We start from the raw sequence: 120,306 nt of genomic DNA on the forward strand, positions 1-120,306 counted from the left end.
TTCAGTTACCTTTCAGTCACCTTTCAGTCGACCGATTGGCAGAGATTCATCCTGTGTATTCACAAAGTCAGAAAGCAAAGAAACTTTGTCACGGTTGGATAGAAGCTTTTTTAATCGTTGTGATTTTTCATAAAAAATATTCACAGTGGTATAATAAAATCTAAGATATATTGTGCCGTATTTCTAAACACAAAGGATGCTTTACCTATTTTCAATTTTAAACATCAAAAGGAGGTTTAATGTCAAATCATAATCCGAAATACTCGTACCTTGGTAAATTCATGAGCAGAATTGATATTATTCCTCAAAACCAGTAAATAACATAAAATCGTTACATAAATATAACATAAATAATATAAAATATTGACCATTTAACAAACATACATTCTTTTGCGTTCTGGCAACCGACATCCTCAAAAAGACATAATGTATGCTTTTGTTTTTTTATTTTTGTGGTGTAAGATACAGTAAATGTTCTCCATAGTTTTGTCCTTGCAAGCTAGTAAACCATTTGTGGTTGAAAACCTTTCGCTAAGAAAAAAACCACCACAATATGTGCAGATCCTGAAAAAAAATCTAACGGGGATAGGGTCCGAGAGATATTTAAGTTTGCCGGTTGGAGGGGGAGGGGATCCGAAGCATATCTTCGATAAGTCTACAATGTAAATTTATACAATTTGAATTTTCAAGGAGGAGCGAGAGGCAACTCAATCGGCGCATGCACGAAACTCCATGCAAAAAAGTATCGGCTAAGGTACACATACATTAAGAAATACGCTAACTTGCTGAGAAGTTAACTTTGCCGGATATCCTATCTACAAATTATAATATGATGACAGGTTTGATAAATCGCATATAAAGAATGTCATCAATATATGCAACTCGTTAACTTGTGAGAAAGTAACATTGAGTGAGAAACATTACACGGTCAGCATTTATCAATGAATTGGATTTTAAAAAGGCATTAGAAAATTTTTATAAAAAAGTAACATAAAGTGTAAAGAGATCTTACCCTTAACTTTGGACAAGATCATACCAGGCAATCATCCAAAAAAAGGTATTCAACAGAAAACTAACCTGACTTATATAGTTTACGACAGAGTTCCTAAGACGTGTTAACCCTGAGGTCTTACGGGCATACGTATTCGGCACTGATCGGGATTATTTGCCATTAAGAGACATCTGGTTATATTAACTGTATTGTAACGAAATATAACATCCTCTACTTATTCACACATGAAGTACATGTATATATCTACCGATATTTTGAAAGTCATGACCAAAGGAACTGGAAATATGGTGGGAGGGTGGGACTCTTGAGAAAACTGTAAAACCTTTTTTTCTTCACAAAATTTGTATTTCCTTTTTGACTATGTGTTGCAATTTATAGTTCTACATATTGCAGATGCAATTGTAAACAAAATCATAAATTTACTATTTAAGGAGGTTGTTTTTGGGTGTCTTTTTGCGTAGAAACAACAATAGCAAACTTCTTTATTTTTTGTTATTTTATGCTATTTTAACTATTGCTAGTTTAATTGAAAATGTTTTTAAAAATCTTTACTTTTGTTCATTTTAGGGTCCATCTGAAAATCATACACAATTACTATAAGAATATATAAGGAATTGTCATTTTCCGCAAGTAGTTTAAACACTTCGAAGCAAATTGAAATATACTGCAAAAGCGAGTTTCTTTTAACATAATTAAAAACTGTGATTAGTAATTATCTGGGTTTTTTTTAACTTTTGATGTAAAAATACTAAATGTTCCCGTCTTGTTTTTGTGGGAGTCATCTCAAAATATCAACATGCACCCACTGTTGCTATATTCTAGGAGTATTACAAATGAAGAGTGGTTCTGTTGATTCGTTCCAATTTAAGAAAAATAACCCTGTGTATAGGATTATTCTGAATGTAAAGGCGTATATATCTATTTTTTTCTTAAATAGTACTTCTCATAAACAAATTCTACATAGATTCATTTCATCATAAAGTACTTAATGCACAATGGCAAAGCTCAACTACTGATCAACAGAAAATTCGTTTAAACAATATTTTTATTATCAAAAATCTTAATATTTTTATCTGTATTTTGTTTATTGGGATTTATTATTTGGTACAATTTTTTTTATAAAAAGTTTAATACACCGATTAACTATAAAGCGCGTAAACATATTAAAAAAAATTGGTTTTTTTTGGTTTGTTTGTTTGTTTTTTTTTTTTGTTTTTTTGTTTGTTTTTTTTTTTGGGGGGGGGGTTGTTGGTATTTGCTCTTTTCTATTTTTGGTTATTTTTGTAGCAAGTAGCACTACTTCATTTCACTAACATTTTCTAAAGATTCGTTGTGTATGTAAAATTGCAACGTAAACGCATCTTGCAATGATATTTTTATTAACTTGCGTAAGAACAAGTGTTAATCGGATCAAAATATGCCTCGGGGCATGGATGCTACCGACTGACGGCTCCTTCAAATAATTATAAACACTATTCAAAACTACTGACCTACTAGTTCTCAGTGATTAAAAACTATCGTTTAAGGTAATATTTCTTGAACCAATCTTGACAATTTGTATTTATTAGACTATTTTTTAGTGAATTTGCTGCAAATAATGTTTTTCTACTGATAAACATCAGATGCATTTAGTAGACTGAAAATTAAAATATGTTTAACACTTCTATTTATCTTTTAAAAGATAACTAAAATTGGGTCTTCAATATGAAATGTGCACGTTAGCTCCGCAAAAAGGCTATCAAAACCTTTCAAATTACAAAACCTTTACCCTTAATTGGCCTTAAATCACTCACCTGTACTTGTTCTCATAAAAAAGTCCAGACTCATTCAAGTACTGGTAAATGTACCATGTAAATGTACCATGTAAATGTACCATGTAAACAAATCTAATTTACATAAAGAATGAGCCAGCGCTGAATCCGCCTTTGTATGCCGCTTTGCGTTGAAATACATTACAGAAAAAAAGTCTTGATACCCCTTTTTTCTTTTTTTCCTACCCAGAAAACACGTCCATATCTGTTATTCAAAGTAAATTCAACCATAAATTAAATTCAGTAACATACGAGAAGCGCCGCGAACGCTTTTGCCTCTGCTGCCGAGTCGATCAGCAACAGACTTCCTCCATCACTGGCGCACGATTGTATCGCGTCGGCCATAGTAACCGGAGGATTAACCTTTACAGAGCGATAACACCCAAGCAATGGATCGCTTGAGTATCCGGGGGTTGTACATGATTGTGAATTAAAATATACAGAGAAAGAAGTCATTTTGTTGTTTGTATATTGGGATGGTATTTCTTTTATTTTTTATATATAAACTATTGAAAATGTCATTACGATAGCATGGATGCCAAGAATTTTAAATATAAGTAAAACATATAAAGAAAGTATAGTGTTCTTGACGACAGATAATATATCTCACTGGAGTAGAAAACATGGAATACGAGAAAATGTTACTCTTATCTTGGACGGGCTGATTCCTGGGGAAGTTGATAACAAGGACAGGGGTCGTCAGCAGGACAAGGTCCGTGTAATTGAAGTCGTAACTTCAAGCTGATTACAACATACATACATGTACTGTGTTAGGACAGCTGAATAGCATTGTAGAAATTAGGTAAGAGCTACGTATCTATACATGATACTAAGAACAAGTACCCAAAATAGTTACAAATATATATATAGAGAGAGAGAGAGAGAGAGAGAGAGAGAGAGAGAGAGAGAGAGAGAGAGTTGGTCTGTGGTACACATACACACTGAGGCGGCCAGAGCAGTCCCCACCAACACACTGCTCAGCAGTATACGGTTGTTTGTCGTCACTGTGGCAGTTGTTATCACCATGTTGATTACAACGATGTATAACAGGACAAATTTCATCATCATTTTACAGCGCTGTCTATACATCCGTAGGTACAATATGTAAATTACATGTTGTTAATTATGCCAAATGAAGAAAAAATTCAGCATTTTGAAGCAATCGTAAACGCAGTGAAACGTATGAAAATTTGCAGGCATTAAAACATCAATGACTCATGTTAATGCATTACACATGTCACAGACGTAATATTCATTGACAAAGCAATGCCAGACGTACATATTACACAGGTATATTGATAAACTAGGTCTTTTGCTGGGAAATAATGAAAATCGATTTAAAGCTTTACAAGTGTTTAGCATATATATACACAATCATTTTCGCCTCAACGATAATCACCGAGACTTCAGAATTAAACGAAGTGTATTCAAAATGTGCCCCTTAAATTATCTTAAATTATCAATGAAGCGGGACGCTTTATATTGCATTTTTGTGTTAGAGTTATATATATTGCCCTTTGATTAATTGATTTTTGATGATGTAATGAATGTTCCCAAAATTGTCCAATCTATGAAATGATCTTTGATTACAATGAAAATAATCAATGTAAATAAAGTGTTTTACATAAGTAGTATGGGATTAGGTCGGATTTATTATCAGTTATTAGAAACTATAAATTATTCTAGGCCGAGAGTAAGTCGCAACAGGGAGGTATCTTATACCACCTTACATCATTCTGACAGGAAATCATTTTCCGGTTGAATGCACACAATACACATCATTCGCGGCGGTCAAGACGGCCGGTTTGGTCAAGGGGCCATAGCAAGTTCGTGTTCCAACATGAGCGATAGTGATGAAACTTTCATTGTTGCTTTTATTCACGGCATTGCATATTGTAAAGTATGGACCGTAATCATTGCTTACACATGCAAGGGGATATATAAACTAAACAAACTGAATAATTGGCATACACTTCATAGGCGTTGAAACCAGGTGTTATGATGGGGGGGGGGGGGTGAACCATGGCATAATTACGATAGTTCTACAATGGAAATTAATAAATTTTGAGTTTTCCAGGAGGAGGGGAGGGACACTTCGTTCATGCAAACATGTATAAGTAACACGCTGGCTTGCTGCATGGTTTGTTTGCCAAATATCTCATATGCTGATTATTATATGTTGAATTAAGATGAATAAATCACATATACAAAATATAATGTATCTATATATAGCCATAAAAATACAGTGTCAAAAAACAAATTTTTAAAAACACAGAAACTCTATATAATCAAAGTACTGAAAGTACTGTTAGACGGCGGGACCGTTTAAACGTGGCATATTAGATTATTGTATGATAATTATTGTTGTCGAAAATCCATAATCTCATACATGAACTAATACTTAACGCTTACTCGCACAACTGTTCATGAGTTTCCTACATGGATAATTCTGTGGAAATAGTAGTTATGATCACAATCTACATTTTAAATGGTGTGTCTCTTTATCGTCATCTTTTGGGGAAAACCCATAAATTTATCTCAGTAGCCTTTGTAATATAGAAGTCTGTATCTATATGTTTGTATTTGTATTTATATGTTTGTATCTCTATCAGTTGACATTAAAACTCCGTTTTCGGTAAAACATGTACTACATGTATGTATTTTGATTGCCCCAGAATGACTCATTAAATATGTGGGCTGCCACCACATATTGAATGAACAAATCAAATCCAAAGCGATTTCATCATGGTACGCCCAAAATATTTGATTGTATAAAGAAGGGGGATTTTGGTTTTTTCCCTTTTGACCTTTGGGTTGACCCCGCAAAGGGAAACAGCTTTCGAAAAGAGTGGATTGGAATATTGTGCTTTAAAGATATTGTAGATTTCTCAAAGTAACGAGAAAAAATAATGCTTTGGTATGATAAAATACTTAACAGGTTTTTACTCACTATTTTGGCCTACATATAGTAAGTTACTGTCCCTCTCGACAGTATTTTCCCTCAATTTCTTCACGGGGAAACGTTGCAGTATCTTTGACCATTACTCTTGCTTTTCTCCTCATAGTCAGTTAAGGATATGTGAACCTGACAAAAACAAGTTCATTGCGCAACGCGAAGTGTCGTCTGGCGATGAGCTGTCGTATTCCCACGTCGACGGTTCATTTGCTTAATTTAAGGTTTAAAACAGTGATGTAAAATGTGTAAGTTTATGAATTTGCATAAAATATCATTTATATCAACATTTACATCAAAAAGTTACTTTTTTAATCATTTACAAACTTAAAGTTAACGACATACTTGCGCCGATTTCCGGTAATTTCCCATTTCTTGATGTAAACAACAAGTCGGAATGACAAAAACTGATGGATATTATTAGTGTATGACGAATATTTGCGAACACAAACTGATGTCGGGTGTCATGAAAAGGGAATGGAAAAAAAGGACGAAACCATACACCAGTTCCCTGTGATCTAAACCTGCCATTTGCAAGCAGTAAGCATGGTAGGTGTCTTATCATGACATGTGCTATTGTATTATATTAACGTTACAGATTATTATGCTCGTAAATTATCCACGTGAAAACAATATCGCCTAGCCTATATGCAGAGTAGTTACACAATAATCCTAATTTGTTCAAACATAAAAATTATTCATTGTTAATTCAGTCAGTGTTTGTAATTAAAATAATCTCAAGAGTTAACTCAAGCATATGACAAGCTTATTTGCCAACATTTACTCACAAAATGATTTTAAGTGTAACACTTTCATGCACATTAGCTTGAACAGTATATTTGTAAGGAAATAGGTTATATGTTTGTATTGATGATTTTTTTTTAAGGACATATAGTTCATAACATGAAGAATTAATCTTTTATTCACTATTAATAACTTATAATGTTATTTCTCTGTACTGTGAAAACATTTGAACAGCTGACTGATATTCACCTTTATTGAACTGTGAAAATCAAAGTACAGTTGAAAGAAAAATTACTATATCATGGTTTATCGGTTGATAGAATTGCTCACATCATGTTTAGATTTCAAGTGATGTGTTCATTATTGTTACAAATTCTTAATTTTTCCCATTATTAATTTAAATTAATCCCCGTGTGGAACAGACGACATCTAATGGGTAATCGGATGAGCATTGCAACACATACATTGTGCATTTATATCAAGTTATAATAATAAAATGCTTTAAAATTGAAATAAGGTCAGTACAATGCGAAAATTCTTTAGCTTCTTTTTTTACAGTGAATTTAACATATTTGTCATGATGCCTTTGTAAAAGACCAGGTTGTAAGCTTGTAGTGGTGCCAATTGATGCGAGGCATAGACTATTCATATCACACGAAAAATAATACATGCTGGATCAAGATGCTGTCCAAATCACTTACATAGAAACATTGAGGATGTGAACGTCACTTCAATAGATAGCACGCAGCTGATCATGTTTTACGCTAAGAGGTATTGCGAAATGAGACAGAAAGACTTAATTTTGAAAGCCAGAGTCACCTCCAAGACAAAGATTATATCAGCTTTGATGACATGCTGAAGCATGTAGAGGGAAGGGTGAAGCCAACTCCATCAAGGACAGTGAAGACAAGTTTGGCTATATTTCTGATGGAGCTGAGAAAAGAGGAGTCACACAGAAAATTGTCTAATTTGTTCAACATCTCCAAATCTGGCATCCGCAGAAGTTTCAAGGCAATTAGATCAGCCCTCATTAATGGGACTTTTGTATCAGAAAACCGCGGGTTCCAACATGTCACAAAAAATCATTCATTAACATATCCACTACTAACACAGACCCTATTCGGAGACACGACTATCGACTCGCCCGCAAGTGACACTTGTCCTGGATGGGACATATCTGTGTCATCTTCAAATTCTAAAAGCAAGGAAATTTGGTCAGTCAGTTACGTCATTCTTATTCATGTACATGTGTGAAGACACTGTTGTCGACGGCCAAAGAAATTTTCACAATCGTTCTTAAAAACGCTTAAAAGCTACACCAATAAAGAATATACATGTATATAATACATAGATCTTAATTAATTTGTTTGCCAGTTTATAACTAATGATGATTTCTTCATCGGCATCACCTATAATTTACTCAATTCACTTACTCTCTTGCTAATGTTGGAATATAAATAAAATCCAGTTTAGGTAAGTATATGGAACTCACGATTTTGAATCTACCGCGCAACTTTGTATGACGCAAACGAATTCGCGGTCGTTAAATCTGTTAGGTCAATTCTAAAGTATTAATCAAAGTACTGAAGAACTGACGGGAATTGATTTTGTCGATGTTTATTTATTTTAAAATCAATGATATGTTATTTTGCATGACAAGTACATGTATACGTAGTTTCTAATTTGAATACGAATTTTTGAACTTTTTCGACTAAAATGTCGAGAAACCTCCATATGAATCATGTTAAATAATATTTAAAGATAAAATTAGTTTAATCAAACTATGTATCAGTGGTAGAAATATTTCTCGAAAATTGTATGGATCCAAGCAATTATTTTTAATTATATTGAACTCTAGTCTCGTTCAACCAAACGCTCGGCAGACACCGTAAATCTCCGACAAGGGTTTACGGAGACAGCCGAGCGTCGAGTTGAACGAGACTATATTGAACTCTGGAGTAAGAATACACACGACTACAAAAAATATTTAAATTGTTCGTACCATTTAAAATCTGACTATTTTTAAGGTATTTGTAAATAAGTTTCCTTGAAAAACAATGCTTTAGCATACATTACATCGAATTCATCAATTATTTTCAAGAACTAAGTCTTGTCAGGAGCAATGATTTGTGCTGAGGTCCAAACACTGTTTCACTTTCGGTTTGTCCGCGTGACTGCATAGGAGAGTTGATTAAAAATCAACTCCCAAAAAACAAACTTTATAATAATGTTAACCAGGAAGTCCTCTACTAAAATTGTAAATTTCATGTCCCCTGGAAAGACTCTAGGGTAGGGTCAAAATGGATGTATAGTGTTAATGCATATATTGTTTAAAAATTATCTTCTCTAATTCCCACATACCTGTAAGGAAAACTGAATTCATAATTTTGTAGTTCTCTAACAAAATTACATATTTCATGTCCAACGAGGTAGGGGGTCTGACTGTTGGGCGGGGTCAAAATAATCATAAAGTGTTAATGCATTTAATGTTTAAAAATCGTCTTGCTGTATAAAAACTGACTCCATGTAAAGAAAGAAAATTTAGCCATCTATCAAAATTTTAAATTTCATGTCTCCCAATATAGGTATTTGAATCTAGGGCGGGACCAAACACCCATAGAGTGTATAGGGTAGGGTTCTTAAAGCAGATGTGGCCAAAATGGTCATTTAGTGTTAATGTATGTAATGTTTAAACAACGTCTACTGACACAGAATAAAAACTGACTACATATTTAGAATTTAAAAAAATCATTAAGCTATCTGACACTCTTAATATTATTTCATGTCACATACAGCTGAGACAGAGGTGATGGTTGATTGGGGGTATATTTGTCTTCTTATAGTAATAATTGGCTAAACAAAAATACGTAAAAGCAGTACATGTACAATGGTTTTTGTATGAATGCCAGATGGTGGTGTAACTTTGTACAGTTTGAACAGGAGAAGAGAGTAACACTAAATAACTTTTTATAGCTTTTTAGCTCACCTGAGCTGAAAGCTTAAGTGAGCTTTTCTGATCACATTTCGTCTGTCGTCCGTCCGTCTGTCCATAAACTTTTCACATTTTCAAAATCTTCTCAAGAACTACTGGGCCAATTTCAACCAAACTTAACATAAATCATTCTTAGGTAAAGTGGATTCAAAGTTGTGAAAATTAAGGGCCACACCTTTTTACAAGGGGAGATAATAAGAAATTAAATTAAAAAATTGAGAAATTTTCAAAAATCTTCTCAAGAACTATAAAGCCGGAAAGCTGAAAATTGCGTGGAAGCATCCTCAGGTAGTGTAGATTCAAAGTTGTGAAAATCATGACCCCCGGGGGTCGAAGTTTTACATTGGAATATATTGAGTAAATCTTTAAAAATCTTCTTCTCAAAAACTAATCAGCCAGGAAAGCTGAGACTTTTGTGGAAGCATCCTCAGGTAGTGTAGATTCAAAGTTGTGAAAATCATAACCCCCGGGGGTCGAAGTTTTACATTGGAATATATTGAGTAAATCTTTAAAAATCTTCTTCTCAAAAACTAATCAGCCAGGAAAGCTGAAACTTTTGTGGAAGCATTCTCAGGTAGTGTAAATTCAAAGTTGTGAAAATCATGACTCCCCGGGGGTAGGGTGGGGCCACAATGTAGGTCGAAGTTTTACATAGGAATATATAGATTAAATCTTTAAAACTCTTCTTCTCAGAAACGAATTAGCCGGATGATTCTTTATAATTGTTAAGACTTTGGCCCCAATTCTTCGGCCTCACAAGAAGGTTCAGAGTTTAATGTAGCTTTTTATCCCATATATAAACAATTGTTAAGTTAAGGATCTTTTTGGAAACTGCAATACTCAACATGTGATATGACTATAAATCATCCTGTTAGGAAATGGACTAATGATTATAAACATAAGAATATCTAGGGGAGAAATAGATTTTATTTATACAGGATCTACATGTACTATTATACATTGTCCATATAGTTTGTATTATGACTCCATTAAGGTAATTTTATCATACCTTGTGTTCTTCAGGTGAGCGATGTTGCCCATGGTCCTTTTGTTTTTGTTTAAATGCCAACAGGGAGAGTTTCTCTCTGTCCCTGGGAATGGGGAATGGGGGGTTGTTTTTTAACGAAACATGTCTACTAGTCACTTTGTTTTAGTTTATCTATGAAAACATGTACACAATAAACCTATCTTTTAAAATTGACAAATATGGGAAAATTATTTTTGTATTAGGTCATGCACTATATTATGATCTGAAAGTTTTACGCTAAAATGTTATAAGTTTCATAGTCTATTTTTAAACATTTCAGGCAGAGAGGTGGTCATCATTACAATATTATATCTGTTCTACTCCTAAATGAAACTTAATTTGTATGGGCTATGGTACACAGGTGACCGTTAAGGCCTATTGGCCTATTCCTTTAGTACTATTATTATTCACACAGTTCAGATCAAACATTCAAAGATGATACTGACATGAATAACGGTCAAGTTAGAGTAGAATAGTGTCGCCTTCTTTATCTTGCGTGTTGTTCCGTTGATATAGTAAATTTGCAGCTATTATAGAGACGCAACAGGAAACTTTTGACATTTTTATTTATTATAAGTCCAGCGTAGTGTTACCAGTATACTGAACCATTGATCATTACATGTGAATTATTAAACACTGTAAGAGAATTGTAAGGCGCGGAAGCTAAATGAATGCTAATTTTTGTGCCGGGGTCCATGCGCCAATACTTGGTGACCTCTAGACACCATACACCATTATTATCTGCATTGAATCCGCTTAGTCCTAATTTATATCAATTTTTAGTAAGTTTTTAACGATAGTTTTGCATAGTATGTGTATAATAATTGACATTTACATTGAAGTAGTTTTCCTAGTCAATTAAGCCGTTTTTTCAATGAGGAAATGATATACATGTACAGAATTTGTTTTACAAAACAAACTGGACATAAAGGATACTGCGTTATTTCGTTTGACGTCGAGGCGGGTATGATTGTATAACGACTTTGACATCCCTTATATTAAAGGTCAGAATCAAAGAAAAAATAAAACTGTGTACATTTTGTTGAATCATTTAAGGGATGAAATCAAACAGTTCCATTTTTAAACATGCCCATGATGCATTTAGTTCTTCTTTTGTGTTCCTATAATAAACTATATTTGTATCTAATTTGAAGATAATATGCTTGATTTGAAATTTATAATTTGATACTCTAATAGCCAAAACTCGGTCCATGCAGCTTTACGTAAGGATCATTTTAGTATTTTTGAGGGATTGATCAGACAGGAGATAACTTGTTCTGATAGATATTACAGCATTTACATTTGTCTGTGGAAAAGGACACAGACGTTTCGTGAAACACGGGAAAGGGGGGTGGGGGTGATGGCAATAGTTAGAACAACCCTGATTGCTGCATGCTTGGATGGATATGCTGAATAGAACGCTTTTCATATCTGCGTGTTTGATAGCACATCTGAGAGTTGTGGAACAATTAACTGAAAACAATGCTGATGTGAACCTAAATGATAGAAGTGTATCGCCACTGACTGATGCATGAAAAAATTAACATTCGGACGAAGTAAAGGAATTACTTGCTGTCAATCCTAGCAATGGAAATAACATACCACTACCCAGATAGCATGACTTTGTTGGACCAACAATGGCCCAGCGCAATCTGTTATATTGGCCAATTGCATAGGCTATCAATGTTGGCCCAATGAAATTTTGCTTATCGGCCCAACGCAGGTCCTACATGTTGGGAATGTTGGAATTATTGACCCGACGGTGGGCCAAGGTACGTAACATATGACCCACATTGCCCAATTTTATGTCAGTGTTGGTGCAGTATAGGTGAAACAATACAACTGCAAAAAGATATCAGAAAAATAATGATGTATATATTTTAAATCCACAATGCACGACCAATGATAAAACATTCTTGAAATAAAATAACGGCCGGTTTTTTTTTTTATTTAGCTAGCATATATTCTCGTGGTAAATCTATATCCACAATTTTTAAACTTAGTCCCCCCCCCCCCCCCCCCCCATAAAAAAATAAGTAATGATTTACTCTCTTCAGTTTGTTTTGCTTCATTTAAATTTTCTTTTGTATCTTTTGTCATCTTGGTTTATACATTAATATATAGTCGCCCAAATGAAACACTGATTTTCACAAACAACGCATCTCAAAGTGAATGAAAAGTGAAAATTTCAAACCTCAAACCTGGAATAGGCAGCTAGAACATACAAAAGTACAAATATTCAATAAATGAGAGATTTTTTATTTATAAGTTAAAAAAAAAAGCTTAATATTATAAGTAAAAAAAAAGCTTAATATATCCAGTTATTTGACATAAATAATGCCTATATTTCTGATTTATTCGCTAGACTGTCGCTATGCATTAATTTTCGCAGACTGGTGAACTCTAGATCGGTCTTACAAAATGCTAAATGGGAGCAGATTTGGCCATCCCAACAGATCAGATATCACAATAACCATGGAAACTTGTCAGTCTGACGCTGTAAAAACAGTTTTTATTAATTGCTTGGTCAGTGGATGTGCTCTTATCTCAGGATCGGCTACTTAAATTCTACACTCTACTAAAATAGATTTTGCAGAATCTCTTCATTATACTTTTAGGCTTTTATCATTTTTTTAAAATAAAAATTAAACTTGCACACTTGACAGATAAAGAGTGTACATGTATTTATTGACAATGAATTTATCTTTTAGTAATGTATCTTATTCCTAAACACAGTAAAAATCACATAAACATTTCAAAACTCTTAAAAATTCATGCGTGTTTCAATAAATATCATCGACTAACAAACTTTTTAGTGAATAAAAATGTAATTAACAGATGTTGGATCATTGTTTGGTCGATATCTTGGTCTCCACTTACACTGATGGTAAATTTACAACATTGACCCAATGTTGGCCAATCGTTGTTTTCCAAACTTACATTGACAAATATGTGAAACCATTCGTCATTACACATTTTACGGGGTAAGTGGGTTGGATATGTTAAAGTATTGTTTATTTCCACCTCGTTACATTACTACTTGTTAGAATATGAACTAGATTTGACAACAGATTTTGCGGTGTATTTAAGTGGGCTAAAAAAATATCTAAATATTTAACACATGTTTATCTGTACGTATATGTTTTTTCTTTGAGGTTAATTACAGACTTAAAATGGCAGCCATCCCTGATATCCCTAAATTCAGTATGCAGAGGAAAACTGTGATATTTGGAATCATTTCAAATTGCTGCATTTATTGGACAATATAATCATAACAACATTATTGTTTTACATAATTAATACTGGTCGTTTCATGTTTTCACTATTGGTGTACTGTAGCTAAATTCAATGATTTAGCAGAAATTTGTTTGCATTAAAACCTTTAAATTGTCCTTATTATTTCACAACGCATACATGCTTTTGGCTTTAATGAATTTGAAAGTACATATATTATACTTACATATTATTCATTATCAGTCACTCGCTTGTAACTGATTTTGTTTTGCATATTAATGATGCTGATATCGAGATGCATTTATTTTTTAGCTTGTTCCATACCTTCACTATTTGTTCACTGTTAAAAAATAAAATAAATTTTATAAACATTTTCATCTAAAACTTCTAATAATTTCTTTAAATTTGATTTTTTTTTCTTGCTTGGGATTCTTTTGGTACTTTGTAGACAATGGCTTTTAAAACCGATTTCAAAGGGAAAACATGATAAATTAATACACTGTATTACATGACAGACGAAATGCATCAATGTGTAAGAGTAAAATGTGTTTGATAATCTTTACAATGTACGCAATACTGTACATTTGACAATGCTTTTTCTGTACAATATTCTTAGTGTATAAGTTTTTCGTCATTGATTAGAGAACGCATAAACTTAGAAAAACCTGCACACATTTTTTCAAAAGGAACGTTTAACCTTCATTTTAGTGTTGTGCTGTATGTTCTTGTTCATACTTCAAATTCCAACGTCACTTTTGGTATTCTGTTTTATTGTTATCTTTGCTTAAGGGTGTTGTTTACTCAGGGTTTGAGTTTTCAAATTTGGATTGTTATAAAGTTCAATGTAATAAGTAAAATTTGTTCTAAACAGAAAAAAACACTTATAGAATGAATTAATATTGACATTAAATTCGATATTTTCCCTTTATTATGGAGTAAGACTCAAACAAAAATAGACTTTTATCCAAACAGAGGAAATTCGGACTAAATTATGCAGATTTCGTTTACCGCTTAAACATTTTTGGCAGTACTCTAATATTAAAAGTTAAGATTTAATATTTTAGTGTATATAATTGTGCATATTTTCTGTTGATTTTACCTTATTTATTCATTCAGATAATCGTATGGCAAGAATTGCAAAGATATCGAAAAATGCTTAAAAACGATAAAAGACACCATATCTGAACATTTTGATCATTGACATCATATAAATTGTATGCCAACAGAATAAGGTCAATATATGTAGTTCAATACTGTAAATGTTTATGTATTATAATCATTCAATTTTTTGAAAAAATAGATCGAAAATGGGTAGGGATTTGAAAAGTGATAGAGGAAATTCGGACTGGAATATTTTTTAAAATTAGTGCTTAAATCTTAATGCTTTGTACCTGTTTAGTGCCACTACCATTCATAAACTGTATTTAATTTTGAAAAGTGTTTTATTTTTTGTAATATTTTTACAATGAAGAACATTTCAATCGTAGTGCAAAATTTTATGGGGTTTTTCGTGATTTTTCAAAAAAAATATTCAATGACCATTAACTCGAAAAGTAGGTCATTGACCTATTTTTTTAAAGTGAAAAATAACACTTCAATCAAAGATTTATAACATACAATTGATGGTTTTTCATTATCATCCGTGAATTTATTTTTTAATTCTGAGTAAACGTCATCCTTAATTGACATAAAGGGCATAAGTATTATTTTTCATAATCCTGCTAATTTCATCATCATCAATTTAAAAAAAAAAGTATTGTTTAACAATCGAATCGAATAGAAACTGTTCCATTTAAACTGCTCCTAGAGAAAGACGCATTATTTAATTAAAAACTTAAATCGAGTAATGATAGGTTTTTTTCCTACCATCGGAGCAATAGCGTGTTTATGCCCTATAAAAACGAACGGATGTTTTCTTTGAAAAACGTATTTACCTAACAAATAAAATTGTATCATTCATAACATATAGCTTGAATAAAAATGTGGCAAACAAATTTTTTAAACAATGGTTTTTTGGTTCAAAGATCTTTAGGTGTATATCGTTTTAATTACTTCAAATCATGCCAATAAAAGATATGTACTTTTTTAAAATGATTGACAAAAGAATTATGTGAAAAACACCGTACAAGATTTCTTTTTTTACATTTCTTAATTGATCTAGAGTCATATATATATATATATATATATATATATATATATATATATATATATATATATATATATATATATATATATATATATATATATATATATCATCTTAAGCATAAGCGACCAAAATTTGTAATTACCTCTAACTCTTACTCCTCTTAAACTTGATATCAACAAAATCAGCAAACATATAGAAATTTATATCAAATGTTTCTTATACAATATATGAAAACATCATTCATCTTGTCATAATAGTACTTGAATGCATACATTTCCGATCAGACCCAACCTAACAGAAAGTAAACCCCAACTAAACCCTTGGTTTACTTTCTGGGTTTACACTGGGTTTACTAGAGTGGGCCCAGAGTTAACCCAAAGTGGACACAGAGAGTAAACCCGATCAGAAGTATACCCCTGAAAGCAGACTCTAACTGTGTATTTGAAATATACAAGGGCCACGAATTACAAGCATTAGGATAGTAAGATAAAAGACGATTCTGCTTAACACTAGTGCGTACACTTGACCTCAAAAGCAATTTCTAAGTAAACCCAAAGCAAACCCGGAGTAAACCGAAAGTAACCCCGAGTGGACCCACATTTTCAAAAAAGTAAACCCGGGGTTTAGTTGGGGTTTACTCTTGTGTTAGGTAGGTTGGGTCCGATTGCTACTGTACATTTCTACAATACGAGAATCAAAAGCATGAAATGTTTAAATCTTACATCCTGCTAATTTGTAAGGAAATCATTGGCTAACAGTAGTCACGTTGGGGACCATGTTTATCCCATACATAGTCAGTACGAAATATATCTCCCTTGAGCATTATGACGACATTCTAATAGAAATATGACGTCAAATTTGATATAAAACGCTTGATTTTTATTGTTTAATTACATTTTTGTCATTTACACTAATGCAGTCGGTAAGATATAATCGTCACATAGTCATGTAGTGACCGGGTACCGGATGATACCTGGTTAGTAAAATTCATACCTAACTCGGCTTCGCCTCACAAGGTATGAAATTTACTAACCTGGTATCATACCGTACCCGGCCACTACATAACTATGTATCTTATAAAACCAATACTGTTAAATTTATAATCATGTGTTAAAACATATACATGAATACAATTATATGTGTGCATAAACATGTTGACTTGAAAAAACAGCATAGCTTTACATCAAATTCTATATTCTCTCGTAACTTATTGGTTTTGCATTAATCTGCGAACTTCAGGTAGAAGTCTCTGAACAGCTCTTTCCTCTAAAGACAAGGGTGACATTAACGAAATTGAAATACGGTACTCTTGTCCACATCGGTATAGTGCACGCCAATAAAATGGCATAGAGTAGTGAATCTGTGAATAAGCATGCAAACAAACTGGAGAACTAAGATGAATCCAAATACCACCAGGAATATCAAACCTTGAACAAAAAAATCAATATCAATATTAATTGACAAATTTTTAGCAAGAATCAATTGAAGCGTGTAGTGTTTAACTATAGGCAAAAAGTGTAATTTTGAATGTATCAGCTTGCGTATTTTTAAATGTTCTTTTATGGTAAAGATTGTTGTATATTCGGTTTGCTTTGTCCATAAAACAAAACATGACTTTTGCACAAACCTGTAAATGTTGTACATTTAATATATTATCCCAAACATTGGGCACGTAGCACCGTATTTGAAAATTGGGGCGGGGGGAGCAACCTCACAAAAAATATTGACATTAAAAAAGAACTCTTCTTAAATCACAAAATCACAAAATACTAATCGGTGAGGTGGTGCGTACTCCTTTTATTTCAATTTCATTCCTATTTCCCTTATTTGTCTTTTTGATATGCTCCTCTCATGAAAATGGGGAGGGCAACTCCATTATAACTCAGTTTCATATATATAAATGTAATACAAATGTCTGCTGCAAGAAAAAGTTGGAGCCTCCCCCCCCCCTCCCCGATGCTACTTGACCAAAAATTGACTGACATTGTCGGACATTTACTGTACGTTAACTGCACCTATATGTATTTTCAATGACTTTACCCCACTGAACGTCCTTGTACATGGCACTGGCTAGCGCCGTACCCAACTATATGGCACTGCACTGGGCACTGACCAACACAGTGTACCACGGTTTCATTGATATAAAAAATAAAATCTTTCTCAAAATCTTCAGTATGATTTTTTTCTTTTATGATATTCTTTCGAACATTTTCCCTAGCTAGAAAATGAAAAATCTTAATTTTACATTCTGAATCTGATTTTTAAAAAAGAGCATGAATTTCAAGTAATTAACATGTTAAATTTGTAAACTGGCGGTCATAAGCATCTAAAAATACATCTTCCTAACCAGACAGGATACATAATCAAGACCGCAGAACATTAACTGACAAGATTGGAAATACACAGCTTACGTAAATTGAAAACAGAAGACCTTAAGAAAACAGAATTGGGTTTAAAAATAAACAATTTTGACATTCTGCTTAACTAATGTCAACATGATAAGATTCGGAAAATAAACTTGTGCTATTTAGTATATTGATTGTTAACTAAAAGGTCTGGAAAGGTAAATGAATGGAACATCTATCCCATTTATTCACATTAAATATACCCTCCAGTTAATCTCAGTCAACTTTTCGTTTCCTGTAGTACAAAGCTAAATTCTTTTGTTTGTTGACTTACTGAGCGGGTCAGTTCCGGCTATTCTGAGATCAATGCTTCTGCTTAGCGTCATCACGATTACGATCCACAGACAGTTGACAATTCCGGAGATCATTAGGCACTCGTTTCTTAGGTTCTGTAGATTACCTGAAAGATATTTTTTAAATGTGTATATAAAAATATCGAAGTATATTTGTACAACAATATCACCTGCTAAAAGAAAAATTCAAGAATGAAAATAAGCTTAATTTTACAAATTGAGAGGTTTCATATCGTTTTATTAAATATTTCTACACGTATGATTTTTTTATACCAAAACTAAATATATAATAGATTTAGAAATATTGAAAAATTTTATAACAATGCATCCCAAACGATCCCTATTGTACGTCAATTTTTTGTTGTTGCATGGTCTTTTATAAATATGAGTAACAAAAAAAAACTATTTTCCCTCGAGCAACCGAAATTAAGATTTGACATTTTACGCTTTACGTAATTTGAATTAGTGAATGCAATAAATATCTGACAGAGTCCTAGATATGGCTTACGTTTAAACATATCAAAACAGCCAAAACCTTTTTAAGTAACACCGACTCAACATGTTAGATAAACCCTCTCTCTCTCTCTCTCTCTCTCTCTCTCTCTCTCTCTCTCTCTCTCTCTCTCTCTCTCTCTCTCTATATATATATATATATAATCAAAAAAGAAAAAGAAAATGAACAGTTCCAAAGTTTCTATTCACTAGCGCTTTCTGGATTTATATCCTTCTTCAGGTGAATGTACATAAGTTAACTTATAACTTATGTACGTTCACCTGAAGAAGGTGATTTTTTATTATTATTTTATATATATATATATACCTTCTGAAGATTTTAAAATGAAAGCGCTTAAGCTATATTGAACGTTTTTCGTGTTTTCTTATTTATTTTTTATCTATCTATCTATCTATATATATATATATATATATATATATATATATATATATATATATATATATATATATATATATATATATATATATATATATATATATATATATATATATATAGATCATGCTGTTGCTACCTTTTAGAATTGTTTCCAAACTAAAGGCACCGGAACCTGGTTGTAGACATGCCTTAATAAGGTCTGTCCAAAATTTATTTTCTTCTTTATTAACATTTTCCAATTTGTGGTCACATGCCTTTCTTATTTGTTCTTCCATCTTTGTTATAATTTTTTCTTCTGTAATCCAAAGTTTTATACTTTTTCACAAGCAAATAGCATTATACCTTAAGTTGCCAATTAATAAAAGAAAAAAACCCCGGAGGTATATATATTTATATAGTATAAGTAGTATATGAAAAAAATCACAACACCAGCTATACTCAACTAGTTTCATTATCAATGAAATCATCAGGAGTTTGATTTATATTTACTAATATATACATGTATTTACTTCTGTTTTTGTTTCATATTGATTTTATTCGTTTGATTTAGACACTATCTTATTAAATAGAGTTACAAAGAGAACATTTACAGCAACATCATTAAGTAAAAACGATGATATAAGAAGCAGGTTCTACCGTGTGTTGGAATTCTTAGGCATTGTATAGCGTCAAGAATCATTCGTAGGTGACCTGTAAATCAAAACATAAATATTAACCTGGTTATAATGCATTAGACAGACGAATCGACTCTATTCTTCTATAACGATAGTAAATACTTTGTACATTTTGACAACTTCATATCATATATATATATATATATATATATATATATATATATATATATATATATATATATATATATATATATATATATATATATATATATATATATATATTTGTTCATTTTTTTTCATGCTTATTATACGTTGTAAGCATATGCTCCCAATCCATTTAGGTGTGTGTTATCATATAAATAGTGCCTGTTTGGGGGGAGGGGGGGGGGGTAACAGTTGAAATTGACACTCCAAGAAAATCACTGTCAACCGACACGAAGCAGAGGTTGACAAGGGTTTTGGAGGGGTGTCAATTACAATTGTTATCCTCCCAAACAACTAGGCACTATTTATTTTATTATACTGAATTTCTTAATTTTAGAGAAAATATTTCTGCTTTTGTATAAAATGGCGTGAACTCTACGGCGAACCGTACGCGCATAATTTAGGCGCATGTAACAATTCGTTGTGTTACCCGTTGCCAAGTGCGTTGCTAACGCTCAGTGTAAAAGAACGGATTATCAACTGCGTCTAAACCAATCAGATTTCAGTATTTACATGAAAGTATAATAAACTGTAATAGTACATGAATAACTATTCACGCTGGTGGTTCAATACACATTTTCTTTATTAAAATAATACAAGTGGATGTTAAAAATCAATACCCGGTTGTGTGACACTCAAGTTATGATTATTTTACCACACGTCGTGGGCAATTTATTCGGTTTTAGGCTTAATGGGTAGCTAGTGTAAATTTACTTGCGCATAAATAACCATTTTACATTGACTGCATGGGACATCAACATTTAGAATCATTTTGAATGATTTATTTTTGTATCGATTAAACAAAAAAATGTATCTATAATTCTACTAAAGAATAGGTGTCCATTTGATTTCCTCAGCTATACTATACCTACCGTATGCGATATTCTTTTCATTGATACGACAGTGCATTATGCAAAAAACTTGCATGTGTATTAACCCAGCTCATATCTAAGCCATACAGTACTAAATTGCCGAGTGGTCGCGGTTTACATTAAAAAACCCAGCACTTATTACATCCATAATGCAGTAGAAGTATAAAACTTACACTTAAAATTACTTTTAAGAAATTATCATAAAATACCGGTAAATGTCCACCTTAATGATAAATACATCTTACCCGCTTTTCTTATACCAAGTTCTTCTTTTATATCGTTCTTAGTGAAGCTTTTTAACGCCTCCATGTCTTGCGCCGACTTGATGTTGTTTCTCTGGAAATTTGGTTTGTACATTTTCAGACCTAACGAATGCAGCCAGGAATTCGTGTCTTTCTGCAAGATTCATGTAATTTGAAAAGAATTACAGAATACAATCAATGTTTTGAAAGAACTGACGAAAGTTGGTTTTTATTTAGACCGAGCAAAAGATTCAGCCTCAAGCAATGGTTATTCACCTGCTGTACAGGCGATGTGACTTTTGACTTAGGATTGACCAATCAAAAGTAATGTGGAACAACTTTCATTCAAGACAATTTCATGTACATGTACATGCAATTTTGAAAGAAAAACAAAAATACAAAAATGGTTTCATTGTAGGGATTGTCATTGTTTGCAGAATTTCTGATCGGCAAATTATAATTCCTACGGACTGATAAGCGGGTAGCTTGTATAACAAGAGACCCAGGGGCCACATCGCTCACCTGAGCAACAATTGCATTAATTCTGATCAAATTAGCATTACCGTATCTAAATATCTTGACAACTAAGTACAGTAGATCTTGCAAAAAAAATTTGAAAATCTGCCAATTTATTACTCCTTTTTTTTTTTTTGGTAAATACAAAGCTCCTTTTGTTGTTGTACCTGTAAGATTTTTCTCTATTCCTATATACCCCCCCCCTCCATTTCAAGGCCCCACTTTTCTCTAGGGAATCATGGTTTCATCAAACTTAAATCTGCATAACCTGTGCTTTCACACTAAGTACTGAGTTTTGGACCAAAAACTTTCCCAGAATATTTTTAAAGATTTTCGCTATATATTTCTATGTAAAAATTCGAATCGCCATCACAGCCCCGCCCAACCACTAGGGACTGTGATTTTGCAAACTTGAATTTACACTACCCGAGGATGCCTCTACACAAGTTTAAGCTTTTCTGGCCAAATAGTCTTTAAAAAGAAAATCTTTAAAGATTTTTCTCTATATATTCTTATGTAAAAATTCATCCCCCATTGTGGCCTCACCCTACCCCTGGACCATTATTTAAACAAACTGGAATCTATAAGATCTGGGGATGCTTCCACTCAAATTTGGGCTTTCCTGGCCTAATAGTTTTGAGAAGAAGACTTTTAAAGATTTTCTCTCTATATAAAAATTGATCCCTCATTGTGGACCCCCCTACCCCCAGGGACCATGATTTGAACAAACTTGAATCTACATTATCTGAGGATAGTTACACGCCAATTTGAGCTTTCTTCGCCAAATAATTTTTAAAAGAATTTGTTTTTATAGATTTTCTCTATATATTCCTGTATAAAAATTTATCCCCCAATTGTGGCCCAACCCTACCCCCGGGGACCATGATTTGAATAAACTTGAATCTACATTATCTGAGGATAGTTACACACCAATTTGAGCTTTCTTCGCCAAATAGTTTTTAAAAGAATTTTTTTTAAAGATTTTATCTAAATATTCCATTATAAAAATTTATCCTCCTATTGTGGCCCCACCCTTCCCATCTACATTATCTGAGGATAGTTACACGCCAATTTGAGCTTTTCTGGCCTAATAGTTTTTTAGAAGAAGATTTTTAAAGATGTTCTCTATATATTCCTATGTAAAACTTGATCCCCCTATTGTGGCCCCACCCTACCCCCGGGGACCATGATTTGAACAAACTTTAATCTACACTATCTGAGGATGCTTCCATTTTAATTTGAGCTTTTCTGGCCTAATATTTTTTGACAAGAAGATTTTTGAAAGATTTTCTCTATATATTCCTTTGTAAAACTTGATCCCCCTATTGTGACCCCTTCCTACCCCTGGGGACCATGATTTGAACAAACTTGAATCTATACTACCTGAGGATGCTTCCATTTTAATTTGAGCTTTTCTGGCCTAATAGTTTTTTAGAAGATTTTTAAAGATTTTCTCTATATATTCCTATGTAAAACTTGATCCCCCTATTGTGGCCCCACCCTACCCCCGGGGACCATGATTTGAACAAACTTGAATCTACACTATCTGAGGATGCTTCCATTTTAATTTGAGCTTTTCTGGCCTAATATTTTTTGACAAGAAGATTTTTGAAAGATTTTCTCTATATATTCCTTTGTAAAACTTGACCCCCCTATTGTGACCCCTTCCTACCCCTGGGGACCATGATTTGAACAAACTTGAATCTATACTACCTGAGGATGCTTCCATTTTAATTTGAGCTTTTCTGGCCTAATAGTTTTTTAGAAGAAGATTTTTAAAGATTTTCTCTATATATTCCTATGTAAAACTTGATCCCCCTATTGTGGCCCCTCCCTACCCCTGGGGACCATGATTTGAACAAACTTGAATTTACACTACCTGAGGATGCCTCCACACAAGTTTAAGCTTTACAGGCCGAATAGTTTTTGAGAAGAAGATTTTTGAAAAATACCAACAAATTTTCAATAATTCTCAATTATCTCCCCTTTAAAGAGGGCGAGGCCCTTCATTTCAACAAACTTGAATTCCCTTCACATAGTGGTGCTTTGTGCCAAATTTGGTTGAAATCTGCCCAGTGGTTCTTGAGAAGAAGATGAAAATATGAAAAGTTAACAACGACGACGACGACGACAACGACGACGACAACGACAACGACAGACAACGGACAAATTGTGATCAGAAAAGCTCACTTGAGCCTTTGGCTCAGGTGAGCTAAAAATACCAAGTTTATGCACATATATAATGCCTCTTTAATTTACTATCATTAATGTCACAGAAAGTACGATCTAAATATGGTGTAGATAGTAAGCCACGTTTTTATATGAAAATTATTTAAGAAATTTTTTAAGAAAGCCAAAACATTACTTTAATAAAAACAAGTAAACAGTATGGGGATTTATTTTTCCCTGTCCGTAATTTTCTAATCAGCTAAACTTCTCAGGAAAAAATAATTAATGTTGATCAAAGTTTACCTTTCACAAGTTTAAGATCTTCAATCTTTTAAAATTGTAGTTACATGTTTTTGACCAATTGAGATATCAGCCTTTGCTATTCAAGATCTTTGTCTTCTTTAACATGTTGAAAGTATATACAATGAAAAAATAAGTGTAACAGTCTCAACAGTGATTTTTTTTTAATTGATTAATGATTAATTAAAAGAGAGGGCTATGACATGTTGTTTTATTGGAAATTAAATTGAATAGCCATTGACCAATTTCCCAACACAATTTCAGCTCTGGGGCTTTAAAACTGTCTCCAATTTACATGCAACTCGATCAGATAACATATGTCGATAAATAAAAAAAATTAAATTTGTAGTGAAATTGCATTAAAATATAATACTTTTTTATTCAACTAATTGATTACTAATTTTGTAACCAGTTACCATCGTTCCAAATGAGTAATCATTTTACCAATTATCAACTGTCATCTCTATTCTATTGTAAATGAAGACGAAAATTGAAGCAAAATTTGATCTATAAAAATTAAAATGGTATTGACTTAGATATCACTTAACGTCAATACGGCATTATTAATTATTAGTTTTGTCACTGGCTTATTGGAGATAAATCGAGTTGCTCGATTTGAGAGACCTTATGTGAGATTGAGCAACCCGATATATTTTCCTAGTCAGTCAGTAAGAAACTAATTTAGTGTTTTGTTTTTCCAAAGGACTATTAAATCAGAAATGTTATTTTAAAAAACTCTGATCTACGTATATCCATGTGAAGGTATACTTACATCTCCAATTATACACAGTCTAACCTTTGAATATCAACGCTGCAACTTTGCACACTTTCAATAATTTGTTTGTTTTTTTTTCGCTTTCCTCTGCAGAGGACCAAATGAGGAGCAAATCTTGGTGCTGCCTTTTTATTCTACTCCAAACACAAAATGACGTCGTCATTTCAAAGGCCAACTACTCTAATTTAAAAGAATTTTAAAGGCCATATTCTCTTTTTAATTTATTGCAAAAACTTTTATTTCAAGGTAAAGTCAAAGTCCATCTACAGTTCATCTTCTTCAAATAAAAAAAGTATATGAAGCTAGGTTTATGTATTAAAGAATAAGAATGTGGAGCGAAGGCTAATACAAATCCCAACAGTCGGACAAAAAACTATATCCGACCGTCACGTGCAATGCTTATACCGATAAAATTAGTAATAAGTCAACTAAACGAATGTAAGCTTTAGTCAGAGGAAAAAAATAGTAACTAGTAATTTTAAGAAGCTTGTCTATATAGGTCACACCATTGTTATCAGACATCTAGTGAAAGTATTAGTCTAGTTATCTATTGAGTTTTTTTGTGCACACAAAAGCTGAAAGGGACATGGTTAAGATTTGGGCCCAATTTTATTTTTATATAGTTATGCTGTACAATGTTCTGCAAAGGAACAACTTCCTATCTTGAAAATTGAAGGAGGAGTTATCCGTACAATGAGGGTAACCTATATGCAATATTTTGCCCAAAAAATGACTAAGTTCAAAAGCTGGTATTTTCTTCATAAATTATCAGCAATCGAACTCCTAGCAACAAGCACACCTCTGATATATGTACAATTGATCTGCTAAAGAACAACTTCCTATCTTGAAAACTGTAGGAGGAGTTATCCGTACAATGAGGGTACCCTTTTGGCAGCCGCCCGCCCGCCATTTTCACCATTTTAATAACCGGATTTTTCCGTTGAAATTGCTAGTGTTTTGCATATTCATACATGTATAATGTCTAAACATGTTATATTCAAAATTTCAACAAAAACATGACCTGAGCGTTGTTTACATAACAAAGAAATGTGAGATCTGTATATTGCTTACAACTCGACGACAGTCACTCAAATATTGCTCGCCTATTAAAAATGCCTTACTTAAGCATTTTAAACATTAAAAACAAATAAAAAAGATAATTTTTCACCAAATTCGTGACCATGCCCTTTTAATATTAATTTTCATAAAATTGGTTAATAGAATTTAATTCTCATGAATTGGATTTAATATATATTATTCAATGTTTTCCTTAACCACGCATTTTGCTAAACCATTATTGTGTTCTTTTGTCTTTCTGTCTTCATATTTTGTCCTCGAAAGAATTGAGTGCAGGTCTGGCGAAAACAACTTTTTTCACGTGTTTTTTTTTTTTTTTTTTTTTTTATAAATTATACACATTATAGTTAGTAATGACACTGAATTAAGCATACGCTTGCTGTTTCAGAATAATTTTAAAAAAGTGGAAAACACCCATTACATAAACAACAACCTATAAAAACATTTCTAATGATCGACCAAAATTTCAGTGTCAATCGTAGAATTATAAGCAAGATACAGAGCTCTAAATTCTGCTAGGTTTGAGTCATATTTTGTTCACATGAGTTTATTATATTCAGCTAAAGATTTTTAACTTGGTATTTCCTATTCAGCATTTTAAATTGAGAAATGGCCTCAGATCTGTGAACAAACATAGAATTGTGAGCAAAGCTATGTATCTTGCTTATAATTCGAAGCTTAACACTCAAATATGGTTAGTAAATAGAAATTGTAAACAATTTAACATAAGAAACATGCACTATAACAAATAAAGAGCACAGTCAATTAATTTTTCAAACTGAATCATATATATACCTTCTAGGGATGTTAATTTTACTTGGTTGGCTAAGTCGATTAATCGGAGCTTTAAGTCAAGCAATAGTCGAGTACTTGTTTATTTATTTCAAACTGTGTGTCCTTTCTAAATCAAATAAATAATACAATACAAGAACTTATGATAATACTATATGTATTTGATTTCAAATAAATTAAAAAGTATTTTATCTAAACATCCGTTAGCAATTGTCTTAGCTTTTTTTCTTTTTCTTGTGACACTTGCACATAATTGAGCTCCATATCATCTTAGGCAAATCAAATTTGACCTGTTTCACTGTCCCGCGCCGTGGCAAATCAACAATTAAAGTTAATGATTATAAAATCAAAAGCCTTGATGATTTTTGATTTATGCAAACATCTAATCCAATAAATGATTAAAAGAATCTTTTCAAGTGCATGTTTGCATTAGTACTTCTATTTTGTGTTGTCTTTAAATAATGACTGAATACAAGTTGTAGAAAAACAATAATTTGATCTACAAATTCAAAACAAATCAATTTTTAGCTGCTTAAAAATATACCAGGGACACCCGTTCGATGGAACAGAGTGTAACATGATAAAAAATGCCGAGAAAAGAAAACTCTTATATCTATTCAAGGCAAAAAAAATTGCCGCGTTAAGAAAAAAAAATGTTTTCAATTTTTTTTTCGTCAATCTATGACGAGTAATCGACTTAGAAAATTTTAGTCGATGATTGGCGTGACCAAGCGGTATTCGAGTACTTGTTGATATCCCTAGTACCTACATATTTCAGTCAGCGATATTAAACTTTATTTAAACTGAATAAACTCGAGAAAATGCCGAGCATCTCAACAAAACACATTGCATTAATCAACCATTACACACAAGATCACATCTAATACCGAGAGAATGAATTTTATTTAGTACTTTGTTAATACATCAGATTTTGCTTAATTTGCGCAGGTAAACAGAAAACTGTCTGATTTACCGAAGTCGTTGTTTGATTTGATACGTAAAAATTACAAAATACAGGCCATAATTCCCAGGTTACAAAGCATAAATAATGAAAACGGAACGAAATTCAAAACAAGCTAACACCACTGTCCTATGTTAAAACTGTCAACGCATTGAAATATCGGCACCAATGTATTTTGCATGTTTAGAAGATTCCCTTTGCACGCAAACTGTTTCACAACAAACAAATTCATCTTTGTCAGATCGACCCGTTCATCATACGTCATAGCTGCTTTAAACAAAGAACCTCGTTTCAGAAGTACGCAGGACAGTTAAGGCAACATTTTGCTTTTAAACAGCAGTAAAAGGAGGTCGTTTGGCTTTGGTCTATTCATTTCTGCATAATGAATAGTTCTACACTATTTTGGATGTTTTTGTAAAGATATGGGTCACCTTAACTTGACCATGTCTAAATTTGACGGTCACGTGACTTTTTAGGGTCACGCTGGCTTCTTTTAGCCAAAAAACGTCAATGCTAAATTGAGACAAAAAGTTCAAGGGCAAGGCAAAGAAAGTTTAGAGTAAATAATATGGCAACATATTCAAAATTATCCAAACATCACAGAAATCAATGCTCATTCAGTTGTAAAGTTTACCTGTTATGTAAATATCTTTGAAAACTGGCTAATTGTTCCTAAAATAGTGCATTTTTGTAAATTTGGATTCAAATTACAAAGTAAACCTTCATCTCTCAACAAATGAGCATCAGTTTTCATAAAGAACTTGCAAAGGGGAAGAAACTTATATCAAGTTTAATAATATCCATAGCCGTCTTGCACTTGAACTTTTGTATTTAATTTCTCAATCTGGAAGGTCTCTCAGATCAATACACATTTCAAACGCACAAGTGATCCCAAAAGGGGAGGTAACTCTTTGAGCGATAACTCTTCTGATATAGGCGCGATGTCGTTTTATCACCTAATTCGAATTAATTTTAAGATATATTTCAACATTACATTATGTAAATGGTTATTTAAACATAGTATTTATGTTTTATTTATTCTAAAAGAGACAAGAAGGTTACGATGAATCGCCCGCATTTCCTCTGTCGCATCATGGATGTAAACAAAAAACTGCTGTGTATCAGTTTTCTTGGTTAACCGCATTCGCGGAGTTAATGAGTTCTTAATATGTTTTAGGGATTTTAGAAAAATATATAAGAGCTAATTGTACACAATTATTTGAGGGGTTGGGTGTCAAATTGGCTCTGATATCAGTAAAACTAAATTGGTCTCATGATATCAGAGTATATTTTCGTCCCGGATAATATATATTAGAAAATAAGATATGGAGTTTTTTTTTCCCAATGATTAAATGCTAGATGAATGCATGTACTGCCTTTGCCCAATGACTGCAAATTCTATAGCACTGCTTGGGTCTGTAAATATTATTTTGGGGAGGGGGGTTCAAAGGTGTAACTTTATTCAGTTTGCCAGTGGCCAGGTAAAGCAAATCAACAGTATTCACCTTTGTGTTACACATGTTACACTTTTAATTTTAACACCCATTAAAATTATTCAACACATGCAGAATGATTGGGGGGGGGGGGGGGGTAGCATATCTGCTCATTCACAAAATAAATTCCAATTGCTCATTTCTCATTACTGAGAAAGAAAAGAGGGTGTGTAAATCCTGCGACAAGGGCGATCAAAATACATTTTGGTTCACATCAATATATAGAATTTAAATAAGTCTGAATTTTCGTATATCAGAGACTCTCTCTCTCTCTCTCTCTCTCTCTCTCTCTCTCCCACCCATTTACATCCTTAATACATGCAGCATATAGCAATTTAATATATTAACTTAAGTAAATTTCCCCTTTCACTTCTCAAACAAAATTATGAATATAAAAACAATTATATTTGGTTCATTAGTTTTATTGATTCAAGAAGATAAAAGAAATTTCTGGAAAACAAATTCTGTGACATCATTTAAACCTGACAAATATGCATGCAAACTCAAAATCGCAATTTATTTATATGATGTCAATGTGTTTATGGTATGACTTCTTCAAAAACACAGTCTTCCTGTTCTTAAAATTCAGGTTTTTCTTTTCATCATTTCATCTTTTATATGACCCCAGTATAAGTGTGCAGGTAAATTGTCACCAATAAGAACATCATTTATGTAAATCCCAAAACAAAGCAGGTACCAGCTAAAATGAAAATTATACATATTTCAGTAAGTTTAACTTGTAATCAAAATGGCTGAAAGACTGACATGGAGTATTTTCTACAATTTGATAGACAATAAATGGAATTGTTTCTCTTAATAAACATTTCATTATGTTTTGATGTGCATTTAAATTTTGCACAAATTCAAATACAGCTTTGAAATATTTTTTCAGTTTGATCAATTTGAATTTATTAGCATCCTCACCCCTGATATGTGCATGATAGTTTATTGCACCTCTTTATTTTACCTGGCATGACCTTAAAAGTGCACTTCTCTCTCTCTCTCTCGCTCTCGCTCTCTCTCTCTCTCTCTCTCTCTCTCTCTCTCTCTTTTAACTGATTTTATACAAGATTGATATTATAATGCTGGTGCGGTCAGTGTGAAAACATTCCAATGTATTGTTAATATGTGTATGAGTAATTTGTAAACATGAACTATTCAAAATTGAAGATTTATAAATAAAATAGGTTTCTATCAATCATATTAAAACATGAAACCATTCAAACATGGAAATGCTTTGTCTAATTGAATTTTCTCATAGAATTATCAGATTTTTCATTATTTCAATGATAAATTATTGTGTTTGTATACATGTATGTTATTTACTTACATTTTCTTCAAGCCTTTTTTTTCTCAAATAAGTGCGACACTTTTCAAATTACTCTGTAAAAAAACAAAAAATAATTATGGGAAGTCATACAATTTAATTTACATGCACATAAGAACATGTCAACAATAATTTGAACATTTTTGTGAAAGGTCTACATATATTTTGCATGGATGGGTAAAATGACCAACACTTCAAATATTATTTGAAAGTTACACATGCACATTCTACACAAACAATACCATATATGACCATGAATGTAGATTCCTCATTTTGAGAAAATCAGATGGAGACATGCAGTCATTTGTTTATTATTATTTGGGTGTTTTTTTTAATACCAATAGTACAGCATCATAAGTATGAACCCAGATGACAAGATTTCAAACAGTGTTATGATAGTAATATACTGAGTTCTAAAAACTAACTAATACTAATTAAAAATTAATGTGCATAAACATCTTATATCAACTGGATGAATGTGCAAAAAATATAAATGAACTGTCATGGAAGAATATTGAACACAGTAGAAAGATGTTATTGAAAAGCTGCTCATCAATTTCCAGAAAATAAAATCAGCATCTTTTAGCCTGTACTGTTCTGATTTTCAGAAAATCAAATCAGCTGTTTTCATGCACAGTCTTTGTACAGTACGTATTGTTTACTTACAAATTGAAAAAAAAACTAACAGTTGTGTAAAGCTAAATATTGTCAGTACAAGTACTATGAACTGATTCGTGTCGATTGGTGAAAATGATCAACAATTTAACGGACTGGCAATAAATTTAAAGCTACATGTAGCCTACTTTGTATAGGCCTAAATGTAAGCAATGCAGTCTCTCCTCATGTTTTGAACGAAACAACACAATAAGTCGATCAGAAATGCATCAACAGTATTGAATCACAATAAAATAGTTATTAAGCTATCTGGTACATTACAAATACACTGTATATCTATTCTACATACCTGATAAATCATCAAAAAATCGCCATCATCGGGATACCAGCTACACGTGTTTACATCGTCTGACGAGCGCTTTTGAGACGCAGATTCACACCCATACGACAAATGCGTTATGGAAATTCTTCGTATATTCTGATTGTTGTAAACTTACATGAGTGATTCGTAGTTATATTTTTCTTATGCAGTATTAAATCAGCCGTATTTTTTGCTTAAACTGCTGTTTTCGGTATATTTTCTATATATGGAAATGCAGAGGCGGGGCGTATATTATGACGTCATAACTCATTATCCCTTTATTAGTATATCGAAAGGATTTCAATGACATTGGTTCATTATCATCGACGTAAATTGAAAAATCCCGATCTGCCTCGGCATTTATTTTGTCCCGGCCCGGGTTTGCCTCCCCATTTTATCGATACTCGTATGGAATACCGAACCCGAAGCTATAAACTGATTGAAACATGCCTCCTTTATTATTATTTTCGTAATAACTCAGATTTTAAACAGAAATAGCCCTTAATTTTTGCAATTCATATTTTCCTTTCCATAAAAAATATTTATGCTAAATTACTTTGAAATTGTCTCAGTATTTCTTCAGAAGAATAATTTTTAAAATGCATCCCCTTTTTCTACAGTTTCGAGGTTTTCTCCGCTTTGAATAAAGATCGGTATTTCATTTCTGCAATTCATATTCGTCTTCCTATACGGATGCTCTGTGCAAAATTTGGTTGAAATTGGCCAAGCAATTTTAGAGACGAGGTTCAAAATATAAAAAAAAGGTTACAGACGAACAGGCGGACAGACGGACAGACGGACGACAGACAAAATGTGATCAGAATAGCTCATTTGAGCTTTCAGCTCAGGTGAGCTAAAAACGTTCAAACAGCATACACTGTACTTAATTAGAACATAATAACAATGCTAATGTTTACAACTCAATAGAAACTGCAATTGATTCGTCAGAAATCTGTTTATTAATCAAAATACACAAATAGGAATTGTAAACTATAATAACTTACTGGTACGGCTACTGGTATTGTGAATTTAGGAATATCTCGTATTTTCTGGTACAAATTTATGCGATGGGCCAGTTTCTTGATCCCTAATCGTTTCAAGTCTGTTTCGGTCAGCATTCCAAGAAAATATGTGTTTTCAAAGCCATTTTTGATAAAGACCCGAGCATATTTCTGTCGAATGAAATATTATATCAGTTTGCATAAACTGGTATTTTACTTTATAGTTCAGAAAATACAGGCTTATATTTCTTTTTATGCTCTAATCCTGATTTATTTTATCTCATGTTCAATTGTTCTTGTCTGTAGTTATATTTTGCATATAAAATACTTCACTTTTATACCTACCCTTTCTCTTTCCAAGTATCTCTATCTTACCTTCATGCCTTTAGGAAGCCATTTTTCAACATTAGGGGGTTTTTGTTTATTTTCACTTTCTTCATCACTATTTTTTTGTTCTTCATTATCTAAAATAAATTCATCGTAGTTGAAGCGTGTTTTCAACCTTTTAAAATCATATGCATTGTAAATCTGATATACGATCCAATGTACTTCAAGCATATTATTATCAGAGTTTAGTATTGTCGCGCTATTCATAAAAGATTATAAGATATCTTTTATAATTTCGTTATGCAGCATCATGTATCCACTATTATTCAGAAATAATACTATGATATCAATGATTTTAAATTGAGTTTTTGAAAAGCTTTCCAAAAAACCCTCATATGTTTCACTTAGATATATTTCTCTGCAAAATAAATACTTCAGCACAATTTTAAAAATTCATTAAAAAGTGTTTATTATGTTTCTGAAGTTTATTAAGTTGTTTATGAAAGATGATTTGTCTAAACGGTTCTTCAAAATAAAAAGAATCCAAGTCATGATTAGTAGATGAAAAAAAAGGAAAGGGGGTGATTAATAGGAATTATTTTGCTTTTTATATTGCATTCTGCAATATGTACCATGCTTTATGCATCTATATTATTCTACAACACCCAACGTGAACCTTTGGATGGTGGGAACATATAAAAGTTCAATTTGTTTTTTTTTAATTCTGAAATTTGACAACAATTAACACATATGATAATGATTTACGTTAGGATTCGTATCATATTCCTTTCACTTATGATAGTTCTATATGTCACAGTTTTCTCAGTTTTATTTATATTAAATTACCCCACTGTGATAATATTAAAGAGAAAATATCTTACAAGACAATTCAACTCTATTTTAAAACAAACCTTTCAATGGTATATGTATACCATTTACTATATATTGAACCATGATTTTGTTTAAAATCAGATTTTTATCTGAATTAGATATACCTTAGCATGTTCTTTGATTAGCTTTATTGTTTTGCATGATAAAAAAAAACATATGAAAACACAACAAAATTAATGTTCTGGCAGGAATTGAATGAATTTATCATAATATTCAATTATCAAAATAGTGTCAACTAAATAGAAGAAATGATCTAAAAAATATTTCTGTTTCTTTTTAATATACTGCTTTAATTTCTATACCTGTATCTTCTTTGTCGCTGTCAAAGTCTTCAGGGACAATATCTTAAGAAAAAAATCATTATAGAAAAAAATTATCTAACAGCTAAACATAATTTGTCATTTTTCACTATATGATGGGGGAATTTGTTTAGTTCTATTTAAAGTAAACTATTTATAAAAGTAAATGAGAAATTCAAGATAAAGAACACATATTTGGGAGTATTGTTATTACATGTGATATTCGTTATCAATTCGACACTATTTGTAAGTTACCTGAATCACTCTCCTCGCCAGAATCGTCCGGTGTGACCAAACCTTGACGATTAAATTAGCAAGTTAAGAACATTGGCAAATCAACAAAGATTTTATTTAACAATGCTCTGTGTTTGTCTATATTAAACACATTATTATCAAAAACAAAATCAAAGAAACAAACAAGTTTCTCCCTTAAAATTTCAAAAGCCGGACTAATAGATAATAAAATGGGACATCGATTACTTACATTGCAGACTTCAGCAATTATGTGTATAAAAAATCGAAACAAATATCTAATTTTTTGAATTCAATAAAACTAACTTTTATTATTGACGTATACATTTTCTGTTGTTTTTTAATTATTCAACTTATCTACAATTTACTAGGTCCCATGACTCATTTTAGTCAAATTCCAAATGTTCTTCTTTATAAAGTTGCTCCTCTATTTTTTTTTCTGTGTTATTTTTAGGAAACAGAATGTCATCCTCAACCCATCCATAAAGTAACGATGTGAACATACTAATGTAATAGAATACTTTAGGTATGCAATGCATAAATATTATTTTTTTTTTTTTGGTAGTTTTGTGAAAAATATACTCTACCCCCCGATGCTTGCATAGGACACGCTTGGTATCTTTTGATTTAATTTTTTTTAATGCAGCAGAGGGATTTTGTGCCTACAGTTGGCTAGATTTATTCATAAGGAAGGTTATTTTAAATGCACAAGGGTACAAAAATATGTTCTTATAGTTCTTTCTTTGGAAACTTCTTACCAGAGTCTTCTGATGTTTTGTTCCTATCGAAACAGCTGGATAAAAACATAAAAGAAAGAATAAAAAAAATAAAACATGTTCATGAGCGGGTATGATAAGGCAACTCTCAGCGATCGATTGATTAAAAATTCCTCTGATCGAAATGACGTCACAATAAGCAGTATGATGTCATATTTTCATCAGAAACATGTCAATTTTTACTTTTTTTCTGGTCTAAATTATAAAAACCACAAGCGTAAAATGTCACTAGAATTTCTTCTAACTGAATATATCTTCGATTTTTTCTGTATTGCGTATATTTATCATTTATAACGTCATATTCATGTTTAGTAGAGAAAATCATGTCGGGAGACAAATCATTGGAATCCAGTGTAAACAATGCAGAAATAAGACTTATTTCATACAGATACACAAGATTTAGATTAATGTCAGTTTGGATATAATCAGGATAATACGAGCATGGATATTTTGTTTTATTTGCGAGTAGTATAAGGTAAGTAGACAAACATTTATGTGGCCTGACCGGCCTTTCCTCTGTCAGTGTGTACAAAAAAAACCCGCAAAAGTGTAACACTACCTCGAATATTATGAAGGTTGAATTTGGCATAGATCAAAAGCATATGACCTAAAGTACTTGAAAAGTGCTGCTAGAATCCTGTGCTTCGTTGGTGTAAATAAAAAATATGTATTTTTTTTTCAATGAAATTGAAAATGTCGAGGGGGTTTCCGATTAATAATGACAATATTAAGTTTATGCTGTTAACAATTGGATTTTAGCAGTAATACTAATAAACATCAACTAATTGCCGATCGAATTATTGTTTCATACATACAAGTGAACTTCAGGGTAGTGTTAAACTTTTTGATGTTTTGTTTAAACAAACAAGCGAGTTGTATATACACAAGCGAGTGAATTTCCCTCGTGGCTTCACACCTTTATCGATATAGGCTCCACCCCAACCTGAACTACCTGAGGTAAACCACCAGGTTAAAAACTTCGGCCTTTAAGGTAAAAACCCATATTATCCCATCATATATTTTCTGAATTAAATTAAGGTATACATTTACTCAGAATGAAAAAAAAATCCCATTGATGATAATGGAAAACCATCTATCGTGTGAAAAAGACCTATCATGTTTTACTTAGTGTTTTTAACACTTTCAAAAAAGTAGGTCAATGACCTACTTTTTGAGATAATGACCATTGAATATTTATTAAAAATTTAAGAAAAATCCCTAAAAATTTTACACTATGATTAAGATTTTCTTTATTGTGAAAATAATACAAATTGCTAAACTCTTTTAACAAATGAAAAACACTTTATGAATAGCAGTTTTCATTCACAATTTTTATAAATAATCAAGTCAGAATTCCCTCTATCAGTTGTCAAATTTCTACCCTTTTTTGATTCAATTTTACAAAAAATAAAACAACAGAAAGAATGCAAAATTATGTAGACTTAAAAATAAAATCTTTACTTTGAATAATACAGTACTGCCAAATTTATTTCAGTGAAAAACAGAATCTGAAAATTTTAGTCCGAATTTCCTCTGTTTTGCTGAAAGTCCAACTTCGTTTGAGCCTAATTCCATAATATAGTAAAATATCGAATGGTTTGTCAATAATAATTCATTTCATAAATACTTTTAGTGTTTAGAACAAATTTTACTCATGATATTGAACTTTATAAACCTCCGAATTTAAGAATTCAAATCCCTGAGTATAAAACGTCCTTAAGGGGTTTTTTTTACCTCCCGGAGGAATCGTTGGCTTTACTGTAGTGGTTGTGACTATTTCCCCGATATCAGAGGTAATACCGATTATCTCCTTCGCTATCCGTTCTAACAGGCCGACAAACACAGCGGCCATGACGACAGCATACAGGAAAGTAATTAATTTCCCAGACTAGATAAGGTAAAGAAAACGATCATGGTAATTATTTTATGTTTGCAATCAACAGAACATAGCATGGATTTTTTTGTTGTTGAGAATTATACCTGCATCTGCCATTTTTCATTTCGGAACAAACATATCCCGGCATAAATAACACAGACGAAAACTTGTAGTACCACTGATATTACAATGTTGATATCCCAGGCGTAAGCCAATCCCCCTAAATACGGCATGAAAAAAAATAGTACGTTTAAGCAAATTCTAACATAATAAAAAATAAAGAAGACAACGAAAGTTATGCGGTTATTTTGGTAGTTTCATCATACTTGCCAGCAACAATGACTATAACTGTGCTTGGTCCAATAGACGTTGAAACAAGAAGAATGATCTGATATAAACAAAACAGATAAGAGATTCGATGGTTTGAATTTCGTATAAGGTTCCAGTTTGTGATCAAAGAAAGTGAGTTAGCCAAAGTTGAAGCTATCCAGCGGCGTCTTTGATTGTAGAATTCTTCAAATTCCTCCGGACAGTAGGTTCCATTCTCTGATGCGGCACAGTACTCTATTCTCCACCATGTACCTGGTGGTTGTAGAGTAATAACCCAAGAGAAGGTTATATAAAATGCAAGATTGTCGTAAGCATTATTTATTCTGCTCTATTATGAATACGTACGGATATTAAATGTATGAAATAACGATTTTTACTGAAGAATAAGAGAATAAATATAACCATAAGTGTGCAAAGCCATCTGTCTTCACCCATGTCTTTTATAAGGAAATCAAACGCTCTTTCAACACTGGAGGTATACTTGGGTAAAATTTTCCTTAGAGCTGAACATCTGTACACGCTAAAGCATCCAGGAGCGCACAGGACAGATCCTAGTACGTGTTCTGCAGCCTAAGAATTGTTTATTACATATACCGCTTTTATAACTTCTAATGCTCTAATAACTCTCATTATTAGTTATATCATTGTCATTATCCGTAATGAAACACAACATCACTATAATCAGTCATTATTTTAACAAGTTCGAGCATGTTTATTATCATATATTTTAATGTATCATGTAGAACAAACAGTATCATGTTAACACATAATAATCTTTAATGTAACAGTTTGGATGGTTAAATGGTTTTGTAAATATAACATTTACATTATGCAAATCATACTCAAACAAACCTTTTGGAACCAATGTCCAACAGCGTATTCAAATTTCTGATACCACACAACCGGTCCACTACCCAGTGGATAGATGCGCGCGCACACAGCTCCAACGGAAGTGTCTCTTAGCATCAGATCAAGCAGAGCCTCTACGGACTCAGGAGTGAATTGAACATCGGCATCCGTCGTCAAGATGAAATTGTTGGTATCTGTCATTGAATACAACACTCTTCAGATCTAATATAGTGACTATGTGCATGTATTCAGGGCTATATGTAACAAAATATCTTTGCATATTACTTAAGTAACATGCTGTTGCCGAAAAAAGCTATATTGTATACACACATACTCAAAAGACTTATTGAAAAGTATAATTGTTTTATATACTTCTTTAAAAAATCATAATTATATTATTCCAGGGCTCCCGTGTTTTTTTTTCTCCAGTTTCATTTGATAGCCATTATAAACTTAAAAGAAAGGAATTTTCTTTCACTATAAACGTTTGAATGTTTTTCCTTCGTTACAAATTTAATATGTTTATATAATTTTTATATCATATGCATGGTGCTCAATGAAAATGCACATCAGAAGTTTCTAAAAAAAAAATTGCGTATTTTAAGTTTTCATGAACCTTAATGCTAGTCCTTATATATATTTTTTTTCAATTTTACCAAATTCAATCATTTATATTTATTTAATAGCATATTACCTACCTAGAATTATACTAGAATCCGAGATAGAATCAAAATGATAAGTTTAAAACTGATATAAATATCAGCGTATTATTTCTTTTAAATATCTATTTCTATTTAGCCATAGGCTTGATTAAATAGCTATCGACATGAAGCTCAGATATCTCAGATATCTAACCGTTTTAAGCTCACGATGTTTTATTTTCAAATTGGGATATTCACATTTGCATTTGACCTACCAATTTGATTTCCATATCGGTCAACATGCTGTTTGCTTAAAAAATCGAGAATGTAGGACATGTACATTATCTGGCTCCACCTTTTCTTTTTCTTTACCTAAAGTTAAAATTGAATAAATTTAAAAGTTTAAACAATTACTTGCTCATAGCTATCTCATTTCCCGCTTTAAATTGTACCTTTGTTGAATCCTTCAGGTGTATACAAAATATCATTTTATTTGGACCTGGAAGCCTCCAACTAAGCTTCAGCCCGTAGGGTGTCCATGTCTTCGTACCTTCAAGGACGTCATTAATATCTAGTATAAAATATAAAAAGCAACATGCATGTAGAATCAGCTATAGCATCCTTGCACCCACTATGTGATCGTTGTTATGACTGGAAAAAAAATTGTATAAATTTTTGTCTTCCTGTAGGTGTATGTACATGTATATGAAATGGGCCATTTTTTTTCGACATTTTATTACAACTTTATATACTAGTAACCCCCCCCCTTCCATCCCTTTAACAAATTTAACAAGATAACAGCAACAATATATTGTTTTTCTATTAGAAAATCCTGCTGTTATTTACACAGCAGTAGACATCATGGATCTGAGATGTCGCCAAACACTGTTACATGTATGAGTTATATATATAGGCTTTCAGTTTTGCGATTGATCTTTCTGCAATTTCTACAATTGATCGCTGTGATGATATAATTCTGTTGCATTTTCGTATAACCTATGGTTTTTCTCTATCTATTTGCTGTGCAGTGAACGGAGTTCCGATTTGATAACGGTTTGGATAAATTTCATTGGCAAGTAAAACGCACTCCTTTGGAAAGGGGATGATTTTGATCATTTTGATGACCTGAAAACCCATATTCAATATACCGTATTTTACCCAAACTTTCAACTATAATCTGTGCGTGAATAGCATGAAAATGTATATATCCCGAATAATTAAGTTCTTGGGATCTGTGTTTGGTCTCTATATTTCAAAGGATATTCGATCTATTGCACCTTCTGAAGATGATATTTTTTTTTTCAACATTTAACATTTGCCTCCATTCGCTTATGGTTGGTCAAGACATAAATTGATAACAATACACATTTAATTACTCGATAAGAAATTACAGTAATTTCTTTCTTTTTCACCGTTATTATTCTAATGTTAAATAAAGATGATATCATATGATTTATAAGGAAACATCTCAACCAAATCAAAAAGAGCAGTTTACTGCTGTTTGGCGTAAGCAGTTAACATGCTGGGATTGTATCTCTTTGAAATGCAAACACATTACGAACAATATCAATGAACGAATCTGGACTTTCGTCAGTCATTTATTAAAATAAATACATGTGTGTACAGTACAATTGACAACTCCACTGAGAACAAATAAGAAAGCGATAAATTTTGCTACATTTTACATGCAGCTTTCAAAAGAATAAAATGGTAAAAAAAAGTTGTTGTAATTTTTATCTAAATTCAATTGGCTTTTAGTATACAATTGTGAACTTTGACATAAAATACTTATTTTTTTGCCATATTGAAAAATTGCAACATTTCAGAAAACATTTATACGAAATACAGAATTTTAGTGTTTTGGGGGTTCCATACATTTCATCGATATTAGCAAGTCGAAATAAATGTTAACCCAACCGAAAATGTCCAATAAGGGTGAAATAGACACCGCATTATTTAACTTATCTCAATTTGATCGTTCATAATAAGGCAAAAAAACTATATTTATTTTCCTTTTTCTTTATCTTTCTCTATCCTTTTTTAACTAATGTATTCTTCCTTTTTTTTGGTCCGTTATACCAACCAGTGAATTTTAAACCAAATATCGTTCTTTTTGCATGTAATAAATTAACTTTAAATTAACATTAAATAACCAGTCTGTGTCTTTCTTATAAGATAAAACATTTTTTATAGACTTATGAGGCTCTCTATTTTAATTATCTCCATGCACTTTCGTTCTTTTCCTTTCGTTCTCTTTATTATTATTTTCTTTCTTTCTATTTCTTTACTTACGTAAAGCATCATTCAGTAGACCAATTAGCTGAAGAGCAAATTCGGTCATTTCGTTTTCTCTGACGGCACCGTCCAAGAAAATATGAGACTCAAAACAGATCTTTGCTGATGTGACCTGACTGATCTTTTGAATAGAGTCTAACAGCTGCTGCATCTCTTTTCTACTCTGCAAAATTGATTTAAGTAAATAACAGTGCTTTGAGCAAAATATCTGAATTATACTTCGTTATCAGGCGATGATCATAGAATTAAAATCAGAACATTATATAATATACAATGCAATCGCTAACCGGCTAATCGGTCAGAGCGATTGTAACCAAATACAAATTCTGTAATAGGTTTCCTACAAAGCACTTTAAAAAAATATTTATTTTGTAAAAAAAAAAATATCGTCGATTTTGATGCACTTTGAAAACAAATGTTCAGATGTAAGTCGAAATAATATATGATTTTAGATGGAATAAATAATTGTTTTAACCTTGTGTAACTTATATTATTGGAAACCCTGTGCATTCTCAGCTGACTTGAAAAACAGTTTCTCGATTAGATTTGTTTTCTTTTCTCATAAGCTTACGTAGTTTGACAATTTACACAAAGAAAAATTCAAGAATTTGAATTATCCAAATATGACATCTTTTAGAGGATCAGTGCGAGGGAAAAAAACACCCTAATGTCTATTTTTAAGTTTATAATAATATAATGTTTGTCAATGTACATGCAATTTTTTTAAAGAAGTGTTTTATTTGATTGCAATTTGAATATTTGAATTTCAATATCATTGTACTTGATTTACAACAAAGCGTATTTCTTTTTCCGATATTATACGTTATTCTAAGTTGCTGAATATCATATATGTTCTGGAAGGAAAAAAAAGGTAGAGGACCTTTTTTATGTAATCAATCAAATGATGTATTGGTAAATGATCTGTATCTTTAGTTAACCACACCCCACTCCTATCCCCGTTTTTCTGGACGGTAAATTAGATTCATTAGTGTTAACAAATCATCATACCATCAACAAATTAGGAATTCAATTCTAGACTTTGTGTTTATACACAAAAATAATATCTGTTGTAGAGGTAATCTAAATGTTGAAACTTGAAAAAATCAAACAAATTCATTGAAAAATAATTTTACACTACAACGTCCTTATCCCTTTTAAAGAAACCGATTGTGCGCAGTCCTCGCCTAGATTCCAGGTTTATAGTAATTCTTTTTTTAAATCTTGATAAATTGATATAAAGCACGATCCTTTGTTAAACGAGTACATGTCTAAAAAATGTAGATCCACTCAAATTACAAATCCATTGTAAAGTAAAAGTTCATGTCTTGGCAATTACAAAGATCAAATTTATTCCGCTTAAAATTTTAAAATCTTAATACCTATGTTTGCTGATAACCAATTAATCAATGCTAAGAAGAAAAAAATATTAAGTACCCATTGACAAAGTTAAATAAGGTAAAACGTTTATAACATCTAAAACAATTGACAGTTTTCACTCGATTTACTTGTATTAAAGCACAAATAAATCGAGTCCACATTTAAATTAAAAAAAATCCTTCCCCGTGTCATTCGGCTCATATGGCCGATGACTATCGCCGGTTTCCCTGGTGTTAAGCGGATAAGAGTCATTAACTCCCCCTGGATGGGACGCCAGACCATCGTAGGTTATCTCCCAGCGTAAGCCGGTACCCAATATCAGCTGGGTGGACTGAGACAATGTAGATAAAGTGCCTTGTTTTAGTGCACAACATGAAGTGACAACAGCGGGGTTTGAACCAACTACCTTTCGGGAAACTTGCCTAACGCCTATGACACTGAGCCATGAGCTCCATATTAAAATAGCATTTATGATAATTATCACCATGTAAAATGTATATTTTACATGTTGATAATATGCTGCATAGTATTTCATCTATTATTATTATAAACAAACGTTACCTCTCTATACATAGTTGTACATATGTAAACTCGGGTTTTCTCGTCATTTCTCCTAGATGCGTCGTTGTTGTATTTTTCTTGTTCTATGTTTGATTTCTTATTAAGAAACATCCATTGTTCAAGCATAACACTATTGTAGGTCGGATACCAGAAAAGCTGAAAGATGTAAAAATTTAAAACAAACAGCAACAAAAAACAACAAAAAAACCTTGCAAAGCTAGTCAAAAAGATGGAGAAAAAAACACAACAAAATAAATTTGGCTAAGGTTAATATCATAAATTATAGATTTAACGCAAAAATTCCAGAACTTAAATGATAAAAAACAATTAGAACAGTTCTATGGAAAAAATGATTGGTTATGCATTTGGCTATAAAATAACAGTAATTTTTACCTGAGTTTCTTTGAGTAAAACCTGTCTTTTGAGACACCAGAAAAGTCTTCCATAAACCAACCAGATCGACATTGTGGCACACACAATGGCCCAAACACTGTACTCAACGTTTACGCTGTTTGCACAAAACATTGATGGTTGGTCGAGAAAAGTCTCAAGCCATTTACAAGAGCGGGATAACACCAGCAGAATATAGACCACAGGAGATGAGAGTAGAAGGGGCATCAAAAACGCTCCTCGGTCTATACATGTACGACACGCAAAGACAGCGGTGACCAATGCAACTAAACTCGTTGCAATGTGGGCAATGACTAAAGGGCATGTTTTGTCACTGGTACTCCAATTCCATCCTAAGTCCCATGCATCTTGAAAATTCATCCTTTTCATCGCAAACAGTATAAAAATCGCGCTTATAATCATAACGATTTTGAAAAAAGCAGAAATCAGTACAACTTTCCAAGCACTTGCATTATCAGGGGGTGTATAGTTTTCGTCTGGTGTAACGTTCTTTATTCCAGTCATGTTACTACTAGAGCTTGAGTGAAAGGTATGATAGCTTATAGTCGACGACGAACCTTGCATCAAGGGTTCCGACGAATCAGAGCCGTCGTGATTGATTGATCCTGGCTGTGTATCTTGGCGATAATTTGGAGCAGTTGGTTTTTCCATTTTGAATATTTTGTTGTTTAGATACGGAAACATGGACAAAAATACAACAACAACGCCAACCAAAGCCCATACTTCACTTCTCGATTCCTTAATGTAAATAAATATTATCAATCCTGAACCTGCGAGCATGATGATTATCGACAAAAATGATAAGGGTCGAAAAACTCTATTTCCTTTAATGGTGTAGAATATTATTGGAATGATGAACCCGAATTGCATTGCGCTTACACCTGCAATTGTTGATCCCGATGTCAAAGTTTTAAATAGGACGATGAAGAGACCCACTGATTCCAGCGCTGCAGACAAGGCAATCTAAATAAAAAAACAGTGTTTTTGTATTTTAAGGCACAATGTTCCAATATTCACTTTTTTGACATATTTATAGACTTTTTTTAATGACTCTTAAGTTTGTCATATTGAATCAACTCTGGGGAAATTTAAAGAAAAGCTATACTTTAAGTTATTGTTGAAAAATAAAGCCAACGCCTTTTCTTTATTATGAAAAAAGAATAATAACAAGTGCAAATGATTCTTAAAAGGTGTGCTTCTTTTAAAGATGGAATTTTATCATTGCACATAAACTGGTGTTGATGTTTATTATTAGTATTGCAGAAATTGTTCGATATATATATATATATATATATATATATATATATATATATATATATATATATATATATATATATATATATATATATACTATTGATTATCACTGTTGTTTTGGAACCAAATATGCTTTCTCGAAAAAAAAATATAAATATAAAATATAAACTATTTAAATAACTTATTATAATTAAACATCAATATCATTACACAGCTCACACATTTCTATTCAAATTATATTTAGATTCAAATCTTATATAACGATGCAATTCTGAACATGTAGACAAGTTACAGTGAAATTAAATACCGCTTGGTCAAATTCAAACAAAGTTGTTGAAACAGTTAAACGTAAAAATGTTTTGTTTCTTTTGACTCACCAATCCTACTTTTTTCTTGTTAGGCCAAAGCAAATGGCCCCATCCAGTTATGTTCTAGAGCGATCTCAAAAGAGAGAGTATGTTTGGTGTCAATAATAGGACAAAACACATACAATACGCCTGGTAATTGTGAACTGTTGCATCCTTTTCAGCCTTCAAGCCGTTAACAAGACCAAACAGAGTAAGTTTGTTCACAACAAGGCTTGCTAAGAAGATCCCAGCAAATATTAAGGTAATGACCCATTTAAGAAAAACAGCTATCTTCGAAGGTCTCTGATTTGATGTATTCCGATCTTTAAATTCTTGCTTCACAGTCAAATAAGAGAGATCCTGCTGTTGATCCTCAGTTTCAGATTCCACCTCTGGCGTTGCCATTCTGTTCTTTTTTCATGCAACACAACCTGTTTACATACTGAAAAAATGAATTATCAAATTAAGGATAAAACAAATCATGGAAAGGAATAAAAATATGAAACAATTGCGTTGTATTAATTAGGCTTCTTCTGATATTGCTCATTTGTTAATATGCACTAAAAACCTCTTATGCTGTTTAAAAAAAATGATTTTGCCAATGGGAAATAGATTTAGCTCAAATGATATCAATTAAGATTTCCTCATTATCCCGTCACCACGTTAACTACCATCTTTGTATACAAATGTAGCTTTACTTAGAGGAAAATATATCTTTTTAAAAAAAAATGACGTTGCTCTATTATAAAAAAAAAGTTTATAAAAGTTCTTATTGCGTGCGTTTATATTATTAATTATGATGAATGTTTGAATAAAGGTTCAGCAGGTACAAATTGTTACATAACAGTTGTGTGTATCACACATCTTATCGGTATGTCTGGTTTTGTGAAGTTCTGTTATCTTAAACTAAATTTTAGCTTCGTCCAATGTAACTTAATGATTTATTAACAAACAACTAACTAGATTCTGACCAAGACCAATGTCCCACCAACACCGATGATTTTATATACAGAATTTAAATCAAATCTGTGATTGTTAATATTTGAATCATTTATAATCGATAAAATCCAATTTGGAAGTCAGATTGCGTTATTGATATGTTTTCCATTATTTTTATCATTTGACCACCACAATGGCTGCTGACGTAACCAATTGTTTTATGCAAACATGTATGTTTGCTTAAATACATGTGCCGATAATCTAAGATAAATTTGAATGGTAACTATAAAATATTGTATACAGTTTTCCTGGGATATCAGTTAATAAAAGATAGCTAGCTTTCTTTAGGTAAATTTTTCAAAGGGACTTTTATCTTCGGACAAACCGTCAGAAATTTGTCTTATGATGTTGGTGTATTTCATTCTGAAGCGTATTTTGATTATACGAAAGAAGGATACAGGATATAGTGACAGATGTAAAAAAAAAAAAAAACCCAGCGGGAACAAGTAAAGACAGCTAAGAATTTGCTAAACATGTTTTTTTTTTTTCAAATTCAATCAAGGACAAAAGCAAATATTGTTACCGGTAAACGAATCATTGGTTCAGTATTTGAAACCAGGAAAAAATCAAAGTGCTAAAGTACTGACGTGAGTTACTTTAATTGATTATTATGTATTTAAAAAATAAACGATATGTACTTTCGCATGGAAAGTAGTTTTCTCAGCAGCTGAATATTTACGCACATTTCTTTTCTTATTTGAATTTTCGGACTTTTCCGAGAATAATTTTGAGCTACAGACGAAGTAATATTAGTGATGAAATTGACGCCATCAAACTACGATGCATTATGCATCATTAATCGAAATATTCTTGAAAATTTAATTCAAGCCATTTTTTTACAAACACATATTAAGTTTATTTTGCCCTTGATTCCAAACGCTATGGCTGTTGAAATGGCACTTAAGTAATACATCTTATTGAATTATTGTGTAGGAATACATGCGAACACAAGAATACCTTAATTAATCATACCATTTAAAATCTGACTATTTTCAAGGTATTTATGAATACATGCGCGGATCCAGAAAATTTTTCCAGGGGGGGGGGGGGGTCCGAAGGATAATTGTGTTTGCCGGGGGGGGGGGGGGGGGTCCGAGGCATATTTTCGCGATAATTTTACTATGTAAATTTAATAAATTTTCATTTTCCAGGGGGGGGGGGGTCGGGACCCCCCCGACCCCCCTCTAGATCCGCGCATGGAATAAGTTTCCTTGCAAAGCTATGCTTCTGAATACATTACATTGAATTTATCGATTATTTCTAAGTACCGAGTCTTGTCAGCGGTGATGATTTTTGCTTAGTTCGAAACACTATTTCACTTTCGTTTTGCCAGAGTAACTGCAAGGTGAGATAATTATAATCAACTCCCAAAACCTGGAAACAAAATTTGGTTATCCGAACACGGATGCCAAATAAACAAACACAAGGACAAAGAAAGTTTTATCTAAGGCGTCACCGATCGGTTTTACCAGAAAAGCTCAAGAAGTGAGTATAAGTAATATAAACGACACCCTGTGTCAGTATTTAGGCATGTTCTTTCACTTCATAGTAATCCGCCAACACATGAACCCAAGTTTGTGAAGTACTTTTTGAAGTCGGAGAAGGTTACCGTTTTGCCACAACCTCCATACTCTCCAGATCTAGCCACCTGCGACTTTTTTTTCTTTTTTGTTGTTGTATCTGGTCGTGATTACAAGTCTCGACAATCCCTTGGCTCGGCCATCGTTCAGTGCATCAGCGGTCAACCTAAATCAGCGTCCCGTGAAGCATTTCAGAAATGGATTCAAAGATTGAAATCATGAATATCAAACCGCGGAGAAAACTTTGAGGGATGTAATGTCTATTTGATTTGAATGCTTTTCGAGATATCTTACAATACACATTACAAATCAAACAACCCTCGTATCCATAAATTCATCCTAAATGATACATTGCTGATATATATAACGGTTGCTTGAATATATAGTACATGGCCCAAAAAAAATTAAGCATTAATAAATCCTACATTTACCTTATGTGCGTCAGTATGGATATACGCCTACAAATATATGCATTTATTTCTTAGACGTGTAGTTTTATACTTTAACATATGTTATCCACTACTAACGATAAGATGTATCTATGACCAATGAAATTGATTATATTTTTTAAAGATACCCAACAACTGATAACAACGAGGAAGTGACTTGAGCTTTTCAATACCCCCAAAGTACATTTTTTGGCGGCAAATTGCTGCTATAATAATTAAATGAAAATAGCATTCACATACACATCACGCTCTTTTGTTTAACAACACCAACAGAATGATATAAATATACTTTATTCAGCTTGTTAGTATTTTTAGTGAAAATCATTATAACTTTCATCTGGTTCGCGTAGATTTCATTCCCCACGGTTCTCTTATTTGCAATAATATGTTCACTATAAGAGGACATTTAACAACGAACTCGATAAAGTGCTTATCGCAAAATCTTACTGGCTATAATACATAAAAAAATGTTATACATTTTAAAACTGTCCCAGGCAACCAATTCGTGTTTCATGCCCTATACGTGTTATGGTAATACACGTATATATAGGATCTCTCATTATATATGATTTTTATCCAACAAGTTGTGTGATTTTTATCCTCGAGCCTTGGCGAGGGGATATAAAACACATAACTCGTTGGATAAAAATCATATACCATCGCAAATCATTAGAAATTCTTGTTACATGTGTTTCACCACATATTTTGTTAATGTCAATATTTGTTTTGGTAAAATTTGTAATTGTGAGCTGCACAACACATTAACTGCAAGACATCAACGCATTTACGCAAGGAAAAGAAGTGTCTTGAAGTTTAACACACAAACATTTCATATCGAACAATTTTTTATGAATTCATGAAAAATAAACAAAACAAATCAACATTTTTAAAGCCATATACGCTGTCATTTATTTGATTTTTTAAGAAATACTGAATAAGCGCTAGAATGGTTTAATTCCACAAAATATAAAACTTGTTAAACTGTTTTAAAAGTTTTTTTAAGGCCTATGTGCAAAGACAACATTTTCTAATTAGCGTGAAGATATGCAGGTGACCTGGGTTCAACAAATCGGAGATTGAATAGCGCATGCTCAGTGGAGACAAATATGTCGGAAAAGCGAGGCAGAAATTGGGTATGTTAACGGACTCTGCACGAAAGCGGCACAAAAAAGAGGCCAACGCTAAATTGAATAAAAAAAAATTCTACATTGGTGACCAATTTGACAGATGAACGGACTTCCGGAAAAAATCGAACTGGCCAAGATTCTGTTGGATAGGTAAGTCACAGTGCTGTGCATATCTAAATATCGTGATTTTGGAAGATCTTTAGACTAATACTTAATTATTTACTTTTTCATTCTACGTCAATCAACCTCCTTAACCTACTTAATGTTTAATTATGACGTCACGTGGCGTAAGAACACACAGTGTAATATTAAAAATTTATCCTATGAGTGATATCCACCGTTTATTCAGATAAACATGTGAAACCGAGTGGAATAAGACAGGAAATCCATTCGATAGGTAATTGTAGGTTTATTTGTGTATGGCAAATTACAGAATAAAATTCCCCGACCCTGGAATGTAATAAAATATAATAAATACAAGAACGATAACTCTTGATGCAAATTAATTGAACTACATGAACAAAACATATAACCAAGTTATGCATATAAACTCGATTCTTTTCTCAACATTGTTTCAAATGTAGCAATAGTTCAGCTCAATATACTTATATTTTTCAACAATGAGATGAAATATATATTCATATAAACAAACGTATCATATATACATATAATATCATACCTCCCATGAGGTGCGAAGGTCATGGAAACTTCTACCAGTTACATGTAGGTCGTGTGTAAATGTATGTCAAAACTAAATGTGATAGAAATATGATTTTGAAATGTATAGATATTTATATTTAAGCATTTTAAAACTGTAAAATTTATAATTATAACGCACTCACACTCTTTCTCCTAGCTTTTAAACTTATTAAGAAAAAACATAATTATTTACACCTGTTAAACTTAATTTGAAGATTATTACTTTAATTACTGACTGCATTTATACAAATATAAACTCACATTAGCCATTCACTCTCCTCTTATTCTATCTTAAACATTCCAACATTCATTCAAAGTGGGAAAAGAAGTGGAAATAGATAAATAAATAATTTAAAAAATTGTAAACCCAATTACACTGTAATACACTAAAAGAACTAACCTTCTAAGTGCAGGAAAATACTTCAAAGATGAATAAAATATAGAACAACTTCAAAATTCTAATATGGCAATTAAAACCGCATGGCTAGCCTCTTAGCATGAAATTCAGGAGTCAGAATGAACAAATATAAGTACCCCTATAAACAAATCACATGACCAGATCTAAGTGACCACTCAAATAAATGCTATAAATAGAATCTACAGGTGCACTCCAAAGAGGAGTAACCAATGTAAATAAAAACAAACACAAAATATCAATTTAAGTTAATTCAACTAAATAATTTATTTATTCACCACTGATAAATCATTTTCTGTTATGTAATTAAATAAATCGAATTCTGCAATAGTAAAATTCCTGTAACAAATTGATTAGAACATGTCAATAATAATGAAGAAATCAATACTAGTATTCTGAAATTAAAATATTAAAAACCTATAAAATTTCACTCTACTACACATGTGATAAATTATATATATTAATACAAATATCAATTTCGTCAAGAAATTGTCGGATATATATATATATATATATATATATATATATATATATATATATATATATATATATATATATATATATATATATATATATATATATGCATTGCTACTGTAATATAAGACAACATTTAATCAAATGCTTCTTTTTTACTTGACTACGATGTTCCAACCAAAAATTGAAAAATAACCAGCACCAAAGATTTAAAATAAAATTAAATAAGCGTAAAATTGTCTCTGTGTACTGTTTCTGTACTCTATAACATCGCTCTGTTTTTTGGTTTTTTTTTATAAATTTGGAAAAAAAAATACATATACAACTTTGTCTAATATTTTTACCAACATCATTCTAGGAAACTTCATTCCATTTTTAAGAGACGTCGACCATCGTTGTATTTCTTTTTGATTAAACACAAAACAGTTTAAAATATCCCAACAATTAATATCTGGAAAAAAAATTATTTCAAAATGCCCCTTATTGATCATTTTTTATCAAAATCTTTATTGCACAAAAAAGTTTGTTCATAAAAGTATATTATATTAATTTCGCCAAAAACGTAAACAAGTCAGCAATCAAAAGTTACACTATTTTGATTAGTAGTAACCATGACATCCCATATTAAGCCTTTAAACTAAGAATAATCGCTCTAGTAAATGACCCATTCTTGATTTCCTGACAATGTTTTCTTATTTAATTAGCATATTTTCATTTCAATAAATTTACTTTATAGTGTCTGATGATTCTTTATCCTGACTTCAGATATATTGCTAACAATGCTACATGCTCTTCTACAACAAAGTCATATCAATATCAATATTTGTATACTGCGCTAATGATAATTGAGATAGAGTTCCGAGTTTGTATAAAAGCATTCAATAAAACAGAATTACGTAACTAATTAATATTTAAACACATAAATTTGTTCTTAAATGGTGACTGTCACCAAAACGAAAGTTCATTAAAATTGGCACAAATTAAACTTTTCTGACATATTATCCTCTTTCAGCTAACATATTTTCTTCATAAGCCTCCTTGACTGGAGGTCCCGTATAAATGTCGTTACCATAGTGATTTGCAATCAGCGGTGCTGTTTCTGTGGATTTACTATTGCTTTTCTTTCGTTTGCCTTGTTTTTGTTGGTTCCTGATTCTTTTGAGAAATTGAGGCTCTAAATTTCTAACCTCCCTTGTTAAGAGTTCTTCCTCTGAGTCAACATCACGTGACAAGAAAGAAACAGAACTACGGTAATTTTGTCCAAATTTGTACGGCGCACGCGCGATAAAATGCGATAAAGTTGTGAATCTGTGGACAAGCATGCAAGAGAACTGTAGAACGAAAAGGAATCCAAAGACGATCAGAAATAGTAAACCTTCAACGAAAAAAGGTCAAATGTTAGATCAATGTTATTTTGTATCAATATTTCGTAAGTTAAACATATTTTGAAAATGATGTATCCTTGTAATTTTGCAATGAAAGCATTATTGTATAAATAAAACGTAGATAATGTGACGTACTAAGTGGGTTGGTCCCTGCAATTTGCAGATCTATACTGCTGCTAAGAGTCATGATAATGACGATCCAGAGACAGTTGACAATTCCAGAGACCATCAGCCACTCGTTCCTAAGGTTCTGGAGTTTACCTGGAAAGAGGTTTTTAGTAAGTGTTTATTGGGTGCGTTTTTAAAGAACAGCAAATAACGCCCCAAATTCCAACCAAAATGTTAGCAAATAAAACATTAGCTTTGCGAAAGTGTATAAGTATATTGGTACCTTTTAAGATCTCCTCCAATCCGAATGCGTCAGAAGCTGGTTCCAGACATGCCCGGATGAGGTCCTTCCAGAATTTGTTCTCCTCCTGGTTAACACTCCTAAGATCATGTAAGAAAGCCTGACTGATTTCTTCCTTAAATTTGGTGATCACTCTCTCGTCTGAAAAGTAAAATATTCAAAACATGTAATAAAATTCAAATCAAGAAAGAAACATGTACTATAATATGTGTCATTCTTTTTTTTATTTACACCATTTTTGTTTTACCGTGTGTAGGATTTCGGAGTCGTTTGATGGCGTCCTGAAGTCTTCGAACATGACCTAAAAAGTCATTAACAATATGCTTAACTTTGTAAAAAAAATGTCATTTTATGCAATATTTTTGAACATATATTGGCTCTCCTCAGTCAAATGTGTTTGTACAGATACGGTTGCAATTTGAATGTAATGAAGACAACTTATTTTCAAACTTTAGCATCAAAATAGAGGGCTAATTCCCATACCAAAACACGTTAAAATTTCTTTCATTGTAAATGTTTGACCATTGTACATTTTACTTTCTTTTGCAGTATTGATACTTGTTGCAATGATGTCGGGCTGAATATTCGAATTAAAGTAAATACTACTTACGTTTCTTTTTTCAATTATTCAACAAACTAATCAAGCCAATTTCAATCGTTTTCTATATATGTTCACATTATTTCAGCCAAATGTCTTAAAGTTTATCAACATTAAAAGAAAACAATACAGTTTTATAAGTAGACATATGCAGTTTACTCAATATTTTAAGATAGTTCGACCATCTTTCATTTGAAATACATATTACCGACGTAGCCTGTAAATGATATTTACCCGGTTTTGTTATGTTGAGGTCCTCATTGATTTCCTTTATAGTAAACGACTTCAGGGCCTCCATGTCCCTCACTGTCTTGATTTGATTTCTCCGGAAGTTTGGCTTGTACTCCTCCAGTCCGATCTGATGTAACCAAGAACTAAGGTCTTTCTGCAAATTGCATGTACTTTTATATATAACAAAGTTGATGAAAAAATATTTTGTAGGATTCACGCTTAATAGGAATCATATATCAATATACACGTAATTGCACTTTAGAGGAACATACATTTTTAATTTTTCAGACTTAATTATTTTTAAGGTGGTATTGGACACTTCCATATTGTGACGTATTTCCGATCGAAATCAATAATTAAATCAAGTATAATTTTATAAATGTTTTTATCCCCGAAATTTTTAACTAACAATGTGGTGCAATTGGTTAGAGAGTTAACCACGAATCTGTAACTCCTGAGTTCGAATCCCGCTGGGCTTTTACAAATTTCACTTATCCAAGTATTTATAAAACAAATATTTTGTTCAAATTTTGTAAAATTTGAAAATTTAATACCGTTGGGTGCATTTTGATTATAATGTACTTTTATTCACGTGTTCCATGCCACCTTAAGTGTAAAAGGTAACTTTTTTAAAAATCTAGTCTTTGTTATAAATGTGATATTTTCAGATATTTTAAATTATATACATTGCAAACTTTAGAAAATAACAACAAAATGCTACAAACCGGAACATCTACGGGTATCGTGAATTCCGGTATGTTTTGTATTTTACGATACAAGTTTCGCCTCTGTGCTACCTTCTTTATTCCAAGTCTCTTCAAATCGATGTCAGTCAGCATGCTTAGAAAATTTGTGTTTTCATAGCCATTGTCTTTAAAAAGTTTAGCATACTCCTGGAAAAGAGTTAAAAAGAGTAAAAAAAAATATTATAGGCTTTGTATTAACTTAAAGGAAGAAATGTTTACATAAATATCATTTTTTAAACTCACTAAGATGAGTTAATGCTCGAACAGGCATTTTTTTCTATTTATTGAAAAATCATTTCTATATTTCATCAACAGATTATTTTCCATTTTTTATGTAATGAGTATTTTTCATTGTGTATTATCTCTCTATCCTTCACTCTTTCTCTCTCTCTCTCTCTCTCAGTCTGTGTGTCTGTCTGTCTCTCTTTTTCTCTCTGCACGCTCAAACGTACAGACATACTAACTTACACTGTCTCACTCACTTACATCTATCCTTTACATACCTTCATGTCTTTGGGAAGCCAATCCTCTACAGCAGTTGGATCTAGCTCATCGTATAACTCCTCTTCCTCATCACTATAGGACTCCTCCTCAACATCTACAAATGGTCTTATGCACCTATCAGCATTGTTAATTCTAATTTAAAGTCTGATAAATCAAGATATGTTTTCTCAGCTTTATGACTGATATTTAACAATATGTATATACGAAACCTAACAGGATATGTAAGCATACATCTTACAGTGTAACAGGTGGGTGGGGGTCCAGATAGTGTATGCATTTAATGTATGAGACTAAGGCTATGCAGAACATACGAATGTAATATTGACAATTATACATAAAATTATAAGTGTTCCATTTGTAAAAAATAACACGAAAGATAAATGAAACTCGTCAAAAACCATTTCTAACAGCTAAATATGGTTGTTAGCCATGCAAAATCTGTTGACGCCCTTATAATATTTTGTACCTTCAAGGCATGTTCATGGCTTTAAGGCCCCATTGATTTTTTTTTCACTGCAAAATTATTACTTTGCTTTGTCTTAGATGGTCATGTGTTGAATTTACTATTCGATGTTATTAATATCATCCCAAGTTATATCGCCTAGTATGCTTACAAAATATAATACATTTTCTGGAGAATTATATACAATACATTTGGTGACTAACAGATTATTACGTATATTTAGATCAGGCTTGGGGCGAATTACATTGTAAAGTAATGCATTACATTACCATTACTTCATGAATTTAGGCATTAAATTACCATTATCATTACTTGATTTTCTTGAAGTAATGCATTACATTACCATTTCATGAGTAATGTAATGCATTACCATTACCATTACTTTGTTTTAAAAAAGTAAAGCTAATAAAGAGTTTTTGCAAATGTTTCAAATATAAAACACTCTTTTAACATATCTACAGGTTCATGTTCAGTATCAGTTCAAATTCATTGACTTTATATACAAGAGTCATTCTTTATTTGCTCAATATATAATAATCTTGTGGCATTATGAACAACATATTACATAAGTAAAAAAATATTTATAGACATTTGGGATGATACAATGTCAGATATGATAGATATAGAGACACAGAATTCGTGCATAATAGAAAACTATTTATGGAATAATGTTGCTGTTATTAAAAAGCTAAATAGAGATACAAGTATTTCCCCAGATAACACAAATCTTTATAATTTAGGACACTTTTTTTTGTATTAATTTATAGACGGAGGGTTTTTTCCTGAGGACACTTTAAGACAAAAGATTGCTGTTGCACTTTATGATCAAAGTTTCATCTTTTAACTGCATCCTATTAGTTTGAAAATCTTCCCAGCTATACTAAATAAATGTTCTACAGGTGCAGTGGAAGCTTAGACTGAAAGATTGTTTGAAATCTTTAACCTAGGATATCTTAAGGGTGTTGTTTACTCAGGGTTTGGGTTCTCAAATTCGGATTGTTATAAAGTTCAATGTCATGAGTAAAATTTGTTCTAAACACAAAAAGTACCTGTGAAATGAATAATTATTGTCATTAAATTCGATATTTCTACTATATTATGGAATTATGCCAAAACAAAAATAGACTTTTAGCCAAACAGAGGAAATTCGGACTAAATTTTGCAGATTTTGTTTTCCGCTAAAATATTTTTGGAAGTACTCTAATATTAAAAGTTAAGATTTAATATTTTAGTCTATATAATTTTGGAAATTTTCTGTTAGTTTTACCTCATTTATTCATTATAATAACCGTATGGCACGAATATAAAAAATATTGAAATATGCTTAAAAACGAGAAAAGACACCATATCCAAATTTTTTATCATTTACCTCATATAAATTATATGCCAACAGAATAAGATCAATATAAGTAGTTTAATACTTTTATTGTTTTTGTATTATCATCATTCAATTTTTTGTAAAATTGGATCAAAAATGGGTAGGAATTTGAAAAGTGGTAGAGGAAATTCGGACTGTAATATTTATAAAAATTGTGAACGAAAACTTAATGCTTTGTATGTATTTAATGTCATTGCCATTCATATATTGTATTTCATTTTCAAAAGCGTTGAGCAATTTGTATTATTTTCATAATTAAGAAAATCTCAATCATAGTGTAAAATTTTAAGGGATTTTCCTTTAATTTTCCAAAAATACAAAATGGCCATTGATTCAAAAAGTAGGTCATTGACCTACTTTTTTTAAAATGAAAATTATCACTACAATAAAAGTTCTATAACACACAATAGTTAGTTTTTCATTATCATCAGTGGAATTTTTTTTCGTGCTGAGTAAACGTCATCCTTAAGTGAAACAATAGAAAAAATACATGAATCTTGTCTTTTCTTTCAGTCCAAACTAATGTACTTATTAATAATATACATGTACAACAGACAGAGAGAGTGAGAGAGAGAGAGAAATTATTTTCAAATGGGTTATAATATTGGAAGTGATTTTGATTTTCATCATGGATGGACAGTGCATTCATTTTGCCCTTAAAGGTCCACGTATGTCCCCTATTCTATTTGGGACATGGCATAGGGAAGGGGGTTAGGGTGTTTTGTTTTGATACTTATGTTATCCTGGGGGCATAGTGTGTTGTTGACACATCTTTATTGAAGTGCAAACTAATTAGAGTAAATTGTTTAAATGATTTAAAACTCTTAAAAACAACACTCATAAAAATGTTATGAAACTGTGTTGTTATATCTAGTTCAAGTTCAGATCATTTATTTCACTCATAACATATAATGTTAAATGAGGTGCAGAAGAATTATATACAAAAGTATAAGAAAAGCAGGATTTACAAAAAGAAACAGAATAAAGTAAACAGTGAATTTGTTATAGTTGTTATGTAGGATGACCGACCAAATCAAATATTTTTCTAATTAAAGTACACATTTTCATAAGTATTACATGATTTGAAGATGATATAAGTGTTCTAAATTTTAAGATGTTTGGGTTTTTAAGATAATAATTACTAAACAATTTTTTTCTTACATGTGACAGTGCACTACATTCTAAAACATAATGAAATTCATCGCCAATTTGATTGGCTTCACATAAGCCGCATTTGCGGTCTTCACGTGGAGTATTGTTCCACCGACCAATTTCAATAGGGAGGTGATGGTTTGTAGTTCTATATTTAACAAACAAGTTTCTTAATTTTCGTGAAAGTATTAATAAATAGTCTTCACAACAAAAATTACATTTAAAAATCCGATATATAGCACCTTTTGACGAACTATCTAACTCACTATTCCATTTTTGGACAAATTGATCTTTAAGATTTTGTTTGACAATATTTTCTAACCATTTTACGTTAACAGGATTTTGCTAGTTCCATACAAAGAATAAGCCACAGCTATCAAGAATGTTTTTTATACAAACTAGCCACTTATTATTGATTTCATCTCTAATGTAACAATTGTAAAGATACATATACATAGTTTTACATAACTTATTCTCCTGGCATAACATCATCTTTGCCCAAAATCCAATCATTCTCTAGTAATATGAATAATTTAAAAATAACTTTATAATAAAGTTAATCAAATTCAATTTCAGCTATTCATTTATTAATCACATTTTTTAAAGTGAACATGCATAAATAAGCATAGTAATGCAAAGTAATGCCATGTAATACCAGCATTACACTAAATTTTGGAAAGTAATGAATTACATTAGCATTACTTGCAATGCTAATTTTGTGGCATTACACATTACTAGCATTACTTTAAAAACATGTAATGCATTGCAATGCATTACCATTACATTTAGCATTACCCCAAGCCTGATTTAGATTAAGTGATTTACCCTCGTCCTCCTCTTCGTTTACTTGTTCCATCCGCTGCTCAACGCTTTGAGATCTAGACAAACTTTTGCCTGTCAGAATAATTGAACAAGCAAGATAATCTAACTAAATTAAACATTACATATTATCAGTATAAAAAACTGAAATAAAGTTTGTTGTATTGAAACGAAAATATCTAGACTAGAAACCAACTTATTTCAATAAAATGTGCCAATAATTTTTTTGTATATTTTTTAAATATAACATGAAGCGATAGATCATGAGCAACTATTTACCGCAAAATTTAAACCCAGGGCCCAGGCTTTTGGAGAGGTTTTGTGATTGACCTGAATCGGATTCTGCGCTTCTCCGCTTTGACTTTTCATCTTGCATGTCCACATTTGACGGGTTTCCTTGTGATTCCTTCTTATCAAAGCAGCTACAAATATTGGCCATAAAATAATAATAAATAAGGCGTAATAAAACACGTCATCATAAAAAACAAAATTAGGTGTCCGTAAGGGCATAATGTGTTTTACTTGTGTGAAGAAGTGAAATCTTAAAAATCCTTAAACAAAACTCCACGATATTTCTCAAAACAAATGTTGATCGTATTATTCTAATTTTTTTCTCCATATGAGGTCATTCAAACAGATAATTTAAAATGTATGATTTTTAATTATATATATGATTTATATAAGATTTATCAAATTCAAAGGCGTTACTTACAATAATATATGTAACAGAGAAGAACAAAATTGTGCGTCGGTAATGGCAGTATGGGAGTTACTTGGGTAAAGAAATGCAATCAATAAATCAAGATAAAGAACAAATGTTGAAATATATCATTATATTTTATTTATCTCTTTGATGTCATTCAGGAACAGGTAAAGCGTACAACATACACTCTGTACATGCATCTCAGGGTATTTTTTTAAAATTATCAAATTAGAAGGCGTCACTTACAAGAATATTTTCCTCATCACTGTTTCCAGTCCATCGTACCAGGGCTTCGTCTTTTTCACACTGTTGTGTTCCTTCTCTTCTCGTGTCCCTATATTAAGAAGATTATCAATATTCTGGTTAAATGCCAATGAAGAAGACAGAAACTGAAATTAACATTAAGCCATGTGCAAGAGAATATGAAATTCATTGTCCAACTTAAACACACAGCCAAAGGCGCTTAAGTTTGTAGCGCGCCATAATTTCTCGTTTTACAGTATTCTGTTTAAATACCAATGAATAAGACAAACATTTAAATATTACCATAAAGCCATGAACATGAGAATGAGAAATTCATTGTCGAAATTAATTTTAAAACTAACAATCTAATTAAAGACGTTGAGGTAGACTTACCCCACGATCTATCGGTTATATTGACCACGCTGTATATATTGAGCACTAGGTACCCGGATGGCAGGCAGAGGGGATAGGTGATGCCGTTCAGCAGACAACTAAACTCTGACGGGTGAAGCATCCCTGTGAGGAGGAAAACGGCGACCAGGAGACCGAGGTACAGCGTGACGAACGACAGGGGAAAATCGTCGCTGATCGCTGGAAAACATTACAAAGAGTAGAAATAAATCTAGACTAATTAATGTTTAAAGTTACATTTAGATCAAAGATTAAAGTAGTCTAGAAGAAATGGCAAACACATTAAGTTTTGAACGGCAAATTTTAGCAACTTTTTTTTTTTAGAAATCTTACAAAGCAAATGTGACATTGCACAACAAATGTATACATATGTAGAATTTGATATTATCATAATATTGCAAGTAGAAAGTAGAGAAAAGAAGTGATACTTTGTGACAGAAGAGATAAAGTTCATCGGTCAGAATCGAATTACCTCCCGCTGGTAATTTGGTTTTTATAGTAACAGTGATGTTGTTCTTGGTTTCTGTCTTAATGTCGGGACTAATAGCGATTAGATCCTCTGCTACCTGTTCAGCTACTCCCACTACGACCGCTGTCATTACAATGACGTACAGAAACGTGATAATTTTGCTGGACTAGTAAAACCAAGAGGCCCATGGGGCACATCGCTCATCTGAGGAACAGTAAGTATGATAATATCAGCTTAATGGAGTCATAATATATAACTATCTGGACCAATGTACAATAAAACATGTAGATCCTGTATAAATAAAATCCCTTTTTCCCCTGGATATTCTTATGTTTATAATCATTAGTCCCTTTTCTAACAGGATTATTTTATAGTCATATCACATGTTGAGTATTGCAGTTCTCAAAAGGATCCTTAACAATTGTTTATATATGGGATATAAAGCTACGTCGAACTCTGAACCTTCTTGTGAGGCCGAAGAATTGTCCTGAAGCCAAAGTCTTAACAATTATAAAGAATCATCTGGCTGATTATTTTCTGAGGGGAAGAGTTTTTAAAATTTACTCTATATATTCCTATGTAAAACTTTAACACCCCCCCCCCCCATGTGGCCTCACCCTACCCCAAGGGATCATGATTTTCACAACTTTGAATCAACACTTCTTGAGGATGCTTCCACACAAGTTTCAGCTTTCCTGGCTGATTAGTTTCTGAGAAGAATATTTTTAAAGATTTACTCTATATATTTCTATGTAAAACTTTAACCCCCCATTGTGGCCCCACTTAACCGCTGGGGATTATGATTTTCACATCTTTGAATCTACACTACCTGAGGATGCTTCCACACAAGTTTCAGCTTTCCTGGCTAATTAGTTTCTGAGAAGAAGATTTTTAAAGATTTACTTGATATATTCCTATGTAAATCTTCGACCCCCATTGTGGCCCGACCCTACCCCCGGGGGTCATATTTTTCAAAACTTTTAATCTACACTACATGAGGATACTATGCGATAACAATGCAATCTGGGATGTTATTACAGTTTCAAACTATCGCCGATACTCTTTAATTTCTTGTACAATATATCTTCCAACGCAAATATTACCCGCGCTCATTACTTTTTGTTGATTTGTTTAAAGTTTTTACCCCCCTTTTTGTTCACAAGATTTCTCAGAAATGGTTGGAAAGATTCACTCAAGTTTTCAGGACTGATAGAGAATGATCATATCTCTAGTTTTTTTTTTGTTTTTTTTTTTTTTGAAAATTCATTTTCGGCCGTCCGTTTCCTGTCCCGCGTCAAAAAAACCTTGTTCTCTCGAGATCTCAGAGTCGGCAAACACTTGAACATCTAAACTTTGTGGGATGATAGACCTATAGTTGTAAATGTGTTCAAACTATTTTGTTTTGTTCGTCGTAATTTTCGGTTGTCACCGGAAGCACTTCAAAAATAATATTTTTTACGCATTAAATTCCTTTTCCATAAAATAAATATAAAAGTATAAATCTATACATAGATGATCTATCCGATCTTATATCAACAACAAAAATTCTACTTCCGGTGGGATATCTCAAATATCTCAGGTATGTTGTTTAAAACAGATTTTGTACCCGCAAGATCTCAAAAATTGTAAACGATCAAGGTACAAAACTTTAATTGATGATAGACATTTGATTGAAGATATGTTTACGGGTTCATTTTAGTCTTCCATCACTTCCCGTCCACACAGAAAGAGTTAACCAAATCGATATGTTTATTAGTTTAACTTTTCCCTTTGATATTTGTAGTAAGCTCGATAAACAATAATGTAAAAAAGACAAGGATGTAAGAAATATTTAATACAATTTACATTAACCACTTTAGTCTGTCCGTTTCCTATTCCGAGACAAACAAAAGGCCCATGGGCCACATCGCTCACCTGAGGAACAAAAGGTATGATAAAGTCAGCTTAATGGAGTCATAATGCAAACAATCTGGACAATGTACAATAATACATGTAGATCCTGTATAAATAAAATCCATTTTTCCCCCTTGGAACTCGGATAGCCCTGATTGCTGCCAATATTTACAAGAGCAGACTTTAATCACCGCTCCTGTACATATATAGGGACTCAAAGTTACGCAGGCAGGGATGACCGCACACTTACGCAACTCACAGGTACCAACGTTAACGCAAGCAGAGATAACGCAAGCAGGGATGACCGCACACTTGCGCTAGAAAGGCCAGAACACCAGAAGGGATGACCATACACTAGTGCTCCGCCGCAACCATGGGAAATGGGAAATCAGGAGAGTACGGCGGATCCAGAGATAGATATCGACGTTCTGAAACGTGAGAAAACGAAAGCTAAGTCACAATTTTCGAGAGCAAAGCATCACTTGTTGAACCTACTAGATTCTGATTTACCTAGTCGTGGGGATTTATGTAAGGCTCGAGAACGCCTGATTGATTTACAAGAACCGCTCATTAATTGCTTGTTGTCACTTTTTGCGGAGTACAAGAAGGCAACCGACATTACAAAACTATCAAAGACAGAACAAGAAATTGAAATGATTGCAGATAATTTTGAAAATTGTCAAGACAGAGTTCAGGATTATCTAGATGCACGAAGGAGTGATCCGCCGAGTGTTGCGACAGATTCATAACATGGAAGTGAATACTTTGTAAATGAAGAGGAAATTCGGGCAAAGAAAAAGGCAGACTCTATTCGTGAGGAGGTGCGCAAATTTGAAGAAACGAAAAGAGAATTGGAGGAAGAATTTAAGACGAAACATGAACAATTGAATGAATCTATCAACGCTGGATACAGAGAACTTGAACACGTTGAAAATGAAGCACAAAGGTTGTTTAGTGGAATGAATGATGGTTTTGAAGATAAAGACAATCGTGAAAGAGAGGACTGTGAAAATACTGATGTTAATCAAGACTCACACATTCCCTCATCATCTGAGAAACAGGTTAAAGTGACCAATGATTCTGTGAATGGCCCTACCGTTGGAAGTGATTTGTGGAAACAGATGAAGCGTGTGTCGATTCCTGTCTTTTATGGTGACAAAAGGACATACGAGAGTTGGAAATCTGCCTTCTCAGCATGTATTGATAAAGCTCCAGCGACTCCAGAATACAAACTTTTACAGTTAAGACAGTATCTTTCCGTTGAAGCCTTGAAAGCTGTAGAAAACCTTGGACATTCCGCTATCGCCTATGAAGCAGCCAAAGATCGTCTTGAGCGGAAGTTCGGAGGTCAACGACGGCAAGTCATGCGACATCTTGAACAGTTGGATTCCTTTAGACCTATACGTGTAGGAAATTCAAAGGATTTGGAAAAATTCGCAGACATTCTAGACATTCATAGCAGTCATTAACCTAAAGGATGCAGGGAGAACAGATGAACTCAAGAACGGATCACTGTACGTCAAACTTCAAAAGAAAATCCCAGAGTCCCTGCTGTCTACATACCACCGATGGGTGTATGAGAAGAAAAAGACTGAGTCAGTGGAATCTTTGAGGGAATGGATCTTGCAGGAATCCGAATTCCGAACAGTGGCAAATGAGACTGTGTATGGTCTACAGGTTGATTCAAACAATAACTTTGATAGTAAAAAGTGCAGCCGTGACCGAAATCATGTTAATGTTCATCAAAGATCATTTTTCACAAACACTAACACCTTCATCACACTGTGTCAGATGAAAACTGCTGAAAACAGTAATGTTGATACCCAGATATCAGTGAATCAAGACAGAACTTTGACATCTCATGGAGGGGAGCCACAATTTATCGCCTTACGAACCATTCCAGTAATAGTAAGAAATGGATCAAGGACAATGAGAGTAAACGCACTGCTGGATGATGCCAGTACACGGACCTACATTAATGCAGATGTTGCAGCAGAATTGGGTTTACATGGCAAACTACAGAGAATTACAGTAGGAATTCTTAATGACAAAACTGAGTCATTTGAAACTATGCCAGTAGAATTCCAAATAGAGAGTGTTGATGGGAGGACAAAGACTAAAGTGGAAGCCCTAACAGCTGACAAGGTTACTGGTGATATGTGTGTAATCAACTGGAGAAAATATCAACACAAATGGGACCATTTGAAAGGACATGAATTCCCAGGAGTGGGTAAACATTCTATGGTGGATATTCTGATTGGAATGGACCACAGTGAACTTCATTATGCTTATCAAGAGATCCGAGGTCGACCAGATGAACCAGTGGCTAGACTTACTCCATTAGGATGGACTTGTGTTGGGAAAATTCCTGGTAGCAATGAGATATGTGTTCAAACTCATTTCAACAGAACTTACTTTATCCAGAATCGGAAAAGTGATAATGAATTGGACAAGATTTTGTGTAAATTCTGGGAGAAAATTTCAGAGAGCCACAGAAGAAACAGTCATTTAGTCCAGAGGAGAGAAGTGCGTATGAAAAAGTGAAAGATTCATTGAAGTTTGTTGATGATCATTATGAAGTAGCTATTCCTTGGAAGGAAGAAAAACCTGATTTACCATGTAATTACGACATGGCACTACAGCGTTTAGAGAACACTGAAAAGCGATTGATGAAGAACCCGGAAGTGAGAGATTCTTACTCAAAGACTATTGAACAGTATCTGGAAAAAGGATACATACGCAAGATTAACCAGGATGATGAAAAGTACGGAAAATGGTTTCTTCCACATTTTCCTGTCATCCGGCCAGATAAGAGCACAACAAAGACACGTATTGTGTTCAACGCATCAGCAAAGCATTGTGGTGTCTCATTAAATGACATGATTCAATGCGGACCAAAACTTCAAAATGAACTTTTTGATGTGTTACTAAGATTTAGAAGAAATAGTGTGGCAATAGTATGTGACATTGCAGAAATGTACTTAAGGATTAAGGTTCCACAGGATGATAGACCTTATCAACAATTTCTCTGGCGTGACGTTAATATGACTGAAGGGAAACCAGATGTGTACGAATTTAGCAGTGTTGTATTTGGAATAAATTCGTCGCCATTTCAAGCACAGTTTGTAGCACAGACCCATGCTGAGACTAACAGAGAAACTTACCCTATGGCAGCAGAGACTGTTTTGAAATCCACCTACATGGACGATAGTATGGATTCAGTATCTACCGAGGAAGATGGAGTCAAACTCTACAGTCAGCTATCAGCATTGTGGGAAAAGGCCGGCATGTATGCCAGGAAGTGGCTATCATACTCAGTGGGTGTACTGCAGCATATCCCACCAGAAGATGTTGTTCCCGAAGTTGACCTGCATGACAACAGCTTGCCATCCGTAAAAACTCTTGGTGTGCTATGGAAGGCCAAAGATGACATCTTCACATTCAAAGCAAGTCCAATAGAGGATGATTTTACTTACACAAAGCGGAACTTTCTACGGAAAATCGCAATGCTGTTTGACCCTTTGGGATTCCTAGGACCGTACACAATAAGAGCTAAAGTTCTTTTGCAAGAAATGTGGACTGCAGGTCTTGACTGGGATGATGTGTTGAGCGAAGACCTTATATCGAAAGCTGAGAAATGGTTTAGAGAATTGACTGAGCTATCGCTTATTGAAGTACCGAAATGTCTGCGTCTATCTAATGGTGAGATTATATCGACTTACCTTCATACCTTTGTTGATGCTTCCCAGGACGCGTTTGGAGCTGTAGTTTACCAGAGGTGTATTTATGACGATGGAAGTGTATCAGTCAGACTCGTGACAGCAAAATCCAAAGTAGCTCCACTTACCGCAGGCAGCATACCTAGACTGGAATTGATGGGTGCTGTATTGGGATTAAGGCTAACGCTTTCAGTGACAAGTGCTCTGGAGATGGATGGTGACCAATGCACGTTTTGGACGGACAGCATGAATGTGCTGTGCTGGATCAAGGCACAGAGTAGAAGTTTTTAGCCCTTTGTAGCAAATAATATTGGGGAAATACAGTCGGCCTCAAATCCAAAGCAGTGGCATCATGTGCCAACAGAAATCAACCCTGCTGATATGATATCCAGAGGAGTGACGGTTTCACAGTTACAGAAAGACAGTGTCTGGTGGGGTGGGCCGCACTTTCTTACCTTGGATGATTCACAGTGGCCGAATCAGAAAGTTGAATAACAGGACTCTGACAAGGAAAGAAAGAGAAGTTGTCAATGATTCATATTCATTCTTAGCAAGATCAGTGGGCTTTAGAGACGTAGAGTGTTGTTTGAACCCAGAATCCTATTCATGCTTGATACGACTTGTTAGAATTCAAGCTTGGATAAATCGTTTTGTAAACAACTGCCGAATGAGCATCAAGGACAGATTTAAAGGTGAATTGAATGCTGAAAAAGTTGAAGAGGCGGAAACTCAAATCATTAGAACAGCCCAAAAATGTGTTTCATTGTGAATACAGATTGTTGAAACAGAACAAACCTCTTCACCAGAGCAGCAAGTTATTGAGTCTAAACCCTGTAATTGATGAAGACGGACTCCTGCGGTGTGATGGACGTTTGAAATATGCAGAATATTTACCATATGATGTTCGATACCCTGTCATTCTCCCTAGAAACAATCGTGTCACTACACTTATTATCAAGTATCACCACGAAAAAGGAAAACATGTGACAGGAACAAATCACACACTTTCTATGATCTCATCACGGTTTTGGATAATATCTGCACGAGAAAAAATACGGAAGTTGGAACGACAATGCAATAAATGTTGCCGCAACAAAGCCAGACCAGCAGAACAACTGATGGGTCCCCTTCCATCAATTCGTACAAAGCAACCATTACACGCATTTTTCCGAACAGCGGTTGATTATGGAGGACCTTTCATTACGAAGCAGGGACGTGGAAAACGGCGAGATAAGAGATATCTATGTCTCTTCACGTGCGTGATGTCAAGAGCAGTGCATCTAGAAGTTGCCTTCGGACTTGATACAGATTCGTTCCTCAATGCATTTTACCGGATGGTTAGTCGAAGAGGTCTACCTACAGAAGTTATATCGGACAAAGGAACAAATTTTGTTGGTGACAACAACGAGCTTACGGAACTAGTTGGATTATTGGATCACACAAAGATTCAACAATCTACAGCAAATCTAGGAAATCTAAGTGGCATTTTAATCCGCCTCTTGCACCTCATTTTGGAGGTGTCCATGAAATCATGATCAAAGCAGCGAAGAGAGCTATCTAAGCAGTGATCGAGTCAGCAGATGTTACAGATGAAGAGCTGATGACAGCATTTGCAGGAGCAGAAGCTTTGATCAACTCAAGACCCTTGACTTACCAATCGGCAAACCCTAACGATGATGTACCGTTGACTCCTAACCACTTCCTGCACGGGCAGGTTGGGGGATTATTCGCACCGGAAACTGTGAACACAACTGAATTCAACCCACGGAAACGTTTGAAAAGAATCCAGGAGCTTGTGAGACACTTCTGGCATCGATGGATGCGCGAATGGTTGCCAGGACTGAATGTACGCAAAAAGTGGAATCGAACTCGCAAAGACATTAGTGAAGGTGACATTGTTCTCGTTATTGAACTTAATTTACCTAGAGGACATTGGCAGCTAGGTCGCATTCTAAAAATTTATACAGGCAAAGATGGACATGTGCGCGTTGCCAGAGTGAACGTCGGCCAGAAATCGATGACCCGTCCAATAACTAAGCTGTGTCCATTGGAGTTCAGTGACTAAACTAAATTGTTTCAAACATTGCTGTCACAAATGACTTTCAAATATATGCATCACTTTTAAATGTTTAAAATGAAAAAGTCTTAATATTGTGTATTTTAATTACAAAATCAGGTAATTTTATTGATGTGCAAGCAATCAAGGAGGGGAGAATGTTCCGAAGATAAATACATCGGGTTCGGGATTTCAATTATTTTTAGTTAAAAAGCGTTGTGTATTCGTTTGACACATGTTTTGATTAAAAGTAAAAACTGAGTTAAAGTTTAGTGTTCATATCCGGAACAGACCTTGTAGTTTAAAAAAAGTTACAAATGTTAACTTAATACGTGTACAAAAGCACAAAGGGGCACGTAGCTTATATTTTCTGTAAAGAAGATTCTGTAAAAAAAAAGAAGAATAATATCCGTATAGATGTAAAATAAGGAAAGTTTAAATCTACAACAGGAAGAACTGTTGAAAGATGAATTAAAAATATATCGAGGTATTCTAATGCGCCTCATATTCAATTAATGGATTTTGTTTAGAAGGAGGAAATGAATAAAAGGAACACAATAATCAAAACCTTCTCGTTTTGTAATGAGGAAATTTTCCACACCAAACAGGAAGAATTATGGTTATTAAACTACGCCATATTTTCAAAACTAAAATTTTCATATTTATGCCTTTTAACTTTTGAAATCAAAGTTACAGCAACCAAATATTCAGACACTATTTGTAACAGCTTTTCATGGTAAAAAAGGAGGGACAGAGGATTTGTGGTAGGGTATCAAAAAAGATAAATTAAATCAGTCTGATTTCATTTTCTGTATTCATCAAGTCACTTGTACCATGACTCACGTAAGTGAACCAATTTTTAAAAAAGTATTGATATTGATATTAAAACTTCATTTATGCATAAATATTTGGAAAATTATCGTTCTCGTGGTTGTTATTTAAACACAATAAGCAATCAGGACACATGCACTATTGTTTGTAGCATTGACGTTATAGATCAAAGCTTTTTTTTAAGTACTCCATACATTCCTATACTGATTTTCGAACCTTTAAGTTCAAATTTTGAAATATATTCCTAAATGAAAGTGTTAATATCTCCGTGGGGTCCAAATTCTAATCAAAACAATGGTAAATTTAAGAAGTTTTCAGGATGCTAACTCTCTTAAGAAGATGCTTAAAATCTATAGAATAATATATGGCAAATTCTGTATCAAAATTAATATCAAAATGAAGCTCCAATATCAGCCCAAGGGCGGAGGGCCAGATGGCTGATGTTGATTGATTTGGGTGAGATCTTTTTTGACATGTATTATTATGTATTAGAATAGATAACTCTTTGTTCCGATGTAAGCAATTTTATCGAGCCTTAACTCGATTGTTTTCCGGCGTAAATTCGGTGCTAACATTTTTGGTAACATCAACTATAACAAATTTCTAGAGATATGCATATATGAAAAAAAAAATTTGATGTACTCAAACTAATTTTTTACTTTCTAATGTATTGAAACGCCATCTCTACTGAAATGTTCGGATCATTAAGATATAGTTTAGTCTGCAGTTCTGCAAATTTACACAGTAATAAGACATAGGAATTTAGAATTACACGTGCAAACTTAAAATGCCCCGAGAAGGTGTAATATTGATTGTGATTAAATGGTGAAATGAAAGGTAATGATGCATGTGTTGTGATAAAAAAAAGGCGTGATTTTGTTTCTATAAAGATTGAAAACCACTTTGATTTATGATAGGTGTGTAAAAAAATTATTATGTACCAGGTATAGAAAATCAAATTAAATATGTTTTGTCGGATTTAACATCAAAGTTTGTGTTAGCTTTACTACTATAGTTTTTCAGAGTATGCGTATAATAATATTCATTGCAGTAGTCTTCTTGGTCAATCCAATTCCAATAACAAAATGTTATACAAAACTTCTTTAAAAAACTAATTATGCATACAACTGCATCATGTCTTTTCGCCCTTTGATAAGATTGGCCAAGATGATGTCCAGGCGAGTAAATTTGTATCACAAATTTGACATTCTTTAAAAACAAAGAAAGAAATCAAAATGGTTGGCAAATGAGAAAGCGTTCTAATTACAATTTCAAATTACAAATTATTTCTAAAGTTTGTCTTGTATACAATCGATGCATAATATGCTGGTTGATTAAACCCGATCATTCGTGGGCGAAACTAAACGGTCCTCGTTCTAAACATCGCAATGATGCATTTGGATTTGTTTATTTTTTTTTCTATAATTCTGCTGATGAAAAAAAGGGAAAGTCCATAACTATCCAAGATAATTGTTTGTACAGACAAATTCTCGATTCTGGAAAAAAAAAATCCATGAAAATTGGACTTAACAGTATCAATTTGCTAAAAAAAAAATTAAAAATTGTAGTTTGAAAATAAACGTTAATAATGAGATTTTTTTTTTAAAAAATCGACTTTCTGTGTTATGTATGTATTCATGTTTTATTTACATATTTATTTACATGTATATTAAAACTTAACTTCTTTTTAACAAGCTACTGTAACATAATGGGTAGCGCGTTGGACTACAAATCTCATAGCTAACGATTTTAGAGTCGATAGTTCAAAAACCGCTATTGGTACATACGCATTGGTACATTTTCCTACGAACCATTGTAATTAGTTTATTTCGGCATAGTATGCTTATGATATAATAATCCTTTGTATATTCGTACTATGCAAGAATAGATAAGCATCGATCACACGGAAACTGAAAGGAAACATAATATGTAAGTGTTCCTCATTTGTTATATTGTATATTGTCATAGATCATTGAAACAAATGAATCACTGAGTTTGATGTCTTTTATAAAGTTTTGTTTTTAATTATACATGTTTACTTTAATATTGTATTATTATTCTAGTCTACTCTTTTGGTTCTATTTTCTGTTGACGTAACATTTTTTTTTACATTATTCTTAATTTAATAATATTGTTTTTTTAGCATAAGTTTGTTTGTAAATTATGCATGTTTGATCGTTTAAACTTTTATTTATCTATAAATTGTAAATTATCTCTTCCATTTATTACTTTATTTTCTTCCTTTTTTAGCTTAAGCAGGTTCATTTGCAAGTTTTTATTAAAAATAAAGATAAGTAATAAGAGAGGAATAACGGAATCAACATAACCTTTTACATTACACATATTTAAATACCCATCATGTTTTGATTGGCCCTTAATCTTTGCATGGGCGTACTCTAGATGCGTCATTTTGGTTTTAAATAGTCGTTTTTTTTTTCCTGAAGCTGTTTAAAAACAGCGAAGGACTATACAACATGTTCTTTAAGTTCTTAAGTGATATAACTGATAATCGTCCATCTATTTCAACATAAATATAGAAGACACAGATTTAGATGAGTTATTAAGATGAACAAATTGGTAAAGTATATTTTGTTAATATTTTGAGCAAAATCATTTTTTACTGTACTGGTTAAATTACATATTACTTTAATATTATAATAAAAAATGCTTAAGGTTAAGATCTAGCTAATGATTTTAGACTGTCATTTTGGCGCTAGAACCATTATGACGTCATAATTGATTTTATGAATCTTTTCCCGTATTTTACGGCTTCAAAGGGATTATGTAGACAATAAAACAATATTTTGACATTCCATATTTAATCATGGGAAAAGTAATCCCGGTACCTATATCTAGTTTGACATCATTTTAAAATGTAGGTCAAGAGCTTGTTAAATGCCGTATTTGCACAGACTATAGGCATTCCTGAAATATTTCATTCGTCATAAATGGACAAAACTCCGAGATTTGTTACTTTTATCCTTTATATTTCATAGAAAATGGTTGTTGAAAACATGAATTTTCATTGTGTATACCAAAAAATTTAAGTCCGGGTGTACCCTATAAAACAAAGATATTGTTATGAAGCATCATTAAAAGAATTTACATCTTGAATTTCATAAATCTGTAGGCATCTTTGCATCTTTCATTTACTAGATCTTGACCTAAAGTGTTACAATAAACCAGATGTTAAGATCAATATAGACATAAAAGCAGTCTCTATCGTAGTTTAATAGCATTTTCAAAACAATTGTTCACAGGGCGAAAAAAAAATCTTAAAGGAAATCCTTAAAGGTGGCGTAAAGATGGCTTAAAGGATATACGATCCTTAAGCCACCTTAACGTCACCTTTAGAGTAAAATATAGAGGCTAATTAATTACTGTACCGGTGATCATAAATAAGGCTTAATTGTTTAAATATATGTTTAAGAGTAAATATGTCACATACCCGGCCTGGTACACCATACAATTTTATGTACAAATATATGTATACATCATTTGCAATTGCTACATGCAGGGAATACGTCCCCGGCAATTGGTAATATTGTTTGTTATAGAATTGATAGTCTAAAATTAATGTATACAATTAAATATCGAAACATACTTGAACGGCACCGTGATCATAAAAACCGGGAAATTGCGGAAAATTGCGTAGAACTAATACCCTAATAGTTTCAATGCATTTAATAAAAAAAATGATTTCATCGTTTTTCTTGCATTTCATTTAGCTATGAATTAGATGAACGTTTATCTACTCGGTTTAAATTTATTTACTAAGTAGGCCTACTAGTAAGCCTAACGGTTTCAATTTAGATATAATATATTTTTTTTCACTGAAGACCAAGTTCCGTATTTCATTCTAAATATATGCATGCATGTAATTTATAAATTAGATAGAATTGATTGTTACAATTTGAATGGAAGTCAAAATCTTTTCAAGTAAAAAATACACAATGAATACATTGATTCAATATCCACTGATATATAGGTTAGGTTATAAAAACCACGTAAAATATATAAGTTGCCGTGGCACAGAGGAAGGAAGGTGATGCTAGTTCCGGTTTGCTAACGGACAGGTGAGCAAGGTGTATTTTGACTGTTCGAATACAACCAAGAGCGTATATTGTATATAGTGAACCAATTAACTGTGTCTTCCACGAGAAGACTCTATGTATATACTTTTGTTTGTTTTGCTTATTTTGTATATATTGTGCTGAAAAAAGACAGTGTAAATAGTAAATCAAGTGTGAATGGCTGCCACGTCAGGTGGTCGCCATTTTGGCGGATCAAAGAATTTGCTTGCTGGCAGAAAATACTGTCGAGAAAACAATCTATTCGTAAATGTCAAAGACAATTCCTTTGTCAAAGCCGAGGAAATAATCACATTTATTCACAAGACCTGTGGAATTGGTAGTTTATTAGCATGTGTACCGAAATCTGGGAATATGTACGAAATAACATTAGACGGAAAAGCCCCCATACAGTACCTCCTTGAAGGGATAAAAAAAGGTGACAACACTTTCGAGTGTAATGAAGTTGTACCAAGCTCGTTAGTGGTTAGTTTTATGCACCTCCCTGCATACATCGATGACAATGAAATCGAAGCATCTTTAAAATCAATGGGTGTTGAACTATTGTCACCAATCAACAGAAGGTTTTATCCAGGTACTACGATAGCCGACGGCACACGATATGCAAAAGTCAGACTACCAGAACATATGACCTCGTTTCCTTACACATTAAAGTTTCAAAAAGATTACTATCGATGTATTCACAACGGACAATTAAAAGTGTGTTCGCTGTGTTATTCTAGTGAACACCTTTTTAGGGCATGTCCAGAATTCCGATGCTTTAAGTGAAAAGAACAAGGACGCTATGCAAGGGCATGTAAATCTACCAGATGTGAACAGTGTGAGGAATGGGAACACAGATGTTCGTGCAGGGTGAGTGAACACGGAGACGAAGGCGAAATCGATGAATGTGACCATGAGGTGAATAACGAGGATGACATGGATGTACACAGTGTCGGTGACGAGGAGGCACCAGAAGGGGACCAGGAAACCGGTGAACAAGAGATCGGTGACCAAGAAATATCGGATACAGAAGAACAAAATATAGAGGAAAAAGACGCGGAGGAGACCGAAACTAGTGATCAAAACGGAAAAAGTGATAATGATAAAACGAACGAAACAAAATCCGAGAAAATACCACCTGATGTTATAGATTCCGAAATACGCGAAAGTGAAAAAGAATCATCAATCGTGGAATCAGACCTCGACACGGAAGTTACCGTTAAAAACACAAAGAAGAGAAAAGGTAAAGAGAAACACAAAGGAAAAGCAAAGAAGAACAAATAAAATGAAAGGAATACTAAGTACTTACTTTTTTTCCCAATGGTTTTTATAACCTCGTGGAATTGTTACGGTTTGTGCAATGTTGATAAAATGAAAATGGTATTTAATTTATTTGAAGATAAAAACTATGACATTGTAGGTTTACCGGAAACCCACTGGAAAGACAATTTTATTGAAAATTATAAACATATATGGAACGGTGATATATATTATGACAGCACAAAGGTGTCATCTAAAGGTGTAGCATTTTTAGTAAAGAATAATATCAAAACAAAAGTTGAAAATATAACTGGGTTTGATGGTAGATATGTACATATAACATACAAAAAAAAATGACACAAAATATGACATTATAAATGTATATGCACCAAATGATGCAAAAGAAAGAGCATTGTTTTTAAAAAATATTATTGAAATAATGCCACGTTCTACAAGTTTAATTATTATGGGAGATTTTAACAATAATCTCGCAGACATAGATAGATATGGAAAAACTGTATATAAGTATGATCTTAGTTACAAAGCGTTGATAGATATGATGCTGAACATAATGTTGTTGATATTTGGAGACAAAGAAATGATAAGAAAAAAGTTTCTTCAAGAAAAGTTGTAAGAGGAGATATGATTGTACAAAGTAGAATTGATTTTTTCTTGATCACAAAAATTTTATGTGCCTATGTTAGAAATATTTTTCATGTAGAAACAATAATGAGTGATCACTCTATGGTTGTTATGAATTTTAATACAGATGTGTCTGAAAGAGGTCCAGGTTTTTGGATGCATAACAATTTACTTTTACATGATGAATATTACGTAAACAAAGTTCAAAGAACTCATTGAAAATGAAAAACAATGTCTATTATTTGAGCAATCAATTTTGGTGTGGTGGGATAATTTAAAGTACAAAATCAAAAAATTTTCAAGAAAATTATAGTCAGAATAGAGCAAGAGAAAGAAATAAAGAATATTATAGAATTCAAAACAGTTTACAAAGATTGTCAGGAAGAATAGCTTATGGTGAAAGTATAAACATTGAAAAGTTTGAAAAGCTTAAAACAGATTTTAGTGAATTTGAAAATGGAAAATGTAGAGGAGCTATACCAAGATCTAAAGCACAATGGGCTAATGAATCGGATAAGTGTACGAAATATTTATTGAATTTAGAAAAGAGTCGAATACTATTAAAGAGTTGGTGGATGAGAATGGTGGAGTTACAGAAAATGCAGATTCTATATTAAATCTGCAGTATGACTTTTATTCTAAATTATATTCATGTGTAACAATTGATTATGATAGTAAAAACCGGTTGTTATCATTGATTAATACAAAGATTGATGACAATGATGCCGCATCATGTGATAAATGTGTAGATGTTAATGCAATACAACAAGCTGTGAAAGAAATGGCCAGCAATAAAAGTCCTGGTCCTGATGGGCTGACTGTTGAATTTTATAGAAAATTTTTACCCCATTTAAAAAACATATTGAACAGACTATTTTTAGAAATTGAAAATCAAGAAACATTGTCACATTCTATGAAGATGGGTGTCATTACATTATTATACAAGAAATAGACTCAAACATGTGTTACCTAATGTAATTTCTAATGATCACCATGTTGTATTGTTGGAAAAGATATAGCTGATACTTTAGTTAGTATTAGATATATAATAGTAATGGTTGAAATGGATCAAGTGGAAGGTTATATTGTAAAAATTGATCAAGAGAAAGCGTTTGATAGAGTAAGTCATGAATATTTACTAGATGTGTTACAAGCATATGGTTTTGGAGATTATTTTAGAAAATGGGTAAAAATAGTTTATACAGATATTTATAACAGTGTAAAAAGCAATGGACATTTAACAAATTATTTTCCAATTGGAAACTCTGTTAGACCAGGTTGTCCAATATCTGCATTGTTTGTGTTATGTTCAGAACCTTTAAGTTGTGCAAATAAATGTAACCAATTTATTAAAGGAAAAGATATTCCTATGTGTGATAAAACTGCATTAGTTTTTCAGCTTGCAGATGATACAACGATAACAGTGTCTGATAAAAAATCTATTTTTCAAATATTGAATGTTTTTGAACTATATGGAAAAGCATCTGGTGCCAAAATTAATGCACAAAAATCTGAAGTTATGTGTATTGAAACAGGGCAATTTTTATCAGATGATAAACAACTTATCAATATTACAAAAACAAATGTCATGAACATTCTTGGAGTTTATTTTGGTAAAAACTTTTTAGAATGTGAAAAGTTCAAAATATCAAACAAGTTCTTAATCTGTGGAGACAAAGATTGTTGACAATACATGGAAGAGTTAGTGTTATCAATACATTACTTATGTCTAAACTATGGTATTCATTGTCTGTAATTTGTATTCCATTTTGGGTAGAAATACAATTCAGAAAGAATGTATTAATTTTTTATGGAATTATGGTACACACTTAGTGTCATATAAGACAATTGTCGGAGAAAAAGAAAATGGTGGTTTAAAAATGGATGATATCTATTTGAAAATGCTTTCTTTTTGATTAAAATTTTTAGCAAAATATTTTTGCACAAGAAAAGAGCTTGTATGGAAATACACTCTTAATTATTTTTTATCAAGAATTTGTGATTTGAAAGGAGGAGTTGAAATGTTTCTTCTACAGTTGAACAAAAAAGATTTACAATGTTTACCTTGTTTTTATAAAGGAATGTTTAGTGCTTGGTATGCTGTGAAGGACAATATTGAATACAATGAACGTTTAAATGATGTGTTTAATTATACCCGCACTTTCTAAAGAAAGTTCGGGTATATTGTTGTTACCCTGTTCCGTCCGTCTGTCTGTCCGTCCGTCCGTCCGTCCGTCTGTCACGTTTTACTTTCTCAAACTGCTCCTACATCTTATAAACCAGCAAACTGAACTCTTGGAGTTTGATTGGGGGTATCATGTTGTTTTGTAAAAAGGTTTCAAAAATTCTCTGTTAGTCCTGGGGGTCAAATAATTGGTAGAAAATGAAGTTTTTTCACAAAAAACCTTCTTCCTCGAACTCCTCCTACATTTTCGACAGTAGACAAATCATCTTTTGGAATATGTTTTAGGGTATCCTATAGATGCGCAAAAAGGTTTCGGAATTTTCAATTTTGTCCTGGGGGTCATTTAATGGCTAAAAAATGACGGGTTTTTTTTTACAAAAAAACAGGTTTCAAAAACGTCATTTTTTTTGGCAGTAGCCAAATGATCTAGAATATGATTGGGGGTGTCATATTGAGGCGTGATCAGGTTCCAGATTTTTTTTTATTAAGGGGATCAGTGGGCAACAAAAAATGACGTTTTTTGGCAAAAGATATGGTTCCCAGAACTCCTCTTACAACTTTTGGAGTAGCTACGTCATCTCTTGGGATATAATTTGGGATGTCCTATAGATGTGCAATAAGGTTTTAAAAATTTAAATTTCATCCAGGGAGTCAAATAGTAGCAGAAAATTGACGTTTATCACTAAAAAAACAAACATTGATCCATAAGCTTCTCTTATGATTTAATGGATAGACAATCATATCTTGGGATATGATAGGGACTGTTCTATAGATGTGCAGTAAGGTATTCAAAATTTAAATTTCATCCAGGGAGTCAAAAAGTAGCAGAAAATTGACGTTTATCACTTCAAAAAAACATAGATCCTAGAACTCCTTTTATGATTTAATGGATAGACACATCATATCTTGGGATATGATAGGAACTGTTCCATAGATGTGCATTACAGTTTTGAAAAATTAAATTTAACCCTGAGGCCTATTACCTACCGGTACATACCTTTTGATGCCCTTTAAGGATCAAGAATATATATGGTTAAGGGGTGGGGATCTCAACCGTTTTCGAGATATTCGTGCACTTCCTGTTCAAGGGGGGTCATGACCACCCCCGGGGCCCATGACCTACATACCGTTTGATGCCCCTTGACACAAGGAACAAGAATATATATGGTTTAAGGGTGGGGATCTCAACTGTTTTGAAGATATTAAAGGACTTGCTGTTTGAGGGGGTCAGGACCACCCACAAGGCCCATGACCTACATAACATTTGATGCTCCTTGACATCAGAAACATGAATATATATGGTTAAGGGGTCATGATTATAACAGTTTCTGAGATATATGGTAATTTCAAATTCCTGGGGGGTGGGGATGACCCCAGGAGTCAGATCTAATAAACCCTATATATTGCCAGTAACAGCCAATATATGATTATGAAAACCCTATATTATTATCTTTGTCCGTTTTCAAGTTACCATTTACAATAGAGTCTACGATTCTTCCTACAAGGTTCAATGTTAGACCCCCAGCCTTTTGACACCCCCCCCCCTCCCCCGAAAAGTGGTTGTCTAACCCAAAATAAGAGAAAATCAAACCAGGGTGCACAACTAGATATGCAGGCCTATCATATCCTAGAGTTTTGTACAATTCTGTTCAACAATCTCTGAGAAACAAGTTCAGAGCAGGGAAGAAGAAAAAGGAGATGAATAATAATACATGTACCGTATTAAGAACCGTACAAAAACAATAAGTATCCAAATTTCATTCAGGAGACTTAATAATAAAGATTAAATAGAGATAGGATCATCAAACATCAATAATTTAAAGATAATTGACAATTTCTGATTCTAAGGGGGTCAGGATGACCCCTTAGGGTCATGACTTACATGCCATAATGATCTGATGCGCCTGCATGACCTAAGGAGGAATAATATCTTTGGATTAAGGTGGGGATCACAATGGTTTTTATGATATTAAATAATTTCAGGAAGAGCACTTAGGATCATGACCTACATACCATCTTAAATGCCTTGAACAAAGAAACAATAATATAATATGTACATGATATATGATTCAATTCAAGAACCCATATATAGATCAATCATCTGTTTTGTAATACTTCCTATGTATATATACATGTACATGTATTAGTTTGTGTTTTGTTCTATACTATTCATGTTCATGACTGTAGTATGGCTTAGTCTCATTTTAAATTACATTAAAAAATTGTCAAATATATGACTTGGAACCCCCACCCCAAACAAACTCAAATATAAACTGTTCTCCCCCCCCCCCCCCTTGTCGAATGATCTATCAAAATCAAAATATAATTTGGGTGTCTAAAAACTTTTATAAACTGGTACAAAAATGTTATTCTTAAAAAACATTATATTACACCTTGCATAATTGACAAATGATCTATTGAGATATGATCAGAGGTCATATTTCTACCTTGGGATCAATAAGTAGTATTCATTGACAAGTTAAAATTAATAACAATAAACGATTCAAATTATAAATGTTTATACTCCACATTCAACCCCCCCCCCCCCCCCCCCAATCTAACCTGGTTATAAAGATTCAGTCTTCTTAATACATTCTTACATGTGTACAGTAGCAAATTTTAAATCATTTCTTGATTGCTTTTTCTCTTGTGATTCACATTTACATTTTGGAAATTGCTTATAATTCAATTTTTAAGATTTATAAACAAAATGTTATATGCATCACTTCCACGTGTATTCGCCTATTTGGGGCAATTGTAAAGTCTCCTTAACAAAGCAGTGATATCATTAGGCTAGGATTTACCCATATGGATCAAACACTACTGTATAACATATGAATAAGATAAAATACATTTTTATTTCTAGTTCTAAAATGTCAGGGTGTCTTCAAGGGGGCATAATCTACATACAATTTTATGCGCAATGACACAAAGAGCAAAGATAAATTATATGGTTTAGGGATGAGGATCTCAGATCTCAGAAATTAACAAAATATACAGTGTATCATATCATTTCCTATTCATAAAGGCGGGGGGGGGGGGGGTTAAAGACAACACCTGGGGGTCATTAATGTACTTTACACCATTTGATGCATCATAATGACATTAGAAGATATTTTGTATTTTCCTGTTTCGTGGGGTCAGAACAGTCCCATAAGGTCATGACCTACATTGTTTTTAATGCATCATAATACATTAAGAAAGAAATACTCCTTCCTTCCTATTATAACTCATATAAAAATGATAAGTGTCTACACCTACTTACATGTAATACACTAATTTAATAAGAAATTGTTTATACAGGGTCAATATGGGATCAACTCAATACTGCATGCAGTCTGACAAATATAAAAAATAACTTTTGCAACTAAAATGACAGAAACTTTACAAATGCGATAGGATAGGAAACGATGATAAGCTTATTTAAATATCAAAAGATGATGATACAGTATGCTGTCAAAGGGAGATCACATTTAGAAAGTGAAAGTAGAACATATATGTATGCTGGCATCTCATTATATTGTGCTACTGCTACTACATGTAATATGCTTACCTAATTTGGTCAACATCATAATGATAATCCAATTAAAACACAATAATGAATTCCTTTAGCTGATCTTAACTACTCCTTTTCTGCATACGGAAAACACAGACATGCATGTATGGGTGTTGCTAAAACGCGGAACGGAAAACGGAACGGAAAGCAGAACGGAATGGAAAATATCAACACGTTTATCGCTTAAAACGGGTATAGACTGGCCAGAAACGATTTACTTTGTATCTTTTATTTATATCTAATGAATGATTATCAACACGTTGTTATCTTATTAATATTCATATGAATGTCTATCAATTATAGCATTGTATTCATTCGGCTTTAGTTGAGTACGGAAACGGAAAAATCAAATGTATGCGAATTGTGAAACATTAACATGATCAAACGAGCAAATTAGCTCTAACTTTTTACTTATTTTTCTTATATGGTATTGCTGGCATATCAGCGTAACGTACGCAGTTAGTGAAAGCGTTTTATGCGTGTTTTGAGTATTTTCATATTTCAAATATGATGTACATGTATATACTTACATCAAAATTGAATTTTCGGTGTTCTAGACGATCTTTTATCATACAGATGATACAGTATCATTGAGATGGAAGAAAAAAAACCCGTAGGACTGACGGCATTACAAATAAAAATACAGTAAACATTAAAATACCTGGTAATTTGTGAAACTAGTAATTTGTGAAACTAGTATTTTTAGCAATGCAATTTTGTTTACGTTTGCATTACTAAGCAGTTGTTTATTCCAGGAGTATATACATATGATCCGAATAGAGAGCTCTAGACGTTGCCTGGTTTGATTTTCCGATTATATATTGGGACTATAGTCTGTCGATCCCAAAATATTCATGCAGCACATTTAGACGATTTATAATGGAAAATGTTACATCTTTTCTCCATTTGGAAGTGACTCAGAAGACCTTGCACAATTTTTCAACACTATCATCCGGATCTGTTGAAATGCAAAACCCCGTAGACTTCTTTATTTTTAGCCGTGTATTTTTACCAGCTGATAAGCTAGAGAGGACGTTTTAAAGAAAGAATAATGAGAATGTTTAATGCTTCTAAAAGAGAATTGCTTGAACCCTGAGGTATATATAAATATACAGCAAAAAGTGAATCGAGGATATTTTGGGACAGAATATAGTGGTCAATACATGTACTGTTAATTTTGAGGAAATAAATATTCTTGATTAAATAATTCAATATTGCTAATCGTTCAAAAAAAATTAAAAAGGTACATAAAGTATATCGTTTTAGCATGATTAACAAATCTATGAGGTAAATAACATTAGATAAGATTTTCCGTTTTACCTTCCGTTCCGCTTTCCGTTCCATTTTCTGTTCCGCGTTTTAGCAACACCCATGTATATATACACGTGAACCCATCTAATCGAAGAGCTGGGTAAAACTAGTACCCGCTAATGAGACATGCAGACCTGTGTTGTGTACGTAACTTCAGACAAAGATCATTCATTTGTAACATGCATGTATTTTTATGACCTATTCTTCAAATCCACTTGCACTATTTTATTAGGTAAATAACAGCTTTAAGGTGGTGCATGACACCTGCATATTGTGATGTACATGTATACTTTCTATTGAGATAAAAATAAAGTATATTAAATATTGATTAAATATTAACCCCCCAAATAATGTTACCTAACATTGAAGCGCAATGGGTGTGAGCGTTTACATGTCTGTAAGAGCATTGGGGTCCAAGGTGTATTTTTGGTAATTTTACAATTGATATAAATGAATTTTCATGGGGGGGGGGGTCTGGACCCCTCACTCCCACCCCTTCTCTAAATCTGTGCACACGATGATGTTCATGTAGGCACACAGAAGCAAATCTAAAACCGGCAACCGCCACGGAGAGGGGGCATAATTTAATTTTTAATTTTGTTTGTAATAATTATGTAGACCATTATACTTTCTATGACATAAAATGTTAAGATTATTGATTAACTGAAAATTCACTGCAAACAGTTCTACCCCAAATTGCACATAAAGTGCTGCTCATGTCACGATGTGTATTATCATATGGGAAGGGATCTCATCCTTCAGTTATGAAAATTATAAATTTTAATTGTATTACCGGAGCTTGCATATAGCCTTCATTTTTAATTAAACTTGTACAAAACAGTGTTATTTAGGGGCAAACACATGGTGCGGGTATTACTGTCTAATGACAGCATCAAGTTACTGTTTGTTTTTTAATCCAAAAAGTGTCAATCAAAACAAGACATTGTTATGGAAACATTTTATAAAAGTGGGGATCACACATATCAGAGACATTTCTTATGAAGTGATACCTGGATTTTTACCTGCATCTTTTATTGTAGAAATGATACATGAATGTGATTCTGAAGTTAATGCAAAACATATCAAAGAAGATTACAAAACATTAATATCTATTATTCCAGAAGAATGGAAAAGTGTTGTTCAAAACAATGATTATAGGAAAGAAGTATGGTTACCTACTTTTTTATTTTGTGTTGAAAATACTAATTATGTTTTTGTCTTCATGCACTGTAAAAGTCTTTTATAGATTGTTGATTTAAAAAATGTTTAATCCTCCAAAGTCAAATGAATATTGGTTAGGAAAAACTTATATCAAACGATACAAAGATTCTTGATAATAGATGGGTTGTACTTAAAGAAAGTGGAAAGCCTCCTGATGTTGTGGAGCTCGATTTTAAAGTTTTTCATAATGCAATTTTTACGTATGAGAAATTACACAAAATTGGTAAATCGGATTCCAACAGATGTCCACTGTGTTTATCAAAATGTGAAGATTTACTTCATATGTTTGTAAAATGCAAAGAAATACAAGATTTTAAAAGTAATTTTATGATATACCATTTAGAGTAATTATTGAAAGATTGTGAAAATAGTGTATACGAGGGTCAATCAAAAATATACGAAGACTTTGTTATAGCTATGTTACTTAACGTCATATCATTACTAAATTTTGTAGACATAATTTAGCAATAGTTTCAAACAATTTGCAAGAAAATTTTTTAATAAATTCCTTTATTTCTAAGAATTATTTAGAATCTAATCCTGCAAAAATAAGGTCACGGCGCACGGTCAAGATTTGTGTTATGTCAACAATAAACCATATAATGTTAAAAGTAATATCTCTATAAATTGGGCTTAAAACCAAATAACATTAAAACTTCAAATTAAGTATAGTGATGGTATTCTATGTACCAAATAATGACAGGATATATTGTTTTGTCAAACAGATATTAGTAACTAAAGACAGATAGTCCTCTTTAGAATTGACTAAAAACATCGACGTCGCCGGACGTCACGACGCAACGAGAAGTACAACCAAAATAGATTTAACTCACAAAAAAGCCGATACAAGCTTTGAAAATGCTCAATGGTGCAAAAGATAAGGCAACAATTATTTTCAAGTTTGTGTTTAACTGTAATAAATTTTTTGGGGGTGGTGGTAATTGTATTTTGAATATAAAACTGTCCAAAAGAGAGTAAAATATCTGTAAATATTTGGTAAAAAGATAAGTAACGTCAACCCACGTTCAGGGTTATCCCTACTGTACACTAAGAGATACACGGTTAGAAAAGGAAAGATTTGAAGAACTTACTTATGATTCTTGAATAAATGTGTGCAAATAAGATGCTAAGTGGTTCAGTGCCATTTTAAATTGTAAGGAGAAAGGCACAAGAGACTAAGCGCGATACAAAGATGGGGTATATCTATAAATTGTGCGTGTTTTATCTTGACGTCATGTTTTGAACGTTACCGTGCGCCGTGGTGACAAAACATGTTGTTTTTAAAAAGGGGTAACAAAAATACCGTTTCATCAAATGGACTAAAACTTCGCATATCAATAACATAAGTGTTGGTGCGCAGATTAATCTGTTAAGTATGACTTTCATGAAAAACATATGATAGACAGCCACATTGTCATCGTATTTTTTGATTGACCCTCGTACAATGTCTTAGATATCGATGGGATATTCATCACAGCTTTTCCCTATGTTATGAAAAATGTTAACACTTTTTTTGATAATTTTTTTTCTGTCCTTATGTAGATAAACAATTCATAGAGAGAGACAGCTTATGTTGCAAAATAACAAAACTGTGCATTTGACAAGTTTTTGCAAATATTTGCTAAGACATTATATCTATTACAACTATCATTATATGTGTATTGTGAACAACAACAAAAAAGTATTTTTTATAAAGTTTTTGAAAAACAATCCACTGCTGAAAGAAACAGAAGGAGTATTATTGTTCATTTTGTAAAGAGTTTTTATTGTAAACTCTCAAACTATATATAATGCTTTGATAATTATGATGATTGTTGATGTGTAATTTGTATGATTGATCAATAAAAGATAAAAAAAAGAAAAGAAAAGAAAAGGTGATGCTGGTAAACGAAGGGTCCCGGGTTCAATTCTTGTCTTGGGCGTTTTGATATTTTTTTTTTCATTTTATTTTCTAAAACAAAAACCGTTTTTAATACCTTTTCCTTTATTATCATATATTTAATATATTTTGTAGGTAAAGTAAGCACAATATTGAATTAAAAGGTTTTTTGAATGGCTTAAAGGTAGCTTAAAGGTGGCTTAAAGGTAGCTTAAAGGTGGCTTAAAGACGTTTGGACACTAAGGACCTCTAAGTTCTCGTTAAAGGTGACTTAAAGATGGCTTAAAGATAGTCTTGAGGCTGCCTTTAAGCCATCTTTACGCTTTCTTTAAGCCATCTTTAAGCAACACATATCGCTTAAAGGTGGCTTAAAGATCGTTTTTAAGTTACCTTTAAGCACTTTTAAGCTATCTTTAAGGAGAACTTAAAAATGGTCGTTCATCCTGTGGTTAAAATAACACTTAATATTATTTAAAACTATACCTTTGTTAAAACGATGTAGACCAAAATGACATTTTTACAGTTTCCGTTTTCTTTCAATTTATTTCAAGAGCTTTAATCTTCCTCAAAAGCTTAACTCAATTGTTGTTTAAACAGGATATTCTGATAGTTTTTAAGGAGCACATTTGAATTAAAAAAAAACATTGTTTGCAAATAGGTGTGGCCTTTTGACTCATTTCCCCTAATTAATGAAAAATATTTACTATTGACAGCCTTCCAAAGCATTTGTTTTTATCTTTACAAGATCTCAATATTAAGTTGTTGCATCGAAAAGTTTTCTTTTACTTTAGTTACCCGGGATTCGTTTATCAAATTCATACTTAAAATGTCTGTTTCAAAAGTTGTTATTTATCGATATTCTACTAGATATTTGATCATTTTTTTTTTTAAATTAATATGGTTTTTCTTTTTATCATGCCAAAGCATTGCACAGAGTATGATATTTATTGTAATAGCTTTCTTTAAATTTTGTCTTTTTTTACGTTTTACTGAAATGTTGTCAGACGACGCAATCTTAGCAAATAGCTAGCCTTAACGTCGTTGATAAACCCTTTCATTCACGCCCTTTTTTTTTTCCAGAAAATGACTTGGAAAATAATTTTTTTTTTGAACATGTACCATGGTTGCACATTCCTTAAGCACCTTTCCTTTTATGTCTAGAATTCTTCATAAGAACAGACGATTTGTCCACTCCAAATTTACCCTGATTCATATGAACTTGTCGTCTAACGTCTTCCCGAAATGTGTCGTTCAGCATTTTGTGTTTCTTTTGTATCGGTCGCGGTATTTATTAAAATTAATTTCATCATACTTGTCCGAATATTTTCGCTGATGCTAGACTTTTATTTACAAAATGCATTTCTAAACTATTTTTGTAACTTTAGTTACGTTTGTATCAACTTTCTATTTGTTTAAAGGTCTTTACAAACTGTTATAAGTTATTGTTGCTCCGCCTAAAAAACTGACATCCTCTTTTACTACGAGGTTACTTCAGTTTAGTACAAAACGCATTATTAAATCGTTTAAAGTTTAATCACAATAAATTATTTTCTTGGGTGATTGATAAAATAATTAAAAAATCTAAATGATTTTTATATAATTCATTCGAAAAGTACTCATCCTTGCAATCTTCATTTAAATATTAATTTTAACTTTTTATTTTTTGCATTGCGAAGCGTGACGAAATTATGAACGAGTATCCTTTTTTGGTATCACAAAGTTTCACAAGTTCAACCTTCCTGTGTCTTCAATTAACTGAAAAATGCAACTTGGCTACGCTATTTCGGGGCAGCCATTGTTTATATATATATATATATATATATATATATATATATATATATATATATATATATATATATATATATATATATATATATATATATATATATAATAAAAAATAACAGAAAGCCGATTCAAAACTCTACCGGTTTCATTATAATCTTCAGGAGTTTTGAACAATCACCATAGATACATAAGTACATACATTTCAAATGATCATTGTGACGTCATATAACATCAAGTATATGTTGCGCTTTTCAGAGTTCATTATGACGTCATAGTATTTGCGTTTTGTAATAGTACGGGAAAAACATAAAATATATTCAAATATTCTGTATAATTGTACAAGAAAAAACATATAATATATTCAAACATTATAATTATACTGCTTTAAGTTTTGGTTTATATAATGAAATGAAATGTTTTTCTTTTGTTTAACGCTCTTTTGCGGTTGTTGTTTTAAAAAAATTATAGATAGGACACACTGTAAAGTTCTGAAAAGTGTTCTTGGCACAGTTTCTGAGATGTCCGCTAACAGCCGTGCACGGGTATTTAGTTTCACGAATTTGTTGTCGGTGGACGGCCATTCGATGTCTGAGGGTATCCCCGGTTTGACCAATATAGTTTTCTCCACATCCTGCACATGTTACAACGTAGATTAAATTGGAACTTTCACATGTAATAGAGGAATGTATATTAAAATTTCTGTCGTTTTTTTAAATGAATTGGTGGCCTTCTTGTAGGTAAGGTCAGGTTGCACATCTTGGCTTCTGGCATTTACGGACATCTTGTGTTTCTTCGATATTTTCAAATTTGGCACGGGTTAAAATCTTTTTCAGAGACGGACTTTGTCGTTTACTTTTAATGATCTGAAATTTGTTTAAGACTTCATTCATTTTTTTTTTTATCACGTTCTAAAAGTTGAAGGTTGCTTTTTATAATTTGGTAAAACTCTTGATTTTTCGGGTTGTATGTTGAGACGTATGGAATAACACGTTTTTCTGATTTATCTTTTATCTGTAGTAGCTCATTTCTATCATTGCATGTGGCTTTTTTATTCCATGTTCAACTAGTAATTTGGGGTAATTACTTTGTTGTAGCAGGTAGCGTAGTTCACGTAGTCTGGAATTTAAAAAGATTTTTGTCCGATATTATAGTACAAAGGCGCCTGGCTAAATTATAAGGTATGTTGTTCTTAATGTCTTTTGGATGGCACGAATCATAAACAAGGTATTGTTTGGTGTCCGTAGGTTTATAATATATATCAGTAATAATTATGTCCTCTCTTTTTATGATCATAACATCAAGAAATGGAAGTTTTTGTTCGCTACAGTCCATTGTAAATTTCAAATGGTTGTTTAAATTGTTCAAAATATTGTAAAACTTATTTTTACTAGTGACCGTGGTTTTACGTAGTTTTGAATTTCGTTTATGCTTTTTAACTAGAGGGGAAATATCGCTTGTATTTTGGGGTTTTTACGTATCGAATCAAATATAGACTTCGGTAAATGAGAAAGTTAATTGTTTACCTTCGCAAAATGAGCAAAATTTGATGCACTAACAACATATTATATTATAAAACTATACATTCATTTGGTAATTCGGTACGATCCATACGTTATGGTTGATTATAATGCAACTTGTTTTGTTAAGATGCTCTGCATTTTCAGTCTAAACGGAGATTGTTTTTGCTGCGCAGCACAGTTAAGGCTGTCAATAAACTCCGTTCAGACATAAAGTACGGGAAATGTGCATTATGACATCACAGAATATTACAAACCTCGAAAGTACTTATTAATCTATTTTTATAGTAAAATTAACTTATACTAATCTTTTTATTAAAAACAACAAATGCTATTACTTACAATTTTGATGTCCGTTATATCGTACACACTGAAAAATAAGCGAGATGTCGTTCTCGCTGTACTACAAAATGTGACGTCATATGCTTCAAAATGACGCATTAAGTTAAATCATTGAAGGCTATCGTGCAGTTTTATAGCGAAGAAAAATAAATGTTATACATTAACGGAAAAGTATAAATGAATATTTTGTTTAAAATCATTATTAGTAGAATGCTACCTATATAGTCTTATTTTCATTTTGTTAAAAGTATGCATCGTATAAAGAAGCCACCTCGGTTTTGTATAAAATATCGTATATCTAAAATCTGAGTACCTAAATAAATCACTTAATTGCAAGGGCATACACTTACCTGATCCCGACAAACTTTTACATGTGAATTTGAAATATGCTATGTAACTTAAAAACTTTTATGATCCTTGTAAAATCTTACAAATTAATTATTTTTTAATGAAATTAACTCTGTGACCTTCAAAATTATTCAACATATGCATCATAAATTACGGTTTCTACTAACAAATATTCTTATCTTAAAAAGATCGCACCGTTTTTCAAAATCTACGATATAACATCAAGTTATTTCATAATTCAGTTGTGAATTTTGACATGATTATGCCCTTGCAATATTGAATTTTTTAAATGACCTCAAAACCACAAATACATCTGCTTGTACCATGCGACTGCCATATCACGTGACCACTATGAACGTAAAATATTGTACTGTTATACATATATTTTAGAAATATATTGCATTTGAGTGACTGTTATTGATTTTAAAAAGGACATGCCAGTTTAACTAAAGTATACGTGTTTTCATCACAAAAATTTGCCCATATTTTTATTGACCGCCATAACTGTACTGCGTGCTAGAAATATATAGGTATATATATATTACGAAAAAAAAGTGGTGCTCTTTCTTTGTTTAAGTGCATTTTTCTTCTGTTTTAATTGTTTACAATTTTCTCTTTACTAACCATATCCAGCTGTGTCAAATTTCGAATTATAAGCAAGATACAGACCTTTGCTCATAGAACTGAGGTCATGCTTTTGTTCATTCTAAATAGGAAATACAAAGTTCAAAATCTTAAGTTGAATGTAATTACATGTAACTCTTGTGAACAAAAAATTGGCATATAGTTCTACGATTGAAGCTGAAATTTTGATTTATCACTAGAAATGTCTCCCATAACGTTAAATACTTGTACAGAAAAATTAAAAGGGTGATATGCTGTAACATCTTTTTGAGGCCCCCTCCTTATAAGACGAATCTACACCAACTTTGTTGGTTTTTCAGGCACAATTAATAAAAACGACCTCTTTAAAACAGTTTAAAACATTACTGTTACGGGGATTAATGTATTATCGCTATTCTTAAGAAAGAATAACAGCGGAAAATCATCTTGATTTGTAGCCATTTATTAACGTTGATTTTGAATTAAGATGAAAATAAAGGTGAGCTTTAGTAAAATAGAGTGATATGCCTGTCAATGCATTGCAGTCTGAGGCTCATTGAGGGGGGGGGGGGTAAACAACAATCAGTTATAATGCGGATGACCAATTAAATTTTTAAATGTTTTAAATTTGAGCGTCTTAAGGTACAATTTTCCTCTTTCATATATAGGAATTTTTTTTAATAGAATACAATAACTAGCTAGTACAATGTAGTTAAAAATAAATATGTACATATATGCATATTCTTATATATAATATGATCGTTTTATAAAGTGAGAGGGCAGAACTAAAAAAAGGGAAATTAGAAGTTAAGAGTGTACCCCTACCAAAAGTTTAGTTCTGCATATAATCTTATTTTTGGTAAAAATGGTATTTCATAAGTTTCATTGTTTTCTACCAAGGGGCCATATGGCACAATATCCTTTGAACATCCATGTAAAGCCATTGTTGCTCAAGTGAGCGATGTGGCCCCATGGGTCTCTTGTTTAATTTTATTTTGTAACGATTAAAATATGCACAAATTGGATGTGTAATTCCATTGAGACTGAAATCTAGATTTTAACAACCATAAATCTACTTTACTTGGGGCTTCCACACTAATAACAGCTATCCTGGTCAATATGATTTTGAAAAACGTTTTTTTAATGACCCCAAAACTTTTTAAATAGTTATTTATTTTCTCCCTTTACAAAAATAATTCCCTTTATGTTATGTGTTTGTTTGAAAACGATGCGGTGGTCATTAGAAAGAAGAATTAAACAAGAAATACACGAACGGCGCCAAAATGTGATCAGAATAGTTCACTTTAGCTTCATCTCAATTGAATAAAAAACAGACGTAACACATTACTATTTATAAGATTCGGATGAACGTTTTCAGGTTTTTTTAACGATAATACACAGTTTAAACTTTCCTTGCGATAATCTTTGACTGGCACTAATACTTATAACCAAGTTCGTAAAACTCAGATATGTATATTTACATTCAACATATATTTTGCATGTAAAGCTACTGCAGATATAGAACCATAACACAGACAGGGTACTAAAAGGTTAAATCACAAGTTTTAATTGTGACGTCACAAACGTTGAACGCTTGTAAATACAACGTCACAAGCGAAAATCAAAGATCACGATTGTGGCTGTTACTGTGGTTCTTCCATTAATTTGAACTTACCCATAGGATAATACAGTAATTTGAGGTATAATTTGCACTTGCGTCCAAGGCAAGAAGGTAAAAAAAATGTAAATATAAGCATTAAATCCTTATTTTTTTTAATAACGCGTGTTATTCAATTTGTATGCACACACCGCTGCAGTTATGAGACTATATCTTTCAAAAAATAAGGATGCAATACTTAAATAACAATCAAAGATGAAATCTATCCCTGGAATCCACTCCGAATATTTTTGAAACAAAAATTGAAAGATATTTGTCTCAAATAATTATTTGTCTTTGTCTTACGCTAACAACTATTGATATGTTTACAGTTTACGCATTAGCATTAAAAACGCTTGTGTTTTTTCGTTTGTGTTTGTGTGTCTGTGTATGTACCTAGTGATAAACCAAAAAAAAACGAGTGTGTGTGTGTGCACGTGTGAAGCAAAAAATGCACCCGTCTCTGCCCGCTCCACTCTGTTTTGTTCTGTTTAATAAGAAAAAATATATATTGAATGAAACATAATGGTTACAAAATTTCAATGCAAATGGAACCTATGCGCTGAAAATAAATATGTTTCAATCTATCTTTTTTAGAATAGTCCTGAGTGGGAAGAATTGTCGCGAGAGACAGAACAAATAAGGTACATCTATACGTTTCAAATTTTAATCACTTGCGACAGAAAAATTAGAAAAACCGCTGAAAGTTTTATTGATATCATATAATCACTGAAGGTAACTGTCATTGATTCATTTGTATCATTTGTTTTATCAAACAGCTTGACATTTTTTATGAATTTCACTTAAAGCTGACATGAATTCATAAATACGCATTATTTCCCTTTTATCTCCGACTACCGCTGTATTAGCTGTCGATTTCTATTGTTCTGCCCATCGCTACACATCCCCTATATAAGGCCGAGGGGACTATTCATGCTTCACCGCATTCAAGTATTTCATACACCCAAACAAGCTACATTGGACGAAAAGACATTTAAAAACGCGTTTTAAACAAAATTAACACAAATGACAACCATTGCACAGACAATGAATATCAATGCAATGACCGACGAAACAAGACTCACTGAAATCCAGATACAGATACTTCAAAAATCCTCGATAACTGTCGACCGTTTTCCTGTGTATGTTATAGCATCGCACATGCGCAACCACACACTGTGGCAGATCGAGCAATGTCAATGATTTTATGGATTTTAAAAACAGAGCGTTTGGTAAAAACCGATGGAAACATGTTACGTTGTTACTTTCTTAGATTTACTATAATTTTGCTACTATTTTAGATGTAGTGCCGCCGGGGTTTTAAAAATATATCTTGAAAATTCTTTAAAAAATTAAATATATTTTGATTTTAATTAATTGTTGTTTTTCTTATTTTTTTTATTAAAACATTTTACCACTAAGTGTAATTTATACATTTACAAGCCCATGCTACCTGAATTCCTCGATCGGAAAGCAACTAACCGTAACTTTCTCGACCGGTTTATATACATGTATATACCCTAGTGTCGGTAGAGGAGCGATCAAAACTAATATGGCGACCAAATACTTTTATGAATTCATGTCAGCTTTAAGTTACACAGATAAAAATGGTGATTTTACTTTTATTTATAACAGAGAATTAAGTTTAGAAGAGCGACAAACAATAACGAAAGAAACCATTGCCGTCTGCATTAATTTGGGAACGCTTCTCGAAAGTAATGATTACAACGAAGATCTTAGAAGAGAGCTTCAAAAGTCAAATCCCGATTATATTAATGTTCTTTATAAAAGACGTAGGGATTTAGAAAATTCTGACCACGGAATAGTCGTCTCAGGTATAGATTGCGTCATCTTATATTTAGATAATATACTCTATTCAGTTTTGTACTTTTTAAAGAAACGCACCGTATTTCTGAATCCACATCCAACGTTTGTTTGCTTTGTGTTGTTTTATTTGAAAGCAAACATTTCTTTATGTAAAGACTAAACTCAAAAGCAATTAGAGATCAATTAGGATTGAATCGCAAATCTCAAAACGTGTCCTAGTTTAGAAATGGAAATGGAAATTTACTGTGGTTTCATAAATATTCAAGGAAACAATTTTTGTTGTTAAAGTGAATATCACAGATCCAAGGATACGTAAATTCGTGACAAATGACCCTATTAGTACAAAAAGTTAATAAAAATTGCACTTCAATGAACATTAAATTTTGTAGATCAACTTAAAGAACGAAATCCACGAAAATTTGTATTCAACGAATAATGATGTAACCACAAGACTGTAAACGTTCTTTATTTGTTTTTTTATTCTTTTTAACGCTTTTGGCGGAATGCGGCTTTCAATAAATCAAAAACATCGCTAAATGCCATACATATATGTATTAGAATGGTCAGTTTCAGAAATAAGACAATTCAAATCTAGGCCAACTTGTTCAAAAACTATTTTTTCGCCAAATATCTTACACGCTAAATATAATACGTTTACAATGTTTTGGGGTTACAAAAATGGTGTTACAAGACGTAAAATTTCTTACCAGTACAATGTTATGTATCCTATCAAATGCTGTTGCATGTTTTCATAAATATCTGCACATCTAAAAAAATCTTTCAGGTGAAACAAGCGCCGGGAAATCAACACTGATCAATAAGATATTAGAAAAGAACATTTTTAAAGGCAAAGTTCTAGAATCCACTTCTACCATATGCAAAATTCGTAATTCTGATAGAATAAGAGTCATTACCGAAAAGGTAACAGGGGAAAAAGAGGAGCAAGACTTCACTGCAGAATGTAATCTTTCTTCTGAAGAGGGAGTGAAAATGCTTAGAGATTTTTTAGAGAAAAGGACAGACCTGACATGTATGTCCTCTGATGAAAACATTCGAAGTGTCGACATAGGCTTTCCAATTCATTTTCTTGAGGTAAATTACAGGTATCCATATCATACAGTGTATATCAACTAAGTGTATTCAAAATTGTATATTTGTTGTCACAGTATATCAAATATAAACGAAATATAATGTGCCCTGGTTACATAATATTATTTACGTTTTTATTTCATGTTAACAGTTCTTAAGCTACATATAAAAGGGGTCGCAATTGTTAATCGACTCATTTTCAATTTATAGAAAATTCTAAATATTATAGACACTGATAGGTTTATCAATAGGATATAATTAGGGAACTTTTGAAGGTATATTTAAAAAAATCGATGTTACATGTATTTGGTTTTATGGTACTACGGTGGTAAAACAAATTGTTCAGTATCACTTCAGTATTAGTGCAAGATGCGTCAGTCTGATAGTGCATGTAATATCAAACTGTCTTACTGATACCCTTTTTATTTAGACTTTGTAAGGTAAAACTTCAAATACACTAATGAAATATAAATTAAAGTAATAAAGTACACTACGATAGAGCCTTTAAAAGGCGTTAACTGCAGAACAATTTTAACGTAATGTTTTGACTGACCTTTGTTCAATCCGAGAAGAGGGGAAGAAAAGTCTATTAAGTAAGTTAAAGGCGTGTTTAATATAAAGGAAGGGAGACTATTTAAAATGTCAACAAAATCCCTTCCTAGTCACGAAGAATTCCGATTTCATTGTGGGGACTTTGTACTTGTGCCATTTATAATTTTCAATTTTTTAGTGATATTAATGTCTGATTATTTTTTATGCCAAAGACATAATGTTACTTTTTTCCTGATCTGTTAAAATGGACATATAATTTGTTTTATCCTTTTTTTAAATAACTGTCTGCGATATTAAGTCGACTTACAATGAATATTAACTTGCAGTCTACCGGGGGTTTTTATTCAACACGGTCAACCCTTTTCTTGCAGTAAATCAAGCTTTTCAATTCCCGAGGACATGTTTCTTTTTTTTTCTGAAGACTCTTAAATGGGTTTCATAATCCTGCGGTGCCCTTTTCTACAACTTTGACCTAAGCACAAATCATTACTGCTGACAAGACTTATTTCTTGAAAATAATCGATAATTTCGATGTATAAATGTTAGCTAAAGCATTGGTTTTAATGAAACCTATTAATAAATACCTTGAAAATAGTCAGATTTAAAGTGGTGTGAACAATTTAGATTTTTGCAGTCGTATGTATTCCTACGCCAGAATTCAATCTGGTCTCGTTCAACCATCGGCTGTCTCCGTAAATATCCGACAAGCAGAGAGTCATTTTATATTTAGAGGTCGCGTCTTTCAGTTATCACGTGATCTGGTGTACACCTTGGCATAGAGTATCTCTTGCTTGTCTGAGATTAACGGAGACAGCCATGCATCTGGTTGAACGACACTAGAGTTCATTATTGCTTGAATCCAAACAATTTTTGGAATATTTAGATAACTGATACATAGTTTGATGGAATCAATTCTGTCTCTAAATATAACACAACATGATTCATCCATTTTTTTTTAATTCTTGTCGGAAAAGTCCGATAATTCATATTATGAAAATGTGCGTAATTAAAACACCGATTTTAAATTACTTGCCAGGCAAAATAACATCGTTGATTTTAAAAATTTTTTAAATAATAATCGATGAAATCAACTCCCGTCAGTACTTCCGTACTTTGATTTATTCTATTTATCCTAGAAACTATGGTTTTTTTTTATTTTCAAAAACGTTAAAATGTTAAAGGGGCCATATAAAGCACGCGACTGTATATCCTTGATGTAATTATGAAGTGAATTGAAAAAAGATTGTTAAAGAGGAGCAAGACTTCACTGCAGAATGAAATGTCAAATAGTTATGTTTACTTGTCATATCTAATGTCAACCTGTCACTTAATCACGTGTCTGACAATTCAATACCAAAACGTTTGTGTCATCCATTTGACCTAATATTTTCTGACAAGTAGAAACACTCATCATTTAAGTTACAAGCCGACATTGTATGAGGGTTGCCGTATAAACTTTTTTTGAATTGTTGAATTTTGGACCGTGAATGTCAATTTTCAAGGTCTTTTAAATATTATGAAATCCATGTTTTAAGAACTCACTTTGAGGTCGGTTGTACTATGGAATTAGGTAAAGACCTCTTGTTAGGTCTTTCCACCTTCCAGGTGAAAGACCTTTTGTATTTCTTATGTTTTTTAGGTCTTTCCACCTTTCAGGTGAAAGACTTTTTGTATTTCTCATGTTTTTTATTGTAAGGTCTTTCCACCTTTCAGGTGAAAGACCTTTTGTATTTCTTATGTTTTTTATTAGGTCTTTCCACCTTTCAGGTGAAAGACCTCTTGTTTTCTTTATGTTTTTTCTTCTTCTTCTTCTTCTTCTTCTTCTTTTTTTCTATTTAGCTCGGAGTGACTTTTTTATTATTAGAGTTATCCAAACAATTTAAACTTTATGTAATTGCTCATTAAAAGTTACGGTACCAATTGACCCTGTGTCAAAGAACTCCCGGAACTTACAGAGTTATTGCCCTTTGAGAAGGAAATGCTTGTTATCGCTACTCCTCTGAAACCATAAGAGATAGAGATTTGGAACTTTTACCAATGTCTTCATTACACTTAGAGGGTTCTTCAATCTATTCATACCAAAAAGATCTGAGGCCCCCTTGTTGTAGTTATTGCCCCTGAAAGTATTTAAATTTCCATAAAATCTCTTCCAACTTCTTTATTATTTATCATAGAGACTTCGGACCACTTGGGATGGAAGCGTCTACCTTGGCCGAACAAAATGACAAAAAGGTCAAAGGTCAAGGTCATTTGAGAAGCCGTTGATTAATGAGTTTTTATATCTCTTTTGTTAAGGGTGGTAGAGAAAAACTTTTTTATGGATTTAGTAGGACATCTTAAGACAATTTAAAGTATAGCCCCTTGGCTCATACTTTTGAATAATTACAGAGTTATAGCCCCTATTGTACGAAATGCTTGTTATCGCTACTCCTCTGAAACCATAAAAGATAAAGACTTGGAACTTTTACCAATGTATTCAGTACACTTGGAGGATTCTTCAATCTATTCATACCGAAAGGATCTGAGGCCCTCTTCTAGTAGTTATTCCCCCTGAAAGTTTTTAATTTTTTATAAAATCATTTCCAACTTTTTTATTATTTGTCGTACAGACTTCGGACCACTTGGAATAGAAGCCTCTACCTTGGCCAAACAAAATGACATAAAGGTCAAAGGTCAACGTCATTTAGAAGTCTTTTAATTAATGAATTTTCATATCATTTGAAATACAGAATTATAGTAAGGGTTTCAATAGCTTGCTGGATTGCGCAATATGGTATTCAATTGTGTCAGCTAGGTATCACATCAAGTCCTGTGGTTACTCAAGTGGAACTTGTTATTCATTTTGTACAAAGACAGCTAGCCTGTAGAACACTCTCTTCTATTGTTAGCTTTACTGTTTATACGATTGTGTAAAGAATATTCACTTGGCTCAGTTTTGTTCATAGTAAGTGGAAAAAAATTCAGAAAGGTAATTAGATAAATCTTTACCGATATATACCACACGGAATTTTTAAAGAAATGGCTTGATAATAATAAAACTAAAAAATCTCTTTTAAAACCATTTATCAATTAATGGCCTTGTGGTTTTCCCATTTTATAGTACAACATATATCATAGGTATAGTAATGTTTTGTATATCTTCTTGAGCAATCTAGCAATTCATTAAAATATTAGGTGGAAAGACCTCTAATTGTTCTCGAACAATTAGCCTACTAGTTATTCTTATAATTTTCTTTTCTATTTACCTTGGGACAACTTTTTTATTTCAAGAGATATTGAAACAATTTATTTTTTATGTTATTGGTCATGAAAAGTTATGGTACCAAATGACCCTTTGCTTGATAACTCCCAGAACTTACAAAGTTATTGCCCTTGTGCTAGAAAAGCTTGTTATCGCTACTTCTTTGAAACCATAAGAGATAGAAACTTGGAATTTTTACCAATGTCTTCAGTACAATTAGAGGGTTCTTCAATCTATTTATACCGAAAGGATCTGAGCCCCCCTTATAGTAGTTATTGCCCCTGAAAGTATTTACATTTCCATAAAATTACTTCCAACTTGTTTATTACTTATCATAGAGACTTCGCACCACTTGGGATGGAAGCGTCTACCTTGGCCGAACAAAATGACATAAAGGTCAAAGGTCAAGGTCATCTGAAAATCTCTTAATTAATGAGTTTTTAGATCTCTTTTGTTTAGGGTGGTAGAGAAAAACTTTTTCATGGATGTAGTAGGACATCATAAGAGATTTTAAAATATAACCCTTTGACCCTTTCCATATTACAATTATAGAGTTATTGCCCCTATTGCACAAAATGCTTGTTATCGCTACTCCTCATTAACCGTTAAAGATAGAGACTTAAAACTTTGACTAATGTATTCAGTACACTTAGACGCTCCTTCAATCTATCATACCGAAAGGGTCCAAAGTCACTTTCTAGCAGTTATTGCCCCTGAAAGTTTCGAACATTCAATAAAAACACAAATAACTTTTGAATCAATAATCATAGATACATCGGATCACTTGGTATTGAAGCGTCTACCTTGTCAGATCAAAATGACATCAAGGTCAAAGGTCAAGGTCAAGCAATACAAATTTGAAAATTTAATCGTTTGACACTTTTATATGAAGTAACGCAGTAAAAATACTTCACTGTATTGAAACAATCCTTTTTTAAACATAAAACAATGAGGTGGAAAGACCTCTAATTGTTCGAAAACAATTAGTCTACTATTAAGGTCTTTCCACCTTTCAGATGAAAGACCTTTTGTATTTCTTATGTTTTTTATTATTAGGTCTTTCCACCTTTCAGGAGAAAGACCTTTTGTTTTTCTTATGTTTTTTATTATTATTCTTATTTTTTTTCTTCTCTTTTTTTCCAGGGACAGCTTTTTTATTTCAAGAGATATTGAAACAATTTTTTCTTTATGTTATTGGCCATTAAAAGTTATGGTACCAAATGACCCTTTGCTTGATAACTCCCAGAACTTACAAAGTTATTGCCCTTGTGTACCAAAAGCTTGTTATCGCTACTCCTCTGAAACCATTAGAGATAGAGACTTGGAACTTTTACCAATGTCTTCAGTACACTTAAAGGGTTCTTCAATCTACTAACACCGAAAGGATCCGAGACCCCCTTCTAGTAGTTATTGCCCCTGAAAATATTTGAATTTCCATAAAATCCCTTCCAACTTTTTTATTATTTATCATAGAGACTTCGGACCACTTGGGATGGAAGCGTCTACCTTGGCCGAACAAAATTACATAAAGGTCAAAGGTCAAGGTCACCTGAAAATCTCTTAAATAATGAGTTTTTAGATCTTTTTTGTTTATTGTAGTAAAGAAAAACTTTTTCATGGATGTAATAGGACATCTTAAGACATTTTAAAATATATCCCCTTGGCTCTTTCTTTTCAATAGTTACAGAGTTATTGCCCCTTTTGTACGAACAGCTTGTTATCGCTACTCCTCTGAAACCATAAGAGATAGAAATTTGGAACTTTTACCAATGTCTTTAGTACACTTGGAGGGTTTTTCAATCTATTCATACCGAAATGATCTGAACCCCCCTTCTAGTAGTTATTGCCCCTGAAAGTATTTACATTTCTATAAAATCACTTCCAACTTTTTAATTACTTATTATACAGACTTTGGACCACTTGGGATGGAAGCGTCTACCTTGGATGAACAAAATGATATAAAGGTCAAAGGTCAAGGTCATTTGAAAATCTCTTAATTAATGAGTTTTTAGATCTCTAATGTTTAGGATGGTAGAGAAAAACTTTTTCATGGATGTAGTAGGACATCTTAAGACATTTCAAAATATAACCCTTTGACCCTTACCATGTAACAATTATAGAGTTATTGCCCCTATTGTACAAAATGCTTGTTATCGCTACTCCTAATTAACCGTTGGAGATAGAGACTTGAAACTTTTACTAATGTATTCAGTATATTGAGACGCTTCTTCAATCTATTCTTACCGACAGGGTCCAAAGTCCCTTTCTAGCAGTTATTGCCCCTGAAAGCTTCGAACATTCAATAAAAAACACAAAAAACTTTTGAATCAATAATCATAGATACATTGGACCACTTGGTATTGAAGCGTCTACCTTGTCCGATGAAAATGACATAAAGGTCAAAGGTCAAGGTTAAGCAAAAAAAAAATTGCAAAATTAATCGTTTAACCCTTTTTTTATCAATTAAAGCAGAAAAAATAATTTATTCTGTTGAAGCAATCTTATTTCAAACATAAAAAACAATGAGGTGGAAAGACCTCTGCTTGTTCGAGAACAATTAGTCTACTAGTTATTATTATTTGTCTTCTCTTTTTTTCCAGGGACAGCTTTTTTATTTCAAGAGATATTAAAACAATTTTTTCTTTATGTTATTGGCCATTACAAGTTATGGTATCAAATGACCCTTTGCTCGATAACTCCCAGAACTTACAATGTTATTGCCCTTGTAAACGAAAAGCTTGTTATCGCTACTCCTCTGAAACCATAAGAGATATAAACTTGGAACTTTTACCAATGTCTTCAGTACACTTAGAGGCTTCTTCAATCTATTCATACCGAAAGGATCTGAGCCCCCCTTCTAGTAGTTATTGCCCCTGAAAGTATTTAAGTTTCCATATAATCACTTCCAAGTTTTTTATTATTTGACTTAGAGACTTCGGACCACTTGGGATGGAAGAGTCTACCTTGGCCGAACAAAATAACATAAAGGTCAAAGGTCAAGGTCATTTGGAAATCTCTTAATTAATGAGTTTTTGTATCTCTTTTGTTTAGGATGGTAGAGAAAAACTTTTTCATGGATGTAGTAGGACATCTTAAGACCTTTCAAAATATAATCCTTCAACCCTTACCATGTAACAATTATAGAGTTATTGCCCCTATTGTACAAAACGCTTGTTATCGCTACTACTCATTAACCGTCAGAGATAGAGACTTGAAACTTTGACTAATGTATTCAGTATATTGAGACGCTTCTTCAATCTATTCATACCAACAGGGTCCAAAGTCACTTTCTAGCAGTTATTGCCCCTGAAAGTTTCGAACATTCAATAAAAACACAAATAACTTTTGAATCAATAATCATAGATACATCGGACCACTTGGTATTGAAGCGTCTACCATGTCAGATGAAAATGACATAAAGGTCAAATGTCAAGGTCAAGCAATAAAAAATTGCAAACTTAATCGTTTGACACTTTTTATAAATGAAGTAACGCAGAAAAAATACTTAATTCTATTGAAGCAATCTTATTTCAAACATAAAAAACAATGAGGTGGAAAGACCTCTAATTGCTCGAGAACAATTAGTCTACTAGTACTTTTTTTTTTCTTCTCTTTTTTTCCAGGGACAGCTTTTTTATTTTAAGAGATGTTGAAACAATTTTTCTTTATGTTATTGGCTTTTAAAAGTTATGGTACCAAATGACCCTTTACTTAATAACTCCCAGAACTTACAAAGTTATTGCCTTTGTGTACGAAAAGCTTGTTATCGCTACTCATCTGAAACCGTAAGAGATAGAAACCTGGAATTTTTACCAATGTCTTCAGTACACTTAGAGGGTTCTTCAATCTATTCATACCGAAAGGATCTGAGCTCCCCTTTTAGTAGTTATTGCCCCTGAAAGTATTTAAGTTTCCATATAATTACTTGCAAGTTTTTTATTATTTGACTTAGAGACTTCGGACCACTTGGGATGGAAGCGTCCACCTTGGCCGAACAAAAAAACATAAAGGTCAAAGGTCAAGGTCATTTAGAAATCCGTTAATTAATGATTTTTTAGAACTCTTTTGTTAAGGGTGTTAGAGAAAAACTTTTCATGGATGTAGTAGGACATCTTAAGACATTTTGAAATATAACCCCTTGGCTCCTTATTTTAAATAATAACAGAGTTATTGCCCTTATTGTACGAAAAGCTTGTTATCGCCACTTCTCTGAAACCATAAGAGAAAGAAACTTGGAACTTTTACCAATGTCTTCAGTACACTTTGAGGGTTCTTCAATCTATCATACCAAAAGGATCTGAGGCCCCCTTCTATTAATTATTGCACCTGAAAGTATTTACATTTCCATAAAATAACTTCTTACTTTTTTATTACTTATCAAAGAGACTTCGGACCACTTGGGATGGAAATGTTGCCCTTGGCCAAACAAAATAACATTAAGGTCGAAGATCAAGGCCATTGGGAAATCTCTAAACTAATGAGTTTTAGATCTCTTTTGTTAAGGGTGGTAGAGAAAAACTTTTTCAAGGATGTAGTAGGACATCATATGAAATTTCAAAATATAACCCATTGACCCTTACATTGTTACAATTATAGAGTTACTGCCCCTATTTACGAAAAGCTTGTTATCGCTACTCCTCATTAACCGTTAGAGATAGAGACTTAAAACTTTTACTAATGTATTCAGTACACTAAGATATTTCTTTAATCTATTCATACCGAGACGGCCCAAAGTCCCTTTCCAGCAGTTATTGCCCCTGAACGTTTCGAACATTCAATTAAAAAAAATACCTTTTGAGTCAATAATCATAGAGTCATCAGACCATTTGGTATTGAAACGTCTACCTTGTCAGATCAAAATGACATAAAGGTCAACGCGGCTATGTTAAGGCTGTCCGAAGCTAAATATATATCGAAAAATGATACTATTTTAATTATCGAAAAATGCTTTAACCGAGTGAGTTTCTTTAAACTTTTATTACATAAGTTAACAGTGACATCCAACACTATATTTGATGTATTTTTGTGACGTCATATATTTTTCTTAAGCACGTGACGGGTGTATTCTAACACGGTAAATAATCTATAAAAATCGCATCGGCACAAGTGAATAATGACATTGAATCAAAAATATTTTTATTAAAAATCCTTCGATAAGTAATGTATTTTGCAGTTCTTGCTGTGGGTTCATATTAATATTTCGTTTATTTGAAATATTGTCAAAACATTTCGCACCGCCATCGAAATTAGGCACATTTTTACCTTTTAGGCTCGATTTACACAAAATCGGGTCAATCGGTAGGTTTCCCCCAGCAAGATTCACAGTGGTACTTATTTTCTCTCCCGATTTCACGTAAAATATACTAAGATTGTTATTATCTTTCATTTGTGCAAAGCCGTTTTTTATATGCACATACATATCACCATTCATTAGATTACACGTAGCAGGGGGAGTCTCAAAACCATTAGTTTATGAATAGTTTTTTACCTATTACGAAGCTTTAAAACTGTTGATTTTTTATACTCCATATCGGTGATATTGAATTAAGTATCCCTAGTATTTACAACAGTGTCTATGTAAAGGAATGAAGCGGTTTTATTATGCACAATGAATATCACTTATTACGTTACGATACATTCCCTAAGAACGATAGAAAGGAATGCAGATCGTGACGTCAAAGTTAACTATGACGTCATATCTTATGAAGTACAGACAAGCGACTTTCTAAATATCGCTGTGAAATTAATCGGGCAGCCTTAACATAGCCGCGAAAGGTCAAGGTCAAGCAATAAAAAATTGCAAACTTAATCGTTGGACATTTTTTAATGAAGTAACGCAGAAAAATACTTTATTCTATTGAAGCAATCGTATTTCAAACATAAAAAACAATGAGGTGGAAAGACCTCTAATTGTTCGAGAACAATTAGTCTACTAGTTAGGTCTTTCCACCTTTCAGGTGAAAGACCTATTGTATTTCTTATGTTTTTTATTAGGTCTTTCCACCTTTCAGGTGAAAAACCTTTTGTTTTTCTTATGTTTTTTATTATTATTATTATTCTTATTTTTTTTCTTCTCTTTTTTTCCAGGGACAGCTTTTTTATTTCAAGAGATATTAAAACAATTTTTTCTTTATGTTATTGGCCATTAAAAGTTATGGTACCAAATGACCCTTTGCATGATAACTCCCAGAACTTACAAAGTTATTGCCCTTGTGTACGAAAAGCTTGTTATCGCTACTCCTCTGAAACCATAAGAGATAGAGACTTGGAACTTTTACCAATGTCTTCAGTACACTTAGAGGGTTCTTCAATCTACTAATACCGAAAGGATCCGAGACCCCCTTCTATCAGTTATTGCCCCTGAGAGTATTTGAATTTCCATAAAATCACTTCCAACTTTTTTATTATTTATCATAGAGACTTCGGACAGTTTGGGATGGAAGCGTCTACCTTGGCCAAACAAAATGACATAAAGGTCAAAGGTCAAGGTCATGAGGAAATCTGTAAATTAATGAGTTTTTAGATCTTTTTTGTTAAGGGGGGTAGAGAAAAACTTTTTCATGGATGTAATAGAACATCTTAAGACATTTTAAAATTTAGCCCCTTGGCTCATACCTTTGAATAATTACAGAGTTATTGCCCCTATTGTACGAAATGCTTGTTATCGCTACTCCTCTGAAACCATAAGAGATAGAAACTTGGAACTTTTACCAATGTCTTCAGTACACTTAGAGGGTTCTTCAATCTACTAATACCGAAAGGATCTGAGCCCCCCTTCTAGTAGTTATTGCCCCTGAAAATATTTACATTTCTATAAAATCACTTCCAACTTTTTTATTACTTATCATAGAGACGTCGGACCACTTGGGATGGAAGCGTCTACTTTGGCCAAACAAAATGACATAAAGGTCAAAGGTCAAGGTCATTTGGAAATCTCTTAATTAATGAGTTTTTGTATCTCTTTTGTTTAGGATGGTAGAGAAAAACTTTTTCATGGATGTAGTAGGACATCTTAAGACATTTCAAAATATAACCCTTTTACCCTTACCATGTAACAATTTTAGAGTTATTGCCCCTATTGTACAAAATGCTTGTTATCGCTACTCCTCATTAACCGTTAGAGATAGAGACTTGAAACATTTACTAATGTATTCAGTATACTTGGGCGCTTCTTCAATCTATTCATACCAACATGGTCCAAAGTCCCTTTCTAGCAGTTTTTGCCCCTGAAAGTTTCGAACATTCAATAAAAACACAAATAACTTTTGAATCAATAATCATAGATACATCGGACCACTTGGTATTAAAGCGTCTACCTTGTCAGATGAAAATGACATAAAGGTCAAAGGTCAAGGTCGTCAAGTAATAAAAAATTGCAAACTTAATCGTTTGACACTTTTTTTAATGAAGTAACGCAGAAAAAATACTTTATTCTATTGAAGCAATCTTATTTCAAACATAAAAAACAATGAGGTGGAAAGACCTCTAATTGTTCGAGAACAATTAGTCTACTAGTTATTCTTATTTTTTTTCTTCTCTTTTTTTCCAGGGACAGCTTTTTTAATTCAAAAGATATTGAAACATTTTTTTCTTTATGTTATTGGCCATTAAAAGTTATAGTACCAAATGACCCTTTGCTTGATAACTCTTAGAACTTACAAAGTTATTGCCCTTGTGTACGAAAAGCTTGTTATCGCTACTCCTCTGAAACCATAAGAGATAAAAACTTGGAACTTTTACCAATGTCTTTAGTACACTTGGAGGGTTCTTCAATCTACTAATACCGAAAGGATCCGAGACCCCCTTCTATCAGTTATTGCCCCTGAAAGTATTTCAATTTCCATAAAATCACTTCCAACTTTTTTATTATTTATCATAGAGCCAAACAAAATGACATAAAGGTCAAAGGTCAAGGTTATCTGAAAATCTCTTAATTAATGAGTTTTTAGATCTTTTTTGTTTAGTGTAATAAAGAAAAACTTTTTCATGGATGCAATAGGACATGTTAAGACATTTTAAAATATATCCCCTTGGCTCCTTCTTTTAAATAGTTACAGAGTTATTGCCCCTTTTGTACGAAAAGCTTGTTATCGCTACTCCTCTGAAACCATAAGAGATAGAAACTTGAAACTTTTACCAATGTCTTCAGTACACTTAAAGGGTTCTTCAATCTACTCATACCGAAAGGATCTGAGCCCCCCTTCTAGTAGTTATTGCCCCTGAGAGTATTTACATTTCTATAAAACCACTTCCAACTTTTTTATTACTTATCATAGAGACTTTGGACCACTTGGGATGGAAGCGTCTACCTTGGCCGAACAAAATGACATAAAGGTCAAAGGTCAAGGTCATCTTAAAATTTCTTAATTAATGAGTTTTTGTATCTCTTTTGTTTAGGGTGGTAGAGAAAAACTTTTTCATGGATGTAGTAGGACATCGTAAGACATTTCAAAATATCCCCATTTGACCCTTACCATGTAACAATTATAGAGTTGTTGCCCCTATTGTACAAAATGCTCGTTATCGCTACTCCTCATTAACCGTTAGAGATAGAAACTTGAAACTTTTACTAATGTATTCAGTATACTTAGACGCTTCTTCAGTCTACTCATACCGACAGGATCCAAAGTCCCTTTTTAGCAGTTATTTCCCCTGTTAGTTTCGAACATTCAATAAAAAACACAAATAACCTTTGAATCAATAATCATAAATACATCGGACCACTTGGTATTGAAGCGTCTACCTTGTCAGATGAAAATGACATAAAGGTCAAAGGTCAAGGTCAAGCAATAACAAATTGCAAACTTAATCGTTTGACACTTTTTTTTATGAAGTAACGCAGAAAAAATACTTAATTTTATTGAAGCAATCTTATTTCAAACATAAAAAACAATGAGGTGGAAAGACCTCTAATTGTTCGAGAACAATTAGTCTACTAGTTATTATTTTTTTTTCTTCTCTCTTTTTCCAGGGATAGCTTTTTCATTTCAAGAGATATTGAAACAACGTTTTATTTTTGTTATTGGCCATTAAAAGTTATGGTACCAAATGACCCTTTGCTTGATAACTCCCAGAACTTACACAGTTATTCCCCTTGTGTACTAAAAGCATGTTATTGCTACTCCTCTGAAACCATAAGAGATAGAAACGTATAACTTTTACCAATGTCTTCAGTACACTTAGAGGGTTCTTTAATCTATTCATACCGTAAGAATCTGAGCCCCCCTTTTAGTAGTTATTGCCCCTGAAAGTATTTACATTTCCATAAAATTACTTCCAATTTTTTTTAAATTTGTCAAAGAGACTTCGGACCACTTGGGATGGAAGCGTCTACGTTGGCCGAACAAAATGACATAAAGGTCAAAGGTCAAGGTCATCTGAAAATCCGTTAATTAATGCGTTTTTAGATCTTTTTTGTTTAGTGTAGTAGAGAATTTTTTTTATCATGGATGTAATAGGACACCTTAAGATATTTTAAAATATAGCCCCTTAGCTTCTTCCTTTAAATAGTTACAGAGTTAATTGCCCCTGTTGTACAAAATGATTGTTATCGCTACTCCTCTGAAACCATAAGAGATAGAAACTTGGAACTTTTACCATTGTCTTCAGTACACTTAGAGGGCTCTTCAATTTATTCATACCGAAAGAATCTGAGCCCCCCCCCCTTCTAGCAATTATTGCTCCTGAAAGTATTTACATTTCTACAAAATCACGTCCAACTTTTTTTACTATCTATCATAGAGAGTTAAGACCACTTTGAATAGAAGCGTCTACTTTGGCCGAACAAAATGACATAAAGGTGAAAGGTTAAGGTCATTAGGAAGTCTGTTAATTAATGAATTTTCATATCATTTGATATAAAGAATTATAGTAAGGATTTCAATTCTTGCTGGATTGCGCAATAAGGTATTCACTTGGGTCAGCCAGTTATCACATCAAGTCCTGTGGTTACTCAAGTGGAACTTGCTTTTGCAGTCAACTCATTCATTTTGTAACAGACAGCTAGCCTGTAGAACACTCTCTTCTATTGTTAGGTTTACTGTTTATATGATTGTGTAAAGAATATTCACTTGGCTCAGTTTTGTTCGTAGTACTTGGGAAAAAATTCAGAAAAGTAATTCATTAAATGTTTCAGATATATACAACATGTAATCTTCACGAAATGGCTTAAAAATAAAAAAAAAATCTCTTTAAAAATCATTTATCATTTTATGGCTTTGTTGTTTTTCCATTTTATAGTACAACATGTATTAAAGGTATGAAATTTTTTTGTAGACCTTATTGAGCAATCTAGCAATTCATTAGAAGTCTTAAGGTGGAAAGACCTCTAATTGTTCGAGAACAATTAGCCTACTAGTTTTACATTGATTTTGTAAAGAAACATTTTAGTAAATGATTTTTAGAATATTCATTTTATTATATTCAATATTTTATATAAGGATCAAAATTATCTGAAATAAAACTATTTACATAAACAGGCAAACACAATCCTTGTTGACACACCAGGCATTGGTGGATCAGGAGAAGTCACACACAAACTCAAAGAATACCTTCCTAATGCATTATGTTTTATCTTTGTAATAAATGCATCAAGTGCTGGTGGAATGCAAGAAGACAGGGTACAAATCATTCATAGTTTTTTTGTTGTTGTTCATTTTACACGTATGTTTACTTGCTGATAACTTAAATTCTTAACATTTCGAGTATTTATCAACCATTAAAAATAATAAACTAAATTTGAAACACGCTTTTAGTACAAAGAAAACTTAATCAACCTTACAACGTAGTAATTTCGCGTATTTTTGTGATATCTATAAAAATGCTATTTGTGGACACATCAAATTTTATCACACCTTTTTAATCATTATTATTTCTGTTTACATATCAAATGATTTTCTCTTCCACTTACTGTATTACTGGATTTAAATTTGAATTTTAAAAAATGTCAAAATATAGATTTCAAAGGCAATTTTTTTCAATATAATTACTGATATAAATGTGATTTAGTTATGGTGTAGTCAATTGATATAAATGAGTTTAAAATGAATCAAAAATTTTATTTGCTACCTTTAAATTGTTTTCCATTGGTTAACATAGATTCATTAATGTTGTTAAAAAAAATTGGGATCTTGTTTTTCAGCTTCCGGAAATATTGAACGAAATAGCCAACCTCGTTTTGAGATCTGACATGCCATGTTTTCATCCAGAAAGCGTAATTTTTCTCACAAACAAATGGGATCTAGTTGCGCTTCAGGTTGAGGAAGAAACGGAAATGGCTCAAGTCTGGGAAACGCTGAAGACTGGTCTTCGGAAAAGATGGCCAAGAGTTAGGGAGGAACATATTTTTCGATTAAACTTTAAAGAAGTAATGTTTTTTAATTATATTATGCTTCTGCTATGTAACCTTCACTGCATAAACGATAATTATTTGTAGTATCTATTAATATCATGTAAATTAACTCACAATACACGGATTCTAAAAACAAACGACAGGAAAATACTTCCCCATTTATCTTAACAAAATATCCGTAAATGCAATCCATTAAGAAAGTACGCTAACTCTGATGCTTGGTTTGTTGATAATATTGTGTTGGCTGGATTGAAAACAGCAATATTTAATTTATTGTTAAGGTATCAAGAGGGAAAAAAAACGCATCAACAAAAACGTTCAAGGATTTCCTAAATGTGTTGGAGGCTATGTCAAAAAGGGCAAAAAAAATACGAATTTTGCAACATTTGAGGTTTGTCTACCTTTTTTACAAATTGTACATTCTATATTTGTGTTTGGACAACTTTGCAAACAGTTAAACGTTTAACGTATGTAACCTTACAAGTAGCCGCTGTTTACAAAAAATAAAAATTTGATAAAGCTACATGTATCATTTTTGATACCTTTTATATCAAATCGGATGGCAATTATCAATGATTCACTAACAGATGGTTACTACATATATATATTAAAATGTGTGTCTTTTATTAATATAAAAAAAAACCTGTATATTTGATGATGTAGTCCTTTTGAACTTCATAAAATTAGACACGTTTATTATCTACAATGTACAAAATATATTAATCATTAACAAACTGTAGATAATAGATTTATGGACTTCGGTGGGATTTGTATTAAAATACTTTTTTATAAGAAACAACTAAAGACCGATCAATTTTGAATAAAAACGTTTTCAATAACTTCTCAAATGTTTTGAAAATATCTAGAAAGAAATTATTTTTGGGATCAGACTTAATTTTTTTAATTAGACTTTAACGCTAATATATAGATGTGGCAAATTGTTAAGAATTTATTCTGAGTTTATTCAGTTCAAACATCTTTGATGGTATCTAGCATTTTTTAACCGTGTTTTCCATAGGAAAAATTCCGCTGTATGAAATAATGACGATGGGGGGCTCCTGCCAAAAGGGTACCCTTATTGTACGGATAACTCCTAATATTTAAAATACATGTAGAAGGTTGTTGTTATGCAAATCAATTGTATATATATGGAATATTGCAAAATATTACATAAAAGGTAGCATGTTTCTCTGAATTGGAAGACTAGTGTTAATCGTCCAGGGATGGCAACTGATATATGGATACGGTTCATATAAAAAGGAAACATTGCATACATAGAGATACAATACGCCATCAATTTAAGCATTTTTGAGTATGACGTATGATGTAAACTGAATGATGTAAACTGAATTTTAGAAGTTTACATTCCATTTTTAAGAAACATTATGATATTGAACATTCAATTTAAGAATAAAACATCATTGAAATTTAATTTTTGTAATGTAAAACAAAAACCATTTTTCTATTTCATTGAAAGCTTTTTCTTCCCGCTTTTTAGCTCACCTGAGCTGAAAAATCATGTGAGCGGCTCTGTTCAAACTCTATCTGGTGTCTGTCTGTCTTTTTGTCCCTCCGTCTAAACATTTTAATTCTTTTACATTTGTTCTCCAGAGCAAGGCCTTTTACAAAGTATCATTGTGTTAAGAATGTTTCAATTTGTGAAAATAAAGAGAAGGTGCACAATCTAGGGGATATAAACAATCTCGGGTAGGGTAGTTCCAAGGTTCTTAAGATCATGATCCCTCACAGGATAAAACTCGACTGAATGATAACTGAACGGTCTGAAAATATGACTGAACAGCACAAAAATTCATTCACTCACCTTTCCATCACCTTTCAATTGACTAAAATGCAGGAATTTATCCTTTGCCCGGGGGTAGGGTGAGGCAACAATTTTGAGGGGGGGGGGTCTAATTCTTACATGCGAGTATATATTGAAATGTTTTAAAAGTCTTCTCAGAAATCGTGTGGCCGGAAATGTTGTTAATCGTTTGAAAGCATCTCCAACTAAGGAAAATTCAAGTTTGTTCAAATAATGATCCAAGTGGTAGGTTAGGGCCAAAGTTGGTAGTAAAATATTTATACCGGAATATATAGAAAAAAATCTTTAAAATCTTTAAAAATCCTTTTCTCAGGAACCGATTGGCCAGAGAAGTAACTTGTGTTTATCCCAAGGAAGTGTAGGTTAAAATTTTATCAAATCATTATCCCGGAGATAAAATAATACCTCAATGGAGGGGGGGGGTTTCAAAGGAATATATAGGTAAAAATCTTTTAAAATCCTCTAAGAAAGTATTTGTCTAGAAAATCTGTTACTTTAGTGTGTTCGGTTAGTGTTAATTAAAAGAAAATGGGCGTTCAAGATAGTAAGTTTACAGGATTCATCGACACGAAGCAACTGGGATTTAAATGTCTATAACCTCAAAGCGCTACAGGGTTGTACAAAAATTGATTACTTAAATTTTGGAATGTATTATTTTTCAGGAACCACGACTATTTTAAATTGTAAAAAATAATTTTGAACAAGACAATTAGGGATGAATCGATTAATAATTAATTTGATATTGTATATTACAATAATATATTAGTATAGGAAAAATGTACATTATGTAATTATCAGAGTTCAAAACGACATGTTACATTAACGTAATTTTATATCAATATAATAGTTAAAACTGATGTAACATCAAACATTTTACTGAGACTCCTCTCCAGAATCAATCTCAAATACTACATCTGCCGTGTCGCATAGAGATGGCGTATACATTTCAGGGTTTGCCGTGTAGTTTTGAAGACGAGCAAAGGAACGGTACAATATGACAGAGCGGTTATGGGCACAACAACTGACTGTTTTAGATCCTCCTTTACACTCCCAGAACAATCCCGTCACACCTTCTCTGCTGTACTTAACCCATATATTATAGAGTTTTCTAAAGGTATCCCTAGACTGTATTCTGACATGCAATAAACCAGATTTCTCGCAGGACACGTCAATTTTATAGTCCCCGTCTCAAACTTTTGAAGAAATGCAGGCATGTGCATTTTAAAACCAAGCTCATTTAAGAAGGAATAGCATCTCTGAAACCGCAATCTACTACCAAAACATCGTCATCTTTGAGGAAATCCATGATGTTGTCAGAATTTGATGTAATTATTTGGTTGATATTTGAGGCATCACCGCTATATTTGCCATTGGATAGGTATGGGCACATTACATCAACAATATAGCCATCAGTAAAGGTTATATCAAATTTCCCTATTCAAGGGTTCTATTCTTATGCATGGAGTATGATAGCCTTAAAACTAAAAATGATATGCTAAACTTTTTCTTAATGAACACTTATTTACCACCCATAACGAGGATAAATGTGTCGAATATTGGATCACTAAAAAACTGTTTTGCAATATCCGTTGTGTGATCATTCAAAATTGTGTCACGTGATAAATGACTGAACTCCAAGTGTAAAATAACAAAGCCACGTGCTAGCGCTGTCCGCGTCTGTTGAATTATACGTGCTACGACGATTGTTAAACCCCAAAAAGAGTGGCAATAAAGTATTAGACAATCCACCTATCATTTTAATCAGGGAAATGCCAATTGCGTTTCTTACTGCTCTGTCTTTTGTGTTACGCATATAGATGTGACATGTTGATTGAGGTCGAAACATTGATCTATTGACACACTTAACAAGGTTTTGTAATCTTCATTAGATAGCAACTGGTTATCAAATGACTTTCGGCGACTTTGATATGTAGATACAACTTTTCTTTAATCATAAATTAACACAATTTCATCAGAGTTTAAAGAAGTGGGGTTTTTTCCTGAACACTAATGTATGAAGATGTTTTGATGGTTTAATGAAATTGCCGGTTAGATGGAGACGGCAGCATCGGGCACCAAGTTGTACAAAAATTCCAAAATCAATAGAAAGCCATTCTTGCTTGTTTGGGAACGCATATCAAGGAGCCCGTTTTTCTACAAATAATGCAGCTTTCATTATACTTTCCAGCTGTCTCAATTTTGCAAACTGGTGCTCTATCTTCATTTGGAGTACCCTTTACTGGTACAAAGTATTTTTGATTAAAAGTCTTCATGTGTCATTTCCTCTCGTTCAAAGAACCTTTGCAATGTTAACACTAACTTGCCGCTTTCTTTTTCCCGTAAGTTATCTTTTACAAACAAAACTCCTATACTTTTCCGGTGAAACCATTGTTAACGTGTATACAAGTCAGAAAACAAAGAGGTAAACGCGTTTAAATTCGAAGACAAGTCAATAGTTTAGAAATGGTGTCAAACTTTCGAAAACGGTATACCATAGCTAGGAATGCCAATAAAATATATTTTCAAAAACACTAATAATAAATCAATTAAAAGATAGAGAAAAACAAATATTGGTAAAAGGAAATACTAGCAGGATTCCAACTCAAAACACTTATGAGCCGTGTTTCATAAAGCCTACACGGATTAAGTGTGTTATAGAAGACTTAATAACCAAGCAATATAAAGAGTTATTTAACACGACATTTTCACATCTTCTCAGTTAGTTTATTTTCATCCTAAATAACTTATTGTATCATCTCAGGATTATCTCTATTTTTTAAAAGCAACACATTCTATGTTGAAATATATAATCTTTACACTTTTAAATCTATTGATAGAAGACCATGAAACACTGAAATGATTTTAAAACAGCTGTAAATGAACATGATTATGTGTAAATTGCGTCGTGTTGCTTAATTCAGACCCATAATTTGATAAAACTAACTGCATTTCAAGCATTTTTCATCAATTTCGTTACCGTAAAGGAACCAAATAACGATTATTCTATAATGAATGTGCACAACTAATCTATGAATTTTAACTATTCCTCTCTGCCTAAGTTCCTGCTGAATGTACATCTTATGCGTCTACTTTCTTTGTCAAAATTATGATCTTCAGGAGTAGAGTTTGGCCACTTTGGTGGGGGTCCAATTTTCAAAAGAAAAAAAAATTATGCATGAAACGTTTATATGATTTTACATATATGCAATAATTTTGGCACATTTGTGAATATTTTATATTGTGTAGAGTCCGGTCGAACCCGCATGCTATGCATCGATTGTAAAGAAAGCAGACTTTAGAAAAAGTAGCGAAAAAAACGTACACATGTTTATTTGTAATTTGTCTGATCATTTCAACCTTTATTTAAAGCGATGTCAAAGTCGTAATACAATCATACCCGTCTCGTCGTCAGGGGTGAAATTTAACATGAGGCGAAATAACGCGATACCTTTTAACATCGTTTAATGTCGTTTGTTTTGTTAGCAAATTTTGTACGACTTTTTCTTCATTGAAATTTGGCATAATTGACGGGTAAAACTACTGCAATGTCTATTTTTATACATATACTAAGTATAGCCATCGTTTAAAAGCGTGCATAAAATTTGATATAAAATCGGACCAAGCAGCTTTAAAAGTTTGATGTAGGTTTATAATCTGCAATGCTCAATACGTTACATGACTATAGAATAATCCTGTTTCAAAGGAGCTTTATGATAAACATAAGAATACACAGATTTTTTTATATATATACAGAATTTTTTATACTACATTTTTCAGACATTTTGTATATGACTCCAAAACAACTAATTTTATTAAGTATATTATCACTCAGAACGTGGCCTAAATATAAAGTTAAAAAAAGGTGTTCCAACATCTATAACATCCATGAACATAACGTATAAGCTTTTTTAATGACATCATTTGCGTAATTTGAAGAAAAAAAATATTATAAGGGAAATCGAAATATTTATAATGAAAGTTTTGTTCTATTTTAAACTATAATATATATATATATATATATATATATATATATATATATATATATATATATATATATATATATATATATATATATATATATATATATATATATATATATATATATATTTATATATATATATAAATATATATCCGGGAAAAAAAATTAACTTTAAACTGTGGATTCATATAAATTCGTGGACGCCAGTTTCTTAGGATTTTTTTTTTTCATGTATTCTATTATCTCTACTGAAAGAAATATTACTTAATGACCTTAATTTATTACATCGTGGAGGATGTTTATCCGTGGATGAGAGGTACCGTCAAATTCTAGGAAATTCTAGGAAATTTGAGCCGTCACTAAATTTTCTAATAATTCCACAGTAATTTACAGTGTAAACTCTAAACCTTTACAACTTCAAATGACATTTTCCATCAGAAATGGCTCCATGTATCTAGCTCTTGGTTAATTATAAGATATAGAACACTTCAAGCGTTCACTACTATACATTGTTGTATTATCATTTGTTTACTTTTTCTTAAATAATCCTTTCAGTTGGTTCTTACAATCATAATAAATTATGCAAAAGAAAAAAATGTAATTTGTACTGTATATTGCAGGTTTCTACAAACAATATTGAGAAACATGTCAAAAGGGTTAGATGCGAGAATAGAACTAGTGAATAAGAGCGAGGCCGAACAATCATTGCTGATTAAAGAGCACCAAGAAAAAGTAGAAAGGTTAACTGAGGAGTGCAGTCAGGTATATTTTGGATAATTAATTTACTCTAAAAGATTAGAAAGCCAAATATGTACACATATCTGTTTAAATGTCCGATTTTATTGAAAAGGCTAAACCTTTTATGTTAATTTTTGAGAGAGAGAGAGAGAACGAGAGAGAGAGAGATGGGAATAGCACAATGCATATGGTCTTTCTAATGTAGCTAATTGATTTTACATTTAGTTCAGAAAAGACTACCTTAAGAAAACCAAAGACACAATTCAAATCATCATACAAGAATGTGAAGGATTTATGTCAACACCTACAGGCAAATATGAAATATTGAATCCAAAAGGTCGAAGACCTATTTCTCAAGTCGATTGGAATAAAACAGATTTTGAAAAAGAAATTCGTACTAGGGTCGATTTATATGCTGTTGAATATTTGCAATCGGATCATGTTTTAGAAAAGTTCAGAAAAATAGTTGATGAAATAAACGGTTTCCGCAAAAAAATAATATCAAATATTGAAAAAATGGAAAGTGAATGGGCGAAATTAAGACCCAACGTTGAAGAAAATAAAGAAAAAGAGTCATCAACCTATCTTATAAAATTTGGCCTACTCACCTCTCCAGTTTGGATGACTGCGCTCGTTTTTGGCTTTGGTCTTCCTGTTGCTGTTTTTAGTGGTATTGTTTTTGCTGTAAGCTCGTTTTTGGGCTGGGCGAGAAAGACGTCAAAAGAAATAGACGATGAATATAAAAAATGCATAAAGACAGTTCCAGAAAGAATGCGATCTCTTCTTGAACAAAACTGTGAATCAAATATCAGCACAATGATAGAAAAGGTTACAAAAGAACTGATTCAAATTATTGAAGCACTAAAAGAAAGATTAGATCAGATAACGGAAAAGCGCAGTCAAATTCTAGCCAATGAAGTAGTACTTCACAGTCTCGATGCAAAGATAAGTACGATGGAGAAATGTGTTACAAAATTAAGAAAAGATCTAAATTCTTAAAGAAAATATGAATCATACACATAATGACATTTCAAATGGATGGTATACGTTTGAAAATGTAAACATGTATCACGCTGTTTGGATATTATAAAGCTTTGCACGCACGACTGAATAACTTTTGGACAGACTTTTACTATTGCACCTATCTATCTATCTATATATCTATCTATCTATCTATCTATCTATCTATCTATCTATCTATCTATCTATCTATCTATCTATCTATCTATCTTTCTTTCGAAAATCGAATGTATTGATTTCGTCAATATCATTTTGTTGATGTTTTATTTAATTTTGATTTATGAATGTTCATTTGTAACATTAAGACGGGAAATGATTGCACTGATTATTTTAATTTATTCATGCTTTACTGCATTTATGATTTTATCTTATCAATATATTATGTTCAGCTGAATTGTTTTTGTATTGACTCAAAATTTATTTATTTTGAACTTACATTTTAACTTATGGTTAAACGGTGTGACATGAACGTATAAAAGTAATGCTTTTATGGGATACTTTCCTACTGATCATTGTTTAGATTATTTATGTCAATTCATGATTGATGAGGATAAAAATTGGGTTGAATTAAAAAAAATGATTTTTTTCAAATAAAAAAAAACCCGAAATTGATCCAACTTGAAAATTTATAATTTCACAATATTACATTTGCTGGGGTAATGTGACAAATGTTAATATTATACATATTAGAGAGGTTGAGATTTAAAACGTGTAGAGGTACGCGTACGTGTATTAAAACAAACGTACACGTACACGTTTTTGTAATTTATCAGTTGAGATTTCTTAACTTGTAGGATACATATGTGTACGTAAATCGACGCAGTTTTGTGACATGAATTGATTTAGTTAATTCCAAATAAATGGTAAATTTCTTATCAATTTTCATGCAAATGAAGTTTAAAAATCTATATAATGTATCACAAGAATACATTCACTCATCTATAAGATTTTATTTGTTCTAAAAAGCTACACGTTTGTACTTACGTGTAGACGACACTCTACAAGTTTAGAGAACGTGTAGAAACCATGTCGTCACAAAAACTGATGACGTAATACGCGAAGAATTTAGGTGAGTCCCCTAGTTCACGTACACGTACCCGTACACGTTTGAAATCTCAACCTCCCTATTGAATTTGAACATATAATTTTTTAAATATATATTCAAATAATTATATACTCTTATCTAATTAATGATTACTTTCGTTTTATATAAGGTCAAATAACCTTTCTCCGTGCTTTTCTCGCATCTGACGTCCTACTAAGTATATTTTTCAAATATACAGACGATTCCCAACAAAAAGAAGAAACAACGTATTCATTCGGGCGCATGTATAAATTAATTTGAAATTTAAAGAAAGAGAATTGTTAGTTATATTATTAATATCATTTTACTGAAATTGTTTTAAAGTATACTTTACACTTTATCCTTTAAAAGGGCATGGTCACGATTTTGGTCAAAAGTTAATTTTTTTATTTTAATGTTTACAATCCTTCAGTAAGGCATGTTTAATTGACAAACACAATTTGAGTTTCATTTGTTGAGTTTTAATCGAGTTACAGAACTTACAATTCCTCGCTATGTAAACTAAGCATTGAATGTTGAAGGGAAAATTCCAGTTTTAAACTTCAAATGAATTAATCGTTAGAAACTGTTTATTTATGCTTAGAATGAACAAGATGACAGGTGAATCTGGTAGTGCAACAACCGTTAATGATACAACGCTGCTCAACGATATAAATATGTTTTGCGCTATGCAATTGCAACGCCTCATGATATTAATTTATTTAATTAACATTTGGTACTTCCAACTGCTAATGATGTGTGGCTAATAGCATTGCGAATGCACAGCACACTTTTTATCAATAAGCGATGCAATAGCATTCTTTATTGATACAGATTGTAAAATCAAAAGAATTTTTAAATTATAGAAGCCCTTTTTAGTTCTCAAAATTGAGTAATTATTTCTGTTACTACATTTTGTATTTCTACATGTACCACTATTCAATCTTTTAAGTGCAGAACAGATAGACAGATAGATAGATAGATAGATAGATAGATAGATAGATAGCTAGATAGCTAGATAGATAGATGAAACTGAGTTAGACAATATTTTATGTCCGACAAAATGTGTGATTGTGAACTGTTTATGTCTGATACTCATTGCAATGAATGCAATAAAGTTCATTTGAAATTTATGAATTCCCTGTAATAATCTGAGTATAGTTAATTAAAAACAGTGTGATTAGACGGTGAACCAACCTCGGTGGTAATATGTAAATAATTTTGAAAAAGAGAGCAATTCGTTAGAACTGTACACACCACTATTGGCTCTCGCTTGTCCGTATGAAATCGACTGCATTTCCCTGCCATACCCTGTGTTTACACAGTTACCCCTGTCAGCTCAAGTCACATCATCTGTGTGTCACTGAAGCCCCTGTCATCCACTGTATACCGCCTGTCACCCCTGTATACCTTGCGATCCCCTCGCAACAATGTTAAGGCGTCCCGGTGCTAAAAGACGGATGGAAAACGATATTATTTGAATCATCACAAAAATATTTTGACCAGGAGTATTTCTTAAAATCTATGTTTTATTTATTGACACCGATGTTGATAATCCTAATATTGCAAATATCTATTTACATCGCATCAGCGCAGGTAGTTAGTGACATTAGATCATACATATTTTTAAGAAAAATCCTTTGTTAAGTCATATACTTGGAAGTTCTTGCTTTGGAAAGAAATAGATATTTCGTTGAAGGAAGATACTGTTGAAACATTCCACAAAATCATCAAAATAATGCACATTTTTACTAATCAGAAGCGATTAACAAAAAATTGGGGTAAATTGGTAGGTTTCCTAAGCACAAATCACATTGGTACTTATATTCTCTACCAGTTTTACGTAAAATATTCTAAAATTGTGTTGATCTTTCACCTGTCTTGGCAATAACAAAGTTCAAATTCATTCCGCTTAAAATTCCAAAATTTTAATACCTGGAGCCGGTTGTATCAACGGTTCATTAAATTTAATGTGTTATTAAGCCTAATGAATCATTAAATTCTAAACAAATCATTAGTTAATAAACACATTAAAGGTTGTTGTACAAAACCGTTATTAAAGGTTCGTTAGTTAATGCAGCATTTTAATATTAATGAGTCATTAAAGCTTTCTTATTCTTTAAATATTACCCATAATGCTATGCTCGTCAACTTCCGGGGCGTCTGCTTTGTTTGTAAACAT

At 32.4% G+C, this 120,306-nt stretch overlaps 3 protein-coding genes, 2 long non-coding RNA genes and 2 pseudogenes across 6 annotated transcripts in view; 2 read left to right on the forward strand and 5 right to left on the reverse strand.

Moving 5' to 3' along the window:
* Positions 1–1,193, reverse strand: part of LOC128170784 (uncharacterized) — a 5,745-nt gene extending 4,552 nt beyond the window's left edge. The window contains exon 1 of one of the 2 annotated variants that reach the window (XM_052836555.1): positions 1,078–1,193. The gene's annotated coding sequence lies outside the window, so the exon portion shown is untranslated. Of the gene's footprint in view, positions 1–1,012 lie in introns of both variants that reach the window. The other variant, XM_052836554.1, reaches the window with a different exon arrangement.
* A 14,859-nt stretch (positions 1,194–16,052) lies between these two features.
* LOC128173910 (uncharacterized) lies at positions 16,053–45,744 on the reverse strand (annotated as a pseudogene).
* On the reverse strand, positions 30,079–31,867 carry LOC128170787 (uncharacterized). The gene is made up of 3 exons (XR_008241901.1): positions 31,813–31,867; positions 30,852–30,904; positions 30,079–30,221 (listed from the first exon to the last, which is right to left on the reverse strand). It is a non-coding gene; the product is annotated as an uncharacterized LOC128170787 (long non-coding RNA).
* A 4,115-nt stretch (positions 45,745–49,859) lies between the features above and the next one.
* LOC128170788 (uncharacterized) lies at positions 49,860–51,338 on the reverse strand. The gene is made up of 2 exons (XR_008241902.1): positions 50,146–51,338; positions 49,860–49,916 (listed from the first exon to the last, which is right to left on the reverse strand). It is a non-coding gene; the product is annotated as an uncharacterized LOC128170788 (long non-coding RNA).
* A 696-nt stretch (positions 51,339–52,034) lies between these two features.
* On the reverse strand, positions 52,035–58,809 carry LOC128170783 (uncharacterized; annotated as a pseudogene).
* A 6,279-nt stretch (positions 58,810–65,088) lies between these two features.
* Positions 65,089–66,468, forward strand: LOC128173912 (uncharacterized). Its single transcript, XM_052839579.1, has one exon. The coding sequence runs from the start codon at positions 65,089–65,091 to the stop codon at positions 66,466–66,468; it is 1,380 nt and encodes a 459-aa protein (XP_052695539.1).
* A 5,082-nt stretch (positions 66,469–71,550) lies between these two features.
* LOC128170782 (transmembrane GTPase Marf-like) lies at positions 71,551–117,544 on the forward strand. Its single transcript, XM_052836553.1, has 9 exons — positions 71,551–71,641; positions 92,041–92,087; positions 93,079–93,278; positions 94,055–94,362; positions 108,631–108,771; positions 109,293–109,517; positions 109,784–109,893; positions 115,924–116,065; positions 116,267–117,544. Exons 1-9 carry the CDS (start codon positions 71,630–71,632, stop codon positions 117,038–117,040), a joined length of 1,959 nt encoding a protein of 652 aa, XP_052692513.1. The 5' UTR covers positions 71,551–71,629; the 3' UTR covers positions 117,041–117,544.
* The last annotated feature ends 2,762 nt before the right edge of the window (positions 117,545–120,306 follow it).

Source organism: Crassostrea angulata, chromosome 2 (genome assembly GCF_025612915.1).
Source record: "Crassostrea angulata isolate pt1a10 chromosome 2, ASM2561291v2, whole genome shotgun sequence".
Taxonomy (NCBI): Eukaryota; Metazoa; Mollusca; class Bivalvia; order Ostreida; family Ostreidae; genus Magallana; species Magallana angulata.

Bases quoted from the DNA above. Each gene is read 5' to 3' on its own strand.
- LOC128173912 (XM_052839579.1), top strand. From the start codon at position 65,089: ATGGCACTACAGCGTTTAGAGAACACTGAAAAGCGATTGATGAAGAAC.
- LOC128170782 (XM_052836553.1), top strand. The intron at 93,279-94,054 runs GTATAGATTGCG...AAAATCTTTCAG, and splicing joins CCACGGAATAGTCGTCTCAG to GTGAAACAAGCGCCGGGAAA. The intron at 108,772-109,292 runs GTACAAATCATT...CTTGTTTTTCAG, and splicing joins GTGGAATGCAAGAAGACAGG to CTTCCGGAAATATTGAACGA.